We start from the raw sequence: 103960 nt of genomic DNA, 5'->3' as shown, positions 1-103960 counted from the left end.
AGGTGGCTGAGGGGCCTTGAGAGAACCACTTCCCCTCACTTGGTTTGGGAGGGGCTTTGGGTCCTCTGTGTGACTAAGGTTCGGCCACATCAGCCGGTCCCTGAGGTCCCTCCCATCTGATTCTCTTGTGCTGGGTCTTTGGCAACTGTTATTTCCTTAGATCAGATATAGGTCATGAGAAAAGTGTACAAATGACCAGGAAGGGACAGGGATGGGGCCCAAGGAAATGGATCACAACACTCCCACCAAGGACGAAGTTCAACCCAGCACTCAAGTACACAAAGGTGAGCACAATCCTCTTCCTTCCTGCTCTGACCGTGTACTCCAAACCAGATGCAGGTCAGATTTTTCTCCTCTGGGTGTGGCAGGTGGCCCCTGAAGTCCTGAGTGTGAAGAAAGTGCTGAGGGGCAGTGTGGGCGATGTGCCTCACTTCTGTTCATTCCTGGGAACCCTCTTCAGCAGTCGGCTTTACTTTCTGAGGCTATCTCTGCTCTGATTATAGTAAAGACAAAACTGTGTATTGAATTAAAGTGATGGTGATCCAGGGGACTCTCCTGACAAGGAGAGTGGCTAGCAAAAAGGGGTGAGGCTTTTATTTGCCCTGCACATGGAAAGAGGTTACACTTTTCCCAGACACTGGCAGCCTTGGAACCAAGGCCCCTGGGGGTCTTCCCTCTCCCTCTGCCCCACAGCAAGGCACCCAGGTCTGTCTCTTCTCCCTCCTCACTCTCACTACACTTCTTTCCCACCTCCAGCCTCATGGTCTTCACCAGCAGGGAGTGGGAGGATAAACAACTCCCCCCAAGTTGCTCCCAGGGAAGTTCAGGTAACTTTGAGAAATGAAAAGTTGAAATGTAAAGGAAGAGAACAGCAGTCTATAGAAATGATAAAACCCAGAGATACCTTTACAACATGGATACAAAGAACATTCCAAAATCGCTTGTGAACTCAAAGGGAGTTCTGGAGGGCAGAAAAGGCCTGCGCAGGGAGAAAGCCTCCTGGGTTTCTAGTACCAGGTCACCTGTCTGCAGTTTGATTACCTGACCATGGCTCGGTCAGTCCTTGAGGCCAGATCCTGCTGACTGACTCACAATCAACTCTCTGGGCCTACAGAAATGAGGACCTGGGCCCTGACAAATACCTTAAGGTCTGGCTCTGCCATCCTGAGGGAACTGGTCTACTGGTCCACGGCCAGATACTCCCAGTGTCACTTCCATGTGCCTCAGACCAAGCCAGTCTTGGACCTCTAATTTCTCCTCTCCCTGAATCATCCTACCTAAAATGGACTGATTAATCTTCCAAAATTATGTTTCTGTCACCTCTGTGCTCAAAAACGAATAGCTCCCTATTGCCTACAAAATAACAGCCAAACCTGGCCCTCAAGAACTAACCACATCTCACCCTACAGCCTTCTCTCCCTACTCCCTTCGCTCCAGGACTCTGCTTTTTCCTGAATACCTTCTGCCCTTGTAACATTCTGCCATTCCTACAACCACCAGCTGTCCCCCACAACCCCACTGCTCCCCATGTTCTCTGTAATTTTGTTGTCCCATTCTGCCAGAAGTGCAGTCTTGTTTCTAAACCCTTAACACATTGTTATTTTCAATTATATCATTTTGCAACCCCTGTGAACTAACCTAAATCTGCACAGTCCAATATGGTAGCCACTAGCCATACGTGGTTATTTAAATTAAAATGAGATAAAACAAAAAATTCAGTTCTTCAGTACTCTAGCCACATTTCAGGTGCCTGATAGCCCCATGTGGCTAGTGGTTACTGTGTTGCACAGTGCAGACAGAGAACATCTCCACGACTGCAGAAAATTCTATTGGACAGTGCTGTTCTCAACAATGATCAGTAAGGGCTGCTAACATCACAAAGAGGGACTACCAGACATTGTGTCTCCTGATATGATGCAACAAGAAGTATACACTACCACTCATGACATAGCCTTACCAAAAAAAAAAAAAAAAAAAAAATCAAGCCTGAATCTGGCCAAGCCTCTAGATTTAACAACCAATTTACAGGAAATATAAGAGTGAGAAGAGTTTGTTAATACCACAGTGATGCAAATAGCAAAAGTGAAGTTGTAGGAAACTGAACAGGACAAACTAACTGCAAGGGAAAGAAAAGAGACAGAAGAGGATCCTACAGATGTAACAGACTTAAGAGACATCCAATAGCAACGTATGGATCTAATCTGGATCTCAACTCAAACTGTACAAGAGTTATGAGACAACTAGGAAAATTTGAACAATGATTGGATACATGATATTAAGAAATTACCATCAATTTTTAAAGGTACATAAAAGAGTATCTTGGTTATATTTTTAAAAATCCTTGAGATGCATATTGAAATACTTCATAGGTGAGATATGACTAGAATTTGCTTCAAAACAGTGCAGGTACGGGAAAGGAACAGTGTCAGGGTGGGGATGAAACAAGACTGGACCTGAGTTGATGGCTATTGGGATTGAACAACTGGTACATGGAGGCCTTATTGTCCTGTTCTACTTCTGTGTCTTGTTTCCTTTTCTTACTGGGCTTATGAATTCCTGGAGTTCCCTTACCTTTGCATTTCCTACTATGTCTTGGCACTATTCAATTTGATAACTGTTAGGTCAAAGTTTAAGAGGGAGAAAAGAACTCCTTTCAGACGGATGACCTGTAGCTCTGATGTGCTGGGGAGCCCAAGGCTGGGCCAGGTTTGTAATATCACCATCTTCCATCTCACATTCTGCTGAGAACCTCACGGAACCTTATGGAGCAGCACGCCCCATTACAGGTAGAGGGCTTGGCTGGAGGCCAGCTTGCCTTGTCAAAGAACGTGGGGAGAGATGCTGACACGGAACAACCTGCTTCTCCTCAAGGCTCTTTTTGGCCACAAGCTAAGCTCCAGGGTGGCAGCCCACAACCTTCAGAATTCCATACACTTATAAGGACTGGGTCTGCCTGTCAGACAGGTCACACCTTGGGTGGGGCTGTGTATGAAGCCAGGCCTCCAGCCTATGCTTCTCATTTCTAATTATCCATGGGTGTTTGAAGACTTTCATCCTCAATCTTCGCGGAGGCCAGGCCAGTCCTCAACCCATTCCCCCCCACTCCCCTGACACAGTAAGTCCACAGCTCACAGTTATGTAAAACCATTTGTTTAATTCTAAATCAAATCACTTTTACAACTGTGAAAATTAGTGACTGGTCAAGGTGTACACAGTATTATTTTCTGACTGTGGTTGGGACCTGGTCCTAATCCACAAAGGTGGCAGGAGGGGTTGGGGGCCAAGAACATAGAAAACACACACAAAGAAAGGAAAAATGCCTCAGCAGAGGGGTGAGGTGGTGAGCCTGCGGGGGCATTGGGAAGGGGCCTCCCTGTCGGGGCTGGGCCAGCAGTCCCAAGTCGGCTCTCCTGCCCCAGCTCCTGGCAGAGCATGAGTGGGGACCTGCAAGGTTCAAAATCAAAGGGCACATGGCCAACCTGGCTTTGCTAACAGGTTCCTGGGATGCCTTTGCTGGTGGAGCTCTCCTGGGCTCACTCCTCTTCGTTAAAGGGTCAAAGTTATTTGTCTTCCTACCTACAACCCTTCTTTTTTTAACCTTTCTTCTGGAAACCCATTTCTGTTCGATCCATCTGACTGAAGTCCTCTCTCCCATCACTAGGTGGGGCCATTGCACTGAGAAACCAAGGCCCGTCAGACCTGGGATTTCCAGGTGATAAAATGAGCACTTTTGAGTGGGTGCCCAGAGAATCTTTAAAATCCATCAGGCACACCGTAAAGCAGGTGGCTTATTCCTACCAAATGGATTCGGCAAATGAACCACCTATTCAATACTTGTATTTTGTCTGTTTAAACACTGAACTCTGGCACTGAAAGGTAAGAGGGGAAGCGGGGGGTGCAATGCAGAGAGGAGAAGGGCTTCCCTCATCTTCCTCAAGGTCTTGGTTTCCACACGCTATGCAGAACCATATCTGGAACAAACACTAGGTGGAGCTTTCAACCACTTGTTGGCTATTGCTGCGGGTAAACTCAGGAGCAGTGTGGACTGGTGAAGTGACAGAGAGGCCCTCAGAGTAAGTCCATCTCCCCCTACCCTAAGGGTCTCCTGGAAGAGCCTGGATTTCTAGGAAGATGCCAGACTGGCAGAGCGAGAACCATTCCACCAGGTGAACTGTTCTCCTGCTGGCAACACACTCCCTCAGTCAAATTCGGAAGAAGCAGCTTGTGAAGTTGAAAAACAAATCAAGGGCTTGGGAAGAATGACTTCCCTGAAAGTTTCCAGGGGAAGACTTCCACAGGCAGACCACATCCTATCTTTGTGCTGAGGCTCGCTGGGCTCTGCGCCCGGCTTTACAAACCACCAGGGGTTGCCTGCTCTGGAGTAGCATGCTTCTCTGGTTTTAGCACACACACAAGAGGTCTTCAAACCATACCAAAATCAGAGTCACATGCTGGGTCTCCCCTTTCCCTGCCTCTTCTTTAAGGACAATTTGGCTTCTGAGGTCTGGTCTTCAACATGCAGCTGGGGTGACTCAACAAGGCTCCCAGTTTCCTTTGTGGGGTCTGGGAAAGGATGCACCTGGAGCTTCTGCGGCCTTAGGGACAAGGCTGCTTGTTCAGTCGTTCCTGCATCTGAGCTCCGAATCCCACCTGAGTCCCAACTGCAGGTCTTTCCTAACATGCAGTCCGTCCTGGCTTCAACAGTAACCTAGAATGGGTACCCTCTGGCAGGGAGGCAGATGTGCATAGTTTTGGGGGAAAACTGATGGGAAACCACATGTCTCTGGGGATAATCTACGCCAGGAAACCAGGAGGTCATTCAAGCCACTCTGGAGCCAAAGACATTGAGCACAGCCCAGAGGCAACAGATCTTTGGGTCCCTGGTGAATTCATGAATTGACTCCAGCTCCAGCTGCGGCAATTATGATCTTAATAGGACAGCAATTTCTTGCATCTCTGCTGAAGAGGAAATAGGACAGAATAGCACTGTGATCTGGAAGGGGAACCTCTCTATACGAGGAGTCCCACTGACTTCAGAGGCCACTTACCAAGGGGTATTTAAAGAGATGTAAAAAAGTTTCCATATTTGGTTCGTCCCTTTGTTTTTTTAATATTAAATTCAGGTGAAATTGTACTGACAATTCCTCTTCTCCTGCCTCTTTCCTGTGCAGAGTCAGGACCTGCTGAGCTGGCTGGGACAGGATTTCACGGTGTAACCCATAAGAGATGACTCAATGCCAAGGCCTGAGGTGTTTACAGCAGTGGCCTCACTCCAGGGTCCTCAACAACTGGTCTTGAGTCCCAAAGCTCTGATGGAGAAGCAAAACTCCTTGATGTGTCACTGACCCCACTGATTCCAGAGGTCAGGATTAGCCAGGAAGCCAAACATCAAGAGTGGGGGTGGCATGTCACCAGTCCAGAGGCCCTGCATGGATGTAGGCCGGGAGCCCAGCATTAGGCAATCAATAGCCAGAACATGATCACCAGGGCCACAAACAGGAACAGGCGTGACAGGAACTGCTCGTCCACGTACTGGGGCGTTCCGGGGACAGCTGGAGGGACAGGAGGGAGGAGGGAGGCTGTGAGAATGCTGCAGCTGCACACCCTGCCCACTGGAGTCAGAAGTCGAGAGCATCAACCTTCATCTCTTTACAACAGAATCCTGCACACTAAAAATATTTCCAAACCCCAAATAATATTAGGCAAAACAAAATTCAAATTATAAAAATTTAACAATGAGGACAAAGTCTCCAATTCGTCCTAAGAGGGTTTTGTCTCCAGGTGCAAATAAACCAGGAAAGTCTTGGAGGGAAAAATAAAAGCTACTATTTGTTAAGCATCTTGTGTGTGCTGTTGTGTATACACATTATTGCCTGTTGGGCATTATTATCCCATTCTGTGTAAAAAGAAACTGAAGCACAGGTATGAGGTGACCTGCCTAAGATCTCAAGGTTCATGAGCTGGCGGAGAGCCCACAGTTGTGCTCTCAGCCTCTCCACACACTGCCTCTCGAGTCATGGAGTTTCTAGATTCTGGCACTGATGAGTCAAGAGGGGTCTCAGGGAGCCCCGCGTGAGGTGCCTTCCTTTTCCAGACACGAGAACTAGAGCCCAGAGAGGCAAAAACGACCTGTCTCCCTCAATCCATAGCAAACTAGGGGCAGAAGTGGGCTGAGAACCTGGGTCTCCACTCTTCTCTGCTTTGAGAAAAGCTACTCCATAGAGCTCCTTGTCCTGACTGTGGGGCAAGGAGAGTTAAGAGAAACTACATCCCAGATGGGCAAACTGTACCAAACACACACAACAAGGGAAAACTGTCTGAGTGTGCCAAGGGGATAAAGAGAGTTCACAGCCTGGCTGTGAACTCTCTTTACCTGGGGAACCCGGGTGAGCCCTGGACCAGGATGGATGGAAATAAACTAGCAGGCAGGTGCATGCTCCTTCCACGGGGCCCTGTCCCTCCTTCAGAGCAGAGCACGCCTGGCCCTTTGGGGTCTCTTTCCTCTGATAAAACAGCATGCGAACAGAGGAGAAACTTTTGAGGCAGATGAGGTAAGGAAGGGCAGTCCCAAGATCGCTTGGTGCTATATTACGCCCCAGTTAGGCACGCTGATGGAATCAAGCAGGCCGGCAGTCAACAAAGACTTACCGATTGTCTGCTATGTGCCAAGCACCTGGGTCCGGGGGCAGGGGACAAATGGATGGCTCAGGAGAGGTTACTGTCCCTAGAGCCTAAGCTCCTGGCCAGGAGCCACGCACTGGTCCCTTCTGTACCTCACACTGTGCCCAGCACACGAGGCCCCATTGAGTGCAAGCAGAGCTCAACCGCCTTCAGCAGCTCTGCAGCTCCATGGTCAGGATCTGGGCCTGGGCATCAGATTGCGATAGAGCCCAGGCCACCTACCTCACTGCCCTGCCCTACACCAACTGCAGCCAGCACTCTCAAGTTGGCTGGAGGGAGAAAGGTAGAAGCAGGTGGCAGACCTAGGTATGGTTCCCAAAGGGCTGGGGCTTAGGACCAGCCCTACGTGTGTCCTGAGGGAAGCTGGCCAGAGATGCCAGAAAATAGGGAGGCCCAGACTCCTTGCAGTCACCTGGCCCCTCCCCACCCCCAATGGTCAAAGTCAGGGGTATATGCCCAGGACTAAGCTTTTACTCAGCTGGGTAGAGTATATACTTTTTCATTTTATGGGCATGGGTTATATCTTGGAAAACATTACTAAGCATTTTCTGAATTGTAAAATGGAGTTAACTGCACATCTATCCCACAGACTCATCGTGGGGATCTCAGGTTTATAATGGAAAGCACTCTGAACCTGCTTGTGCCTAATACTTGGTAAGTGTGCAATATCATTACCATGACTACCAGTAATCGGAAAAGAGTTTAGCACATTTTGAAAAGGCTGATTATCCTACATATTGCTGAATTCCTAGGAGTCTTCAAGCAAAATCACCAAGAGAATAGGGTCTTACCTGGAGGAGGCCGCCCATCGTTTATGTTAAATGCTGTGGCAAATATGCCAAAGGGAAATGCCCCAATTCCAAAAGACATCTGGAAGCCACCATCTCCAAATCCAAACCCTTGAAATCCCTGTGTAGAAGAAATGCAATTCAGAACAGGCAGGTTTCTCCTCACCTGTCACACGTTACCTTAGGTGTGGCACCCGCATTTCTTCCCCACCCGCTTTTCCTCCCATCTAGATCTCAAGGCAGAGGAACGCTGGCGGCTCCTCCGCCCTCCTGGTCATCCAGGGGTCCCAGCTAAGGAGCTATGAATGCCAGAAAGGACTGGCTCTGACCCAAAGTAAAACTCTCTGCTGATGCAAGTAAGTGTTCTCAGAGCTCCAGGTTCCTTCCCAGAGTCCCACAGTAGCCAATAAAACTTTCTACATGCTTTATAACAGCCAAAGTGTCAACAACTCTTATACCCAATTACAAGGGAACATAGAACAAGCTACACATTATCTATAAGAGCAAAAAAAGTGGAACTCTAATTGGCCAACAATGGAGGTCATGATCAAAATTTCGATACATTACGCTGACTATGCAGCAACACAGAAAAACTCTTATGACCAAGCTTTCAGACAAAATTGTTTGAACACCATGGTCACAAGTATGTGACAATATGTATGTAGGTGGAAAAGACATGGATAAGTATTTTCCCTAAGATTTTTCTTTTAATATTGTTACAGAGAATTTTAAAAATTCAAAACACTTTCTTTCCTGATTACAAAAGTAATATATGCTTGCTATGAGAAATTAACACATTACAGGAATAAATAACACAGAAAATCAGAGGTCTCCTTGTTCACCCTCCACCTCATAACCCCTCCCTCCAATGACCACTGTCAGCAGTTTGGTATCATCCTCAGCCTTTTTTCCCTATAATGTTGGGTTGGCCAAAAAGTTCATTCAGATTTTCCCATAAGATGGTGGAAACGAACTTTTTGGCCAGCCCAATATGTTCTACACTGCATCATCTTTCACATGAAAAGATTCGGAAGGAATCATAATATTGTGAATAGGTTAACTCCTATTTTCTAAGTGCCAACTCTGTGCTGGGCACTGTGCTAAGCACTAGTACACTCAAATCGCATTTAATTCTTACATTAGGATCACCCACATTTACAGATGACCAAACCAAGGCTCAGAGAGGTGAAATAACTTGACCAAGGTCACACAGCTGGTAAGGGGTAGAGTTTAGATCTGGAACTAGATCAGTATGGTCCGAAAACCCATGCTCTTAATTACTGTGAACATCTTAAAAAAATTCCTCTTCTCCTCTGCATCCCTGGGTAGATCCTTAGAACAACTGATTAAAAAATAATTAAAGAAAAGAAAAATTATTGGGCTAACTGCTCTCCACGAAGAGCTGATAGGCCTTCATTTGTGAGTCTCTTGCAAATCATGCAAGTGGCTGCTCCCTATCCCTACTGAGCATAGCCTGGCACCCAGCTCCAAACTTCTTGACGGGCAGCACTACCTATAAAGCCTAACAGCTATTAAGAGGGCAGACCTACAGGGAAGGAAAACTGGTTTCCATCTCCTCAGTGCAGAAAAGCCTCCAACTAAGAGCTAGCCTGGTTGAGTCTGAGGGCTCCTGAGATCAAGGCTGCCTTACCCAGGAAGGTGCAACTGTTTCATCAGGAACCACCACTTCATTCAGTGCAAATCCGAGGACTGGCCCTCCGGCCTCCCTTCCAGCAACACCTGTACAATCCCACAAGTCCTCACATTTGGTAGGTTTATGTTCCTGGGGCAGAGTAGGCAAAAAACATCACCGGTGGCTGTGGGTGCTTGTAAACGCCAGAGATGTGCACTGGCGTGTACATCTGATGTGCAGTCTTCACAGTCAGGGCCTCTGGCTTCCTGGGGCCTCGGATTCCTGGGTTAGGAGCTAATGCTCCACTGGGAACCAGAGCCTGGGAAGTACATAGTCTTGTCCATTGGACCACTAGGGAAGTCCTCAATAAAGTATTTTTTAATTAAAGTATGCACTTTTTTTTAGACATAATGCTATTTATTGCTAATTTAATAAGACTATAGCGTAAACATAACTTTTATATGCACTCAGAAACCAAAAAAATTGTGTGACTTGCTTTACTGTGATATTTGCTTTATTGTGGCGGTCTGGAACTAAACCTGAAGCATCTCCAAGGTCTGCCTGTGAACTCCATAAGGGCAGGGATCTTTAACTATGTTCACTGATATATTACCAGTGCTTAGAATGAGGCCCAGCACACAGAGGGCACTAAATATAGAAAGAATAAAATCTTAAAAGAGAGTTACAAAACAGGAGCCAAATATTGTAAAAATAAAAATATATGTATACACAAACATCTATCTATAAAACACACACACACAAATAGATCTATAAAATTTGTGTGGGTATAGATAATCATAGAAAAATAGAAAAGAAAATAGACCAATGTGTTTCCATTGGTTATCTCTGGATGGTGTGATTATAAGTTATTTTCTCCCCTCTTTTCCTTTCTGTATTTTGCAAATTTTCCTTTACTTTTATAATCAAGGAGAAAAAATGTAGGGCCGAGAGGGAAACTTCTAAAGCCATGGGCTCAGTTCTAGAAGCCTTCTCCTAGAATTTTCCTCACCCCTCTGTTCTCCGGTTCTGGCCTCTGTCCTTGAGGACGGGGAGGAGTCTTCTCTCTGAAACAGAAACGGTGTAAAATAAGTCTATTACAAAATGCTTTGACCTGTTCCCTGAGTGGGGGAGCTCTTCACCAACAGGGTCAGGGCCATGGCCCCCTTTCATGCCCGGCACATGAACTTATGCCAAATTAAACCAAATACTAACTCTGTTCTACATGCAATTGCTTTTCCCTAGTGTGTAGAAAACTAGGGAGAAAATCCATTTGTTACAAGATGCTCATCAGACTGCACTCAGCTTATTCTTCTCACAGACAGCCATACCCAGATTGGTTACAACTGTCAGCCAGGCACCTTCCTGGACCTGGGTCACGGATGTCAAAAACCCCAAATCCAAATTCAAACAGAAGATAGCCTGTCAGCAGAGAGGGCTGAGATTCAGGGTCTCTCTGCTCTGCCCCATTACCTTCAGCTTTACCTCCCACTACTCTTGAGCAAATACTTTACACTATTCTTTCTCTCTAGGACCTCTGGGTCCTAGCCCCTTCCATCACTCATCCCACAAATACTGGACTGAGGGCTTGTTATCCATCAGGCGCTAGGCAGGATGTTACCAAGACTGAAGATAGATCCTACTCTTGAGGTGCTCGTGGTTTAAAGGGGGCTACAACCAATCACACTACAGCGTGGAAGGGACTTCTTTAAAAGAGGTGTCAACTAAATGGAGTGGGGGCATGGGTGAAAGCAACTAATGTGGGGAAGAAAGGCCACTTTAAGGAGGAGGTAACTTTAGGGTTGCTCATAAAAGACGGCAGAAGTTAGAGGAGGAGAAGGGGGTTGAGCAGGACTGGAGAGGGCAGAAGAGGCAAATGGACAACAAATACAAAGGCTCATGAAGGTGAAAGCATAAATAAGTCCCTTTAAGAGAAGTCCAATATGTCTGGGTACAGGGTATGCTGGAGTGGGGTGGAAGAAGGTAAGAGACACTGTTGGGAGTTTGGGAAAAGTGTGCGTGGGTGTGTTATATGCACACTCGAGCACCACACCATGAAGGTTCTCAACAGAATGCCTCCATTTCCAGAAATCTCAAACTCCACAAAGCCTCCCAGACCCCCATTTCCTCCCCCCAGACTTTAGACATCACTGCTACAGCACCCACCTCCCACCTCTCACCCTGCAGACTCTCCTGCTGGACACCCTGCTTCCCAGGCTCCTTCACAGCACTCTGCATACTTGCAATGGTGGTGTCTTGTGCGCTGCCTAGCATAGTGCCTGCCCATTGGCAGATGCTCACAGCACATCTGTATCACAGTCCCGCAAATGGCAACCTGGTTGCCCTCCCCTCCTGGCTGACTCCCATCTGGATGCCAAGTGCCTTGAAACGGAGGGTCTGTAAACACTAACTAAAGGGTGGGGTGAGGAGGTGCTGAATAGAAGTGAATTCGTGTCCAAGGGGAGGAGTGTGTGTGAGAGGGGCCCCATGGCCTCACCTGGGGTCCTGCTGCCCAGTGCTGCCCCTGCCATAGAGGGGAATCACCTTGTCGCGGCTGATGCCAGCTTTGCAAACTGGACACACCTGTCTGTTAGGTCTCGTCTCCAACCACTGCAAGCAGGAGAGAAAACCACGTGAATGGCACAAGCCCATCAGGGTGGTCAGTCAGAGCCAGTAGGAGAACTACAGGGACCAGCGCCCTCAAACTGCAAACACCAGCACCAGCAGTGAACACCTCAAGGAACCCAACTCTCTGATTCTTGCTCCTGGCACTCAATAAATATTTACTAGTGGTGAAATCAAAATTGCCTTTAGATGCCATCATTAAATTAAACAGGCTTCTTAATGCTTCGTTCTCTCAGGGGCTTGCCAGCAATACAGCAGGAAAGAACTGCAGGCCTGCAGCTGTGTCAAGAGGTCTGACAGATCCAGTCACAGGTCAGGCTGCAGGTAGAACAAACTTTAAATCTCCATCTTCCCTGACGGATCAATTGTATGACCCTGGCAGTCAGATTTTTCTTTCTGTGTTTCTCATTTTTACAGTATTTCCTCAACAACTACGTGTCTTAGACATCAGCCATCTGGAAATAAGCTGACCATTTTCTGGTGATTTACTATGTGCTAAAGGATAGATTTTTCTTATTATCTAAATTTGTTTAGTGTTTTTTATGTACTTTCAATGATTTTTGCATTCAACTATTTCTTTCAAAATTAAAAACAACAGTCCTGCTTTGGGTTTTTCAGGCCCTTTCACTGGTTGTATTAAAATCATTTTAACTTTCTTAAAAACAAAATTAAAATGATAAAAACATATTACCTTAGTGTCCTTGTAGACATTAAATAAATATTTTATACACACACACACATTCAACATTTATCTGAGAGCATAAATTATATCTTTAGACCCAGTGATATGTAGTTTATCATATGTGAATCTAGGACTTCAGGGCCAAGGAGAAGGCAGCATTTAATGATTTTTATATCCTATTTCCTTTATCTTACTGTCAAAAGCTTGAAAACTTAAGTATTATGTGCTCTTTACAGATTTAGAACAGACATGTTCTAGAGGTTCCACTGGGGTCAGAATGCACCGCCCTGAAATGTAGTGGAAACCCCTCTCACTTTCTCTGCTTCTTTCTCCCATCAAGATTCTGAGGCTTTAGCAGCCTGGAACTTTTCTTCTCCCCTCCACATTTCCAAGCCACCTACAAGTGTGGGGCTCCAATGACAACAACCATGGAGACAGCTGGCAGTGATTATTAACAGCCAATTGTCAGTGCCAGACTCAGCTCTGTCCCACCAAGCAGGCGCCTAGGTCTTGGAGAAAACTTACTAACTAGTTTTCATAATAATAAAAAGCTGGAAAAACAGACTTTTTCCCTCTCATAAAAGCTCTCTGTTGAGACCAAAAAAGTTTCCCCCTTCCTAACATTTTCAAGACCTATAAGGGTAGGGGGGATTGTTGATATGATGGGAGGTGCTTTTTATAGAGGCACAGTCTCAACAATAAAAACCTAACATACGATCACATCCAACCCAATTTACAAATGAGGAAGTGAGACCCAGAGAGGTGTAGCTTGCCAAGGCCACAAAGGCCATCAACAGCAGAGTCAGGAGCATCCCTCCTGGGTACAACACTGACCTCTTGTTTCATCAACTGCCTATCAGTGGGCAGGTGTATAAAGAGGGTTGGGGGGAAAGCAAGCAAATGAGTCCACAAGCAGGGAAGATTGCAGCTTCTGACAGTAGTCTCCTGAGACTAGGGGTGTCCTGTGCAACCACAGCTGATGAAAGACAAAGTAAAATGAAATGCATCTTACCTGATGTAAACATGGCCAACTGCCAGAGTCCCCAAGGCAACCAGTCATCAAGGAGAAAGAGAAAGGGGAAAAGGAAGAAAAATTATTTCATTAACAGAAACACTGGGTAAGGTAGGAAGAGAAAAATGGGAAAACAGGATTGAACTGTGGAGCACTGCAACCCCACTGAGGGTCTGTGGGGATCACTGTTATCAGAAATTAGAAAAGACTGAGCTAAAATCACAGGAAAAATGAAGCAATGGAGACAAGACACCAGTCTCCACCTCCAGGATCCCACTACTTGTGAAGACCCCCAGGTCCCAGACCATCCCAGACCCAGCTTCTCTACAACTTGACCTTTGAGGGGTTATGGCCTCTCAAGGAATCCAATAAAAGTTAAGGATCCTCTGTGCAGATAAATTCACAGGGGCATACTCATGCACATGCACACACGCACTATTTTAGACTCAACTTCAGTGGGTTCACAGCCTCCTCAGGCTCACAGGGAAGGTGTGGATCTAGATCCAGTTTTACAAAATCTTCAGGCTGTCCTCAGCCCTGAGAGCTCTGCTGGCAGGAAGCAGCTTAAAAGTTCAAGTCTACCGTAAAAACATCTTTAGGTAATAGAAAGATGGGGAAGCTGCTTGGCAGAAAGGGCTACCTCCAGCTTAGTGACTTACACTACAGAGATTGCTGCTCAGTTTCGCATTTTACAAATGAGGAAACAAAACTCAGAAACATCAAACGACTTGCCTGCAGCACGAGGACTAAAACAGAAGTCTTCTGACTTCCATTTTACTGTCCCTCTATCACCCAGCACTGGGTGCAAAAAATGACATCTACAGAATTGAAGGAAAAGTTACTCTAACTCCAGATTTAAATTTTTTCTTTCTCTCTACATTCATCCATTCAACTAACAAATATCTACTGCACGCCTACCAAATGCCAGGACAGTGGAAAATGTAGACATGGCTTCTGACGCTCACATAATGTATCTTCTCAACCTGAGTAAAATTTGGACTCAGAGGCTAATTCCTTTCCCAATTACTGAACCACAGTTTAGCCTCACAATCCAGACACACAATCTCCTTGGACATAACAGACACCTGCCGCCAACATTAACCTTGCAATTCCATTCTAAACTGAGCAGAGGTCACTCCAAATCACAGCAGCTCTCCAGTGGCAACTTCCCTCAAAAGCTATGGGGGAGAAGTGGGGGTGCTTTTCCTCTGGGAAAAGTTCCGGATTATAACAATGATGACAGTTACTCCCATTCATTAAACAATGACTGTGTGCTGTGCTGAGCTGTGGCTAAATAGCTTTTCATTTGTCAATGTCACATAATGGTCATCACACTAACCTTTGAGCAACTGCAATTATCTCTGTTTCACAGATAAGGAAACTGGGGTTCAGAGAGGAAAGTAGATTTGCTTAGGGACAAACCACTCAGATTGGAAGCATCTCTTTCATTTTAGAACCTGTGTTCTTTCCAATGGTACCCTGACTGAATTCTTCATTCTTTCAAATCCTGGTTTTATGATACCTCAATCACAAAACTAGAGTATTTCCAATTTCTAGGAGAGGGCTGATGACAACAGTTTTTGTTTATTTTTATTTTTGGCTGCACCTCGCGGCACGTGGAACTTCGCCGATCAGGGATCAAACCCGTGCCCCCTACAATGGAAGCACAGAGTCTTAACCACTGGACCACCAGGGAAGTCCTGATGACAACAGTTTTTGCACAAAACTTCAAAATTAGGGCAAGAGCCTCCAGAAAAAAAAAAAAACACCTCTGCCCCATTCTACTCATTCACCAATAAATTTATCTTTTTCACTGTTGCCAATTTAAACTCCCTGAGATATTATTTAAATGACCCTTTCTTCACACCGCTTCCCTGCTCAAAAATATTCAATAGCTCCATGTTCTACTCAGTTAAATCTGGGTTTGATAGTCTGGCCCAATCCTCCTTTAACAATCTTGTTTCCTAATACTCCCCAGCCCATAATACCCATCCAGAGTGCTGTTAGAGGGATACAGCAGCTTCAGGTCTCAGATGAACCCAGCAGCACATTTGCCTGTCCCTAGAAATTGCCTGCCTTGGGGTGGCACACACTCTTCACCTCACCTAGCTGGCATTCTCATCCCTCTAGTTACCCCAATTTGCCCTTCAAGGTCCAACTCAAAATCAAGAGGGGAAAAAAAAAAATCTCAACATTCACCCAGGTTTTCAGAGCCAGAAGGGGCTTCTGTAACCATCAAGGGTGGAATGGACACTGACTCAGCCCCTTCATTTTGATATATATAAAATATGGTAACAAATATTAGGATCATAGCTCATGTAACATTTACTATGTGCTACGTGCTCTTCTAAGTCTCTTACATATCCTGAGTCATTTAATGCTCCCAAACAACCCTAAAAAATGAAGCACTATGTGTGGAAGCACCTTGCCCAAGGTTATCCAGGGGGGAAGTGGCAGAGTCAGGATTCAGAGCAAGGCAGTCTGGAGCCAAGTCCTTGCTCAGAACCATCGTGCTGTAACTGCCTCTTGGCTCAGCGCAGCAAGTGGCATGGAGTAGTGCTCACTAAATGGTGAGTATTGTCACTTTAGAAATGGGGATAGGGAGCCCAAGGTGGGGACAGGATCTGCCCAAGTTCACTCAGCTTATCAGCAGCAGAGCTGGGATGAGAACCCAGGTCTCCTGCCTTTGTACCTGAGTGTATCAGGACCCCAAATGGGTGGAAAACCTGCTCCAAAGCTGTCCAGGGCCACAAGCTTTCTAAACATGGCATGTGTCCTCTGGGGCAGTGGAAGGGGTACTGACCAGAAGAGGTGGCCACACAGGCTGATGACGGCGTCCTTGGCTGTGTCCAGGCAGATGTTGCACTCGAAGGTGCTGTCCTGCCCTCCACTCTCACCAGCGCCATTGCTGCTGCCGCTGGGCCCCCCTGCACTAGAGTTCTCAGGAGATGCAGAGGCCGAGGGCCCTTTGCTTGCCATCCTTGGCTGTCAGCAAGCTCTGAGTGAAGATTCTCCCCAGGGAAATCCTGAAAGGCAGAGAGCCCATGACTGCCCATTTCTGCAGGCCACTCCCCCCAGTCTCCATGCCAATACCCCCATATTCTCTCAGGTCTGGAAGTTCAGACTATGACTGAACCCCTGAGTAGACTTCCCAGAGGCTGCAGAGGATGACAGTCGTGGGGCACTGCCCAGAGAGAAACGACTCAGAAACTTCCCATGAACATGGCCCAGAATAGACCACACAAATAACGAACCGCACAAATAGAGAGCAGCCTCCACGGAACAGCTCTCCACAGGAACTAGGACCCTGTCTCACTGTCTTTCCATTCTCCCAGGATAACTGCCCAGGTGATAAATAAATACATGCTCAATCAGAATGAAAGTTCACAGGCTGTCTTCTAACTTTGGACAGCCTCTATGTTGGCGATCGAGTCTGCTCAGGCCAGAAAGTCGTGACCAGTGCACGCCAGAATACAAAGAAAACCCTGTAACCATGAAAGCTTCCCAGGAAGCTAGGAAGGACCAGAAAGGTCATCTGGTCCAACGTCTTCCATACTGTAATCTTTTGCATTTCCCCTTCTGCCAGGTTAGAATACTACATACCTGATTTTGTCTAAATCTATCAACATTTAAGAGGAGGCTTGTATCACTGCTGAAAACAGAAAACCAGTAGTACCTACCATAAGTGAAAGATAAATACAAACATAATGAAGGAAGAGCTTTTATCCCTTAGGAAACTGCAGCCCGAGACCTCTCGGCTGACTGATGAATGTGGAGCTGAGGCTGGGACTCGTGACACAGTTTGTAGTTAAACCACCATTGTACCACCACAGACCAAGCTGGTCACCAAATACTGAAACAGACCACTGTTCACTACCACCTCCAGGTCAAAGAACCCACCAGGAGTTGAACAAGAACGAGCACGAGAACACCACCAAAAGATACTCAGAAATTCTGGGTGCAGAGTAAGAATCTATCAAGAGCCTGATCTGGCCACCCTCACCACCTCAGAGATTCCAAATGGGAAATGCTAGGTGGCTACCAGTCAGAGAATCGGAGGCTTGGATGCTGGTCACAGTTGAGCCTCCACCTTGCTAGCTGGTCTTGGAAACCTCCTCTCTCCTCTCTGGCCACAGTTTTCTCATCTGTAAACTGAGGCACTGGACTCCATGGTCTCCAGGTGCCCCCTTCCAGCTCTGCGGCTGCACCAGGTCATCTCACCTGCTCTCTCCAAAGCAGGCAGCCCCACCACAAGTCTGGGACTCACCAATGGAGCACCAGAAGACCACCCTGATTTCAGCTTCCAAAGTACCAGGAGATAAGGACCAAAAAGCCACAGTCCTTTTAGACCCAGAAGCCTCTCTACACAACAGACTCAGAACTCTAGATTCATGAGCATCCCCCACCACGACAGCAGCTCAGTGACATAAGCAGGGAGAGGAGGCCAGCTCACCACCACTTTTTCACTCAGTTACATCATTTTACATAGTGTCCCAGAAGAGCAGCTGGCTGCCAGCAGCACTGTGCCTTGTTGGCCTCAGTTCCAAAACCTTCCCCATGATCCAGTGCTTCATCCTCTCCATATACATCTGGTCTTGTCTTCGTAGGGTGGAGCCTGCTTGTGAGGGCCACATTATGGCCTTTCTTTGTCATTCCAGCTCAAGCACCCGACACGTTTCTTTTAAAAAATAATAATTTTTTTTTTAAATTAAGGACTATGTGTATAGATGTGGAAAGACAACCATAAGTCAGGTTCACTGATGGATCTTAATGACAGTCCCCTGATATCATGATTTGGAAGCATACAGTAACAACAACAAAGCATCCTCACCCTAAAACATAGCTCTAATCAAGTCTCTAAAACAAATTATCCAGTTACAGAAAATATGGGCATAGATCCATGTATTAAACAACTCCAGGAAGATGCAATCAGCAAATCCAGAATGTGGGACTTTCTATGGGACAAATAATCAAAATTCTCCAAAAAATAAACAGCATGGGTGGGGTGTGGAGTTACAAATTGAGACTTGAGACATACCAACCACTGGCAGTATGTGGATCTCACTGGAACCAGATTCACACAATCCAACTGGAAAAGACATTTGTGAGATGAATGACAAAAACTGATTTAGCCTGGGTATTAGTTTATATTAAAGAATTACTGTTAGATTTATTGGGTATGATAGTGGCATATTTAAAATTTTTTCATCTGTTATATATGTATGCTTAAGTATTTATGAAGGAATGATAAGATGTTTGGGATCTGCTTTAAAATACCCCAGGGGGAAAAGTGAAAGTAAAGAGAAAAGAAACAAGAACAAGGAAGTTGATAGTTGTTGGAGCTGGATGATGAATGGAGGTTCATTCCATCAGTTTATTTTTGTGTGCTTGAAAATTTTCCATTATAAAAGATACTTTTCAAAAAGGTCAGGTTGCAGAACAGTATGTGTATGAATTTATTTAGGTGAGAATAAAGTACACAAATGAGTATATATTTTGCAAAGAAGATGTCTACAAGGCACACACTAAACTATCAACAGTTATTTTTGGGATTGGGAGGGCTGGGGAACTTTGAATTTTATATTCCTATCCTGTTTCAGTGTTTTATGACAAGCAGATAGATATTACTTTTACAATAACATTTTTGAAAAAGTAAACTGTAAAATGTATGTACAATATTACATTTGTTACAACAATAATGAATATAAATATTAGAAAATGTCTTTAAAAATGTGGAAGGGCTTCCCTGGTGGCGCAGTGGTTGAGAGTCCGCCTGCCAATGCAGGGGACACGGGTTCGTGCCCCGGTCCAGGAAGATCCCACATGCCGTGGAGCGGCTGGGCCCGTGAGCCATGGCCACTGAGCCCGCACGTCCGGAGCCTGTGCTCCGCAATGGGAGAGGCCACAACAGTGAGAGGCCCGCGTACCACAAAAAAAAAAAAAAAAAAAAAAAAAAAAAATGTGGAAGAACATACCAAACTATTAATGGTGATTATCTCTGTACTATCTCTGGGGGCTCAGAGGTCCTCCTTGTTTATAAAGCTGACATTTTTACCTGTATTAATTCTAAAATCAGACAAAAGAATAACAGTACATTTAAAAACTTTTTCCCCTGATGTTCTAGTTCTCCCCAATCCTGAAAGGTTCTGTATTGAAATCCTGGCTCCACCACTGACTAGCCATGTAGCTCTGGGAAATCCCTTAATGGCCTGAGTATCTTTTCTCACCTGAAAAATGAGAATGTCATACCTCCTACAGGGCTGCTAAGGTGGCCATATGCGATAACACAGTGACCTGGAGGACCCACCAAGGTAGGAGGGGGCCACTGCTGCAGGGGAGATGCACATACATGCACTTACCCTGGTTCACTGCCCTCTCCACTCACTGGCCCAACAAGGCTCTGCACAGTGCATTCTCCTACACACAGGCCTAAGGGGACAATCAGGGTCATGGTAGGTGTCAGGGTAGGAATGGCCAGGGGACAGTAATAGGTCAACTCAGAGTTTGCAGGGAATAGCAGTCATGCATCAGGCCAGGCACTGGGACAGGCCTGCAGGTCCCAACTCTAGGCAGACCATATCACTCTCATTCTAATTCTTAGCAGACTGACCACGTGGTCCCTACCGAGCTCTAGAGCTTCATCCTGGTAGGCACGCAAATATTTTCTGAGTGGGTGGGTGCAGGCATGTGTGACTGGTTTTGGTCAACTCCCAGGCCGGCTGCTCATATAACCTCTCTTTTACATATCCTGGGCCCTGTCACTGGAGCCTCCTCTCCTCACCTCCTACCTTCCCTCACACACAGGAACCTCACCACGCCAGGGCAGCAAGGCAGAAATGAGCAGCCTTCCCTGGGGACTGTCCACTGAGCACCTACAGAACAACAAAATGTGGACACAGCCTCATGGGCCCAGTAGGACTGGGACACTGCCCTAGAGAACAGAGGGCCCTAGTCGGCTCAGAAACTGGACAGAGTAGAAAGGAAGCTGGCCCTGAGCCTATGTGAGCTGCCATCCTGTTAAAAGCTCTCCTGCTCCCCGTAGGGCCTATAGATTTGGACCTGACCACACAGTAGCCTTCTTGTGGCTGGTTCTGTGCCCCTGTCCCTACCCTGACCATTCTTCACTCCTGAGCTGAATTCACTTTCTAGTTTTCAAAGCACATTCACACCTACTACCACTTCTGACCCTCACTCCATTTTACAGAGGACATCAGGCCAGGGATGTTAGAGGACTTACCCAAGGCCAGGCCATCATACATGTAATTCTGTGCCCAATTCAGACTTTCCAACACATCAACACTCTTTTCACTCTTACCTGTTACCCCTTTAACATGCAGCTTTACAAAATTAAATACCTGGTCTTTGTTTTCCCTCAAATTCACAGTGCAATGCTCTTAACTTCTGTGTTCTTTGAAGTGAGTGCAAAGCAAACTCACCACTCATCCATTTATGCGTGAAACCAAAGGATCTCTAGTACCAACTACAATTGACGCCTAGTGCTACCAACTGGGGTGAAGTGGGTAAAAAAGAGCAAGACCACATTGAACCCCTGGAGTCTAGAATAGGAGCTAATTATAAGAATCCTTAACAAGGAGCTCCATCAAACTTGCCTGTTTTTCCTAAACAAGGCACCCTCCCAGAGATCTGGTTCCTAGACCACCTCGGTGTTTTAAATAGGACCTGTAACTGGCTACAGCCTAAGAATCTATATTTTTAAATAAGTGTCCCACCTTCCACTCCAGAAGATTCTCTGATGAAGAGTTTTGGAAAATCAGCTCTTAAGGGGAGACTCTACCAAGCACAAAGCAATACAGCACAGCACAGAGTTTGGGAGGGACAGTAACCATAGGTCTTGTCCTTCAGAATACCCAACCCCCAACTATAGCCCACAGGGACTATGAAGAGGTCAGATAAACTTGGGGGGTGGGGGACAAGTCTGCTGAGATCTCAGACCACCCAGCACCTGGTCCATCTGGGACAAAGCTGATCATTTATAAAACAAGTTCACAGCTTGTTTTGAAAAACATCCCTAAAGTTGAGATGTTCAGGGCTTCCCTGGTGGTGCAGTGGTTGAGAGTCCACCTGCCGATGCAGGGGACACGGGTTCGTGCCCCGGTCTGGGAAGATCCCACATGCCGCGGAGTGGCTGGGCCCGTAAGCCATGGCCACTGAGCCTGCACGTCCGGAGCCTGTGCTCCGCAACGGGAGAGGCCACAACAGTGAGAGGCCCGCGTACTGCAAAAAAAAAAAAAAAGTTGAGATGTCCAAGGCAGCACATTTGGTGCTGGAACGAAGGCAGATTGGCAGATTTGTGATAGTTAATGATCCCTTAGGAACACAGAACCTGGTAGCTGAAGTTGCTTGACCCAGCATCCACACTCCTATTACCTTCCCAGAGCTAGCCTGGCCCACCTCACAGGAACTGAGCAAGGGAGAGAAAATGAGACTTGCATATTCCTCAAGGAATCACCAGGGAACGTGATCTCACGAGGACATCTCTTTGTAGTATTCTTGTGTTCAGTTCTCAGGTTCTAGAGAACCGCAGGTATGCATAATCTGCCTTCTCTGCCCCTTCAGCTCTAAGAATTCCTGGACCAGGGTGTATAGAGGCATCTGGAAATGGTGATTCTAATTATGAAGATTACAAATTTGGATGATAAATAACTGGCATGATGTGAGAGGTGACCCAGCAGAAGTCTTGTTCCTGTGGGCACATGCGTGTTCATACAGAAGCTTTCTGCCGGAACGGTGGCGAGTCCCAGCCTGTCTTCACTGCTCACTGATCACAGTAGGCAGAGATGGGACTTGCATTCTGAGAATGTCTACATCACACTCACAGAAGGTTAGAGTGGGAGGAAATCTGAGTAAGTTGATTGGAACTTGGAACACACAGACCCAGGCTCTAAAATTTTGGAGTCTAAATGGAGTTTCCGTCCCTAGGCTATATCTCACAGAGGCCTGGCCCTCAAGTATAGGACCAAGGACCTGAACAGCCTTTCAGGTCCAGAAGGACAGAAGAGGCTGAGCAAATGGCCTCTTTTCCTTAGGGCTGCACTGGTCTTTTTCTCTGGTATCCTCTAATCTCTCTATCTGTACAACTAACCCCACACCTACCTTCGAAGATTTATTAATGACCCTATTTGCCAGGCATTCAAGACACAAATATAAAGGGTTTCAGCCTAAGGGGGATAGAGGTAAGTAAACCAACAAGGCAGCCCAGTGTGCTGCGTGCTGACAGTAGTGTGTACAGAGTGCCTGAGGGCAGGGCTTGCTGGGGAGGACAGAGACACAGCACACAGGACAAGTGGATAACTCAATTTGCCAAGTTCAGTGTGGCTGGAGCCCAGAGAACATGTGGGGGTGGTAGGGCAGCAAGGGCTGCAATTGAGGCAGGAAGAAAGGCCTGGAAATCCTCATGCCTTCAGCCCCTGCCTGTCGGGCTCACATTGCCTGCTGCACCACCTAACCCAGACCCGCCTAACCGTCCAAATGGTTCCATGATTCCAATGTCTCTTTCTCTCCCCATCCAGTTCCCATGCCCTGCTAAGTAAACTAGTAAATTCACATGACAGATTACAAGGCCACTAAAAATTATGCTTCTGTAAGGATTTTGCCTATATGGGAATTTTAATTATATAAAATAATGTTAAATGAAAATAGCAGGATAGAAAATTGTATACCAAATTGAACATACTGTATGATATTAACAGGTTAAAAGATACAGAAAAAAATTGGAAGGGGCCCAAATATTAACTGTAGTGGTCTTTGGATAACGGAATCATGGGCAGATTTTTAAAGCTTTTTTTCACACTTAACTGTACTTTCCACTTTTTCCATAGTAAGTACTACGTTATTAAGATTCAGAAAAAATATGGGACGATGTTAAAGGTCCCAGATCGTCAGATCTCAGTAGGGGACAAAAAGGAAAGCAATCTGATTAAAGAAATCTACACTAAGGTGTGATGAACCTTAGTATAATAATTCTCTCAGAAATTTTCACATTTTTAAATTTTATTGAGTCATATTTTTAATAAGTAACACATTCACATGGCTCAATTCAAAAGGTACAAAAGGATATAGACTGAGAAGTCTCTCTCTCCCATCCCTGGAACCTAGTCATCCTGCTCCCTGCCTTGGAGACCAATGGTACTAGACTATATCTTTAGGACACATTCCAGAAGTAGAACTACTGGGTCAGAGGGTATCTGTATTTGTAATCTTGTATCAAACACCCTCCAAAAAGGATGTGCCAATTTTTAGTCCCATGAAAAATACCTAAGAGTGCTTGTTACCCCCATCTTTGCCAATTATATGTATGTTTTCAAAAGAGAACACATAAGTAGCATGAGAAACATAGGGTAATTTTGGCAGTTTGGGACGATATTTTAAATTCACTAATTCACTCGCTAATTAGTTATTAAAATCCATTATGTTCCATGCACTATGCTAGGCCCTAGAGATAACAATTTCCAAACGTAACACATATCTGAGTGGGAATTCTAGGCTCAGCTGTTCCTACTTCTTCGCATTGTCTTCCATTATTTCTTTTTTCTTGTGTGTGTGTGTGTGTGTGTGTGTGTGTGTGCGCGCGTGTGCGTGTGCGTGTGTGCGCGTGAGCACGCAGCACACAGGATCTTACTTCCTCACCAGGGATGGAACCCGAGCCCCTTGCAGTGGAAGTGCGGAATCTCAACAACTGGACCACCAGGGAAGTCCCATTTTCCATTATTTCTAAATCAAAAGTGTTTCTGTTTCTTTTGTTTTAAGCTTCAATGATTTTTCTTAAAGTTTACCAGGTTTCTTAAGTAAGGGTGAAGTAGGATTCGGATTACCCCAGCACAAACTTTCAAGGGTCATCCAAGAGGCTGCCTTCTGTCATTCCTTGTATCACTGTCTTAAAATGTTCCTTAACCTTTTATGGACTTTTGTCCTTAAAAATTATCATGGCACAGGGACTTCCCTGGTGGCACAGTGGATAAGACTGTGCTTCCAATGCAGGGGCCCTGCGTTCAATCCCTGGTCAGGGAACTAGATCCCACATGCGTGCCGCAACTAAGAGTTTGCATGCCACAACTAAGGAGCCCATGTGCCGCAAATAAGGAGCCGGGGAGCCACAAATGAGGAATCTTGGAGCCGCAACTAAGGAGCCCGCCTGCCGCAACTAAGACCTGGCGCAACCAAAATAAGCAAACAAATAAATATTAAAAAAAAAATTATCATGGCACAGGGACTTCCCTGGTGGCACAGTGGTTAAGAATTCGCCGGTCAACGGAGGGGACACAGGTTTGATCCCTGGCCCGGGAAGATCCCACGTGCCGCGGAGCAACTAAGCCTGTGTGCCACAACTACTGAGCCTGTGCTCTAGAGCCCGCAAGCCACAACTACTGAGCCCTCGTGCCACAACTACTGAAGCCTGCATGCCTAGAGCCCATGCTCGGCAACAACAGAAGTCACTGCAATGAGCACGCGCACCGCAATGAAGAGTAGCCCCTGCTCGCCGCAACTAGAGAGAGCCGCGTGCAGCAATGAAGATCCAATGCAGCCAAAAATAAATTAATTAATTAACTAAATTAAAAAAAATTATCATGGCACAGACGAATATAATGGCTCTGGGTTCAAATCTCAGCTCCACTACTTACTCTGTGACTTCAGTCATTATTTTCTCTCCAAGACTTTTTTTACTCATCTGTTAAAATGGGGCAATTACCTTCCTCACAAGATAGTTGTAGGGATTAAAGAGTAAAACAGTAAGGGACTAGCACAGTGCCTGGCACATAGTTAAGTGTTCAAGAAATGTTAATTGCTCCTCCACTGTGAGGTCTCACAGAGTACAATGAAGGTGTAACTGCTTCTTTATACTCCCCAGGGAGCTATGCAATCAGCAGGTATTTGGTTAACTTGCTGAATGAATGAGTCACAACCTCCCTTTCTGAATGAGCATCGCTCCTTGAAGGCATTGTAGGTGAGACATCAGAACTGTGTATGAGGAAATCCAGAACAGGACACAGTTTGATCTGGGCAAAATCAGATTTTCCCCAAAAGTGTCAAAATCAGGAGGCACTTGTTGTATCTATTATCACTATAAATAACATCAGCTAACACTCTGCTCAGCCCTTTACATGAATCATCTCATTTAATCGTTACAACCTGCCTTTGAGGTAAACACTGCTTACCATCTTCAGCATCCCCTGGGATGTTAGATTAAGGCGCAGAGTAGTTAGGTCACTTGCCCATGGTCACAGAGCCAGTCAGAGGCAAAGTTTTCAATTCCTAAACCAATGTGCTTAAGTACCTCAGTGATCTGTCTGTGTGTCTATGTTCTCAAGCCCAGACCCAGCTTCCAGGTGCCTTGCTCAGTACAGGGCTAGACACCTCAAGAACACCTCATAAATGTGCATGGGCTGATGGCTCTGATGCCCAGGAGTGCTTAGAAGCGTACAACTCAAGATGAGTCAATGTAGCCAACTAAAGTTGTAGAAAATCAGTGTCCTAAAAGAACAAGACATTCTTCAGTGATGTTTTTCAGAACTGGAAATGTTATATAACTGTTTCAGAGTAATTTTTTCTTAAGTATTGTCCAAAACTCTTAAACAAATGAAAAAAAAAGATCGGGGATATGCAACCAGAAAAAGTTCAGGTTTCCCCAAATTAGTACCGACCTGTATTAGAGATTATGCTACTCACACAGAGGATTAATTATTCACTGAACTGTCTTGCTCACTCTAGTTAGACACCTCCTGGAGTCACATGCACAGTGCCTGACACAGAGTACATGTTCAATAAATGTATGTCAATAAATGATGGGAATTTGCCAATTTCAATTCAAACCAATATAACTGGATAAAATACTGTATTAAAGGAAGCTCTTCAGACTGGACAGATCCTAGTTAAGGGCTGTAAATTTCGAGTATAATACAGTGAGAGGACAAAACTGGAGCCAGAGGACCTAGTCTGATGCTCAGCTCTGCCAACTCAACTAAGCCAGGGTCCTCACCTGCAAATGGGGTAATTGTGTCTGTCCTTCCTTTGTCATCAGAGAAATTTTCAAAGTGAGAGTTTTGCTTTTGTTTTCACACAGTCAGTAAATTCTTATTAAATTCAGATTCTATAAAATCTTATTAATTCAAATTTTATTTGCGGCTGAGCTGAAGACCTCTGAAATACTCTAAAGGTAGAGTATCAAGAAAATGAATAAGGTCGACAAGGTTTAACCAACTAAGGAGAAAACTTTCTAAGAGTTTTAATAACATCAGCATATACTTGACAAAAACAATGTGATCTCACTTCTCCTTTCAATAGGAGGTCCCAAGGAGGACCATCAAGAGAGCATTTATAAGATAGACCAGCGGAGTTCCCTGGTGGTCTAGCGGTTAGGATTTGGCACTTTCACTGCTGTGACCCGGGTTCAATCCCTGATTGGGGAACTGAGATCCTGCAAGCCTCGCAGCCAAAAAAAAAAGACACTATGAACAGAGTAAGAAGGCAACTCACAGAATGGGAGAAAATATCTGCCAATCATATATCAGAGGGATCAATATCCTGAATACATAGAGAACTCCTAAAACTCAACAACAAAAAAATGAACAATCCAATTCAAAAACGGGCAAAGGACTTGAATAGACATTTCCCCAAAGAACATATACGAATGGCCAACAACATGAAAAGATGCTCAACATCACTAATTATTAGGGAAATGCAAATCAAAACTATGAGATACCATCTCATACCCATTAGGATGGCTACTATTTAAAAAACAAACAAACAGAAAACAAGTGTTGGTGAGGAGGTGGAAAAATCAGAACCCTTGTGCACTTTTGGTGGGAATGTAAAATGATTCAGCTGCTGCAGAAAATTCTAGGGCAGTTCCTGTATTTTCCAAAATGTCTAATATGAGCACATATAACTTTCACAATTAGAATTACTGGGGGGTGTGTGTCTGACTATGTGTGTCTTCAAGATAGTCTAGTTAGAGCCAAATGCTCTGGGGTCAAGAGAAGCGTGGGTGCACTGGTAGCTTTGCCACCTCAGGCAGCTGCCCAAGGCCATCACCAGTCCTGAGCATTTCCAACTACCACTGACTCCTTGACTCCCTGCCTGTGACCAGACAAACACAAGAGTAGCTCCCAAATTACAGGATCTCCTAGTGGTCTTATCACATCCGGGATGATGCTGTACTACCCCTTTCACTTGACATGGCCGCCCCAGCTCTGCATGGTCAGCAGTGGTTGGGGCTGAACCAACCTCTGAGTGGTCAGACGTACAACTCACTCTGCACTTCAACATGTCCAAATCCAACTGCCATCAGGTCACGGAGTTACTGGCACTGCCTCAGATTTTGCAGTTCAGCTCTCAATGAATTACTTCAAGGGGCTTCAGGGGATCTGCAAACTCTGAATATTTACATGTAAAATTATACATGATGACAAGTAACTCAATTACAAAAGGGCAAAGGATTTGAATAGACATTTTCTCCAAAGAAGAAATGACCAACGTGCACGTGAAAAGCTGTTCAACACCATCTAGCCTTAGGGAAATGCAAATAAAACTACAATGAGATGCCACTTCACACCCACTACGGTGGAAAATAATAATAATAATAAAGGACAATAACAAATGTTGAAGAGGGTGTGGAGAAAATGGAATCCTCATTTATTACTAATGAAAATGTAAAATGGTGGACTTCCCTGGTGGCACAGTGGTTAAGAATCCGCCTGCCAATGCAGGGGACATGGGTTCAATCCCTGGTCCAGGAAGATCCCACATGCCGTGGAGCAATTAAGCCTGTGTGCCACAACTACTGAAGCCCGCGTACCTAGAACCAGTGCTCTGCAACAAAGACCCAACACAGCCAAAAATAAATAAATTTTTTTTAAAAGAAAATGTAAAATGGTGAGCTGCTGTGGAAAACAGTTCGGCAGGCAAAAAGTTAAAAATAGAGTTGCCATTGACCCAGCAAGTTCACTCCTACGTAAACACATTTAAGAGAACTGAAAATATGTTCAAACAAAAATTTGTACATGAATGTTCAGAGCAGCACGTCATAACAACTAAAAGACAGAAACAACTTAAACGTCAATCAACTGACAAATGGATAAACAAAACACAGTATATCCCTACAGTGGAATATTACTCAGCCATAAAAAGGACTGAAGTACTGACACATGCTATGACATGGATGAACCCCAAAAACATTACACTTAATGAAAGAAGCCAGACATAAAAGGCCACATACATGTGATTCCAGATTAGTGGTTGCCAGGGGATGGGAAGAGGGGAGACTAGGGAGAAACTGCTAACATGTACAGGGCTTCTTCGGAAGATGAAAATGTTCTGGAATTAAGACAGTGGTGATGGTTACATAACTTTGTGAACATTCACACTTTAAAGTGGTGAATTTTATGATATGTGAATTCTACCTCAAAAAAATAAATTTGAGCAACAGTCTACAAAATAATTGGCCAGTTCTCTTCAAAAGTTTAGTCATGAAAGACAAAAAAGGCTGAGGAACTGTCTCAGATTTAAGAGACTAAGGAGACTTGATACTAAATGCAATGCGGGAAACTGGATTGGATCCTGGAACAGAAAAAGGACATTAGTGGGACAAATGGCAAAACTTAAATAAAGCCTATAGCTTAGTTAGTAGTACTGTATTTACGTTAAATTTATTAGACAATGTTATTATGGTTATGTAAATGTTAACATTAGGGAAAGCTGGGTAAAGAGTATACAGGAAGTTTGTGTATTATTTCTGGAAGTCTAAAATTATTTCAAAATAAAAAGTAAAAAAGAAAGTACATGGAGCAGGTCAGGGGGTTGGCAATTTTTTTTCTGAAAAGCACTGTACATTAAATACCTTAGACTTTGCAGACCATATGGTCTTTGGGGCAACTCTGTTGCCAAAAACAGTATGTAAATTAAAGGGTGTGGCTGTGTTCCAATAAAACCTTATTTACTTGGTTCGATTTTCCTAAAATGCTGATTTAGGTACTTTTTTAAGAGGAAAATTTCAGATTGAGAAGTTTTAAAGACACCATTAAATTACAATCATTTTACTCAACGCCTGTATAATATCTGAATAAGCATTTCACAACTTTTTTTACAACTTAGGAAACACAAACAAAAAAGGGACGAAGATAAACACAGGCAGGAAGTCTTGGCTCAAACCCAACCTTTTTTTGGCATTCCAGCAGGATTGGGTCAATATGGAACCTCTGTTCTATAGGGCAATGTAAGCATTCTAACAGGTTTCTAAAAAGTGATCTGCTTGGAGTTTTGTAAATCACAAAATAAGGAGCTCTGATGTTTAATTAGAAAACTAAAGATATGCTAGAAGCATTATCTGCAGATTACATGTGAGGATGAACTGGCAAGTCAAGTCCATCACAGGATTGGTTTTAAATGTTGATGAAATTAGCCAACAGATTGCAAAAACTCTCTCAGTAGACACAACATCTATAACAACAAACTGCTGGAGAGAGGATTAAAGAGGGATTCATGTCCTGGAGCTGGGGGAGGCTGGCTTGAACAGCCTCCTTCCAACCCATACTCTTCAGCTCTGTGAGTCCAAAGAGTTCACTGGCTTCTCCTCATCAAAGTCTTCAGATTCATTTCCAAGTTATTCTAAGAAAGTAAGCTACAAACTGATGGGGTGGGGACCCTGCTTAGTTATTCATTCAACAAACATTTAAGGAGCCCTTATCAGATGGGCCATTCCAAAGTCCTTGAAAAGAAGGATGGTACACAGGACAAGGAAGAGATGACAAAAGTTCAAACCCACTGGCCTCACTTCTAGAGATGTAGGCTGGGGGGATGGAGATGTCAAGAAAAGAGGGCAGAAAAAGAAGACAGCACCAGAAAGACTCAAAGTAACTACTCAGAATTAGACACTTTCAAGTTGAAAAGGACCTCCATCTAATAACTCCTTTGACAGGGAGTTCACTAACTCTGGAGGCAATCCATTCCATTGCTGGTCACCTGTGGCCAGCATTAAGTTCTTCTATTAAATCAAAATTTTGTCTTCCTGTAGAATCCACCTATTGATCCTAGTTTCTGCCTCTTTCAACCGCAAAGATGAAGTGGAAGCCCTCTTCACCATAACAATCTTTTCTGTTTTTGATGAGATTGTTTTGTTTTCCCTTCCATTGCTCTCTTTTCTGGGCTAAACATTCTCGCCAGCCACCCCCCTTGCCCCCCAAAGAGTTCCAGCTGCCTCAAAGCAAAGAATGCATATCTAGAATTCACAGCAAGAAAACACTTAAGATCAGTGGGCTTCAAACATCGGTATGCAGAGGACCCCCGAGGAGCATGTTCAAAATATAGTTTCCCTGGTTCCGACCCAGATTCTAAATGAGTCTTATTTGAGTCCTGCACTGTGAAGTATGCACCGTAGGGTATTTCAAAGCAGAGGCTGTGAGAACCATATTTAGAGATACACTGCCTTGTTTCACAAATGAGGAAACTGAGGCCCGACACAGGGAAAGGATTTGGCCCATGAAGCACAACTGGCTGTCGGCGACGAAGTCTCAGAGTCGGGCCTCTTACTCCCAAGCCCAACTCTATTCAGCGCGCTTCCGGGCCTCGGCCTCTCCACTCGGGGCAAACTCATTAAAAGCACCTCCGCATGAGAGAGGCGGCCTCGACTGGAAGTCAGAGTTAGAGTGAGTCTCTGCCTGGAAAGGAGAGCTTGTGGGGGCCTTTTCCCTACTTGGGGCCTCAGTTTCCCCAAACTGTAATCACTGGACGAAAGACCACAGTACAAGCCTGACCTCCCTTCTGGGGCGAATGGCCCGGGCCAGGGCTGGACTTGTTGTCTCTGTGCTGCTGGGCTCAGATGTCGCAGCCCGTGGGCCTGCTGAAGGCGGAACCCGGTCCCCGCCCGCGTCCCTCAACCTGGACGACCCCCACCTGCCGCCCCAACCCCTCATGTACCTGCCTCTGCTCAGCTAACGCCGCCGAGGGCGCCCCAGCCTGTCCGTCCGTCGGCCGTCCAGCCAGCCCCTTAGCTGGGTCAGTCCGGCCGGCCGGACTTCAGATTCCTCCTACGCGTACGCTGGTCAGCTGACTCAGAGCCGCCGCTCTCCGGCGACTTCCGGCCACAACCGGAAAAGGTTGGTCCGCGCCGCTGTGCTTCAGCCCCAGATACTGGGCTCTAAGGTTCCGCCTGCTGGCAGGAAGCGGAAAAACACAGGGACCGTTTAGCAGCTTTTTAAAAAGCCTAAGTCCGGGCATGGAAAGCCCCAGACGTGCTTGGAACGTATTTGTTGGAACAGAGTGTAAGGATGATGGGAATCAGAATGATGGGAATATGTCATAGGACACAGGAGCTAACTTGAAGGAGATCCCACTGGCCAAATCTGGGCAATTTGAGCAAAATACATAATGATAGTAACAGAATATAACTGAATAAAATTATAACCCAATGACTCTTTACTGATATAAATAAAGAAGTGATTAATAAATGGGGGAGAAGGGGAAATTCTTCCTTTTAGTAGAATGACAACTAGCAGATATGACGGAGTTAGAAAATCAGTAATGGACGGTAAAGCTAGAGGAACAGGATGGTTACACAGTAAAGGGTCTCCCATAAATTACTTATTGATTGCAAAGGGAAAATAGGAATTTCACAGAGGTGTAACCTCGCAGAACAAGTGAATCAAAATGATCAGAGTTAACATCACCAGTTATAGGTCAAGTAAAGATTATGTGCCTCCTGGAAGGGATGAAATTTGGATATGGATCGTGGTTTAGGGGTTGGGTATCAATGTTAAAATTTCTATTGTGGTTATGTTAAGAGAACACCCTTGTTCTTAGGAAATATTCACTGAAGTATTTAGGGGTAAAAGGGCACAATGTCTCCAACTTAATTTCAAATGATTCAGAAAAAAATTCAGGTGTATAAAAATTGAGAGCATGATTTAAGGAAATGAGGCAAAATGTAAGCAAGTGGTGAATCTAGGTGAAAGGTATATGGAAGTTCCTTACATAATTTTTGCAACTTTTCTTTAAGTTTCAGATGCCAACTAAAGAAGGTCTCTTGACACCCGGTTCTACAAGGATTGAGTCATTAGCCACGGTAGTCTCTGACCTTCAACACACAATGAAAGGAGTTCAGGGGCGAAGATCAGGAATGAGGCACTCTCTGTTCTGGGAAAACTGGCAGAACAGGTCTTCAGATGGTTAGATATTTTCAGGAGAAAATTTTAGGAGCCCAATTTCTTGCATATTTTCATACCTAGAAAGACACTAATGTCATTAACTGAGATATGTGTTCCTCGTGACTCACAGCAACCTTCTACTGAGATGTGTGCTTGATTGCTCATACCCATTCTCCAAAATCACATATAAACCAACCTCACCCACCTCTTTGGAGCAGTTCCTCAAAGCTATCTAAGAGGCTGTTTCCCCCTGGGCTATAGTCATCAGTAAGTCCCCAAATAAAACTGAAACAGCTCTCACATTGTGCATTTTTATTTCAGTGGACAATGATATAAAAATTAAAATTTACCCCCAGAATGAGGGGAGTGCCTTGGTTCTAGCCAATTTACTTATTTACCTATCAAACATTAATTTATGTGCTGAGCACTGGTGATGCAATAGGAAATGAGACAAGATCTTTGCTTTCATGCCTAGCAGGAGAAATATCAAACATACAATCACAAAACTAATGGGCTACTTGGCTTGAAAATATTAATAGCTAACATTTACCGAGCGTACCTAAGCACACACCAAACAATGGTTAATTTGATCCTCACAGCAGCCCTGCAAATGGTTTTGATCATTACCTCTGCTTTACAAATGGGTAAAGGAAAACTTTTAAAAGTTTATGCAATTTTATCCTTTAATTAACAGTTTTCAGATGACATACTGATAGGTGAAAGAGCTGCAATTTGCACCCAGACATTGTTCTCTGGAGTTCTTCTTTTTTTTTTTTTAATTTATTTTTGGCTGTGTCTTTGTCGCTGCACGTGGGCTTTCCCTAGTTGGGATGAGCGGGGGCTACCCTTCATTGTGGTGCACGGGCTTCTTAATGCAATGGCTTCTCTTGCTGCGGAGCACGGGATCCAGGTGCACAGGCTTCAGTAGTTGTGGCTCGTGGGCTCTAGAGTGCAGGTTCGGTAGTTGTGGTGCACGGGCTTGATTGCTCCGCAGCATGTGAGATATTCCCCAACCAGGGATCGAACCCGTGTCCCCTGCACTGGCAGGCAGATTCTTAACCACTGTGCCACCAGGGAAGTCCCGTTCTCTGGAGTGCTTAACACCCATCTTCGTTGTTTCATGAATTCAACAAGCATTTATTAAGTACCTGCAATTATCCCAGGGACTGTCTTAGGGGTTGGGTCTGAGTAGGGGGTGAAGGTAGTAGATGAAATAAACTCATAGATGAAATTCCTCATCTGCCAGACTTCTCTTCAAATTCCTGTGGACACAGGGATGTTTCTAGTCACATGAACCTGGATTTGAGTCCAGGCTCTGAGAAACAGAAAAGCAGCCCCTGATACCCAGGAGCTAGCCTGGCACTTACAGGAAGGCCTTGGTGTTCTCCTGTTGAGCATAAAAACAAAACACAGAATATCAACATCAGACAAGGCTGCTCTGTGACTCTGATGGATCAGGACAATATAAAGACCTCGCCATAATCATGTATGAACCAGACAAAGCAAGAGCATTGTCCAAAGCACAAAAATGACCAAGTATTTCCCTAACCTAGCTCATATAGAGATTGCTGCTTCTTCACCAATTACAGCTTTAGTCTCAGTCTAGTCTTCCCTCGTTCTAGATAAGATTTACCAAGGTACCCATCATAGACAGCATCTGATCCAGATAAAACCTGGCTTCCTTATTTATTTAACTATAGTTGATTTACCATATTGTGTTAGTTTCAAATGTACAGTTTCAGATTCTTCTTTTTAAAATTAATTATTTTTAGATTCTTTTCCATTATAGGTTATTACAAGGTATTGAATATAGTTCCATGTGCTATACAGTAAATCCTTTTTGTTTATTTTATTTTATTTTAAAAATCTTTAGAATTTATTTATTTTTTTGGCTGCACTGCGAGGCTCTTAGTTCCTCAACCAGGAATCAAACCCGGGCCCTCGGCAGTGAAAGCACGGAGTCCTAACCACTGGACTGCCAGGGAATTCCCTATCTATTTTATATATAGTCGTGTGTATCTATTAATCCCATACTCCTAATTTATCCCTCGCCCTCCCCTTTCCCCTTTGGTAACCATAAGTTTATTTTCTTTGTCTATAAGTCTTTCAGTTTCATTAAGTTGATCTGTATTATTTGTTTGGATTCCACGTATAAGTGATAGCATATAATATTTGTCTTTCTCTGCCTGACTTACTTCACTTAATATAGTAATCTCTAGGTCCATCCATGTTTCTGCAAATGGCAATATTTCATTCTTTTTAATGTCTGAGTAATATTCTATTGTATATATATATATATATATATATATATATATATATATATATATATATCACATCTTTATCCATTCATCTGTTGATGGACATTTAGGTTGCTTCCATGTCTTGGCTATTGTGAATAGTGCTGCCATGAACACTGAGGTGCATATATCTTTTCAATTAGAGTTTTTGTCTTTTCCAGATATATGCCCAGGAGTGGGATTTCTGGATTATATGGTAACTCTATTTTTAAGTTTTTGAGGAACCTCCAAACTGTCTTCCATAGTGGCTGCACCAACTTACATTCCCACCAACAGTGTAGGAGGGTTCCCTTTTCTGCACACCCTCCCCAGCATGTATTATTTGTAGACTGTTTAATGATGGCCATTCTAACTGATGTGAGGTGATACCTCATTGTAGTTTTGATTGGCATTTCTCTAATAATTAGCGATGTGGAGCATCTTTTCATGTGCTACTTGGCCATCTGTATGTCTTCTTTGGAGAAATGTCTATTTAGGTCTTCTGCCCATTTCTTAATTGGAAACACTGCTTCCTTAAGCCCACCCCCAAATTATCACACACAAGCCCAAATCCTAAATGTCCTTCCTAAGACTCTGTTACTGAGATGCCCTATCATTCCTCATAGTTCACATCCCCCACTTTGCTGTAACAAATAATAAACTCAACTTGTTCAACCACGGGTGTGCTTCTGGTGGTCTCTGATTGGAGAGCATTCAAAGATCCCTTGCTCACTAGCTATGTGAATTCAGACATCAGTTTCACCTACAGAAGCCCCCATTTCCTCACCTGTTGAAATGCAAAGATTTATTCCTACCTCAGAAGGTTGTTGTGAGGATATGGAACAGGCTTAGCACTGAGAGCTCTCAGTGTACTTTGAAAAATTCCTGCTTGAGATGCAAACTATTATATATAGGACAGATAAACAACAAGGTCCTACTATATAGCACAGGGAACTGTATTCAATACCCTGTTCTAAAGTATAACGGAAAAGAATATGAAAAATAATATATATGTATAAATGAATCACTTTGCTGTACAGCAGAAATTAACTCAACATTGTAAATCAACTATACTACAATAAAAATAAAATAAAATTCCTGCTTGAGCTGCTACCTCCTTTGAAAAGTCACAGAGCACCATCATTATGAAAAGATATTGAAGCCAACAGCTCCAATTAAGACAACGTGCTGATTGTATTCCCCTTTGTTCTTTTCTTGGGTTCAGGAGGCAGACTAAAGGCGAGAGTTCAACTTTTCCTTTGTCAGAAATGAGGTCATTCTCATGGTCTTTTCTGGAAACGTTCCTGAAACTTTAACGTAAGGGAACCAGCACTGTTTATTTCTTCATGTTCTTGCTATTAAAAATGTTCCCAAGACATAACAGAATTGGAACTACCAAACTTGGAAGCACTTCAGCTTCAAAAATATATCAAGTAATATCTTCTCTGCTTATCACATTAAGGTACTTACAGACCCTAGAAGCCCTGTTGGTGATGTTTGCATTTATGCTGCTAGGACCCAGCATGGATTTAATAGTATTTGATGCCTACAGCAAACTGTGCTAAATAAAAAATATTTATTCCTGTTGGGAAGAATAAAATAAATAGAAATGTTCTGATGTCTTCCTCTGCTTGCTCTGAGCATCCCAAGGGTTCTCATGTTAATAGCCCTAACCTTCCCCTGCCCCCTCACCTCCTCTCCAGTTATTCCTCCGACTAATAATAACACGCATACGAATAATGGCAGCTAATATTTACTGAATGTTTATTAACGTGTCACACACAGTGCTAAGGGCTTTATGCAGTTTAATCCTTACCCCCAAATTTCGAAACAAGTATTATTACACAAGAGGAGCTAGAGGCCCAGAGAAGTTAAGCAGCATATCCAAGGCCACACAGCTGGTAAGAATCAGGTTCATTTGGAATCTGACAACAAACCTCCTCCTGTTAAAATGCTGCCTTGCCACCCTGGGCCAGCGAGTAGGGTCTATGAAGCGACAGAGAGAGGGATGGGCCTGGAAAGAAAGAAAGGGCAGGGGCAAGGGGGAGTGGGGGTCCATGCAGAGGCAATCAGATCTTCTCCAGAATGCAGAGGGAAGGGGTGGAGATTAGGAGCACAAGTCAAGTAGGAGGCCATTGCAGAGCCTCAGAGGTAGTGGGGACTTGTGTCAAGGGTTTTGGGGGGCCAGGAAGGTTGAATAGTGGGAAAAGGCAAGTTATTGTGAAGGAGAAAAGTGTGATTAAGGACCTGAGGCCTCACAGGTGTATAACTGCCAGGTGAGGAGAGGCAAGGATTCTAGGGGACCTTCTGCCCTATGTGATCTGTTAAGGCTCACAGATCCCTGCCCTTCTCTGGGCCTCAGTGTTTCCTCTGCTCAATGCAGGGAGAGAAGATTCCAGGATCCCAGGAACCAGTCCAGCTTGGGTAGGTGGTGAGGAGATGGCATCACTTTTTCCTTTGGTCTCCTCACCTGACATGGGAAAGAAGGTTCCCTGAGCCTGGCCCATCCCCATCCAAACCCCAGGCTCGGGTTAGTCTCCCGCCATGGGTCCAGGAGACTCAGAGAGAAAGACCATGTATGCAAACAGAATGGAGAATAAACCAGAGGAAGCACCCCCAGTCCTCCTCAACTCCAACCGTTCCTCGGAGGAGGTGGGCCTGTTAGAAGCATGGCCTCATTGTTTACCCAACCCAGAGCAAATGTGCAAATCCTTGCTGTGTACCTTCAGGCATGTCACCTAACCTTGAGCCTCAGGCTCCTCTCATTCTCTGTGCATGGGTTCTAAGGTTGGGCTGAAGTCCACTGCACCCCTGCCATCAATCCTTCTGCCCCAGGACAGCTCACGGTCTGTTTCTTCTGCCTTCTGCCAAGGCCTGGCCTAGGGCTCTGCAACATGGCAGCCCTGCTGGCCGAGGACAGCGTCTCACTTGGGTCGAGGGCAGAGTGAACCAGCCTGACTTCTCAGGTTCAAGTCTGGATGGTATTATTTGTTTAGGGACATGGCCACTAGATGGTATCAGGACTATATTCTGGAATCTTCTGAGAACTGGGCAAGGAGGACCCTATTCCTGGGAGTTAGGCTCTTCCCAGAGGATTCTGTAATATTCCCAACACAGATGAGGCTTGGACAAAAGTCTAGGAAACCAAGGAAGGTTTCCTAGTGAAGGAGAGGAAAATCAAGAAGGCACCAAGAAATCATGGTCCAAACCCTGGGCAGTGTGGGGAGGGAGGTGGGGTACTCATCTGGCAGCCCATCTCTGACCTGCACCTCTGGGAGCCCAGGAAGGAAGGGAGGAATATTCACTCAGGGTGTACCATGTGCCAGGCATTATGAGGAGACTTTTTTTCTTACATTTTTATCAGTGAGTCCTGTTTTTTTGTTTGTTTGTTTTGGGTTTTTTTGGCTGTGCCACATGGCTTGTGGGATCTTAGTTCCCCGACCTGGGATCGAACCCCAGCTCCCCAGCAGTGAAAGCGCCGAGTCCTAACCACTGGACAGCCAGGAAATTCCCATCTCAGTGAGTCCTCTTAATAGTTCATTGAGGAAAGAATTATCGGCCATTTTACAGAGGAGGAAACTGAAGGAATATGACGAATGTCACACAGCAAAGTAGAACTGTATTTTGTGCTTCCGAGTCCTGGAGGATGAGCTAGAAGTTGGGTGACCAAATAAAATGCAGGATGCTCAGTTAAATCTGAATTTTACATAAACAATGAATGGTACATATTTATACAAAAAATTATTTGTCATTTATCTGAAATACAAATTTAACATGGTGACTTTTATTTTTTGCTAATCAAGAAATCCTAGATACAAGGGATGCCCATGGCCAGGACTGTGAGGTCTAGGAGAGAAGTTTGAGTGACACCATGACCCCCTCTCAGGTGTTGGGGAGGAGGCCCAGGCACCAAGGTCAACAATTGCCTGCCACCTGCTACCTGGCCACCAGGGGGCAGCCGAAGTTTGCACAGCTCCTGCTTGGGTGACTGGAAACTTTCCCAGGGCCTGGGAGCAACAAAGACCTAAAAGGACCAAGATCCTCAGACTCTCATTTTCCCCCACCCTGCACCCCATCTGTCACCTTGGCTCCCACACCCCAGGAAATCGCTCCACCCTTTGTCCCTCCACGATCAGGCCAGAAACCCGGGAATTATTTTTTTTTCTCAAGACTAGATATAATTTGAATACAAAAAAGGTTAAAAGTCTTAAGTGTTTCCCTGCAAGAATGTTTACATATGAACACACTTGCGTAACCACCACACAGATCAAGACAGAGCCGTGCTGTCCAATTCAGAGCCCTCTAGCCTCATGTGGCTACTGAGCGCTTGAAATGTGGAATACAAATTTAGATGCGCTGTAAATATAAAATACACACTGATTTCAAAGACTTAATATGAACAAAGAATGTAAAATAGTTCGTTAATAATTTAAAAGTATTGATTACATGCTGAAATAATATTTTGCACATGGATTACATAAAATGTATCATTAAAATTAAGCTCACCTGTTTCTTTTATTTTTTTAAACTGTGGCTAGAAAATTTTAAATTACATTCATCGCTTGCACTAGAGTTTTATTGTTCAGCACTGGTGTAGACAGATCTGACTTATTCACCTGTAAAATTGGGACTCAGGGAATTTCCTGATGATCTAGTGGTTAGGAATCCATGCTTCCACTGCAGGGAGCCCGGGGTTCAATCCCTGTTCGGGGAACTAAGATTCCACAAACTGCATGGCATGGCCAAAAAAGAAAATACAACTCTTCGAGACTTACCTGGCTGTCCAGTGGTGTGCGGTGCGGCTCGGCCAATAAATAAATAAGATAAAACAAAATAAAATTGGGATTTGGAGAGGTGGAATCATTGGCTGATGTTTACACTGCCTAACCATGGCAGAGTAGGATGGGAAATGGGGTCAATTTGAACCCTGAGCCCGTAGTTTCCACAGTGCCTGCCCCCCCAAGTCCCCTGTCCTGAATGGGGGTGCTGCTGTGGGGTGTTGAGCAGTGTTTGGGTGCCCCAGACTCCAGCAGCATACCCCCTCCCTGCTGTGAGCCCATCCTGGGTTGCGGGAGTCAGGGAGGGGCTTCCTGGAGGAGGTGATTAAACCAACACTTGAAAGATGAGTAGGGACAAGCCCAGGTGAAGAAGAGGGAAGTATTTTAGGTAAAGGGAACAGCATGTGCAAAGGCCCTAAGAGGGCCTGGTGATTGAAGAAATGAAAGTAGTTCTGTGTGGCTGGAGCAGAGAAGTGGGGATCTGGTGAGGTCAGCCAGGCCCAGATTCTGCAGGTCATGAAAAGCTTCAACTTGAAGGCCAGAGAGGGTCAGGGGACTGACCTGGCCAGGCTTGTATGTGGTTGTGTGCGGTTTTTTTTTTTGGTCGTGCCCTTTCGGGATCTTAGTTCCCCAACTAGGGATTGAACCCTGGCCTGGGCAGTGAAAGTGCCAAGTCCTAACTAATGGAGACCCCCCCAACCCCCAGCCTGGGGAATTCCAGTCTTGTGTTTTAGAAAGATTAGGCCTGCTGCCATTTGGAGAATCCTTATTCTAAGAGAGAAAATGAAAGCCAGAGAGGCAAAGGGCTTTTCAGCATCACACAGTGAGTGTGACCAGGCAGGTACCAGAAGGGACGGGAAAGGCACAAAGACAGCCTTCCTTGTTGAGGAGTTTCCCTAGGAGGCACTGGCTTTAGATGCCCACTAGGTGACAGCAGTGGAGGGACCAAAATCGGGGGCTTCTGGGAGGGTCCTCTCTGCTGTCCCACAGGCCTTTCTGCTCCCATCTCTCTGGTCTGGGCGTGAGAGGGCTCCTCCCTGGGCCCTCTCGTCCAGATCCCAGACCAACAAGGAGAGCCTTGGTGTCAAGAAGCTCAAGGTCTGGTCCTAGCTCTAACTCCCCTCTGCTGCTGTCCTTGGGCAAATTCACATATAAAACAGTGCTTGAGGGCTTCCCTGATGGTGCAGTGGTTAGGAACCCGCCTGCCAATGCAGGGCACACGGGTTTGAGCCCTGGTCCAGGAGGATCCCACATGCTGCAAAGCAACTAAGCCCATGCGCCACAACTACTGAGCCTGCACTCTAGAGCCCGTAAGCCACAACTACTGAGCCCGCGTGCCATAACTGCCGAAGCCCGTTCGCCTAGAGCCTGTGCTCTGCAACAAGAGAAGCCACCACAATGAGAAGCCCGTGCACCTCAACAAAGAGCAGCCCCCGCTCACTGCAGCTAGATAAAGCCAGCACACAGCAACAGAGACCCAACACAGCCAAAATTTTTAGATAAATAAATAAATAAATAAAACAGTGCTTGAAAACTTGGGTTCTTGGCTGGAAAAATGGAGGTTTATCACTTAGTCTACCAGGGGCCAAATTCTTCTGTCAGACCTCCCTCTGGGCCTCTTGACCTGCCCTCTTCATCCTGTTGAGTGAGTTAGACTCCCAGGGCCTCCCCAGGCCCCAAGGGCCAGGCCAGTTCCAAAACGGAAGGCGGTGATGTGAGCTAAGTTCTCTGAGTTACAGCCAACAAACAACCCAGGTTTCAACCTCAGCCAAAAAGCCCTGGGTGGGATGGAAGGGTGGGTAATCAGCAGAGCCTCCCTGTGTCTCCAGTGTGAAGTGGGGTGAAGAGTTGCTGCCCTGCTTCTCCTCACCCCACTGCTGGGTAGGGTTACCAGGTATAATAGGTAAAAACACAAGATACCCAGTTAAATTAGAATGTCAGATAACCAAAAAAAATAACTGCAGTGTTTGGGGCACATACTTACACTGAAAATGATTCCCTGATTTCTAAAATTCATATTTAACTGGGCATCTACAATTTATTAGGCAATTCTACCACTTGGGCTTGGTGAGAATATAAATGTCAAGCGCATTCTGAACGGGAAGGGTGTGAATCTTGCACTCAGCATCATTCTCTCAAACCCCAAGGCCTGTTGTGGCCCCCATGTCTAGCTAGACAGGGCTCTCAGGGCCCATTCTACCCCCTTGTTGCTGTCAGGTTTCCCTACAGTTCTGGAGATGGGGTCTCATGCTGCATGAAGGACTCATTTGGGCTATTTGCAGCCTATTGTGAGGTTTTCCCCTCAGTGAGCTCCTTTTCCATTCTCTGATCCTCACCACACCCCCTGAGAAGTAAGAAAGGTGAGTAAGTAGGGAGGCATGAGCATTCCAATCAGTAGATGATGTCATGGGTATTCAGCCAAGGTAAGTGATTTGCCCAAAGCTGCCCAGTGAGGGGAAGTGGAACCAGGGGTTGAACCCAGGGTGTGGATAAGGATCTGCTGAGGCTCTTAGGACCCTACTAGCAGGCTGGAGTCAGTTGGGGGAATGGAAAGAGCCCACATTCTGCAGCTTAAGAACTGGGCATCAAATCAATCACATTGCAATTCTGCCTGGCTCCTGCCTTCAAATCCCCTCCTAAATGGAGATCTCACTTGTCAAAGGCTATTATATGTCAGTCCCTAAACACTTTATATACACTCACACTAATCCTCATGGCATAGGTACTATTCTTATCTCCATTTTACCAATGAGGGCAAAAGAGGCAAAAAGACTTACCCAAGATGACAGAGAAAGTAAAGGAAAAGCTAGGACTCCAATCTGGGTCTGGCTTGGGCTTATTATATTCCACTACACTGCTTTCCCCAGGTATTGGATACACCTGGAAATTCTAGGTAGAAAAATCAATCTATAAACAATGACAGTTTTGTTTCTTCCTTTCCAAACTTGACAATTTGTATTTCTTTTTCTTGTGTTATTGCATTGGCTGGGACTGTCAGTACCATTAATAGTAGCCACTCATGACATGTTCCTGAGTGCTTCTGTGTTAGTTATGTATTGCTGTGTAATAAATATCCCCAAACTTAGTGTCTCAAAACAACAAACATTTATTATCTCACATAATTTCTGAAGGTTAGAAATTCAAGAGTAGCTTATTAATTGAGTGGTTCTGGCTCAGGGTCTCACCAGGTTACAGCAAAAATGTCTGCCAATTTCTTCAAAGAAAATATGCAAATGGCCAATAAGCACATGAAAAGATGTTCAACATCATTAGCCATCAGGGAAATAAAAACAAAAACTGCAATGTGGTACCACTTCACACCCACTAGGATGGCAAGGACGTGGAGAAATCAGAATTCTCATACACTGCTGGTGAGAATGTGAAATGGTGCAGCCACTTTGGAAACAGTCTGGCAGTTCCTCAAATGGTTAGAGTCATCACATGACCCAGCAATTCCACTCTTAGGTATGTGCCCAAGAGAAATGAAAACATATGTCCACAGAAAAACTTTTACATGAATGTTTATAGAAGCATTATTCATCATAGCTAAAAAGTGGAAACAGTACAAATGTCCATCAGCTTGAACAATGGATAAACAAAATGTGGTCTATCCATACAATGGAATATTATCCAGTCATAAAAAGGAATGAAGTACTGATACATGCTACAACACAGATGAACCTTGAAAACACTATGCTAAGAGAAAGAAGCTAGTCACAAACAGCCATATATTGCATGATCCCTTTTATATGACATGTACAGAATAGACGACTCTATAGAGACATAGAGTAGATGAGTGGCTACTTGGGGCTGGGGGAGGGAGGAAGATGGAATGACTGTTACTGGTTATAGGATCTCTTTTTGGAATGATCAAAATGTTTGGAATTAGGTAGTGGTGATGGTTGTACAACTATGAATGTACTTAAAGCCATTAAATTGTATGCTTTAAATGGGTGGATTATATGGCATGTGAATTATATCTCAATAAACTGTTACCAAAAAAAGAAAAAGGTCAGGTGGGGGTGTACTCATCCTAAGGCTTAACTAGGGCTTAAGGATCTGCTTCCAAGTGATTCGCTCATATGGCTATTGACAGGAGGCCTCAGTTCCTCACCATGTAGGCCTCTTCATTAATGTCCTCATGACATGTCACCCACCTCCCCAGAGAGAGTGGTCCAGGAGAGAGCAAGGAGGGAGCCATAATGTCTTTTGTGACTTAGTCTAGGAAGTAATGTCACTTCTGCCACATTTTGTTAGAGGCAAGTGACTAGGTACAGCTCACACCGGAGGGGTGGGGTGGTAGGCTCCACCACGTGAAGGGAAGAGTATCAAAGAAACTGTGCACATCTTCAAACCGCCACAGTTTCTAATGTTGCTTGATTAGGTAGAATGGCTTCCATAGTGTCTCTGAGTCCCCATCTCTCCCCTCTCTCTTTTATTCATATTTTCCTAAGTTGTTGATTAAAAAACTAAAAATAGAGTTGCCATATGATCCAGCAATTCCACTCCTGGGCTTATATCTGGAGGGAACTCTAACTCAAAAAGATACATGTACCCCAATGTTCATAGCAGCAATATTTACAATAGCCAAGACATGGAAGCAACCTAAATGTCCATGGACATAAATCCCTTGCACTTCTAACTCCGTCATGGTGGCAGCTTCCTAGAGGACACAACCGACACCCAGGCCCTGGCTCCTTCGAACTGCCAGACCCCTTACCCCCAGGGATGCCTTCCATCTCCATCCTGCGACACTAGCATCCTCTGTGCCCCCTCCCCTCCTCTCTCTGTCCAGGGCCTTGCCCTGTGTCTGGCACATAGTAGACTCTCAGTTACTATTTGTTTTTGAACGAATACAGAATGCTCTGGCGCTAGGCACTGCCTGCACCATTCTCCTGGCACAGAGAGCTTCAGAGAGCCCTCCAGGTGGGGCCAGGAGGCCAGCTCCACCGGGCAGAGGGAGGGTGCCCTCCAGGCAGTGGCGAGGAAGGCCGTGTGGTGGAGAGGCTCTTGTGGAGCTGAGAATCTCCCAGAGCCAGGGGAGGCCCTCCCCACAGGCCAGAGGACATCTGACCTGGCTTCTCCCCAATCCACTAAGTGACTATGGGCAAGTCACCTCTCTTCTGGGGCTTCACTCCATCCATCTCGACAATGGGATGAGAAGCCCTGCCTTGCCTGTCTCCCCAGGGAGGGGCAGGGGTTGTGAGCATCAGATGAGATCATGGCTGGGAAAATGTGAACAGGAAAGAGTGGGGTTCGCTGGGTCCTAGGCCTGGGGTCAGGGTGTGGAGGGGGAGAGGGACAGAGAAGGGAGGAAGAGAAAAGATTAGGAGAGAGGGAGACACACGTGCACGCGCGCGCACACACACGCACACACACAGGAACAAAGAACAGAAAAATGCGAGAGACAGAGAAAGAGGGAACGAGTGAGAGAGAGAGAGACGATAAAAGGGGGGCTTCAGTGAAAAACTGTAAAGAGAGACAGAGGAGAGAAAGATAGAGAAAGAAATGGAGAGAGAAAATAAGATGGGGAGTTAGAGACAGAGAGAAAGATGGAAGAGGGGGATGGAGGAGACAGAAAGAAATGAGAATCAGTGTCAGAGAGGGAAAGCGACTAACAGCCAGAGAGGGATGGGTGAGGAGACAGGAGACAAAGGGTTATGGGGCCGGATGGAGACAGACAGGGAGAAACAATCTGACAGGGAAGGAGTGAGAAGGGAACGCCTTCTCCCATGGACCCTGACCCTGCACTCCCCACTGTCACCCACTGTGCACCCTGCCCCACCCCAGACGGGTGCGGACCCAGAGAAAAGCCTCGGCCCCTCTGTCTGTAGGGCTCAGCTGGCCCTGTCCTGTCCTGCTGGTTTGGATCCTGACATCCTCCGTTCTGAGGCCGCTGAGGGGCACCCCACTGGGAGGCAGGGCTCTGGAGCCTGTCCTGTAGGCTCACTGACGTGGCCACTGGTTAATCTGAAGGGAAAACCCAGTGACACCCTCCCCTGAGGCCCGGGCAGGCCCCAGCCTGCCTCCCTTTGGGGCCCAGGCAGGAAGAGACCTCAAAGGTCAGCTCCACTGTACCCCTCACTGTACAGAGGAGGAAACCGTGCTCCGAGAAAGGCAGGGACAAACCTGCAGTCACACAGCCAGGCAGTGGCCTAACCAGGACTCGCTGTCACAGATGCTATGGCCCCCAAACCTTTGAGACTTGCTTTCTTCTGCGTAAATTGCTTCCTGCCCAGGGGTGTCCTGAGCCGTAACAGTGTTTCGAATGCCAGGCACTGTGCTGAGAGTCCTGTGAAGTGGCTGCTGTGAGTATGCCCATTATACAGATGAAGAGACTGAGGCTCAGAGAAGTTGAGACTTCTAGGCCTGAAGTCACACTGTGCCAGGACCCAAGCTAGGTCCATCCGACCTTGAAAGTTGGGTTCCTGCTGTGGTACCTCCCAGCCTCCCTGGGTTGTTCACCAGCAGGAAAGGGCCCTGTAATATGGAAAAGGAGGGCAGAGGTGGGAAGTTGAGTTGTAAGTACCCAGCTTCCCCAGATGGTTGGAAGGTGAGTAATACATCAGCTCTGAGACACAGGAACAAGTGTCTGGGTGTAACCCCTCCCTGTTGGACAGATCACCCCTGTCTCTTGAGGTACACATGATGCCTGCTGTGTCCCCCAGGTGACTGCAGTCCAAGGATGGAGGTGGCTGCAGACACAGCCCCCTAGGCCACCTCTGCTCCTCTGGGGACCACAGTCCCTTCACGCCCAGAGCATCAGCCCTGCCCAGTGTTGCTTTCTTTTTTAAAAATTAATTAATTAATTAATTATTTTTATTTTTTGCTGTGTTGGGTCTTCGTTGCTGTGCGCGGGCTTTCTCTAGTTGCGGCGAGCGGGGGCTACTCTTCGTTGCAGTGAGCAGGCTTCTCATTGCAGTGGCTTCTTTTGTTGCGGAGCACAGGCTCTAGGTGCACAGGCTTCAGTACCTGCAGCATGCAGGCTCAGTAGTTGCAGCACGTGGGCTCTAGAGTGCAGGCTCAGTAGCTGAGGCGCACGGGCTTAGTTGCTCCACAGCATGTGGGATTTTCCTGGACCAGGGATCAAACCCGTGTCCTCTGCATTGGCAGGCAGATTCTTAACCACTGCACCACCAGGGAAGCCCCAGTGTTGCTTTCAAAGTCTGCTCTGGCTGTGTCTACACCATCTATCAGACCAGGAGGGCTGCTGCCGGGCCATGCCTGTGCTTGGAGTCCCAGGAAGTGGGGAGCCCTGGGGCACTGTCCCCTGAATATGCTGAGTGCCTTTCTTAGAACCAGGACTGGGCAGGGAGAGCATCCAGGTGGCGGGGCGGGGGGGTGGGGCGGGGGGGGGTGGGGGGGTGGGGTGGGGGTGGGGGTAGTGGGGGGGATGGATGCTCCCTTTCCCAGAAGCCTCAGAGCCTCCCGGGGGGGGGGTGTGGCCACAGAGCCCCAGCCCTGCCCTTACCTCCTTTACCCAGCTTTGGCAGAAGCCCGTGGCTTTCTGCCAGCTTCATGGAGGTGGACTTGGCGGCCATCCCTGGGATGGGGGGATGACCAGTTCTAGGAGCCTCCTCTGATCCCCCAGACCCTCTTCCCTCCCCAGGGAGATACAGATCCCCCTTCTGGCCCCTGCCCCCAGGGCCCAGGGCTTTGGCTCCTACCGTCCCCATCCAGGCGAGGCTGGTGGCAGGTGACTGGAAGGCGTGGAGAAAGGCAGGCCAAGTGGGGGCGTGGGCCCCGGCCAGTGTACTCCTCAGCCAATCAGCAGCCTGCCCAGCCGGTGGATTCAGTTACAAGCCCCAGATCACCCCATACTCCAGCCTCCTTCCTACTCCTCCCAAAGCTCCATTCATTGGCCCCGCAGCACCGGGTCGGCTGGGCTCGCTTCCGCTCAGCTACAGAGCTGCTGCCTCGTGGGCCCACCAGGGTAGGATTCCCGGGGGCTTTGTCTGACTGGGCTGGGCCAGGGCGGAATGGGGGTTCTGGTGGTGCTCTTGGGGGTGCTGAACTTCCTGGGGGAAGCTCTGGGGGGCTCCCCTGCCCTCCACTTGCACAGCACCTCCTGCCACTTGGCCAGACCCATCTCTGGCAGCCCTTTGGGGTTCCTTAGCTTCTTGGGCAAGGATGCCCAGGGACTAGCCCTGTTCCATGCCCACTGGGATGGGCACGGGAGGCTGCAGGTGTGCAGCCGGCAGGATGAGCCAGAGCTCACTACAGCCTTCAGTACCCTCTGTGCTGGTGAGATCACCCGGGACTCCTTCATCCACACCCCTGGACCTGAGCTGCAGCGAGCCCTGGCCACCCTTAAGCGTCAGTGGGAGGCCTGCAGAGGGCCTGCCGAGAGTCCAGCAGAGACCAGGGAGAAGCGAGCAGCAGGGCAGAGTGGAGCGCCTGGCATGGGGAACCAGCGGGTGAAGAGAGGCTGGACCATGCCTGGCACACTGTGGTGTGGAGTTGGGGATTCTGCCGGGAATACCTCGGAGCTGGGTGAGCCATCGGTGTGTGAACAGGGGGGCTGGTGCGGGGGGAAATGCAGCCTTTAGCCCTGGTACCCACTCTCCCAGGCTGTGTGTCCTGAGGAAGTGACTTAACCACTCTGACCCTCAATTTCCTTATCTGTAAAATGGGGTGACCATAAATCTCATCATGGGATGCTTGAATGTGGTTATAGATGGGAAAGGTCCTACTCACACCTGGGAGGCTTCATTAATTACCATCTGAGGAAGGAGGCTGGCTGGGGTGGATCCAGGGTCGGCTGAGCCAAAAAAACATTACCCGAGAGGAGGTTTTATGGGCACAGGGTGCCCAGTGGAGGGGACGCCGAGTGGGAGGGGAGGCCTGGGTTCAAATCCCAGCTCAGCCCTTCCGAGCTGAACAAGTCACCTCCCCTCTCTGAATCTGTTTCCTCACCTGTACAATAAATGTGACACCTCCTTCCCAGGGCTGCTGTGTGCTTGGGTGTGGGAAGTGCCAGGCATTTGGGAGATGCTCAGTAAAGGGCATCATTGCTCAGGTGGTGAAAAACATGCATGGCTTTTTTGCACTCTCGGTACAGCTGTCAGTGCATACACGTGGAGGGCTGGGAGGAGGACTTGGCACTTGAGTTGGAGCAGGCTGGCATCCTGACAATGCCTCATTGTGCCAGCGAGATTGCACCCTGCTGTTTACCATTCCATTCCACACACATTCATAACTTTGGAGTTTCACTTGTGGTGTGAGCCCGAGAACTCTGGAGGCAGACACCAGTTCACCTGAGGAAGATATTTCCGTGGGCAAGGGTTCCTGGGTGGGCTGCCTGGCACTTGGAATTGCCCAACAGAGGCTGTACCTGGGTGTTCTCTTCAAGCTTTGGAACTGTGAGTCCCACAGGGAGAGGTCTGAGGCAACCCAGGTCATCTGTATCAGGGCTGGGATGAGAATGAGGTCTCTGCTCCCAACACCACGCGGGCATAGCCGGCATGTGCTGCCCACGACCCTGCTGAGCTGGTGCCCCCTCCGCTCCCTGCAGGGGTCTTCCAGGGCCCCGATCTCTGCTGCCAGGAACACGACCGCTGCCCACAGACTGTCTCACCCTTCCAGTACAACTATGGCATCCGAAACTACCGACTCCACACCATCTCCCACTGCAACTGTGATGCCAGGTTGGTGGTGGGCAGGGAGGGCTGGGAACTTGGGGTGGGATTATCCACCGGGATTACCTGGTGCAGAGTCTGGGATTCCAGAGAATCCTAAAGGATCAGCCAGCCGGAGTCCACTGTGCAGTGGGAAAGCTGAGGCCTAACAGGAGAGGGAACACTTGGACCCCAAATCACCTGGCTGGTAGTGACCAGGTGGTCTGGGAGAGGAGCCAGTAGCTCTCTGTGGTCCAGGGACCTGAGTGCTGGCTCTGGGACAGGTTCCAGCAGTGCCTGCATAACCAGCGGGACTCCATCTCTGACATCGTGGGCGTGGCCTTCTTCAACGTGCTGGCGATCCCCTGTTTCGTCCTGGAGGACCAGGAGGCCTGTGTGGAGTGGTACTGGTGGGGCGGGTATGTGGCTGCCCCTTTCGAGCCCCTTCCCAGCCAGTGGGGAGCTCGGGCTCCAAACCTGGGAGGGAAGCCTTTCTGTATGTCTGTCCTCCAGGGAATGATGCCTCGTCCTCCCTGTCTTCTCCTCAGGGTTGGGCCCAGGATGCAGATGCTCCCTGGGTGCCCTGCAGGACCCAGTGGGATGTGGGGTGAGGGGTGGGACTGACAGAGCCCTGATCTCCATGGAGATGAACCTGGGGACTTCTGGGAGGGGGGATTCTGGGTTACCAATTGCCACCATGTGCTACCTCCCAGGTGTAGAACATATGGCTCTGTATCCCTCGCCCGTCTCCAGCCCAGGACCTTCTACAATGCCTCCTGGAGCTCCCTTGCCATTCCCCTGACTCCCAGTCCTCAGAACCCAGCACCCAGCAAGCCTCGGTGGATTCAGCACCCTCAGAAGTGGCCAGCACAGCAGAAAGAGTCCGAGTACCCCAGCCAAGCCAATGCCACAGCCCTCCAGGCCCCTGTGGCCTCCCCTGGGCCTGATGTGGCCTCCATAGTCCAGCTGGAGGTCACTGATTCAGGCCTCCAGGGACTATGGCGTGGCCTAAAACCTCAAGGTGAGCTCAGAACCTAACCTTGGGGGCTCCTGTTGTAAGGAGGTGTCCCTGGGTCTGTTCAGGGTGGGGGGCCCCTGTGTTGCTTCCTTTCCTGCTCTGAGCTCCTTCTGGGGTCTCCCAACTTCTCTCATGCTACAGCCAGAGGGATTTTTGTAAGCTCCAAACTTGTCCATGGCACTCCTCGCTGAGGCCCCACCATGATGTCCCAACACCCAGGGGTTGTCAAGTCTGGTCCTGCAGATCCTACTCCCCAGTCGAAACTCCAGTTCCACAAACTTCATTTGGTTCTTCTAAAGCCACTTGCTCTCTCCCACTGCTGGGCCTTTGCACATGCTCTTCTTGCTGCCTGGAGAATTCTCCCTGACTCTTCCCCTCTTCCAGCCTCAGCTTAGGAGCCTCTGCCTCCAGGAAACCTTTTCTGACCACTCTCGACTCTCTGGGCTTCCCCATAGCAGCACTGCTGTGTGTGTGTGTGTGCACGTGCACGCGTCTCCTATGTGTGAGGCACTCTGAAGGCACAAAGGGCATGAGATCGAGGGACACTGTATGTGTGGGACAGAGCATGTGTGCCGGATGGCAGTGGGCATCAGACAGGGCTCCTCTCACCACCACACCTGCCCCCAGGTGCCCGCCAGGCCTGCCGCGGCTTCCGCCGCCTGGACCAGTGTGAGCATCAGATCGGGCCCCAGAAGACCAAGTTCCAGCTGTTCAACGATGCCCGTGAACCCCTCTTCCACTGCAACTGCACGCGCCGGTGAGGCCTGCTTGGACCCTTGGGGGTGGGCTGCCTGTTGCCAGGCACTGGGAAGGGACACCTGGCTGATGAGGCCCTGCCCCAGCCTGAGTCTGCCTCTGTCCTCAGTCTGGCACGCTTCCTGAGGCTCCACAGCCCACCTGTGGGCGCCAACATACTTTGGGAGCTGCTGGGCATGACCTGCTTCAAACTGGCCCCTCCACTGGACTGTGCTGAGGGCAAAGGGTAAGTGACATCAGGGCCAGGAGGGATGGGGGACTTCCCAAGGGGTGGGTTGCCTCTGCTCCCTTTGTGCACCTGGGCTGAGAGGGTGATGGAGGGGGTCAGGGGACCTCTGAGCTCCACTGTCATCATCCCTGGGTTCGGCTCTGCAGTTGGCCCATGTAGGTTACATCTCAACTCTGTCATTTACTTCCTATGTGACCTTGCAAGCTGAATAACCTCTCCACACCTGTTTCCTTACCTATAAAATGGAGGTAGAAGCCAAGGAAGTGGCGTGTGTGACGTACATAGGCCAAGGCCTGCAGGACACATAGTGAAACACCTGCTTAACTCTTACTCCATAATCCACAATTTCATTTCAATTCTGATTCTCAAAGCTAACTCTGTTACTTTTCCTATTTCACAGGTAGGGAAACTGAGGCCCAGACTGACCCAGGTTTCTGCAGCCAGCTAGTGGCAGAACCTGGGCCTCTGGGTGCCAACCCAGGTTTATCCTGCCCCCTGCTAGGTGTAACAGCCCCCCACCCTCCCAGCCCCAGCCCTGCTCCTCTCTGGGCCTTGGTCACCCTCTCTGCAGAGTAGGGTGGGATTCTTGGCAGTTATGACCACCTGCCCCACTTTTCTCTCCTCACAGCTGTTCCAAAGACCCCAGGGCCATCAAGGTGTCAGCTCGGCACCTGCGGCAACTTCAGCAGAGGCAACTCCAGCTCCAGGGGACAGGCACAGACAACAGGCAGGCATGGACTTCAGAGCACCCAAAGGCCCCCACGTCATTCTATGACCGGTGTCTGCAGCTGACCCAGGGAGCCGGAGGACCTGAAGGACAGCAGAAATCCTGGAACCAGTGACCTCAGTTCCAGCTCTCCTGGGCACAAGACTGGACCTTGTTCCTGGCTTTGCTAGGCCCTGGGGGTCTCAGCTTCCCCTCCACGTGTTAGACTGAAGCATGGACGGGCTCTTGTGGATAGCCAGAGGGCTGCATGGGTAGGGTGGGGGGGCCAAGACCCAAATGCTGGACCACGTCTCCTGCTGCGCTGGGTGATCTTGGGCTGGTGACACAACCCCTCTGTGCTTGGATGTGGTATTCAGGAGGCTCATTCTGCTGCCCCAGGCTTGGGCCTTCCCAGAGAAATTAACATCCAGATGGGAATGGGGAGAAGGTAACATTGCAGCAGCCCCAGGAGGTACCAGGAGGAGGTACATATATGTCTATGTTGCAAAATTAATGCATGTCTCAAGAACTTGCCCAGGGAAGCCCCAGCGTCTGCCTGCTGAGGTCTAGGGCAGCAGGTGGGGAATGAGGGATGTCACAGAAGTGCCTGTGTCTGAATCCAGGGTGGCGGAAGCTAGAAAGGGGCTTCCCAACTCACCTCCCCAGGGGACCCCTTCTCTTAACAGCTCCTATGCTCTTCCTGGCCCAGCCCTGGCCCATTCTTTCTGCCCTAGACCTAAATTCAGATCTCCCCCGTGCCCTTAAGCAAGAGACCTCCTTCATTCTGAGCCTTAGTTTCCTCGTCTGAAAAAGGGGAGTGTAAACAGGACCTACCTCACAGGGTTGTTGAGGATTAAGCGAACCAACACGGACAGCACTCAGCACCTAGTAAATGTTCCCTCCCTCCAGCATACAGCCAAACTGTGCTTAGGCGTCTGATTTTTTTTTTTTTTTTTTTTTTTGCGGTACGCAGGCCTCTCACTGTTGTGGCCTCTCCCATTGTGGAGCACAGGCTCCGGACGCGCAGGCTCAGCGGCCATGGCTCACGGGCCCAGCCGCTCCACGGCATGTGGGATCTTCCCGGACCAGGGCACGAACCCATGTCCTCTGCATCGGCAGGCGGACTCTCAACCACTGAGCCACCAGGGAAGCCCTAGGCATCTGATTTTTAAAGGTTCACATAACCTCTTGGAGGTCTCAGTTTGCTCACCTGTGAAATGGAGCTAAGAACTACACTGAACTCAACACCACAACTTGTGGTGCAGCTTAAAGGACATGGCATGTGTAATGTATACAGCTGGTGCCTGGTAACTGTCAGATCTGTCATCCTCTCATCTCTTTAGTCCCTTCCTCTGAGTGCCCCCAACCCTAGACTGCTAACAAGTTAGGAAGAAGTCAGGAGTGAGGCTGGAGAATTTAATTCCTAATTGATGATCTCTAGGTTTGCTCCCCCATCCCAGATGGCGGCTGGGATAGGGGTTTGCTGACTGTCACAGTTGAGGTGCCAGGACCAAGTTTGGGGGACCCCAGTTGGCCACCCCTGGCCAGAACAGAGTGGCAGGTGCACATAAAGCTGGAGCAGCAGCAGGAGGGAGGCAGGTGGGTTTGCAGAAGATTGGGGCAGAGCCCCAGGGGGCCACCTGGGCCTGCCTGCCCACCTCACCCTCAGGGCCCCAGGCCCCCTTCCTCCAGGCCCTGCTGACCCTGGGGGCTGGGAGACAGGCTGTCGGGGGCCGGGGCCTCCCGATTGGGTCCCCAGGAGCTGCCACCACCGGGGTCTACGGTCTCTAGGCGCAAGGCAGGCAGCAACCCCAGGCTTTGAGGCACAGATGGTGGGAAGGCCCAGGACCCAGGCAGCCCAGGGGGCCCCTCCTCACTGTTGCCCCGGCTGCCACCATCACTGCCCCTGTTGGGGGCTACCCGAGGCAGGCGGCGGCTCTGGGGCGAGGGGCTTCGGCTGGTGCCACGGCGTTCACAGGACGAGGGCTGCAGGGCAAGGCTGGGGAAGCGGGCCAGACCTGGGCTTCGGCTACGGTGCCGCTTGGACTTGCCAGGGCTTGGGCTGCGGGACTTGGATGCAAGCAGCTCCAGGGTGCTGTCATCCTCACCCTCCGAGCTGGCACCCGAGCTGTCTGTGCTGCTGCTGGCCAGCTCCGAGGTAGGCAGTGAGATCTGGGGGGAAGGCTGGTCACTGGGGTGCCCCTCTCCCCAACCGGCCACTGAGGCCTCTGGGAACCACTCCTGCCCTCCCCCTTGGCAGACCCAGGAAGGCCAGGATACTTGTAGGAGGTCACAGAACAGAATGTAGAAGCTGTAGAGGCCTTTGAGTACTCCTTTGGCGCCCCTGACCCTGCAGCCTGGCCTACTTACCTGGAAGGGCTCAGTGACCCCGATAAGGATGCTGTGGGTGTGGCTATAATAGCCCAGGATGAAGTCTCCGTGACCCTTGGGCAGTGACTCCTCACTGAATGTCACCTGGTGGGCCAGGGGGTTTAGGTCCAGGTTGGGGTGAGGGAGGCAGCCTCAGGACCCTTCAAGGTAAATCCTGAGCCCCCAAGGGCAATGGGGACTTCCTCCCACTCTCTCCCTCCCCTTAAGTACCTGGTAGATGTTTCCATCCACATCCTCATGTTTGGCCCAGACATAAGCCACGTAGTCCTTGCAGTGGCGGAAACCCACCTGGGGCGAGAGCAATCAGGGTCGTGACCCCTAAGGTCTGACCCCAGCAGCCTTAAACTCTGGGGAAGCCAGGGACCCCACATGGGTCCCTGGCTGCCCCTTCAGGCCCTTCCTTCCCCGATGTACCGACCACCCCGCCCGTCTCACCCGGTACAAGCCGATCCAGTCCCAGGAGCTGCGGGCGAACACCGTCTCTATGCGGTACCTCACCACAGCCTGCTCCGGCCGCACCCACTCGTCCGCCACATCCAGCCGCACAAGCGGCACTTCGTCTCTGAAGGCAAACTGCCCAGGGGCAGGGGGCAACATCAGGGGAGACCCTCTAGTATTCTATGCACCTAGAGTCCTTGGGCCTGCGTCGGCACAAATTGGCTGAGATGAAGGGCCTTTGAAGCCACTGCACAGGCTGGGAAACTGAGGAAGAACAGGTCTAGGATGAATGCCAGGTTTCCTGCCTCCCAGCTCAGGGCTCTTTTTGTCCTTAGCCTCCTTAGGGAGTGAGTGAGAACACAGCTTTGAAGCTTAGTAGACTGTGGGTTTGGCCCTGGCTCCGCCATTGTTAGGCAGTGTGACCCAAAGTTAATTTCTTTTCTTTTCTTTTTTTTTTTTTTTGCGGTATGCGGGCCAGACCGGGGCACGAACCCGTGTCCCCTGCATCGGCAGGCGGACTCTCAAGCACTGCGCCACCAGGCAAGCCCCCAAAGTTAATTTCTTGACCTCTCTGAATAGAAGGGCTCCTGTCCTTAAACTCTGATGATCTTATTTAACTCTTGGGGTTGCTCTGCAGATTCAATGAGATACCATATAAAGCATCCTATAAACTTCTCAGTATACAGTAGGTGCTCAATGAATGACTTGCCTATAAGCTAACAAAGGAGTCCCATGATGCACTGGATATTCTGGAGTAAAGTGAACACCCATGAGTAGGCAAGAAGAGCTCTGGGTAGATGGCTGGAGACCGTCCAGGCTCTGCTACTAACCTGCTTCATGACCTCAGGTAAGCCCCTCATCAGGCTAATAAGTAAGACTCAGTTTCCCCACCTGTATTAAGGAACCACTATTAACCTTGTTTGTCATCAGTCCATGGAGACAAAAGAATCTTCTCTTCCCAGGGTCACCCCAGGCTGAGCAGGGGTTCACCATGTGGATGGGGTTGCTGGGGTGGCAGGTGGCCAGGGTACTGGCTTCACCTCTGTCCCTCAGGGAAAGACTCGGTGGTGCCAGCCTCAGGCTTTGTCTGCTCCCCTGTTTATCTGGTTTCAACTTTCTCTCCCTCCTCAGCTTCTAAGCCAAGCTGCTCCAGAAGAAACCAGCATATCCTCTCCCTGCCTGTGGGTTCCTAACAACAGGTCTGGCCAGGTTGCGCTCTTGGAAATACCCTTTAGGGCCTTGTGGGGTCAAAACTCCTGCTGAGCCCTGTGCTGTGTTGCTTTGGATAAGAGATTTAAGTTCTCTGAGCCTCTGTTTCTCTCATCAGTAAAACTGGGAGGAGAATTTAGACATCCTCAGGGCCTACCACAGTATTCAAAGGGATGACATACATGAAGTAGGCTACACAGGCTCTGGCATATAGTAGGTGCTCAACAGGTAATGTTTTACAAGAGACAGGGTTCTAGATAAGGAGGGAAGGATAGGGCACCCAAAAGGAGTGGTTCTCAAGGTGAGGTCCCTGATTGGGGGTTAAACCTCACACCCAAGGCTTTTACCAAATGTCATGGGAGGCCAGATACGGGCAGATTTCCATTCCCAGCTGAGGACATTGGCCACTGTCCCTCTGACTGACCATATGACAAAGTTAGCAGGGAAAACATTCTCTGGTCTGCTGGGCTCCCTCTTATCAGATCAAGAGAATCGGAGAGCCCAGGGTTGAGTTTCAGGACTGGAAATTGGGCTCCACCCCACTCTGCTCCTGAGCCTGTGTGCAACTTGGGGCGCATGCCTACCCCACTAACAGAAAGTTGGACTACATGGTCTCTAAGATCCAGTTCTGACATTCTCGGATTTCCCCTTTTTCCTTTGGCAGCTAGGAACCCCAATCCTAAACACAGGGGCTTCCTGGTGGTGCAGTGGTTAAGAATCCACTTGCCAATGCAGGGGACACGGGTTTGAGCCCTGGTGTGGGAAGATCCCACATGCCATGGAGCAACCAAGTCCATGCGCCACAACTACTGAAGTCTGCATGCCTAGAGCCTGAGCTCCGCAACAAGAGAAGCCACTGCAATAAGAAATCCGCACACCACAATGAAGAGTAGCCCCCGCTTGCCGCAACTAGAGAAAGCCTGCGCGCAGCAAGAAGACCCAACGCAACCAAAAATAAATACATAAATCAATAAAAATTTATAATTAAAAAAATCCTAAACACAATGCAAATTTTATAGTAATTATATAAGGTTTAGCTTTGTATTTTTTTGTATCTCTACTCCCCCTCCCCATCACATATGGTAAGATGGTAAAAAAATAATAAATGAATGTGAATGAATGCTACATGGGATTTGAGTAAATATTTTCGTGGCTGGTCTTATTATATATGTGAATTTTAACATAAGTTGCCCTAGCCTTTCTCAGAAAAGGGGAAATAGAGATTAGTGGAAAAGGTATACCCTTTGAAATCAGACTAGCCAGGGTGCAAATCCTAACCTTCCCTTTAGTAGCCATGTGACCCGGGGCAAGGGGTGCTGTGTCTCTGGGCCTCAGAATTTTCACCTGAAAATGGAGATCATAGGACTTCCCCGGTGGTCCAGTGGTTAAGACTCTGAGCTCCCAATGCAGGGGGCATGGGTTCGATCCCTGGTCCAGGAACTAAGATCGCACATACCGCATGGCATCGCACATAAATAATGGAGATCATAATCCCACTCCCAGTCTGCTGTGACAAGTGGATGCTGCTGAGGGCAGGTCTAAGGGGTTACCGGTGGGCAGTGGGTTGCTGAGCTGGGCCTGGGGATGTCATGCGGGGAGGATGAGGCCAGGACTCACGTGCAGGACAAACTGGGCAGCCACGGGCTTGTGGTCGCTGACAGTGTATTCCATGTGGCTGTGGTAGCTGTGCTGGGTCACCTGGAGCCGGTGGCTCTCCCGTCCTGAGGGGCTGGGACCTCCACCTGGAGCCTTGACCTTCCACAGGATACGGTCTGTCCAGGCTGGCTTCCGCTTCTTGGCACTGCGGCGGGCAAGGGTAGGCTGAGTATCAGGGGTTGGGGGTCAAGGCACCTCTGCCTCCTGTCTCTCTTTCCTGTCTCCCTTATCCAGAAGACCTCAGCCCACATCCCCACCTCTCATCCCAGTTCTGAGCTCACCTGGTATCATATTTGTTAGTACCCACGTCAAACTTGAAGGTGGGCGCAAAGTTGAGGGGCCCCTCCTGGAAGCCCCTCAGGATGGGCCAGGTGTTCTTGGCCATGTTGAGCTGTGAGGGTCCAGAAGCACAGAATTGGACAAGAGCTTGGGCAGGGCAGGTGAGGGCAAGGACCATAGCCTAGGGTACAGGTGGTCCTAGGGCATGTTCTGTGTGCTTGGGGTTTTGGGGTCCAGGCTGGGATTCCCCACCTGGTCTTTCTCCCAGAGCTGGTGGAGCTGCTCGCTGTCGATGGCAAATTTGACGAAGTGCAGGTCGTAGCTCTCGATGCGGAAGTTCAGGTCCCCGAACCAGAACACGAGGCTGTTCGGAGGTGGGGGTCAGCGGGGTCCATGGGGGTGAAAGAGCCCAGCCCAGATCCTTCTCTGCCCCCATCCAACCCGACAGCTGCTCCTAGTGATGACGCAGAGGGTGGGTGGGTTGCTGCAGGGCCGCCAGCCCACCACGGAGCCGCAGGGGGTGTAGACCTAGAAGTTAGGTTCCGACCCCTAGCAAGGCCTTGCCCCTCAGCAAAGCTCCACCCTGCAGGCTCCACCTCCCCATCAAACTTACCAGCTTTCTTGTTCCTAGCTATAGTGTGGGTGGTCTCCACCCCCATAGGCCCCGCCTCTCCCCACTAGGCGCACAGGTCTCGCCCCTGAGTCCCACCCCTCCTTCACTAGCCCCGCCCAAGCCCCATTAGGTCCCGCCCCGGCCCATACTCGTGATCCAAGATGCCTTGAGCTCCAGGCCCCTGGAACTGCTGGAGGCTGAGGATGGTCTGGAAGTTGTCCTTGCGCTGCTCCGCTTTGTCCATGTGGGCCGGCAGGTGGCAGTTCAGGAAACACAGCATGTGCCCGAAGGCGGCCAGTCGCACACTCACTCCACCCTTGTTGCCCTTGGGAAACAAGGTTGGGTGGGTTATGGGCGGGGCCTAGGCTAGGAGGTGAGGCCCGCGGGGCTTAGGGTGGGCGGGGTCGGCGGGTGAGGCCCAGGACCCGTGGAGGTGTGGAGAGGGGTGGGTTCTAGGGAAAGGAGTGGAACAATAGGAGGGGCGGGGACAGAAAGGGGCGGGGTCTAGAAAACGAGGGGTGGGGGTGGGTGGGGAGAGGCAGGCCTCAGAGTAAGGGGTGTAGCTTGGGGAGGGGATATTGCCAGTACGCGGGGGTCCGGGGACTAATCTACGGATCCCTTAGGGCCCTGTACCCTCCCAGGCCGCTTCCACGCTCACCCAATAGCCACCCAGGCCAGTGCGCGTGCAATCAGTCTGCACATCCCTCAGGAAGGGCAGGTGGTAGTACTTGGCGAACAGCAGCAGGATGACGCCCTGCATCCGCACAGTACTCACCTGCAGCAGAGGCGTGAGGAGGCTGAGAGGCAGGACACAACTCCCCCGCCCCCGCCCTCGCCTTTTCCGGTTCTTAAAGGTCTGCTCTTCCATCTTCCCATTTCATGGACCCGGCCACCGAGGCCCAGCGGGCCCCACGGTGAATCAAGGCAGAGCTAGGGCCGAGTAATCCAGGGGTCTCCACCTGCCCGGGGGTTGAGGGAGGAGTTACCAGCACGAAGTTGAAGGGCCCCAGTGCGTCCATGAAGAGCTCGCTCCACTGGTCGGTGAAGAGCGCGTCCTTGAGCCGCTTGTTGATCATAGAGTTCACTTCCTGCAACCTGTGGGGGACTGTGAGGCGGCCTTCGGATTGGGGGGGGCGCCCTAGAAACCCCTCCCGTGGGAGAGGGTCTGGGAGGCAGGAGGGGCTCAGGAGGGAGTCTACTCGCCCTGTCCCCTCACCCTATGGCGATCATGTCTGCCCTGTCACTGTCATCGCTGCTGCCCAGGTGAAGGAGGGATGTGACATCATCGGGGGGCATGGCGGTGCCCACGTTCCATGTGACCACAGTGATCCTGGGGAGGTGGGGGTACAGAAGGGGTTACTACTGGGGACCACTCTCTTACCCTCAACCTCCCTCCCACAGGGCTTTTTCTGGGGAAATAAGCTTGAGTATAAGCCCTCAGAAGGACCCACAGTGGGCCCAGGGTCCCTTCCACCAGACTTCCAAGGGAGATCAACTGAGGCGGGGTAGGCAAGTCCCTTAGGAGAGGATGCTGTCTTCCGAGGGCCCCAGAGTGGGCCTAACACCCACAGGGAATCTTCCTCAGGGAGGTCAGCTGGGGTGGAGTAGGGTAAGCCACCCTAGAAGGATGGCTAGTCTTAGAGTTCAAGCCCCAGCAATGTCTTGGGAGAGGGCCCCTCACCAGAAGCCAGGGTCGCTCTTGCAGGTGGGCTGAGCTGACCAAGAGGAGGATGACGAGGTGGATGTAGAAGAGGAGGTGGTAAGAGGGGTTGGGGTTTCTCTGGGCTGAAGGTTGGGGCTCAGATGCCCACCAGGCCCGGCACCCTGGGTGCCAGGCCTGGGGAGGGCCATCTCAGGAGCTGGGGGGACACACGGGGAGCGGTTTGGGGAGCGGCTGGGGGAGCGGCTGGGAGATCGGGGTGGCTTGGGCAGAGGTGGGGGCAAAGTCTGGGCTAAGGGGGCCCCTGGCCGGAAGGTGGGATAGAGAAGTCCGGGGGAGCGAGTGCCAGGCTCTGGAGGACCCTGGCCCACATCCAGGGGCAGAGTCTGTGGTGTCCGGGACAGGACAGGATCCTCAGGGCTGCTGCGGGGGGCCTCAGGCCGGGCTCTGAAGGAGGGGGAGATCCGAGGGTCTGGGGGGGCTTGAATCAAGGATGGGGAGCCCACAGGACCAGATGTCTGAGTGGGGGGCTGGAGATGCCCTTCTGAAGGGGAGAGAGGTCTAGGGGCTGGGGCATCCCTCTGTTTAGCTGGTGTCCATCCCACAGAGGCCAGGGCTGATGTCATGGATGCTGGAGTCAGGGCCTGTTCCTGAGAGGGTGACAGAACTGGACTGGGCACTGGGGAAGAGCTGGAGGGGGGCTGTGGGGGCTGTTTCTCAGATGCCACGGCCAGGCTCAGGCCTGAAGCAGCCAGGGCTGGCTTGGGTCCCATGGAGGCAGGTGGCACCTGCTTCTGGTCCCTGGACAGTGGAGCCAGCCTGGGCCCCAGGGTAGCTGGAGGAGGCTTCGGCCCAGCCGAGGCAGACACCACCAAATGGCCCACAGGTGTTGGAGCCAGTCTGGAGCTGCGATGGGCAGGAGCTGTCTTCTGCTCTCCAGGGGTAGACATTGGAGCCAGGATGGGTCGGGGAGACGCCAGAGCCAGGCTTGGCCCCTTTGAGGAAGATGGCATTGCTGCTGGTGGCCCCACAGGTGTCAGAGCCAACCTTGGTTCCGAGCATACTGGTGCTGCATTCTCCTTTGCTGAGAGCTGAAAACGTGAGTCCATCTTGGATAGGACAAGTCAGAGACTCAGAGTCAACCCTAACCAGGCCTCCACTTCCATATAGACCCCAGCAGACTCTGTCTAGCTAAGAAAGGCACATCTTTCTGAGGAAGTTCTTCCTAATTTCTCACCTCAATCCATTCTGCTGTGAATCAGCTTCTCTTTTGGAGGAAACAGGACATGGAAACCTATCCCCTCCCTCACCTGTGACACCTCTTTCATAGATGGGGAAACTAAGACCCCCAACTCAAAGGAGGCAGAGTGTGAGCCTGGACCTGAGGGCTCTCCTTGCCTTCCTGGCTGGCGCCCACTCCCTGGCCACCCTGGAGTGTTGGGTGGCTGGAGTCAGCTTCCCTGAGCACCGCCCACCCCTGCAGTCCCTGCTGCTCCCCTAGCCAAGGGCTACTGATCTGACCCCCCCAGATCTTCCCACTCAGGACACCCTGGGGCCAGCCTGTTAAACACCACCCCCTTTCCTCCACAGTACACAGGAACCCTCAGGTTCCCCCCGCCACGTCCCAATTCCTTGGTCACAGCCCTCTCTGTCCTCGTCACCCATTCCTAGAGCTCCGTGCAGGAGCAAGAGCCTGGGTTGGGACTGGCCATGTTGATTCCCAGCCCAGCTCTGTGTGACCTGAGGCAAGCACTTCCCTGGCCAGGGCCTCAGTTTCCCTGTCTTAAAATGAAGGACCCTGGTGAAGGATCCCTGGCCACACCTGATCCTGGGAAGCCTAGGTCTCATATCCTCTGCATGTATGAGCCAAAATTTGCTAGGCTTCCATTTGAGCTCCATGGAATAGTCATTCCTCCCAAGTGTGATTCTAACACCCAGAGCAAGTCCAGGATTCTGTTGATCCTGGCGCCGCACCACTGTGCACAAGTTGTACCCTCTTACCGTTGTCACCCCACCTGTGAGGACAGGCAAGCAGGTATCCTCTTTATGTCCAGCAGGTGGAGTGGAGGGTGTGGGGCCCTGCAAGGACCTCCTCTTCCTTTCCCATCTGTCCCTGTCTGATGCCCCTGTCTCCAGAAGTCAGGATAAAGTGTCCCTTGCCAGGGATGGTAGACGAAGGTTTACACTCACCCTGGGGTGGCCCCATCCCTGCCTCCAGAGATGCAGTTCTGTCTTTATCCCGTGTCCTGCTTGGTTCAGAGAATCCGAAACTCTGCCTCCACCTCTGTCCCCAAACTCAGATCTTTGAGGCTTGCATTTTGGGCATCCTCCTTGGTTCCTAGTGTCCCACTCCAAACCCCCACCCCAAACACACACCGCCTCCAGCACTAACAACTTAGACATCCCAGATGTCACAGTTTCAGTCTTCAGGGACAAGCCTCCTCATTTTGCATTAGCTCAGAAAGGACAAGCAACTTGCCCAAGGTCACATAGCAAAGCTGGAGCACAGCTGGGTCCCCTGATACCTGGTCCAGGGCTTTCCCAGTAGGTCCTGGAGACAGCTAACTCCATCTCTCTCTGAGTGTCCCATCACTACCCCCTCAGCCCCTAGGGTACCCTGTTTGCCCAGTCCCTGCTTGGTGGGCAGAGGAGAGTGCCAGCCCCTCAGCTGGGGCACCAGGGTGCCTGCAGTATGTGGGGGGGTGTGGGATTAAGGATCAGAAATGGGGGAACTAGGATTTAGGGGTCTTACCTTGGAGGGTGCCCCAGTTTGGGAAATCCCATGGGGCATGGGCAGGGGGCCCAGGCCAGCCTGGGTCCCCGGCCTCCCGCTGCCACTGATGCCCTGGCCCTCCATGTCTGCAGCCCCCAGCAGCCTGGGTTCCCTTGGGCTCCAGCTCCTCTGCTAGCTCCCGGGAACCAGTGATGTCATCAGCCGTTTCAACCTGCTGAGAATTTAAAGACACAGGCACCAACTTCCCAACATAGAGCTGGCCAGGGCAAGGTGGCCTACCCCCTGGGGACTGGCTGCTGAGCCTGGAATGGTCATGGTGGGGGAGGAATCAGGGGGAGTGGGTCCATTGGCCTGGCACAGGTCCCAGCTGGCAGCATAGTGGAAGCTGTCTTTCTGTTCCCACCCTCCAGCCAGTAGGCCTGGCCAGCCCTTGCTCAAGGGAGGGGCATTGACACACCTGAGGGTAAGGTAGCTCAGAGGTCAGCCCCCTCTCCAGGGCTTCAGAGACACCTGAGTCCCTGCTCTGATCCTGTGACCTTCTTGACTCCCTGCCAGCTCAGGGCTTGCCTTGGCCCCCACCCTTGCCCCATTTTCAGGCCTTGGTGCCCGCCCCTCGCCTGGCTCTATCCTTCCCATCCCAGAGCCAGACACTCAGGCTCCAGCAACTGGAGTCTTTCCCATCTCAACCTCAGCACTGGCCCCTCCTCTTCTGCAGACACCTTGAGCCTGCCCTTGGATGTCCTCACAGCCAGGCCCAGCCCAGCTCCTCTCAGCTTTCCTCCTCCAAGACTCACTGGGTGTGGCTTGGGAGAGGGACTTGCTCAAGGTCACCTGGTGAGCTGGGGAGGTCCCCTGAGCCTCAGTGACCCAGGAACCACAAGAGTCAATTGGGATGTCTGGGGGGAGGGAACTGGGGTGGAGAAAGGCCCAGCAGTGGGGGAACAGACTGGCAGGAGGGTCAAAAACAGGTCTGGGAACTTCTTTGGCCAGGACCCAGCATAGGGCCTGGTCTCCAACAGACCTAGGGAAGTGTTTGTTGAATGAATCAATCAATCAGTGAGAAGAGTGAATGAGTGACAGGTTCAGATACGGCCGGAGATAGCTGTGGGCTCTGCTTCTGCCTCTTCCCCACTCTCACTCTTATCTGCTAATCAGTCCCTGAAACCCTGATTCCTCCAGAGCTGCTTGATTGCTTACAGAGGAATGATCTCACTCTGTTTAGGCAGAAAATGATCAGAGTTTTGTGCCCAGAGCTCCCTGCTGATCAACAGTCACCTCTGTATCCTCATGGACCGGTGTGGTCACCTGCATGAAAGTCACGTGGACAGATACCTCATTCCCTCTCCTGGATGGGCTTCCCACCTCTGCTAGTCTCTGAGTCTAGTCTGTGTTTCTGGGCTAGCACCTCTATGAGGCTGGAATTTGCAGGGGCAGAGACCCAGGCCATATTAGGGTCCTGGGGTAGAAATGTGGTAATGGTGGAAGTGATGACGTTGGTGATGGGGGAGGTAACGACAGTGGTGATCGAAGGGGTGGAGATGATAATGTATGTAATTATGATAATGGAAGTGAGGACTGACAGTGCTGGTGGTGGTGGTGAGGTGACAGTGCTGGCAAAGTGGAGGTGATAGTGGTGGGACGGATGTGATAGAAGAGGTAGTGGAGGTAATGGTGATGGCAATAGTAGAGATGATAACAAAGGTTGGTGATGGTGGAGGTGCTAGAATGAAGAGATGGGGGTTATAGTAACAGTGGAGGAGGGATGGGGGCAGACGAGGTGGTGGGGGTGTTATGTTAACGGAAGAAGAGGTGGTGGTGGAGTTGGAGGTGAAGATGCGGGTGGTGGTGAGGGAGGAAGTGAGCGTGAACAGGATGGTGGTGCTCAGGCCACCAGATGTGGGAGGAAATTTTGAACTTACCCTGCCTAGCCCTCTGACTCCTATTTTACAGATGGGAAAACTGAGGCCCCCAAGAGTACTTGGCTTCTGTTGCAATCCTGGAAGTGATGGGAGACAGATCCAGGTCCCTGGAACCAGTCCTAGGGCTCAACCATCCGGGCTGAGACAGGGGCATCAATGTCCTTGAGAAACCAGGCAAATGTCATGCAAATAAGTATTCAAAGGGCTCCTCTGCCCCAGTGGGGCAGCCAGGATCTCCACCATGTCCCCTCCCTGAGCTCAGATCCTTCAGGGGACTTTGTTTCTGTCTCTGCCACTGATTTACTTGGAGAGTCACTCAGATTCCTGGTCTGTGTAAGGCAGATAAAAACAGTAGATACCTCCAAGATTGCAGTAAGAATTCAACAAGATAATACATCTGAAGAGTTTAGCACAGAGCCTGGCACAAGCAAGCTCTCAGTAAGGGCAGCTTCCCTGGAGTTACCACCATCACCACCACCACCACCACCACAATCATCATCATCATCATCATCATCATCCCCATCATCATCATCTATTCCAACCTGCCCATTTGGAGGATGCTGAAACTGAGGCCCAGCATAGTTGCATTCCTGGGTCGGGGGGAAGGAAAAGGGGCTCTGAGACCCAGACATGGCCTTGCTAGGGGAAGGGGGCAGGGGGCGGACCTTGGCTGAGAAGAGAACAGGGTAAGAGCTATATTTGAGCTCCTGGTGTGATGACTAAGGAGGTTGATAACAGGCTCTGGGGCTCAGGGTGGCAGGCTGGGGGCAGCTGCCAGGGAGAACCACCCCCCTGGAGGTGGCTGTCTCCGGAGACACCTCCTGGCTCCCTCCCTTCCCTCGCTCCTGGGGGTAGGGGGTGGTGTACTGAGGCAGAGAGTACATCTTTTCCTGCCCCACCCTAGAAATCTTAGTGCTACCCTCCAGGCTGTTCGGGTCAGGGATAGGAAAGGAGGTGGTTGATGGATTATCTCAGTTACTCTCCACAGTAACCCTGTGATGTTGGTAATAAGATCCCCATTTGACAGAGGAAGAAACTGAGGCCTAGGGATTACACAGCCAGCAGGGGACAGAGCATGGGGTTCCCAGGGAGATGGTGGATAATTCTCCCCCACAGAGGTTCCTGTTGAACCTATTCTTTGAAGGAGAATCTGTATTGCCAAACTGAAAAGAGAAGAAACACCCCGGGAAGCAGAGGGAGCAGCAGGTGCAAAGGTATGGAGTATGAAAGGTTCCGGCTGTGAAAGGATGCAAACTCTGGACACGTGCCCTCATGGCCCTTTGGCTCAGAGTAAATCCCCCAGAAGTAGGGAAGGGAGAGAGAGACGTGCTTCTTCCTCTTTCCTTTTCCTCTTCCTCGATCCACCTCCCAGGGGCACCTGAGGATGGTAATGGTACAGAAGGGTCTGTCCTCTTCGTTTTGCTCTCTGGTCACCTGTGAGGGAGGTCACACTGTGGCCACTAGTTGAGAAATGTTTTGAGACATAGAGGGTGCTACAGGGTAGTGTGGGAAGGTGGAAGAGGTAAGCATCAAGGAGGGCTTCCTGGAGGAGAAAGTATACAGGACCTGGAGGAGCATTTTTCCTCCCAAGGCTTCACTCCAGAGTTCCTTATTGGTACCAACTGCCACATGTTATATCACTCTCCCCTCGTTCTCACCTCTGGGGCAGGTGTCATCCTCACCTCCCATTCTGCTCCTCAGGAATGGGTTCAAGGAGGAGGAGTGACTTTCCCAAGGTCACACAGCTGGGGCCTGAGCTCAAACATCCTTCCTTCCTCTCCTCAGCTTCCCCTCCTCCCAGGCAGGCTGGCACCCGCTGTCAGCTGCTCTGAAGTGAATGGCTATTTTTATTCTGGTTTGAGGGGATCTCGGGCAGCAGAGCCATGTAGGTTAGAAGGCTCTAGGACAACTGGCTTCAGCAGGCAAAGAGAGGTTTACTGCAGCGACAGAAGCTTGCCTGGGGGCTCTCCTTTCTTGCATGCTGACCTGCCCTTGGTGCCCAGGTCTCCAGAAACTTCTATATTGGAGCTCAGAACAGAGCACAGAGCCAGACTAAACCCTAGCCCTGAGTCCAGATCCAGCTTGAGCCTTAATCTTGGTGTTAACTGAGTCCCGATCCCACACTAAGACTGAGCCTCTACCCCAGCTCTAGATTGAGCCTTGGTTCTGGTCAAGTACTGAGCCTGATCCAAGCCTGACCTAGCCTGATTCCAACTGGAGACCTCAATTCTGGACCCAGATCGAGCGCTGATCCTAGCTTAAGACTGAGCCACAGTCACAGACTGAACTTTAACCCTGGTTTGGACTAACCCTTGATTTTAGACTGAGCCCCAAGCCCAGGTCTAGACTGAGATCCAAGTCTGGTCATTAACTGAACCTGGTGGCAGACTGAGCCCTGATCTTGGTCACAGACTAAGCCCTGAATCTAATCATTGACTGAACGCTGGTCTCAAACTGAGCTCTGACCCTGGGTCACACAACTCTGGTCACATACTAGTCCCTGACCTCAGACTGTGCACTGAATCTAGTCAAAGGCTGAGCCCTGAACATAGTCACAGATGGAGACCAAATCCCAGTCACTGACTGAGCCCTGACTCCAGCCCCAGACTCAGTTCTGAACCTGGGCATAGGCTAAGGACTGACCCTGACCTTGTCTGAGCCTGGTTTTATCACAGACTAAACCCCAAACCCAGCCCCACCTGAGCAGGGCTGCTGGCCTAGATTACAAACTGCCCCATAAAGGCATGGATTATGAGCAGAGATCTGTTCTGGGAGATCCTGGGCCTCCCATGACTGCTGATGCCGGAATGTTCCTGGTACTGTTGTGGCCAGTCACTACCATCAGTTCCACTAGCTGGCTAGTCGACACTCAGCAGCCCAGGCTATGGCCCCTCCAGGACACAGAGTCCAGGTTAATGCAATGAGGGTGGTTTGGTGGCACCTGTCCAGTGAACAGTGTGGGCCCATGGGGTGCTGAGGTTTGGCTCTGTCAGCAGAAAAGCCATGGGCTCCACGGGGCCTCTGGATTCAGCCAATCTGAGGCCCTTGCTGGGGTGTGGGGTGGGGTAGAGGGAACCCATGGCATATGACCCATTCTTTTTGTTAACAAATATTACTGTTTGTGTTTAGGTAACACATGTTTATTATAGAAAACACAGAAAAATATTGTAAAGGAGAAAAAAATTCACCTATAATTTCATCTACCAAGAGATGACCATTTTGACTTCTTGGGTTGTTTCCTTTAGATTATGGTTTTTGGTGAAGGCGTATGTATTTATATACACATATTTTATAAAATCCATTGGCTGCTCTGTTGCCGCCATACATCCATTGCAGCTCATATCCTTGACAATCTTCAGGAATGGGTCCCAACTGGTTAAGCCAGGGAGCATTTGCATTTCCCCAGACACTTGATTAGATCATGGATGGACCTAGTGAGATATAAGGAGACTTTTGCTGGGGGTTTTGGGAAAGAAAGCTTGTTTTCTCTCCTGAGAAGTTTACCAAAAAAAAAAAAAAAAAAAAAGATTTCCCCTTGGTTAGATATGAATGAAGAAGTCTGTGGTGGTACTGGTTACTACCGGCAGCCATCTTGGCACCATGAAGGTAATTGGGCTAATGATAAGCTGATGTTATAGAAGCAGAATGGAAAGAGATCAGGTCTTGGTGACTTTACCAACCAGATCAAACCTCACCTGAAGCCCTCCCTGCCTGGACTATTTTGTTATTTGAGCTAACAGATTCCTTTCATTGTTTAAGCCAGTTAAACTTGAGGTTTCTCTGACTTGCAGCCCAGAGCATCGCAACTCCCAGCTGATATTACTGTTTCATAGCTTTTTAAAAAAATTTAATACCATAACTATGAACATTCTCCATGTCATTCAACAGTATGCTGCATCATTTTAAACAATTGCTTGGTTCTCTACCCTAAGGAGGTATCACCATTTATTTAACTCATCCCCTGCTGTGACATGCTTCTGTCTTCTCTCCAGTTTTTCACTATGATAAACAGTGTCTTGATAAACATCTTGACCTAACAATTGATTCCCTCTCTGAAGATTACTTTGGGTCAAATTCTGAGAAGTGGAATACTGGGTAGAAGAAATATTTTTAGGGTTTTGATTTACTGTGTCAAATTGCCTTTCAGAAAGCTTGGATGAATTCCCACTTCCACTGCAGTAAATAGAGTGTTAGACATAGCCTGTCATTTCAATAATCTGGATAGAACCAATTATATTTACTGTGTCCTCATGCATTTATAGAGAATGGATATTAAATAACAGCCCTAAGTCTATTATTATTATATCTTCACAATCAAGTCAGTGAATGGGAGGTAGCAGGGTATGAACAAAGGGCAGAACTGACTTTTCCATTAGGCTCAGTGTCTAGGGCCCATCATACTTTTAGGGGTCCACAAAAATATTTTAATTTTAACTTCCTTTAAAATCGGAAGAAAAAAATGAATAAGTAATCATGAATCCAGCCTGGATTACATTCATTTTATTAAATCAAAGCAGTTGTAAAATCCAATTTTTAATATGTGTTTTTTAATAAAGGAAGGGGCCCAGGAAGGCAAAACTGGTCATAATGCAGCCTTGGTTTGATGTTGAGGAGGATTCTGAGTCCCAGGCTAGATTCGGTGGGAAAGAGCATTGTGATCAATGTGCTGTGTCTGCCTTAGGCTTGAAGAGAGGAAGTAGCATGCTGATCTAGTTATCTTTGTCTTGGTGAGATGAACACAGGCATGTTTTAGGTTCAAATCCCAGATCCACAACTTGATTGTTTTACCTTTCTGAGTCTGTTACCTAACTTGTAAAACGGAGTTCATGGGGCCATTCTGAGGTACTGTGCCAGGTACTGTTCTAAAGAGCTTTCTAATGTGTATTAACCCTTTTATCCTCCCAGCACTGACGTAATATTCCCATCGCCACACGTGTGCTCAGGAAATTGAAATCCAGATCGGAATTTCATCCAGAGAAATAAAAAACACAAAAAAGGATTCCCCAGGCCTCAGTTTCCCCATCTTCAAATCGGGTGTCTGACCCAGAAACTCGCGTGTCCGTCCGCATCCCGCCCGCGCCTCCTGCCGGCATGAGGGGGCACTGCCTGGCCGCATCCTATCGGAGCGTCCATGCTCTCTGTCAGCAGAGGGAGGGTGGACACTCTCGGGGCTGGGAAAGTAAAGGGCTGAGGGCCAGAGAGGAGCCCAAACCCCGCCGGGAGAGCGCGGGCGGCCCCCACGCAGGCCCTGGGCGGAGACCGAGAGCTGGGGGCGTGGTTCCTAGCGGGGTGGGACCTCAAGCAGGGACCTGGCCAGCTCGCGGGCCCAGACGTGGCGCAGTGGCCGGACGGTTCACCTCTAGCTTGCGGATCATCTTCGGCCGGGTTTCAATGCGCCTCCCGCTGCTTTCGCCGCCTCTGCTGCTGCTCCTCGCGGCAGTCGCGGCCGCCACCACCGCCTTCCGGCCCGACTGGAACCGTCTACACGGCCTGGCCCGAGGCCGGGTAGAGGTGAGTGCGGCGGCCCCCAGGCTAGGCACCACCGACCCCTAACCCCGTGGCCCCTTGGCTTTGGAATCACCGCCCGTTCTGACCCAGGACCCTCCCGACTCCCATGTCCCCCTCGGCACCAGGACTGTCCCTCCCACTCCCCAGCCCCAGAACGCCCCAGCACCCACCGTGGAAGCCCGAGACCACCGATCTTGAGGCCTGGAAATCTGAAACCCTCCCCAGTTCCCCATCCGGCCAGACATTGGGCCCCAGACACATTGGCCCTGTCCCCTAACTTCTTCCGGCCTATGACTTTCCCAAATCTGTCCTCTGGAGTCCAACCTCCCATCCCCCCATCACTTCTCTTTTTCCTGGAATTCCTCCCCACCCCAGTTCCGGTTGGTCTCACTCCCTTTGCCTGGGAGACAGGAGACTTTCTGGGAGCCCCCTGCCACCTGGCTGGGAACTGCCTTACCACTCTTACTCCTCAGCAATCCCCCCACCCTCCCCTGCCATGAAATGCCCCACCAAAGTCCCTGTGTAACTTGGATCATCACAGACCCTCTCTGGGCCTTGGTTTTCTGCCTGAAAAAAGCTAGGGGGGTGGCGAGGGCGGGGAGGAGGGAGGACTAGAATGGTAATTCTGGGGTCTGGACTCCCCTTCAGGGAGTACAGGGAGGGGCCCTCCCAGCCTCCTTTGTTGGGGAAGCAACCAGATGGTCTGTAGGGCTAGGCTGCAGGTGGCAGGGAGAGCCAGCTCTGCACCGGATGAGGTAGGGACCAGATGGTAGGTGTCTCTAATAGGGTCTCTCAGGGAAGTTCTGAGCTGTTTCCTTCTGGTCTGCCTCCACCCTGAGGTTCTAGGGGCCAAAGACCAGGTCCAGGTCTCTATGGCCTGAGGGGGTAGGGTGATCATTTCTCTTGGGCATTGGGCATGGGTCAAGAGTCAGTAAGTTGTGCAGGCAAGAGCCCCAAGGCTGGTAAGTTTCCTTTGGGTTTCTGGTCTTGCTCCTCTTTTCCTCTGGTGTGGGTGGGCCTCGGCTTTCCCATCTGTACAGAGTTCCTCCTTCTACCCACAAGGGGCCTCCACTTCCACATCTTAGGAACTGCTGTTCCAGGGAGTAATTCACAGCTCAATCCAATGCCCAGCTGGGGAATGAGGGTGAGGGTAGATGTGTTACTCCTGACCTATGCCATTTTGTTCCCCTCCAGACATGTGGGGGATGACAGCTTAATCGCCTGAAGGAGGTGAGTTTGAAGGAAGGGATCCCCAGTTCTGTCCCCCCTGAGCCTCTTTGGGGGTGGGCAACATGGTCCCAATGACCGGGTGGGGAAGGTTCCCTGGGCTGGGAGTCAGGAGCCTACACCTTGCTTGCTGTGTGACCTCACTGGGCTTCAGTTTCCTGTTGGTACCTGGAGATGGTTGGGGTCTGATGTTCTGGTTCCTCCCCAGGTGAAGGCCTTCGTCACCCAGGACATCCCACTCTAGTATCCTCCTTCTGTTCTTGGGGAGGGAGAAAGGGGAGGGTATCTGCAAGAATCTCCTTCCACTTAACTTCACAGATAGGGATGACAAATGGTCTTCAACTAACAAGTGGGATTGATTGATAGTGGCTGCCCAGCGAATTCTGAGGTGGTCTTGGATTGGCAAGAGAAATTGACTAGTGATGACTGCCACAGACACCGGCACAGAGAGGAGACCCCCTTACTTCTTCGAACCCTAATTTCCTCACGTGTAAATGGGTATCCCTGCCCTGCTTGGGCAGACGAGGTAGTGTTCACATCGGCAAGTCCCCAGGAGACCCCACCTGCCTCCGCCCACCACTACCCACCTTAACACCATCTCCAGCCACAACCTGGTAATGAAACACCTCCCGGGGGCCGACCCGGAGCTCGTGCTGCTGGGCCAACGCTTTGAGGAACTGGAGGTGAGGCCTGGGGAGGTGGACAGTGGGGAGGAGGGGCGAGAGGCGGGGCCCGGCGCGCTGACCCCGCCCCTCTTCTGCTTCAGCGAATCCCACTCAGCGACATGACTCGCGAGGAGATCAACGCGCTGGTGCAGGAGCTCGGCTTCTACCGCAAGGCGTCGCCCGACGAGGCTGTGCCCCCAGAGTACCTGCGGGCGCCCGCTAGGCCCGCCGAAGGCGCTCCTGACCGCGCTGACCTGTAGGTCTGGGGACGCGGCACCACCCTGCCTGAGCCCTGGGGACAGAATGAAGCGCTCAGCGGCCCGGGAGCACCACCCTCGCTGAGGGCCGACGCCCAGTCCCCGAGCCAGCAGGGATGGAGTTGCGGGGGTCCCTCCTAACCCTCTTTCTTCCCTTCCCAGCTCCACTAAATCCCCTTCCGCCTTCAGCGAGACTCGACTCCTTCTTTGATGCGGGCGGGTGAGGAATAAGAGCTCCCCGAATACCCATAGGAGACCGCGCATCCCCAGCTGCCTGGCTGCCAGAGTGGGGACGTGGGCACACCTTACCCAGCTGCCCTCCATTCAGCCCCCCAAGGGAGGCAGAGAGGAATCAGGGTCGTTGAAAACCAATAATTTATCAAAACGCTGTGTGTGTATGCGTGGAAAGGTGTCGCGACAGACAGGGCAGCGGTGGGCAGGCGCACAGGGAGGGGACGGTGCCTGGATGGTGGGGGCAGCTTGCCGCTGCGGCCTTGCGGGCGGTGGGGAAGCTAGACATTCTTGCCGCGCAGGCGCAGCTCGTGGCGCCGCAGGTGGTTGTAGAGCGACTGCACGTAGGTGAAAACGCACTTGGGGTCGGGCTTCTTCCCCATGATCATCATGTCCTCCACCTCCACGAGGGGTACGCAGTCCACCAGCATCCTGCGGGGAGGGGGGCACGGGGGTGGTTGTCAGTGCCGGCCCCGACTCTTGCGGCGACCCTCTACCCAGAGGTCTTTACAACGCCGCAGCCCGCTGGTCTTCCATAAACTCGACTCCTGATCGACTGAATGGGGGAAAAGCCTTCTAGGAAGGCAGAAGCCCCAGGCCCCAGCCACCCAAGCCTGGAGGCACCTCTGTGGGGAGCAAGGCCAAGGCATGTGGAGATTAAGGAGGAGATCCTTGCCCCATCCCTGCGCCCAGGCGCAGCAGACCCAGCGCAGGGTTGGGGTCTCAACCCCTAGCCCGGGGGAGGTCCTCACTCCAGACCCCACCCACTTCTCTCTGGAGGGCCGCCTCCTTCTCACCCTCAATGGCACACTCCAGCTGGCACAAGCCTCTCAGTTGGGCCGTTGTACCCAAGGGGCCTCAAATCTTTCCTTGCACCCAGGACCCACTCCAGTGACCCTCTGGGCCCAGGATTATCTGCCAGCTCCCTGGCTTGGTACCTCCTGCAGAGCAGCCTGAGAACCCCCATCTGCCTCAAGGGACATCCCTGCTGTGTGAGATGGTGGCCAGGGAGGTGTGTGTGTATGTCTGAGAGACAGTTCTTTAACTCTTATTACCCACTTGGGTAGAGCAGGGGAAGCAGATGAGTGTCCCAATCAATACGAACTGGACCAACTACATCACATTCAGGGGCAGGACTTGCTCCCTCCCATGTGCCATGCCTGGCATATATATGACAGTTAGCACTGTCAATGTTGTTAAGTGAGTTTCTTTTGGCAAGGAAGGCATGAGGGCAGGAATTGCTCCTGTTCCCAAGACACCCAAGGGCCCAGGACTACCTTCCATCTTGTGCCTTCAAGGTCAGACCTTCAATGTCAAACAATGTAAGGGCTGGGGCCTACTCTCAGCTCACCAGGACTCCTTTGGGGAAGAAGCCTGGGAAGCAGGAGACCTGTTTCTGTCAAGGCTCTACTCCTGGCCAGCTGTGGAAGCTAGAGAAAACCCTGCCCCGTGACTCAGTTTCCCCATTTTTCTGCAATAGTATAGTCATTCTTTGCTTCATTTGAGTCCTTGGAAGCACCTAGGATGAGTGAGAGGTTTCTGACTCTCTTGTTGAGGTGCTATGTGCCCTTGAGGTTGTCTCTGCCCCAGCTTGTTTCAGTTGTACTATGGTGAAGAGGCGGCCTCTCTTTGCAGCTTCTTCCAGCTGTGGCTATCTCCCCAGGGATCCTGGCCTCTCCCAAAGTGGAGCTCCCTCCCATCTCTGGTGTCTTCCCTGGAGACCTTATAAAGCCATTGTTTACACCGGGGCTCACGGCTCAGGGCTCCTGCTGCCCCAGTGACAGGCCAAACACCAGGCAATTCGAGCAACAGCACGGCTGAGTCACACTTTCCAACTGGAACAGGGCCGGACTGGGCCCCATTCCCTCCAGGCTGGCCTGCTGGGCAGCAGCTCCTAAGTCCATATATGACCTGGAGACAGCACCAAGCCCATCTTTCCCTCACCTGCACAGCTTCTCCGAGTATATGTGTGCACGTGTGGGCTGCCCCCCACAATGGCTCCAGGCCCCAAGGGGCATCTGAGTGCACTGCTAGCTCTGTCCCTGATTCACATTACTTTAGGCAATCCCCTTTCTCCCTCTGGGCCTTCGTCTTTTCTTCTCCCTACAAAATGGGTGGGAAAAGTGATGGGGCAAGGAAAACAGCCACAAGGTGGGGAGTCTGGAGTTCCAGTTTTTGGCCCTAGCTCTGACCTAACAACCCCTGGCATGCTCTGAGCCCACCTCTCTCCTCTGAGCTCCTGGTCTGTAATGGGCAGTTAGTGCAGGATCTGAATTCTCTACTGTGGCCCTGAGGTGAGATGACCAGACAGGAAATGCCACAGCTGGCTTGGGGATCCAGGACTCCCACCAGAAATAACTTCCTGTTAAACTGGCCTCACGCCTGAGCTCCTCAACTTGGAGCATGGCACCCCCAACTTCCCAGTGCACAAACTGGAGGCCTGGGAGGCTTCCCTGACCCTCATTCTCCCTCCCCAGTGGGTCCATCAAAAACCCCACCCCTCCGCTTAAGCTTCTCTAACTGTCTAGTCCATCCCCTCCCCTCCCCATCCCTCATCCAGGCCTCACTCAAGGATTGTTCTTCAATGCTACCAGACCACATATATCCCTTCTCTGTTTGAAAACCTTTTATAACTCTTGTTGTCCTCAGAAGGAAGTTCAGACTCCTGACTGTGACCCCTTCCTCCCCCTCACATCCAGACTAAATAAACTTCCTTCCCTTCCTGGGTGTGCCATGCCCTCCACCTCCCTCGACCCCACCCCTGTGCACTGGCTGATCCCTCTGCCTGGGACTCCCTCTCCTTAAGCCTGAACTTGTCATTCAGATGCCAGCTTAGTTTGCACTTTTTTGAGAGCTGTCCTGGACCTGCCAGCTGGGTCGGGTGTCTCCCCGGGGATCCCATGGCCTCCTGGGCTTCCTCCATCTCAGTCCTGCCCACCTGGCTCATCACTGCCCATTGAGGAGAATAGCCTTGCCTGTGAGGTCCTGAACAGAAGATAAGGCCGTGCCTGGCTCCTTCTGGCTCTTCTCAGGGTCCCCCTGCTTCCCCACCCCCACTCCTGCCATTTCCCTGGCTTTTCTTTGTGCCCCACTGAGCAGATTCCAGCGGGGCAGCGTAATGGGACAGGGGAGCAAGGCGGCATTCCTCACCGTGGGACCCCAGCAGGGGTTAGGACTTTTTGGTTTTTACCAGCCCCTTCTGGACCAGACAGCGGTAGAACTCCTGGATGTACGTGTACACGCACTTCCAGTCAGGCTCTCGAAGCCGCACCATGTCCTCTGTGTCCAGGAGCTGCGGGCAGTCCGCATGGGTCCTGGGGAGGGTAGGGGGCCGGGAAGGGGCAGGGCGGCGGGGCCCGAGCGGGGCAGCAGGGGAAGAGGCAGAAAAGAGAGAGGGGAGGAGAACAGAGAGACACACACATACACACACAGAGACATGAGTTCAGTTACGTTCTCAGTGCTGCAGTCTGCCAGCCCCCCGCATGCCCCCTCCCCTTTGTGGACGTGCCGCTCACTACCCATCACTAATGGTGTGCAATGCAGACAGGGGTGGGGGGCCAGATCAGTCACAGGTGCAGAGAACTCTCGGGGCAAGCGGGAGGGAACAAGGGGTGGGGGCGATGGCGTTGGTGCTGAGGTTGGAGAGGAGGGCCGTGCCCCAGGGAGGGGGGGTGAGGGAGGCGTGAGAGGAGGTGGAGGGAGGAGAAAGAGGAAGAAATCCGGGGGGAAATCAGAAAGAGAAAGATAGAGAAAGACAGATGGAGGAGGGTGATGAGGGTGAGGTGAGCAGATGGGGCAACGATTCCAAAGTGGAGGGCTTGCTGATGTCCTATATAAGCCTCTGGCAACACCTATATAGGCTGGGCGGGCACGGTGCCCGGGCCAGGATCCTCCTTTTGGAATCTCCAGCCGGGATCCCGTGGGAGCAGGAAGCTCTGGTGATAGTGGGAGGAGAGCAAGACAGAGAAAGGGAGAGATAGAGGGAGAAGGGGGCAGAGGGAGAATGGAGGGGATATGGACAGGGCCACCTGATGGGCCTTGGCCTGGGCTGGTAGGCGGGCCTCTGGCTCCTTCGTTCCGGTGGGCACCTGGCACATTCAGCAACAGGTGGGTGGGGTGGAAGAGGATGGGGGCTTTCTGGGGAAGGGGGTCTCAGCCACTGAATGACAGTGCAGCTGACCAGCTCCAGGGGGCCTCAGGGCAGCTGGGCCCGGCCCAGATGCCCAGCCCCAGACGCCCAGCTGACAACAGCAGGGCTGGGACCCACACTTACTCAGCGGATGAGAAGGCCACCTCGAAGTTCTGGCGCCGGTTCTGTGGGCTGAGCTGCCCATAATCGAAGGCTTCAGGGAAGAAGTTGTGCACCAGGGCACAGAAGGCCATCCCGTCACTCCAACTCGAGGAGAAGTTCTGGATGTCCACATGCTATGGGTAGTGGGAAGACTGGTCAGCTCTCTATGTCCTCCACCTTCCAGTATTTTGTTTGTTTTGTTTTTTAACCACACCATGAGGCATGCATGCAGAACTTCCCCAATCAGGGATCAAACCCATGCCCCCTGCAGTGGAAGTCTTAACCAGAGTCTTAACCACTGGACCACTGGGGAAGTCCTCATCCTCCAGTGTTTTGGTAAGCCAGATCTAGGGAAACTGAGCTCAGAGAGGCCCTGTAGCTTGCTCAAAGTTGCACAGTAGGTAGCCTCCTCCAACTCAGTTTGTTAACTCCCGTGTCTGTTGCTTAGGGGGACAGAGTGACCAAGAGGCGCAGCACCACCCAGCTAAGGCCATGGTCATGCCCTCATCACTCCTTCCCTTATGTACAGAAATTTACCCAGTGCCTCTGACAGAACAATGAGGAGGGGACTCTAAGGGTGGGGTCTGGCCCTGAACTGTGCCCACCATCCAAGGGACCTCATTAGGCCCTGCCCCTTAATCACTTATCCTGGAATGTAGGGCATGTTATGTGTCCTTTGAGCCTGTTTCATCCCAGAAGAGGAATTCCCATCTTCTCTGCCAGACATGGTGGCTGTGAAGGGTACAGCTGCAGTTGGGGCCTTGTGAGGGTGAGGAGGCCCTCGCCTGGCCACCTGGTCTCACAGAGCTCACCTCGTAGCCACGTGTCTTGGCTCGGCACCAGTCCAGCAACATCTGCTTGATGCTGTTGGCATTGGGGACACCGAAGCTGGTGGAGCGCTGCACAGCTGCGCGGGGTCCGCCAGAGCTGCTGTGGGGGTGGTGTCGGGAGCGGGGTTACAAGGGGCGCCTCTTCCATCGGCCCACCGAGTAGGCCCCAGCCCCGCCTTCTTTACCTTCAGGCCCCGCCCCCCACAGCTCCAGCCGCTCCCTTCTCGTCTCTGGCCCCGCCCACCACAGCCCAGACCCCGCCCCGTGCGGCCCCGCCCCGCCAACTGCTGCTCACCAAGCGGTGCCTTCCTTCTCCAGCTTCTCAATCATGGCCTTACGCGCCTGGGAGGCCGAGGTCTTGGGCAGGCTCTGCGCCTTCATCAGCTCTTTCTTCTTCTCTGCCTGGAGTTTCTCCAGCGCCGCTAGGCTGCCGGGCCGCGGGCTGGCTTCATCCTCTCGGTCGAAGATACTGAGGGGTGGGTATGCCACTGTTAGGGCCGGGGAGGGCCGCTCCTGAGCCTCGATCCCCACGAGTCAAGGGAGGGGCCTTGTCACACTCCAGATCCTACTCTCTTGCGGTATCTTCACCACCGGCAACGCCGGCCAGCAAGGGAGGTGCTCTCATCACATCCATTTTACAGAAGAGTAGACTGAGGCTCAAACGACAAGAAAATGGGAGCCAAGCTCTTTTCAACAGACTTGGACCCTGGGGAGTTTTCTGCGAAGGCTCATTGTATCGTCAGGTTACAGGTGAGCTTAGATTCTGGGCCCTATCAACTAATAATGACAACCAATGTGATAACAGTAATGGTAATAATAATAATAGCTAGTGTCTATTGAGCCTTTTCTATGTGTCATTTTGAACTTCACAAGAGTATGGAGGGGCTCTTACCACTTCCACTGAAGATGAGGAAACAGAGGCCTTTGGCCTTAGATTTCAGAGAGCATGGGGGGCAGCGCAAGGACTTGAATATAAGTCTCTGACTCAGAGTTCCTGGACCCCTCTGGTTCCCAGCCTGAATTCTGATCCTACCTGCCCCAAAATGCTCTATAACATCGGGTGTATCCCACCTTCATGGGGCTAAGATGTAAAGATGCTCTGTGACATGGGACATGGTCTGTAGACACTGGGAAGTGGCAGTGCCACCAGCAGCTCAGTGTGGTGGGGAGGCTTCTCTAAGACCCCGAGCAAATCTCTGGCCTCCCCCATGGTGCGGTTGAGAATTAGGTGAGATGGCAAGGCAAGCAGGAGTGGTTTGACTCCCACTCTGCCCCCCCCTGGCTGTATCCCCTCTTGTAGAATGGGTGTGCAGTGAGGTCCCCTGAGACACTGACTCCTCCATGGTCTGGGAGTGGGTACCTGTGCTCACCTGCCCATCTTCTTGGATGATGAAGAGGAAAAGGTCTTAGTTTGCATCATGGTGCTGCCACCACCATCTGCAAGAAAGGGGAAGGGGAGCAGGGTGAGGTCCTGGGCTGGATGTGGGAGATGGGGCGGGAGGTTGGTAGAGGGATGGAGGTAGCCACAGGCAGAGAAGAGAAAGTGACGGCTGGACAGAGAGACACACAGATGGAAGTTCGGAGAGAGTTTGAGGAAGGTGGGCTGGCAGGCAGGCATGAGAAGATGCCAGGCGGCCTTACTCTCTGAGCGCCTCACAAAACTCGACTCCACCGTGGTGGTGCGGGCCGTCCGTCTGCCATCATCTGCGGGGGCAGGGATGAGAGGAAGGGTGTGAGGGGCACAGGGTCCAGCAAGGTAGACATGTTCCCACCCTGAGCCCTGATCTCTGCTCAGCCCCTTACTGGAGTGGACGAGCCGCTCGGTCTTGGTGACAGTGCTGACAGCTGAGCCATCGGCTGTCTGTTGGCTGTGTCGCGTGGTGGTCTTGGTGGCCGTGTTGCCACGGCCCTCCCCTGGGCGGGCCCGTGTCTCTTGCAGCCGCCGTTCCCGTTCCTTGTCCCGCTGGTCTGGGCGGGGAATGCCCCACGCATGCCCAGAAGGCCGCCATCGCCCACAAAGCACATATGCACAGGCACACGGGGCACACAGATGGGGTGGAGGGCAACTTGTTAGCAATACTGAAGACACAGGGGACAACGGTCCTCTCTAGGAGTAGCTGGGGGTGAGGGGGTAGCTATAACTTGGGAGGGAATGGCGGGGTGTGGTGCACTCAGAAACAAGGGGACATGGAATAGTTGAACTCAAAGGGAAAGTATTTGGGTCCAAGAAGGGAGTTTCTGTGGGAATGAGAAGCTGAGTCCGGAGGGAGTATCTCCATCTAGGGAGGAAGCAGCAGAGGCCAGGGAAGGAGAAGCTGAGTGAGGGCAGTAGCTGAGCAGGCCTTCAAATAGGTCTTAGCAGGGAGAAGAGCAGCTAGAGGAAGAAATATCTAAATCCACGGATGGAGTGATTGTAGGTATCTGAGAAGCAATTCGATCCAGGGAAAGGGTAGTTGGGAGAGAAGCTGACAAAGGGGGTAACTGGGCCTAAAGAAGAAGCAGGTGGGTGGGCATAGAGGCTGGGTGGCCATCCGTGGGCCCTGCAGGAAGCAGCTAGATCCAGAGAGGGAGTAATTGAGAGTATCTGGAGAAGCAAATGAATCTAGAATCTGGAAGAAGGAATAGCTGGGTCTGGGGAGGAAGTAGCTGTGTTCAGGGAAGGGGAAGCAGGGAGGAAGCAGAGGCTAAGGTGGTCATCGGTGGACCTTGAGGAGAGAGAAGCAGCTGGGAGAAGGAGTATCTGGATTCAGGGAAGGAGTACTTGACAGAACTTGGAGAAGCAAGGAGGAGTAGCTGGGGGAGAGAGTAACTGGGCCTAGGAAGGAGAAGAGAAGCTGGTTCTCGGTCTAGGAAGCGGGAGAGAAGCAGCTAGGGAACGGAGCAGCTGGATCTGGGGAAAGGAGGCAAGGGAAGAGCTGGGTCTAGAAAAGGAGAAGCTGAGTCTAGAGAAGAAGGTGGGGAGGGCGTTACTGAGCTGGAGTGTCCACAAATGTACCCCAATGAGGGGAGCAGCTGGATCTAGGGGGAGGCATGGGGCTCTCTACCTCTCTTCCTTTGTCGGAGCTCACGTAGCGCAGCCCGGATGAGCTTCCGCTCCTCAAAGTCCGTAGTTTGATCCAGCTGCAGACAGAGTCCCTGTCATTGCCTATCTGGTGCCTGCTGGCCCTGGCCCCTGCCAACCCCCAGTCCACCAGATCTGGCCATACCATCTTGTCCAGGACACTCTCATCCTCAATGGTCATCAGCTCCTCGGTGCTCAGAGGGCTCCGCCTCTCTGGTGCTTTGTCCACGCGGGTCTGCTCGGCGCCATTGGCCACCTCCACTGCTGCAGAGGGGGGCTCTGCTGGTTCTGGCTCCATCTGTGTGGTGCGGAGAGGGCATGGACTTTAAGCAGGGGTGTAAATGAAACCAACCATGCCCCAAAGTACAGGGGGCCAGGCCCTGGGGCTTCTGGCACAGCCTTTGAAATACCGCTAGCCAGCTGGACTGCCTGCCCAAGGATGACCATGTTGATGTCAGGCTCACAGAAGAGGTACTGAGAACCTTGTTGTAGGGCTTCCCATGTACCCAGAACTGTCTTAATAAATTAAGGGAGGCAATAATGGTGATTTCCATTCAGTGGTGAGCACTGTATAAACACTAGGTATTTTACTGTCCCTATTTAACAGAAGGGAAAACTGAGGCTCAGGGTAGCTGCATGACTTGCCCACAGTCCTTCTATAAGTGTGATGCAGACTGGGATCTGAGCTGAAGCTAGCCTAACTCCTGAATCTGAGTTCCTTCTGCGGCTTCATTCCCAGCCCCCTCCCAGGCAGGCTGTGCTCTGTCCTGCCTGCTCCCAAAGCCTGGGTCCTCCTGGGCCAGTGCCCAGGCAGCAAGCACATGCCCGCCCTCAACACACCAAGGGAGCTGAACCAGGGCCCATAGGCTCCTGACCAGGTGTCTGACCGGGGCTGCCCAGAGCCAAGTCCTCTCTGAAGCTCGCCCCTGCTCCCCACACCCCCTAGCATGAATCACTCCCTAAGGGGCCTCCAACCCCAATCTAGCCCCCCACCCCTCCCAGGGCATCTTCCCAGCCCCTTGCAGACAAGCCCCCAGCCCAACTATCAGAGCCCCTCCCCTCCTGGCAGGGCCTCTCTGTTTGCTGTAAGAGTAAGGAGAGCCGAGGTGGCAGCTGCTTCAGGGAGGCTCGGCCTGGCAGGGGCAGGGAGTGGGGGTGGGGCTGGAGGCTGGGCCCCGGCCAGGGGCTGCCAGGGCAGCCGCCACGTGTGCCTCAGGGCCAGGAGCCTGGCACCATCTCGCCTCAGTCTTGGAGCGCTAGTGCCCCAGTCCCCTGTACAGATAGGTAAACTGAGGCTCAGAGAAGGTGGTAGGCCACCTAGGGTCACTGAGCAGAGGCAGAGCCTGGCTCAAAACCACCCGCCTCCCTGCAGCCCGTAAGGACTTACGAGACTGCCGCTGTGGGCAGGGCTTGCAGAGGAGCGGCGGCGGGTGCTGAAGGCAGGCGGGTGGGCCACAGGGGTCCCAGCATCCTCGGCCGCCTGGAAGAGGGCCTCAGGGTCCGCAGCGGCCAGGAGCAGCTCACTGGGCTCCAGCTCGGGCTCAAGGTCAGGCACAAGTGGGACGCCCAACCGCAGGCTCAGCACCTCCACCTGCCTGCCCAGCACATCCAGCCGCCGGCTCAGCGCTGCTGTCTCCGCCCGCAGCTCTTCAGCTGCCCGGGCCACCGGCTCCACGGCCGAGGTAGCTGCCTCAGCTGCCTGGGTCACTGCCGCCCGGCCTGCCTCCGCCACTGCCCGCAGCTCCTCCAACGCCCGGCCCAATCTCTCCTCGAGGGCTGCGGCCAGCTCAGACCTGGGCCCCGGTACCCCCGGCATGGTGATGGTGGGGGCTCTATGGTGGGGTGACGAAGGGGGCAGTGGTAGGGACTGCTGCTTCTGTCTGGCAGAGTCAGTCTTTGCAGCTGGCCTGAGGGCGAAGGCAAGGGCAGTGGGCCTGCCCCGCCCCTGCTGGCCTCCCAGCCCGCCACCTGCCAGCTGGGGCTGTAGCCCAAATAGAAACCTATTCTGGGCTCCCTCTGGAGGGGGCAGTGGGGGAGGGGTGGCCTGCCCAAGCAGGCGGACCGCCAGGCCTGGCCCTGGCCCTGCAGAGATCACAGACTGGCAGTACAGCAAGTCTGCACAGGTTCTGAAGGACTGCCGAGGCCGGGGCCCCATGCCCCATAGGTGGGGAAACTGAGGCAGGGAGTAAGGCATGGGCCTGTCTGGGCCACCACGTGCATTAGCCGTGAGGACCCAGTCTGCCAGACTCCAGAGCCTGCGTCCTCTGCCCTCATGCCATGCTGTTTTAGAAAGCTTTGAACCGATGGGGGCAATGGAGGCACAGAGAGGCGGGACTTCAAGCAATCTGTAGTAGCAAGTGCCTTATCCCTGAGATAAATGTCCTCTGCCTGCCTCTGGTGCTCAGATCCAACCACAGACTCTGAGCAAGTGCATTACAGGCACACGATTTGCCTCCCCTTTGTTCTGGCTGGGGAAACTGAGGCAAGTAGGTGGTCATACCTGGCGCTCCCTGTGGCACCTCCCATCCACCCCAAGGGCCTCAGCCACCCTCTCCTCACTCCCTTGGCAGAGAGCAGTTAGGTCCTGCTCTGTGAGGTGAAGGGTGCTTTCCTGCCCCCACCCTCTCCCTATCACCCTTGAGAAAGCCCAAAGCTGGCTCTAGCCATTTCACCTCAAAGTCCCATTCAGCCCCTGGAACAGCACAGAGGCCATTACCTGGGCAGCTGGGCGGCCCGCTGGGGAACCCTTCCCAGGCTGAGCTCCCAGCCAGCTGATCCCGGGCTCCAGAATGAATAATGGAAGGGTGCGGCAGATTCAGTTCCCGTGGCACCTGCTAGGCTGCTGCCTCACCTGACTGGCACCCCCTCGCCTGTCCCCCCTCAGTGCTTCTGCCCAGGCCCCCACCCCACCCCGAGATGTTGACGCAGATGGTAATCACTAATCTCCAATCTCCTAACGGGCCAGGCTGATCTTGGATGAGCAGATGAACGGCTCTGCACCTTGGGGCTGAGGTTCAGTATAGGCTGGGAGCAGGGCCACTGGGGCTGCTACAGGAAGAGGGGGGCAAGCCCTTATTACCCTTCTCTGAGCCTCAGTTGTCCCATCTGTTCACGAGGAATGAACCGACCAATTCTGGAGTAAGGACCAGAGATCATCATGTGGGAAGCTTAAGGCCTGTACAGAGTGAGCTTCTGACATGTCTAGTGGCTGATAGGTGGGGGTCTGGCCTTAGCTCTGCCACCAACTGTCTGTGGACTGTGGTCACCTTCTCTCTGTGGGCCTCAGTTTCCTGTGTGTGCTGTAGGGGAAGAGCAGAGCAGAGGAGCCCTGAGAGCCCTGCACCCTGAAGCAGTCTACATGAGGCGGCTGATGGTGAGGCTGGTGGGGTGAGGAAGGGCTCACCTTAATGCTGCAGCCTCCTCGGCTACCAGGGGAGGCATGGCTGAAGCTGGTGACGTGAGTGACACTGCCCAGCCGAGCCAGGTTCCCAGGGCTGCTGATATGCGTGATGGTGCTCTTGCCCCCACTGCTGGTGCTAAGGAGGGTGGGGGGCGCCCGCAGCCCCAGCATCAGTTCTGGATAGGGAGAAGGACTATGGTCAGGATCAGGTGGGGTGAGGGTAATTCCAGTCCAGGTTGATGGCGCCCAGTGCACCCTCTGGAGACACCCTGAGCCCTGACCACAGCATCTGTCCTATGTGCAGAGCTGGGTGGCTGCAGGCAGTCATCCCCAGTAGTGGGGAGGCAGCGGGGAGGCCTACCTGCCCTCTGGTTGCCTGTGGGCAGCAGCACCCGGCCCGTGGAGGCCTGGCCCCGGCCATCCTTGATCTCGATGGTGAATGTGGTCTTCATACTGGCCCCTGGCTCAGCAGTGCCCACGGCCACGGCTAGCGGGGCACTGGGCGCCTCTGAGCGGGCCATGGGCCCCCCTGCTCTGTTTTCAAGGGGCCTGACAGCCAAGCCCCGCCCCCTGGGGCCCTCCTCCCTGGGGCAGCTCTGAAGTTGGGCCAGGGGCCGGGCTGTTCCTCGCTGATCCTTGTTGAACTGGGAGGAGGTGTCACTGGGGCCCCGTGAGGAGGGGCCCCTGGAGGAGGAGGCAGGGGTGGTGCTGATGTGGGAGGAGCCTGGGAGCCTTGCAGGGGTCGAGGGACCTAGGGCTGCCCGGAGTGGGCCTTCCTGGAGCCCAGCAGCCATAGGAGAATCGGATGTGAACTTGCGCACACGGTCCCGTACGGAGCCAGCCCGCTGGAACAGGGAAGGTCCGCTGGCAAGGGGGGTGGGCTCTAGAAGGGACAGGAGGGCTGTCAGTGGTTGGATGGGACAGGGACTGCCCAGAGCCCGGGGTTGTGGGAACTGGCAGTACCTCGGTTCTGGACTGGCTGGCGGGGGCTCAGCACAGACAGGGAGCGTTGGCAGGGGCGAGGGCCAGCCAGGTCTGGCAACATGGGAAGGCGGTGGCAGCCATGTGGGCGCAGAGAGAGGAGAGTGGATGGTGGGGTCCACCTCTCATAGTCCTCTCTTCCACACCTCCTCAGCCTCCCAACCCCTTCCTGCACCTCAACCTCCCCAGCCTCCCCAGACCATCCTGCACCTCCCACAGCTCCTAGCCTCCCCACTCAGCTGCGTCTCTCTTACAGGCCCCTCCTTCCCCGACCCCGGGATAACGTGGACACTCCTGGGGGCTGGGGCTAGGCTTGGGCTGGAGGAAGGATGCCCAGATTCTCCCTGCTGATGGGGATGGTGGACACCCCCCTGGCCAGCACTGCCCACGGCTCCAGTTGGGAGATGGGCGCACTCCCTTATTGGGGAAAAGAATGTGCCTGAGGCCTGTTGCCTTTCAAGGCTGCAGGGAGGCCTCTGGCCATGGGTGCGGGAGTGGGGGGGTGGGGAGGGGTGGGGACACCTCAGGAGCAGTGGGAGGAGTGTCAGAGCCTGCCTGGACCTGAGGGGCACTGGAGCCATCTAGGCACAAGAACCCATTTTCCAGGCAGGGAAGGGGAGGCCCAGGGAGGCAGATGCCCCTAGCTATCTCTGCTGGAACCCTACCTGCTCTCTTTGTGTCGGAGGGACCTTTGGTAGGGCCATCAGCAGCAGGGGGCTCTGTGGGGCCAGGCAGGAGCTGCAGGGGAGACACGGCATGGGCAGGGCCTGACTCCCAGACTGGGGAGCTCACCTGCCTAGCATCCCTGTCCCTCATCTAGACTCACCTTGTTGACCACCTGCCCCTCCGTGCTGGGGGTGGCTGGAGGCTCCTGGGGCTCAGGGCTAGCAGCCCTGGGTGGGCTGGGAGGTGGCTTGGGGCCACCCAGAGCCTCAGTGGCAGGGCGTGGGGCCTCGGCAGGCTCCAGTGGAGGCTCAGGAGAGGTAGTGGTGGGTGAACTGCCGGCTGAGGCAGGTGAGCTGGGTGTGCCCCCAGGTGGGGCCCGAAGCAGTAGTGTCACTGTCGTCACGTCATGGCTGGTGCCATTGGGGGTTGGAGTTGGCTCTGGGACCTCTGCCTGCTGCTCCTGTTCCTCTGGCTTTGGCACCTGCGGGAGACCCGTGGGAGACCCACAGGATGTGGCCAAGGCTCTCCAGACTGGCAGGCACCCAGGGCAGGGCATGCAAAGCAGAGGGGCTGGACACGGTTTCCTGCAGGCACATCTGCACAAGCACGGTCACTGGCACACCATGGGCCGTCTTTGATCCCCACTTCCCAACCTCTTGGCACTGCCTAGTCAAGGGCAGTTCAGAGATGACCAGATCCTAATGGCAGGGGTTGGGGACAGCAGGAGACCTGCTGGGGACTCCCAGACTTAATCAATTTCTGGCGTGGAGGCCCCTGACCCCTGGCCTCTGCCTGGTTAATTATGGGGTTAGTGGGTAGTCCTGCCAGGACCAGGGACCCAGCGGCCTCTGCTGGCCACTTAGGGAACCTGCACGACCCGACCTCTCACCCACACTCCCTGGAGAACAGAGCCGACACTGGCCCCTGACAGCAGGACCTGATAAGCCAAGGTAAGGAACTGGGCTGTATGGAGGGGGAGGGGCAGCCTCAGATGGTTTAAGCTGGGCAAGTACCAGGGTCTGATTTTCATTTTAGGGAGATCCCTCTGTCTGCTGAGTGGAGGCTGGATGGCCAGTGTGGGGATGGAACGTAGGTGTGGAAGCGGGGAGGCCAGCAGGGAGGTCAACAGGGTGGTAATGAGTGACAGTCAGGAACCTGGGAGCAGTGTAGACAAGCTGGTTTTGTGGGGGAGGCCTGGGTAGAGACAAACTCTGGAGTGGAGACATGTGACTAGAAGTTGCCTGGGAGAGTGGGCAGAGGCCTGACAGAGTCCCACTGTCCCCCAAACACAAGCTGGGGGCCCCCTCAGTTAAGTACCAATCTAGCAAAGACACATAGGCGCTCTGTGCTGCTGGCGTCCATGAGCACAGGACCTTGCCCACACCCCTTACCTCACACCGGTCCAGCCTGTGTGCTGCCCGCCCCTTGCTGTCCTCTCTTGAGCCACTGCTGGGACGCCCGCTGCACAACCTTCCAGCCAATGTGGCGGCTGGAGGGAAAGGGAGAAGTGTCAGGTGAGTGGCAGGGGGTCAGGGTGAGGCGTTGCTGGGGGCAGCATGCAGCAGGGCAGGGGTGGGGCCAGGGCAGGGCACGTACCCTCAATCTCCTGGGCCCGTACACGGCGGATGGCGGCTCGGATCAGCTTGCGTTCCTCGTACTCAGCAGCGCCTCGCAGCTGTAGGTGAGGGGTGGGCCACGGGTATGTGGAGTCCAGGTCTTCACCTGCCCTGCCCCCATCCCCTGCCCTGGCCCAGGCCTCACCAGTGTGGTCAGCTCCTCCACATCACTCATGGACTCCAGCCGTCCTGCCAGCCGTGCCAGAGCAGCCTGCTGCTCAGCCTTCCGCTGCTGAGAGCTGCAGGGACACCATGACTATAACCTCCATTGCCAGGGCCAGGTCATAGAGGATGTGGGCTGAGGGCAGAGGCCAGGACAGGGTACCTGGAACCTTGGCAGAGGGGCAGGTAGCTGTGCACACCCTCTGGCTACACGCTGGCACATGCACGCCCATGGACCTGAGTGCTAATATCACATGGGCGTGGCCAGGACACCATGACCGGCATGTGGTCCGTGCCCACCAACATCCCTGTGTACTCCAAATGCATGCCTGCGCTGCCATTTGCACACCCAGATGGGCAGCAGACACATGGCTCATGCCTGCCTGCACAACACGAGCTGAGCCCTGGCACATTCAGCCCCACCTGCATGTCCAACCCCTCGCCACTCACTGCAGCCAGTTCTCCTTGTTGTCCTGCCGCTCGGCACGGAAGCGCTTGGATGCCAGGGCCTCCTCCTCGCGCTCCAGCTCCTGCCGCTGCAGCTCCCGGATGGCTGAGCGGATGCGCCGCCGCTCTGCTAGATCTGCTGTGACCTCCAGCTGCAGGGCAAGGGGTGGTGAGGGGCAGGTCATTTTGGCTGCCAGGGACGGAGGGCGGGCACTGGCCGCCCACGGCTTGGCCTGGGGCACAATGAGTGGTCTGTCTCCATTCCCTCTGCCCCAAGCCCGTCATGTGCCTGCCTGCCCACCCAAACTTGGTCTCAGGGGGAGACTCAGATCATGCAGCGAGGGCTTCTGGACACCCCACCGTGGACTAAGATTCACAGAGTGGGCAGCCAGCAACCACCCACCTGTGCCAGATGCCAAGTCAGGCGCTCATTCCTGTGACTCGACTCCTGCCTCTTAGAGCCCTTCATCAAACCCCCAAGAACCAGGGAGTCGTGGCAGGAGGAGGGAGGCCATCCTATGGGCCCCTAACAGTGTCCCTGGGGAGGGAAGGGTGATTGGGCTGCTGGAATCTAGCTGTAAGCATGAGAGACTCCCAAAGTACCACAGCCCTGCTGATGGGTGGCAGCCTCGTCCACACTGGACAGATGGGGAAACTGAGGCAGGGGCAGGCCCTCAGGAGTCATAGCTCCCTGCCTGGCTGGGGGCTGTTGTTCTCTCTGCACTGGTCCTGCTCTAGCCACTACTGAAGGGGCAAAGGGGCCGGGGCTCAGAGTGGGAGGGCCAACACCCCTGGGTGCACTAGGGTCCACCCAGGGCCCTAGAGAGGGCAACCATGGGGGACAGGTGCTCCCACCAGCTTCTTAGCCTGTCACTCCCTGGGAAATTGGGGGTGGCTGGTCTAACCAGGTCCAGGAAAGGGCACCTTCTCTGGGCAGTCAGCCAATCCTGTTGCCCCCCTCACTCCTCTACCCCCTACAGAGCCTCTGTGGCTCAAGGGAGAGAGGACAGGCCCAGGGCCCCCAGGAAGATAATGGCAGAGATAAGCCTCCAGTGTGGGTGTGCGCCAGGTGGGAGCAAGTATAGGCAAAGTGATTTCCTCCGCCCCCACCCCCAAATCATTCAGGGGTAGGCCCAGGAACCCTCTACTCCCTTCCTTTTTAGACTCTTCTCCCATCATTCCTTCCTGATCTACAGGGGAGCCTGGTGGGAGGGGGAAAGGTTTCAGCAGGGAGTGTGGGCTGGCCCAGCTTAGCCATGAGCTCACTTGTCCCAGTCTTAAGAGGGTAGAGACAAGTGACAGAGCCCTCCAGGGAGCCTTCAGTCTTCACATTCCTGAGGAGATATGGGAGGGCTCCCGGAAGGCTCAAGCCAGGACCCCCAGCTGGCTCCAGCCCCAATCCAGTCCTGGCTGGGTGGTCAGGATCATATCCTTAACATCCCTGGTCTTGGTTAACATCTCATTTGTCAGACGGGACAATGGCCTCCCTTTAGGGCAGTGGGTGAGGATGGGGGCAGTGACTTGGGGTCCCCCCCCCACCTTGCGGAGCTATGTATGGTTGGTTCCAACCAGTCAGGATGGGAGAGAGAGAAGTGAGGGCAAGTGAGGACAAGATACCCAGAGGCATCTGTAACATATACTGAGAAACCATGTGCTGGATCCTGTGCTGAGCCCCTTACTTGTCCTAACTTCACAGAAACCCTAGGTAATTTATTACTCCCATTTGACAGATGAGGAAACTGAGGCTCAGGGGGAAGTGATTTGCTTATGGTCAAGTGACCTGAGCCAGGATTTGAACCCAGGTTTCCATGACTCCAGGGCTTTCCCTGGGCTGAGGATATCTCTGTGGCTGGGGTCTGTCTGCTATGGTGGGTACCTTGAAGATCCTTGTACTATATTGGGGACCCTTCCAGCCTGGACTAGAGAGGCCCTGGGGCTTAAGGGGGCCTATCATGTGGGGGGGTGGAGAAGGCTCACCTTCCCACCCTCAGTCCTGGCCTTGACTCAGGCCCAGAGCCCTCCGTGGTACACTAGGAGATTCCGGGCTTGAGGGGACAGCTGGTCCAGACCCTCCTGTGCAGAGGGTAAAGAGGCTCAGAGATGCAATGACTAGCCCTTTGTCTCCTGTGTGTCCCTTCCCAACCCCCTGGGCTCCAGAGATGGGGTTCTCCTCCCTGAAAAAAGCCTGATGTGGGAACTTGGTCACTTCTGCAACCCCTGGGAGCCTCAGTGTCCCCCTCTGGAAAATGGGAGCCTCTGTCTGATCCCCCGAGTGGGTGGGGCAGGGCTGTGGAATGGACAACCTCATCCCACTGGTCACCCTCCCGCATGACCCTTCCCTTTGGGCCTGGAGACAAAGGTCCGCCCACAGTGTCCCTGATGTGTGTCCTGCGTTCCCCGTCCTCTCAGGCCCCACCATCCTGAGTGGAGGGGGCTGTTGTTGGGAGGGAAGGAAGTACAAAGCGCCATTGTCCACTGGGGGAAAGGGAAGGAGATGGGGGGGTTTCCGAAACTGCCCAGTGAAATTCTCCTGGGAGGAAAGAGGGTGCTTCCTCTTCCCGGGGGGCCGGGCCTCCGGGTACTTTGTACCCTCGCTGCTGGGGGCGTCTGACAGGCCCCGGCGTCTTCCTGGGCCTCAATCTCCCCACCAGCACTACGGAGGAGATTTTCCAGGCATTCGCTCAGTCCCAGCTCCTCCAGTTGACCGATGGGGGACCGGCCGGCAGTGAAGCGTGGCCTAGCCAGGGGGCGCTGAAGGCCCGCGGGCCCCGCGACCGCAGCCGCCTGCACCGCCCACGCCTCTCCCACGCAGCCCGGTGCAAGGCGCCCAGCCAGGAGCCAGCAGGACAGGAAGCCGCCCAGGTTCCGCCTGCTTTAACATCCCCGATTACAGAGAGGAAACCCAGGTTCACAGGTCACCCAGCTAGTGAGTGTCAGAGCTCGACGGGACCGAGGCGGAGGGCGTCCCTATATGTGGCGGAGGAGCACGTGGTGCTCGTGTCCCCAGGTGTCTCCATCCCGCACAGCCCCCCTCCCTGTTCGCAGGAATGTGCAGGAGCCGAGGTTGGGAGCCGGTCCCCGGGTCCCCAGATCGGCCGGACGCTGGGGCTCGGGTCAGCTTTCCCTTATAAGGCCCGGCCCCGCGGGGAGGAACCCGGCTCCGGACGCCTCAGTTCCTGCCAGGAGGCCGGCGCCCGGGGCGGGACCCTCGGCAGCGCTGGGGCGCAGTAATGGCGGGCGCCCGGCGGTGGAGGACCCCGGTCCCGAAATGGGAAAGACCTCCGGGGTCCCGAGACGAGGGGCGGGGCCTTGCTAGTCCTTTCCCAGGGAGGGGGCCGGGGTTGGGGGAGGGCGGACTACAGCCAATGCTCCGGCTTCTCTGAAACCCTTTTCCAGCACCCAAACCCGCATGGGGTGGGGGGTGGCGGCTGGAGAACCCTGAGCCTCAGAGTGGACCCCTAGAGAAGGGGATGAGCAAAGGCCTGGCTTTCTCTCCACTACCCACATTAGGATTCTGACTGCCTGATGGGAGGTCGAGCTGACGTGGTGGGACACTTTGGAAACCCATCTCCCTCAGGCTGCACACAGCGCCTGTGGCGGTGGCAGACACCCAAAGTCTAAGGTGCTGTCCGAGGACACAGAGGCCGAGTGCCTTGGGTAGATGATGGCAGTGGCTGGGCACTGCCCAGTGACTGGGCTGAGCTAGCTGGCTCCAGCCCCTGCCTCCAGAGGAATGGTATGGGGGTGGGGTGGGTCATTTGCCTTCTCCCAGGGAAGGTAAATCTTTAATTTACCCGCTGGACAAGGGTCAGGGGCTGGGGGGCGGAGCTCTGGCCCCTCTTCCAGTTCCAGTGCACCCTGCCCTTGCTGGTGGGCACATGCCTGCCCTGCTATATTGCCCCACATCCTCTCTGTGCATGATATGTGTGTTGGGGGGGAGGGCGGGCTTCAAGAAGAAGCTGGGGAAAGGGGATAGAGTGGGCCCATCCTTCTTCCATGCCAAGATCTGGGCCCATGCCTCATTCCATCCCCATGCCAACTGTAGGACCTAGATATTATGTTCACACACATTCCCCCCACCTCCCATTTTACAGATAAAGAAACTGAGGCTCAGAGTGGGAAAAATGACAGATTAGATGTCACAGTGTTCATAAGGGTCCCCAAGGCCTGTCTCTCTCTATGGGCTCTTTTGGACTTGACTTATCCAGGTCTCTTGGTCCCCCATGACCCCTTTTGGGGTTTGTTTGGCTCCTGGCACACCCTTTTCCGAGCTGGGTGCCGTTGGGCAGGTGACTTCACCTGTCTGAGCCTCAGTGTCCTCCTGGCTCTTGGAGCTACTGTAACCATTCTGTGAGATGGTGTGCTTAGCGCCCAGACTGCTCCCTGCTGTGCCCTGGCTTATTAATCATTGCTGCTACTGTTATCATTGGGCCAGCCTCCAGGGGTGGGTACTGCCCAGGCTGTTGCTTGAGAGAGGCAAATCCAGCCTCCCCACACCTGTGACTGCACATGGGTGAGTCCTTACCAGTTACTATTTAAACAGGTGGTGGCAGTGGGGGGCTGGGAGGAACAAGGCCTCAGCACCTGGCATGGACAAGCACATGCCACCAAGGCCTCTGCATCGGCCACGCGGAACAGGCCCCAGCCCTGTTCCCCGGAGCCCTTCTCCTGCGCCCTCCCCCATCACCTCCTCTTGTCAGCTGAGAGGTATCCTGGACAGGCCCTGCCTCTCTGGCCTGTCTTGTCTGTCCTCATAGTAGGGATAATGGAACCACTTACCAGCTTCCGCAAGGCTCCCTCATCCAGCCCAGCTAATGTTTCGTCCGCCATCTTGCTGGCCCCTAGCTCCGTCCGTCGCCTCCTGGTGAGTTCCCCAGTGCCTTTGGCAGCTGACACCAGCTCAGGGAATTCTGCAGGGGACAGACATGAATCAGGCCTTCTGGGGCCTCTAGAAACCACAGGCACTTGGGCTTTGTGCCTCAGTTTCCCCCTCTAAGCCATGATTATCCATTGGTGTTTGATCCTTATCTGTGATGTGACTCCTGGCTGGGAGGTGCCCTCTGCCCTAGGGTAGTGTGCTGGAAAACTCAACAAACCAAGAGTAGGAGTCCCTGGTTCCAGTCCAGCCAGCTGGACTGCTAGCTTGCTGAGTGGCCTAAGCTGGGCCCTTGCCATATCTAAGCATCAAACAGGGAGGGTAGGGACCTGGATTGTGAAGCCAGGGCCCAGTAAGGCCCACCCAAGCTGTGCTCACCACCAGGGGGTGCCCACCACACTCCACAGCTTCCTGCCCCACCCACCCATCCCCAGGGCCTGCCCAGCCCCCACTCACCCCAAAAGCTCAGCCTCTGGCTATGGGCTAAACCCATATCCAAGTCCTTGCTGCCTTTGCCACTCTCATTCCCCCAGGTAACTTAAGCCATTGGAGGTAACATTCTGTCTTCTAATTCTTGAGGACAGCCCTCTGTACACACCCCTCTCCACTCCTCCCCTTCCCGCCCTCCCCCTGATGCCAACTGCCCTGACCTCATGAAGCCAGGTGTCCAGGCACCCCGCTCCTCCTGCCAGTTCACACACTTAGAATTCAATTCAGCTGGAAGAGCCTTCAGAAACTGATCCGTCCAGCTTCTGGACTTAGGCAAACAGGATTGGAGAGGACCAGAGGATTGTCATGGGGGAAGGAGGATCCCTAAGACCCAGAGGGCAGGGAATGGATTTAATCTTGGCCACCTCTAGCTTCTGAAGTCCCCTTCCAAAGTGCCCTCAGGGGCTCAGGACACTCCTTCTTGCTCTATCACTGCCTATCAAAATGGCCCCCTAAATCCTGACCCAGCCTCCCAGTGTAGCTCTTTCCTTCCCCCTGCAGCCCTAATATCTTTCTGGAATTTGAGGGCCCACAGCGTGACACACCGTAGGTGCTTAGTTAATGTATGGTGACTGAAATGGCCCCTGGATTGCCCCCGCTCCTGTTGATTCATCACTCAGTCATCCCTTCCCCCTCCCCAGTCACTTGTCGAGTCATCCCATCCAGTGAATGGGTCTGGGGAAGGTCCTAGTCCACACAGTTGGGGTTCTTCGGACTCTGCCTGTTCAAGTCGCTGCTTGCTTTTCCCATCCTTGTAGGCTCGGACAGGTAGCAACCTCCCAGCCGCCCTCTGCTGGGGTCCTTCACTTAGCAATCACCAGACTTGGGTTCTGTGGACACTCTGAGTTCCCCCATGTCTTCTGAGGGGCAGGGGTCCCTAACGCAGAATCTAGGACTCCCAGGGAAGTCTCTTTCTCCTCAGGGATTCCTGCCGCTGCTCCACTCCAGTTCCATGGCTCCCTGTCACACAGTGTGAGGTCCCCGAAGATTGCGAGGGGTCTCAGAGGAACGTAGGAGCTTCCTCAGGGTTTCTGCCCCCACAGACTAGCACCCCTGAGGGTCGTAGAGCCTCCTGGAGGTCCGTGAGCGTCTTTTCCCCAGGCCTCAGAACTTTATCGCATGGGTTAGAGCCCCTGTGGATGGGTGGGGGCTCCCAGGTTCAGGAGTCCCATAACCCTGGGAGTCCACCTATCCGGGTTCCACCCTCGGACCCGTCGGGGATCCTGCTGCCGCCCGGAGGTCCGCACACCCACCTCTTAGTCCGGCCCGCCCGCCCGGCACGGGCTCAGCTTAGGTCGTTCGGGATCCAACAGATGGATTAGGAGCGGTCAGGCGGAAGGCGCCGCCACCGGGATGCCAAGCCCGCTCAGCAACCGTCCCCGGGATTCTGCAAGCGCCGCCCGTCCAGCCGCGCCAGCAGCCCCGCGGGTCCCGCCCCGCGCCATGGCGCCAACCAATCCTGGGGAGGATCCCGCCCACCCTCGTGCCCCATTGGGGAAATTCAATTTGACGGCCACGCCCCTAGAAGAGGCCCCGCCCCTCACGGGCCTAGGTTGTAGGGGTTTGCAGACTTGGGGCCACTGTTCAAGCGGCCTTCGCTGGTCGGGTGGGCGTCACCAGGAGGATGCAGCTTTGCGCCAAAGTCAGGGAGGGCGCCCAAAGCCGCGGTAAGTGGCCCGGGATCGTACTATTCGCGGAGCCTTCAGGACTGTCCCTCTCCGCCCTCCTCTTTGTTCGTGAGACCCTGTCCCCTCACTCGACTCCGCCCCCTCCTCGCTTCAGTGCCCTGGCTTGGCCGCTGCCCCCAGGCTGCTTTCGGCACACCTGGTCCGGGTCACCTCAGAGCAGGGACTAAGTGGCCGGCAGCACCTTGACCCTACGTTGAAGTACCTCAAGGACCACCTCAGATGGAGCAGGGTCAATCACACAGCTCCCCTTCCCCAGCCGACACACTTTTGCACAGATATTGACCTTATCTGTCATGCTTCTCGCTTCCAAGCCCCTCAGCGTCGGCCTCTTGCAGCGCTGTGGAGTTAAATAGGGAACACGAAGTCCAGAATTCAACAAATGGAGGAAACTGAGACCCAGAGAGAGCCAACATGCCCAAGACAACATGAGGAATCAACCAGGGGACCCAAGAGCTCAGACCCACTGGAGAAAACCACTCTGTCCCCTGTGATAGAGGTCAGGGTGCCTCCCACAGGTCTCCATGGACATCAAAGGGAGTTGGAGCCTGGGAGGTGGGGTCTGGAATCCTGTCTGTCAAATAATAACAATAATAATATAGACTCATTTTTTTGTACTTGCCATGTACCAGGCATATAGTCCCTATAACGACCATTTGAGCCCAGGATTACTGTCCCATTTTACAGGTGAGGACAACAGCTGATAGGTAGTGGAACTGTGGTTCCTACCAGCACCTTCTGAGTATAGAATCTGTGCTTTTAACCACCGTGATATGGGGTTGTGGGGAAGTGCTTTCAGCCTGTTGCTCCAGCAGAGCCCCTCAGCCCCACTGTCCAGATCCTCTGTGACCACCCACTACCACACCTTGCCCCCATCTAGAGCGAGGGCCAGTATCCACTCTGAGACTCTTTTAAAGGTATCATCTTACTGCATCCCCGCATCCCTGAGAGGTGGTCCCGTTTTACACATGGGAAAACCACGGCTCTGAGAGGGAAGGGGCTTGTTAAGGTCACACGGGAAGAGGAGCAAACAGAGCCCAATTTGGGGCTTTAGTTCGAGGTCCCCTTCTCCTGAGAAGGCCCCATGTAGGCTCTCTCTGGTTAACCTAGATGTCATTTTTTTTTAAAATAAACTTTATTTTTTAATTTATTTTTAGCCACGTGGCTTGTGGGATCTTAGTTCCCCGACCAGGGATTAAACCTGGGCACTTGGCAGTGAGAGCTGAGTCCTAACCACTGGACCGCCAGGGAATTCCCAACTTAGATGTCATCTTATTCTCCAGAACAAGGTTCAGCGCCCTGCAAAGCCAACTCGGTCCTATTCAAACCTTGCGCGCCCATTGGAACAGCCTCCTGGGGCGGGACATACGTAAGCCACCTGAGTGGCGGCTCTTGGCTCCAGTGAATGGCCTGCTTCCTACTAGCTCTGCCCCCCACCCCCCAGGAGGGAGGAACGGCACAGGTGAGTTTCTGAGAGCCGACTTTGTGTCACACACGCGCTCACTAGTTCCTGGTAGTACTGAAGATAAGCATGGGTCCTGCCCCTCCATCAAGCCCTCAGGGCTGGGGTCCTCCTCCAGACCTACTTGCTTTCCCTTCCTATCTGAAAGGGGTGGGACGAGATGGTGGTGAAACAAAGATCAAAGGGCAGCCCGGTGTGGTTCTGGAGAAGCTTGCAGCCACAGCACAGGAAGGAGTAAACGTCCCATGAGGAGGGTCCTGGTGTTTACTGAGCACCAGTTGCATGCAAATTGACCACTGTGCAAGATAAGTATTACCCGGATTCTACAGAGGTGGAAGCTGAAGCTCAGGGAGGTGAAGGCACCTTGGCTGGTAATGGCATTCAAACTTGAGTGGAATTCTGCCCCATGCTAAAGCCCCTTTCCTCCACCTTGCTGCTTCTAGGATGGAGGAAATCCTGGAAGACTTCTTAGAGGAGGAGCAAACTGATCCTTGAGGAAGGGTGCAAAGAAATCCATCCCACAGAGAAGAGGGGGAAAGACATGAAAGAGTATTAGTGGCAGGGGGACAGTGTGAATAAAGGCCAGGAGGTTTGTAAGTGGGAAAAGGAGGAGAGATGGGCTGTGGATGGAGCAGGAAATGGGGATGGAAGACCTTCCATCTGTGAAAGGCCCTGAGTGACAGGTGAGTAGGGTGAACATGTCTTATGGGCACTGGGGAGGCCTGGGCCTCAGTCTGTCCATTTATAAAATGAGGAGCTTGGACTGGCTCACTTCAGGCCCTCCCAGAAAGGGTCCAGATTTCTCCAGGTCCAACTCTGGACTGGCAGAGTAGGGAGTAGCTGGAGCAGCTCAGGGGCCAAGGGTAATATTTTGCTCCAGTCTCTCAGTCTGAGAATAAATATTTTTACCAAGCTGGCAGTGCCAGATCCCTGAATCTCCCTGGCTTCTCCCCCTCCCTGGTGTCCTGCAGAGAAACCCCTGCAGTCCTGGGGTCAGGAGGCAAGAGGAGTGTTGGGTCTTAGGCCTGGCTCCAGCCCAGGCAAAGTTTTGTTCCCCTTGGAGCCTCAGTTTCCTCATCTGCAAGATGGGGGAGTTGTGGCCTGAGCTTTCTAAGCCCTCTCCCCACCAAACTAGACAACATAAAATTCCAAGACTTTCAGGGAGACCCCACCTTGGGATGTGCTCACAAGTGGCTGTGAGGCCAGCCAAGGCCAAGACCTTGGGCCTATGAGGGGTCTAGAGCCTGCTGGGCAGTGGGCGGGGTAGAGGGGTTAGAGCTGGATGGGAGTTGGGCCTGCTGTTGGGGTCTCACAGCCTGGTGAGGGTAGGGGGAGAGATGGTATCTGGACTCTAAAAGTTGTGGAGAAAAAGCCCTCACTTGCTGTTTGGCATGTGGAAGCGGGGGGAAAGGCAACCTGGAGAGGGCACAGCATGAGAGCAAAGGAAATCAGGTAGGACTCTGAGGACTTTGCTGGGGAAAAGTCAGGTAGGCGAGGCTGGAGCATGGGGACCCTGGAGGAGAAGAACTGGTTCTTGCTGGGGTTGGCTGGATCCAAGGGCTGTGACCCTCTCCCTCGTGAGCAGAACTGGAGGCCCCCAAGTTCAGCAGCCACAGGAGTGGGGCTGGGGATCTGTTTGGCAAACCAGTTTGGCAAGGCTGTCTCCTCCATGATGTCATCCAGCTGCTGTGTTCTCTGAGCGACAGTGTCAGATAAACTTCCGGCCTTGGAGGAGAAGGGGGCCCGGCCCTAGGTGCTGAAGGATGGGAAAGGAGTGACTCTTCAATGTAGGAAACTTGGAGGCAAGTGAGCCCTGGGAAGGAGAAGGGGATCTGAGATGCCCAATGGGTTGTGATGAACCCCAGGAGACCAGCCTCATGGAAAAAGGAGAGGGTTCTGGATGGGCCGGCCTGGACTTATCACTTCTGGGAGTCCCCTGATGCCTGGCGTAATCTAGGCTTATGGCAGCGGCCCTGTATAATTGCTGCCTAGTGGGTTGGAACCATAAAAACACATGAGTGGCAGTTTTGTTATTATCATGAACCTCACAGCTTGAATGTTGTGAGGTAGAACCATCATTATACAGAAGAGGAGACAGGCTCAACAAGGCCAAGCCACACCAGCACCTCACACAGGATTAGAACCCAGAACCCTTGATTTTTTTTTTTTTTTTTTGCTGCATGGCGTGGCTTGCGGGATCTTAGTTCCCCTACCAGGGATTGAACCTGGGCTCCAGCAGTGAAAGCGTGGAGTCCTAACCACTGAACTGCCAGGGAATTCCCCAGAACCCTTGCTCCTAACCATGGTACCCTGCCATTTGGGATCTCTGCCCACATGGGGCCTTGTCATATTTCTTAACTACTTGTGAGCCCAGCAGCTGAATTGTGGCATCATAGAGTCCTAGATGCCCACCTTGTGGTAATCTGAGTTCCAGAGAGGTCAAGGAACAGGCTTCAGGTCACACAGCAATTGGAGGTAGAGCCACTTGGTACCTCAGATCCCCAGCCTCCCCAAATCCTTGTTTCCCCCTCAGGGCCTGGCACACTCAAGCATGAAATAACAATAACTAGCACATACTGAGTCCTTACTATGTGCTATTCATTCATTTATACATCACCACAGCCATGTGAGGTAGGTGCTAAGATTATACCCATTTTATAGATAAAGAAACTGAGGCTCAGGGGGAAGTCACTTGTCCATGTTGACGCTGCATATCGGTGGTAGGGCTGGGATTTGAACCCAGTTGTGTGGACCCTTTCCCCTTGGTGGACCCAGTAGGCCTCACTGAAGGTATGAAGACCTCTAGACAGGAGGGTGGTTGACCCCTTTGCAGACTCCAGAGGCATGCAGTGTCCAATTCATAGTTTCTACGCAGGCCTGGCCTCCCCGGGGTGGGCAGAAAAGTGCTGAGGCCGCGAAATGCTCTGAACCTTCCCAGAGGAGGCGGCCACGGTGGGAGGGAGTGTTTGGTGCAGACCTCAGAGCCAAGTGTAGACGTGGCGGCTGGACCCACTGCAGGCGAGGGAGGGCAGGCGGGGTGGGGCCCAAACCCAAACCGGCCTCCCAGCAGTGTTCCCAGCCATCCGCCAGCCAGGCCCAGCCCTGCCCGCCCTTCTAGCTCCCCATCTGGATTTGAGATGAGGACACTGGGCCTAATAATAGCTGAATGGTAGCAAAGGCAGTGCCTGGAGCCTCAGCCAGTGGGGGGCTGGGATCCCCATCATCTCATGCTGGCTTGGAACAGGTTTCTGAACTTTTAAAATAATAGCAAGTGCTTATGACGTGCATACATGTGCCAGGCATTGTGCTGAGGTTAGCCCACAGTAACTCATTTATTCCTCACAACAACCCAATGAGATAAGTCTGTCATTAGCTCTATTTGACAGATAGAGAAACCGAGACACGGAGAGTTAAGCAACTTACTCCTGATTGTTATAGCAGCCTCTCATTGCTGAGCACACAAATCTGTCCTAGGGACTGTGCTAAGCACTTTCCATGTATTTTCCCATTTGAGGAAAATGCACAAGGCATCATAGGCAGATCATCATTTATTTAGATGATGAAAAAAATGAGACCGAGAGAGAAAAGGGACTTGCCCAAGGTCACATGGCTGCAAGAGGCAACTCAAACCTAGGACTCTAGAGAGGGTAAGACCTTGGCTTCTGGAATCAGATAGACCTGAGTACATCACTGATGACATCACTGCTCTTTAGCTGTGTGGCCTTGGCAAGTCACATCACCTGCCTGAGCTTCTGTTTTCTCCTCTGTAAAATGGGGGTTTGGTTGACACGATGCTAACACCACCTGCCAGCTATTAAGTCCACCTTGGGGGTAGTAGGTCATTTACATCATGCATTTATGTTGTGCATTCTCTCATTCAGTTCGCACAACAGCCCCCAAGATGGGGACTCCTCTTCTCTCACACCTGTTTTATAGAAGAGAATGTGAGGCTCAGAGAGTGCAAGGGCCTTGCCCAGGAAATGACAGCAAGTGAGTCAGGATTTGAGCCCAGTGCTGTGAGTCCAGAGGCTGAGCACTTTTCTCTTTACACTTTGCATCCTTATACTGAGGCACCGAGAGGGTGTGGGCTCTGCCTGGGTCACAGAGTGAAGTAGGTCTCTAGGGCCATCTGATGTGTAAAGGCCAGGAGGGGAAGGTCTTTCCGCCAGCCCCAGGTCACTGCAGTCACAGCTTCTCCAGGCTTGAAGTTCAAGGTGTTTCCTAGACCAAATATCTGAAAAGATTGCCCTGTTCTTCCAAAGGCCAGAATGAGATCCAGATTTGGGGGCCCCTTCCCTGTGAGCCCAGGGTGCTGGATTCCTGGTTCAGCTAGCAGAAGTGGGGAGGTTCCTTCTGGCCAAAGAGGACCAGTTTTCGGAGTCATACGGGAAGCTTGGGGCATGAAGAGAGCTTCGGGTTTTGCTTAAATCCTGATTCTTCCATTCACTAGCCACTTCATCTTCCTGAACCTGGGAAGGAAGTTTCAAATGGGGGCACTAATACCTCCTGTAGTAGTTTGGTTGCAAAATAACTTCAGTGCTTTGCTTCCCTGTATGCAAGCCCCTTTGCAGTGTGACTTTGGAACTCCTCCCATCAGGAGATAGAGCCTGTTTCCTCATTCCTTGAACCTGGGCTCAGCCATATGACCTATTTTGGCCAATAGAATACAGCAGAGGTGACACTACCTGTTCTGAGTCTGGACTGTAAGAAGTCTTGTAGCCTCTGCCCATTCTCTTGGAATCCTCCCAGCTGTCGTGTGAACAGGCCTGAGCTATCCTGCTCCGGGATGAGAGACCACTGGAACAGGAATGAGCTGTCCTGGCTGAGTCTGTGCTAATCAGCCAATTAAGACTAGAAGAACCTTTAGCTGAGCCCAGACCAAATTGCCAATCCATGAAATCATGAGCAAACTAAATGGTTGCTGTTTTTTGTGGGGTTTTTTGGTTTTGTTTCTTTGGCTGCACTGTGCAGCATGCGAGATCTTAGTTCCCCAACCAGGGATCGAACCTGTGCCCCCTGCAGTGGAAGCATGGAGTCCTAACCACTGGACCACTACAGAAGTCCCTGGTTGCTGTTTTAAGGCACTAAGTTTTGGGGTGATTTGTTATGCAGCATTATTATGGAAATTAATAACTGATACAGTTTCATTCAGTGCAATTAATGGTAACTGCTGTAACAAAACAAAAATCTCAGTGGCTTAACCCAATGATAGTTTATTCCTCACTCATGCAAAGTCTGATATAGGTCAGGGGTCTCCTAACCCATCTGCCTTGGAAGGCAGCTCTCTTCCAGGCAGTGACTCCCCAAGGCCCTCCCTGGAATCCATTCCTGAATCCTCTGCATGTGGAAAGGGAGAATAAAAATCAAAAGAGACTCACCCATTCTTAATTGCCTTGGCCCGGGGATGACATGTAATTTTCACCGGCGAGAGCGTAGTCACATGACTCTGCTAACTGTAGGGCCCAGGAGGAGGAAACAGGTTGAAGAACACAAATCATTGGCTCTGCCACATTCCCTCCCTCACCAGGCACCGTGAGGAGTCAGGCAGTACCTAGCACAGAGTGGCTTAAATAAGGGGCAATTTATAGGTGAAGAATCTGAGGCTTGGGACTTCCCTGGCGGTCCAGGGGTTAAGACTCCGTGCTTCGGGCTTCTTAACCACTGGTGGCACAGTGGTTAAGAATCTGCCTGCCAATGCAGGGGACATGGATTCGAGCCCTGGTCCCGGAAGATCCCACATGCTGCGGAGCAACTAAGCTCATATGCCACAACTACTGAGCCTGCGCTCTAGAGTCTGTGAGCCACAACTACTGAGCCTGCGTGCTGCAACTACTGAAGCCCGTGCGCCCTAGAGCCCGTGCTCTGCAACAAGAGAAGGCACAGCAATGAGAAGTCCATGCACCGCAAAGAAGAGTAGCCCCTGCCTCGCCACAACTAGAGAAAGCCTGTGTGCAGCAACGAAGACCCAACGCAGCCAAAAATAAGTAAATATAATAAATAAATTTATTTAAAAAAAAAAGACTGTGCTCTACTGCAGGGGGCATGGGTTCAAGAAAAAGAAAAAAACAGATTATGGGGCTCAGAGAGGTTGACAAATTTGCCAAAACCACACTGCAAGCCAAATGAGGAGCTGTTTTGTGGTAGTGAAGGGCTCAGAACAGATCTGGAGTTGGACAGATCTGGGTGCAAATCCCAACTCTGTCGTTTCCTTGCTGTGTGACATTAGGCTAGTTACCCAGTTTCTCTGCGTTTCAGTTTCCTCATCCACAAAATGGGGAGGGGAATAGTTCCAACTTCACAGGGTAGGGTGAGCATTCAGGAGCTTATGTGTGTCAAGAGCTTAGCTCACATCCTGGTACATGGCACCTACTTAATAAATGTGAGCTACCTGGGCAGGCATGATGCTCTTTCTCATCTTGCCAGGGTCAACAAATTTTTATGTTTTGTGCAAATTCTGTCCCTTCCTCCTACCTCTTGTGGTATGAATGGTTTTATTTACTTGGTTAAGAGAAGGAAAATTTCCCCCAGTTGGATATGTTACTCAAGCCTTTACAAGCACAAAGCCCCCAAACACCCATGGCTGTTCTGCTGTCAGAGGTCTGAAACTATTTCATTATTGCTTCCTTTAGACTAAAGCTTGGCTCTGTAAAATGCATCCTCTTCCCAACCCACCCCTAGGATTGTCCCATCACTGGGATCGGGGCAAGAGGGTCTGTAGCTAATGGGCTCCAGCTGGGGAAAGGCCAGGGCCAGAGCAGACCCTACTGGGTGTGTGGTCTGGGCATTATGAAAATTTCTGCCCAACCTGAAGGAAAGGTCCAAGATGGGTGAGATATGGCTTCCCCTCCTTTCACCCCATTTAACCCATCTCTGAGCCTCCCTTTGAAGACAGGCAGACAGGTTCGTGAGCATCGTGGCGCTCACAGTCTGGAGGTGGAGACAGACTCAGCGAACAGAGCGCCATATAAAGTTTTCATTACAGATTACGGTCATTTCTTTGAAGTGGGAACCACATGGCACTATGGGAGCTTGTACTGGGGGCCTACTTTAAATTATTTTTAAACTTTTGTTTTTGAAGAGATAATCCTGGGAGGTCAGAGAAGTTATCTCTCAGGAGGTAATTATGCTCAGATCTGGAGGATAAGAAGAAATTTGCTGAACAGAGAGTTGGTCTTGGGATGAGGGGTGGTGTTCCAGGTAAGGAACAGGTTGTGCAAATGCCCTGAGGCAGGAAGGAACAACCTCCAGGAACTGA

At 51.7% G+C, this 103960-nt stretch overlaps 5 protein-coding genes and 1 long non-coding RNA gene across 17 annotated transcripts; 3 read left to right on the top strand and 3 right to left on the bottom strand.

Moving 5' to 3' along the window:
* Window positions 1-3134: 3134 nt before the first annotated feature.
* Window positions 3135-31466, bottom strand: RNF185 (ring finger protein 185). Of its 3 annotated transcripts, none has more exons than XM_060028383.1 (8): window positions 31347-31466; window positions 16222-16444; window positions 13419-13437; window positions 11597-11709; window positions 10112-10166; window positions 9121-9252; window positions 7473-7590; window positions 3135-5552 (listed from the first exon to the last, which is right to left on the bottom strand). In XM_060028383.1, the coding sequence occupies exons 2-8, from the start codon at window positions 16395-16397 to the stop codon at window positions 5455-5457; spliced, it is 711 nt and encodes a 236-aa protein (XP_059884366.1). In that variant the 5' UTR covers window positions 16398-16444; window positions 31347-31466; the 3' UTR covers window positions 3135-5454. The 3 variants fall into 3 exon arrangements, with proteins under 3 accessions (XP_059884366.1, XP_059884367.1, XP_059884369.1); XM_060028384.1 differs by having other exon boundaries at window positions 31351-31466; XM_060028386.1 differs by lacking the exon at window positions 9121-9252.
* A 16099-nt stretch (window positions 31467-47565) lies between these two features.
* PLA2G3 (phospholipase A2 group III) lies at window positions 47566-52979 on the top strand. The gene is made up of 7 exons (XM_060029453.1): window positions 47566-48119; window positions 49141-49273; window positions 49528-49662; window positions 49957-50264; window positions 50889-51018; window positions 51127-51243; window positions 51875-52979. Exons 1-7 carry the CDS (start codon window positions 47606-47608, stop codon window positions 52086-52088), a joined length of 1551 nt encoding a protein of 516 aa, XP_059885436.1. The 5' UTR covers window positions 47566-47605; the 3' UTR covers window positions 52089-52979.
* A 359-nt stretch (window positions 52980-53338) lies between these two features.
* Window positions 53339-63055, bottom strand: INPP5J (inositol polyphosphate-5-phosphatase J). 2 transcript variants are annotated; one of them, XM_060029451.1, is made up of 13 exons: window positions 62951-63055; window positions 60220-61307; window positions 59755-59868; window positions 59525-59633; window positions 59197-59313; window positions 58688-58863; window positions 58178-58289; window positions 57928-58037; window positions 57608-57791; window positions 54779-54916; window positions 54554-54631; window positions 54323-54427; window positions 53339-54124 (listed from the first exon to the last, which is right to left on the bottom strand). In XM_060029451.1, the coding sequence occupies exons 1-13, from the start codon at window positions 63053-63055 to the stop codon at window positions 53618-53620; spliced, it is 2943 nt and encodes a 980-aa protein (XP_059885434.1). In that variant the 3' UTR covers window positions 53339-53617. The 2 variants fall into 2 exon arrangements, with proteins under 2 accessions (XP_059885434.1, XP_059885435.1); XM_060029452.1 differs by lacking the exon at window positions 59197-59313.
* Window positions 63056-70017: 6962 nt separating this feature from the next.
* On the top strand, window positions 70018-72696 carry SELENOM (selenoprotein M). Its single transcript, XM_060028368.1, has 5 exons — window positions 70018-70362; window positions 71554-71589; window positions 71795-71829; window positions 72191-72269; window positions 72353-72696. The coding sequence occupies exons 1-5, from the start codon at window positions 70243-70245 to the stop codon at window positions 72509-72511; spliced, it is 429 nt and encodes a 142-aa protein (XP_059884351.1). The 5' UTR covers window positions 70018-70242; the 3' UTR covers window positions 72512-72696.
* Window positions 72697-72866: 170 nt separating this feature from the next.
* Window positions 72867-94933, bottom strand: SMTN (smoothelin). 9 transcript variants are annotated; one of them, XM_069541319.1, is made up of 22 exons: window positions 94812-94933; window positions 92973-93103; window positions 88197-88345; window positions 87730-87823; window positions 87565-87643; window positions 87360-87457; window positions 86129-86449; window positions 85968-86040; window positions 85285-85356; window positions 84683-85204; window positions 84325-84497; window positions 82309-82401; window positions 81067-81219; window positions 80905-80980; window positions 79664-79828; window positions 79502-79564; window positions 79231-79297; window positions 78156-78329; window positions 77843-77960; window positions 77013-77164; window positions 75890-76053; window positions 73033-73171 (listed from the first exon to the last, which is right to left on the bottom strand). In XM_069541319.1, the coding sequence occupies exons 2-21, from the start codon at window positions 93021-93023 to the stop codon at window positions 75909-75911; spliced, it is 2838 nt and encodes a 945-aa protein (XP_069397420.1). In that variant the 5' UTR covers window positions 93024-93103; window positions 94812-94933; the 3' UTR covers window positions 73033-73171; window positions 75890-75908. The 9 variants fall into 9 exon arrangements, with proteins under 9 accessions (XP_059884341.1, XP_059884342.1, XP_059884344.1 ...); XM_060028360.1 differs by lacking the exon at window positions 82309-82401; XM_060028358.1 differs by lacking the exons at window positions 75890-76053; window positions 82309-82401 and having other exon boundaries at window positions 72867-73171.
* Window positions 94934-95116: 183 nt separating this feature from the next.
* On the top strand, window positions 95117-102675 carry LOC132436013 (uncharacterized). Its single transcript, XR_009521700.1, has 3 exons — window positions 95117-95225; window positions 96527-96705; window positions 102406-102675. It is a non-coding gene; the product is annotated as an uncharacterized lncRNA (long non-coding RNA).
* The last annotated feature ends 1285 nt before the right edge of the window (window positions 102676-103960 follow it).

This window comes from Delphinus delphis, chromosome 13, assembly GCF_949987515.2.
Source record: "Delphinus delphis chromosome 13, mDelDel1.2, whole genome shotgun sequence".
NCBI lineage: Eukaryota > Metazoa > Chordata > Mammalia > Artiodactyla > Delphinidae > Delphinus > Delphinus delphis.
This window is presented reverse-complemented; position numbering and strand designations above follow the sequence as displayed.

What these genes read in the sequence shown, in the direction of transcription:
- RNF185 (XM_060028383.1), bottom strand. Translation starts at nt 16,397, where the DNA reads ATGGCAAGCAAAGGGCCCTCGGCCTCTGCATCTCCTGAGAACTCTAGT. An exon ending in CAGAACCGGAGAACAGAGGG is followed by an intron (nt 9,253 to 10,111) that starts GTGAGGAAAATT and finishes ACTCTGCCCCAG; the next exon opens with GAACATAAACCTACCAAATG. An exon ending in CGATGGGCGGCCTCCTCCAG is followed by an intron (nt 5,553 to 7,472) that starts GTAAGACCCTAT and finishes CTGTCCCTCCAG; the next exon opens with CTGTCCCCGGAACGCCCCAG.
- PLA2G3 (XM_060029453.1), top strand. Translation starts at nt 47,606, where the DNA reads ATGGGGGTTCTGGTGGTGCTCTTGGGGGTGCTGAACTTCCTGGGGGAA. An exon ending in GAGTGGTACTGGTGGGGCGG is followed by an intron (nt 49,663 to 49,956) that starts GTATGTGGCTGC and finishes GCTACCTCCCAG; the next exon opens with GTGTAGAACATATGGCTCTG. An exon ending in CACTGCAACTGCACGCGCCG is followed by an intron (nt 51,019 to 51,126) that starts GTGAGGCCTGCT and finishes CTCTGTCCTCAG; the next exon opens with TCTGGCACGCTTCCTGAGGC.
- INPP5J (XM_060029451.1), bottom strand. Translation starts at nt 63,055, where the DNA reads ATGGAGGGCCAGGGCATCAGTGGCAGCGGGAGGCCGGGGACCCAGGCT. An exon ending in AAACTGGGGCACCCTCCAAG is followed by an intron (nt 61,308 to 62,950) that starts GTAAGACCCCTA and finishes GTCCTATCCAAG; the next exon opens with ATGGACTCACGTTTTCAGCT. An exon ending in CTGCCCAGTTTGTCCTGCAC is followed by an intron (nt 54,917 to 57,607) that starts GTGAGTCCTGGC and finishes GCCCCTGGGCAG; the next exon opens with TTTGCCTTCAGAGACGAAGT.
- SMTN (XM_060028357.1), bottom strand. Translation starts at nt 93,023, where the DNA reads ATGGCGGACGAAACATTAGCTGGGCTGGATGAGGGAGCCTTGCGGAAG. An exon ending in CGAGCGGCTCGTCCACTCCA is followed by an intron (nt 79,565 to 79,663) that starts GTAAGGGGCTGA and finishes CTGCCCCCGCAG; the next exon opens with ATGATGGCAGACGGACGGCC. An exon ending in TCATCCAAGAAGATGGGCAG is followed by an intron (nt 78,330 to 79,230) that starts GTGAGCACAGGT and finishes CCCACCCCTCAG; the next exon opens with TATCTTCGACCGAGAGGATG.